The 144,179-nt window shown below is 42.9% G+C and overlaps 2 protein-coding genes across 4 annotated transcripts in view; both read left to right on the forward strand.

The window, feature by feature from the left end:
* Positions 1 to 8,504: 8,504 nt before the first annotated feature.
* On the forward strand, positions 8,505 to 75,324 carry LOC134610491 (uncharacterized). The gene is made up of 9 exons (XM_063453460.1): positions 8,505 to 8,896; positions 12,180 to 12,250; positions 12,361 to 12,465; positions 18,276 to 18,380; positions 23,732 to 23,827; positions 58,839 to 58,928; positions 66,687 to 66,785; positions 67,084 to 67,115; positions 74,614 to 75,324. The coding sequence occupies exons 1-9, from the start codon at positions 8,505 to 8,507 to the stop codon at positions 75,046 to 75,048; spliced, it is 1,425 nt and encodes a 474-aa protein (XP_063309530.1). The 3' UTR covers positions 75,049 to 75,324.
* Positions 75,325 to 89,168: 13,844 nt separating this feature from the next.
* LOC134612697 (Fc receptor-like A) overlaps positions 89,169 to 144,179 on the forward strand; it is a 61,172-nt gene continuing 6,161 nt past the window's right edge. For 2 of the 3 annotated variants that reach the window (XM_063457122.1, XM_063457121.1), the window contains exons 1-4: positions 89,169 to 89,235; positions 90,341 to 90,376; positions 135,979 to 136,248; positions 139,976 to 140,260. In XM_063457122.1, coding sequence (XP_063313192.1) covers positions 89,211 to 89,235; positions 90,341 to 90,376; positions 135,979 to 136,248; positions 139,976 to 140,260 — 616 coding nt within the window. In that variant the 5' untranslated portion in view covers positions 89,169 to 89,210. The remainder of the gene's footprint in view (positions 89,236 to 90,340; positions 90,377 to 135,978; positions 136,249 to 139,975; positions 140,261 to 144,179) is intronic. The other variant, XM_063457123.1, reaches the window with a different exon arrangement.

The raw sequence follows: 144,179 nt of genomic DNA on the forward strand, positions 1-144,179 counted from the left end.
GTGACGCGCAGCCGTCACTTCCTCCCAGCCGGCTGCCGAAAAGCAAGAGGGCCCGGTCGCGCTCTTAAAGCGCCAGAGCGCAAGACCGGGCCCCTGCTGACAGAAGCCCACCCGGTGGGCCTCCTTAGTGTGTGGCTGCACTGGCGGTGGGAGAAATGCTTGAGGCAAGCGGGGCCCACGGTGCAGCTGCTTCGGGCCCCCAGGAGTAACTGGGCCCGGGGCAGCTGCCCCGTTTGCCCTGCGGTAAAGACGGCCCTGGTCTGGGCACACCCTAATCCCAGCTGCACGCCTATGGAGTGAGACCGGCAGTGGAGATCTCAGGATCCCCCCTGTTGGCTCAGGTAGAGCCGGCGCTATCCGAGCGCTGGCTCTGCTCTAAGCCTCCCCTCACCGACCCACAGACAGGGTGGGAGACAGGAGAGGACCCGGGGAGCTCATGCCAGCAGCTCCGCCGGGTTCCTCTCGCGAGGTCAGAGCGTTGCCGCGGCAACGCTCAGATCTCGCAAGAGTAAACTCTAGCCCCACAGGCTAGAGTCCACTCTCCACTGGAGAGCAGGATCCCCCCTCTCAGGCATAAGGTAATAAGGTACGAGCGGACCAATTTAGGTCTGCATACTTGTCTATCATCTATATATTATTATAATGGCTCTGAGCACTTGACCATAGGGGATATTATACTAGGGGCAATTTCATATTCAATTGTTGGTTTTCCAGGCTGTTATAGTTTCTCAGCCTGGGATTTACTGCTTTGGATTACCCCATATATTCCAATTTCATTTCTTTCTATGGTTTCTTAATGATTAGTTAAGCTGGTTAATAAGAGAGTCACTGGTTAACACCATACAGAGCCTTCTTTACTCTACAATTTCTGCCAATGATCCATTACACTGCCTTAGGATCAGTCTGCTATTCTTTATCTACATTTATTGTTATGTATTATTATGTATTAGCCCCCTGCAATTTATAAGATTTAGCTGGGTGCTTTCAATTTGTATGCATTTTTGCTACATAGTATCAGGTTACGTTCACCTGCTTTCTAGTCTATTTCCAAGCTGAGAGATCATTCTGACTATATATATAGGATCCATCTGCTTGTACAATTGTATTTATTTTCTATCTTTTTCATTTGATCACATTTTTCTGGCACAGTTTTTTTTGTGTGTGTTTTTGTATCATCCTTATAGGGATCTAATAAACTTGTGTATTATACATTTTTAAGGTTTTCTCAATCCAATGTTGGACTAGTACTTTAATAAGAGCAATATGATTGGTATTGGGCTTGTTTCTCACCAGTCTGTACTTATCTTCTTATTGATATCTGCATAAGCCACCGAACACTGTTTTAATGCCTGAAAATGTGTCTGCTCAACCCTGCTTCCATAATGGGGAAGTTTCAATGGGGCATTGGATCATTCTTTTTGACATGGAGGAGGAGTGATACATAAATTGATTTAACAGTATTTACTGTTACTGAACATGTGCTTTAACAGTATTTACTGTGTGTAGGCATTATGCTCAATTGGAGATATTCTTTTTACACTGTGTTGCCATTTTCAGTTCATTTTCAAGATATAGTAAGCAGCAGTAAGCCTTTAAATGCAATGAATACAAAAATTGATGTTTTATACTATATATATATATATATATATATATATATATATATATATATATATGCTAGCTATGCATCCCTTGCTTCAAATAATCATTATGCTAATTTATTTTCCATCAAAAAGGCATTAGTTGTAAATTAGTTATAGTCTTAATGGTAAAACGGAGCAATGGGTTGAAAACTGCACAGCAATGTTGTTTGTTTCAGATGCTGCAACCCAACCAGTTCTCTCTGCCTTTCCTAACTCTACTGTGTATATCGGAGGGGAAGATGTCACCTTAAACTGCTCGACCACAGATGGACAAGAAAACCAAACCTTTATATTTTATAAGGATAATTCAAAGATTTCAAGGCAGAACAGCTCAGCCTATTCCATAAGGAACTTGGATTACACTTCAGTTGGAATTTATTATTGTGAAAACCAGAGCAACAATTCTATCTCAACAAAAAGTGACAACATTGTCATTCATGTATATGGTGAGGCAACATTTTATTGTATGAGTGTTTTAACATCCTACCTATTCTAAACACCATGACTATTGTTTTTCAATCAAGCCTTAAGTATAGTCTAAGTATCCACAATAGCAACTAAAATACAAAGAACTTCAGGGGTTAAAGAAAAACTCCAAGCACCATAACCACTACTGTTCACTGATGTGGTTTTAAAGCCTGGAGTGTCCTGGTGCGCATTCATTAGTTGTATTCCAACCATTTTTGAACAGTTTGACTTCTTACTTGGGGTCCATCAGGCGCCGCTCCCACCCTCTACTACTAGGAGCGCTGGATGTTCCTAAGCAGTAACTTCTGTCAAATATTTTTATTTTAATATATATTTAATAATATGAGAAAAAATAATAATAAACAATGTAATAAACTGTAACTTCTGCTAGCTCTTGTGAGCTAAAGGGACACTGTAGGCACACAGACCACTTCAGCTCATTGAAGTGGTCTGGGTGCAGTGTCCAATCACCCTTAATCCTGAGCATATATTTATCGCAGTTTTTTTTTTATAAACTGCAATAATTACCTGCTAGGGTTAACTCCTCTTCTAGTGGCTGTCTCTGCTTTCTGTTTTTTGTCACGTTAAGGGGTTATCACTATTTAGTAACCAGTTTTTTATATTCTAGCTCTACTATCTCCCAAATGTTGACTCTAATAGACAGCCACTAGAGGGACTTCTGGGCTCGAAGGCGACTTTTGGTCGTCTAAATGATACTGGACGTCCTCACGCTATGCAAATGAATAATGCTTTCCTAAATGCGAGAGCGGCCATTTCTGCGCATGGGAATAAGGTCTCCCCCGCTGGCTGATGCTGGTGGGGGAGGAGTGAAGGCAGACCCGAGTCAGCACTGAGGGACATCGGCGCTGAACCCAGGTAAGTGACAGAAGGGGTTATTAACCCCTTCTGCACCACGTGTGGGGCCTTGACAGAGGGGGAATTTTTTGTGCCAGGAAAATTAGTTTGTTTTCCTGGCACTATAATTTCCCTTCAAGCCATTGACTGACAGCTTCAGCTAATGGACTAAGAGCATTGACTGCCCATGCTCAATAAATGAGCTAAGCCCTGGGGAGCTGAAGCCAATGGAATACAAGTAAGAAGTGTGCTTTAGTCCTTAACCTTTATTGCATTATGCTACCTGTTCTGCTGAATCTAAAATTTATTTCCTATATCTGAAGGATGTAATAAGCAATTAGAGAAAGTTAAACACTTTATAGATTCAAGGTTGCATAACTATATAATGTTACCAGTTTTCTATTGTTATTGTTTCCCCACTAAGTGAGGAGTAGTTATACTTCCTATGGGAGTTTAACAGAGATGATGTGGTAATAAAAGTTACGTTTTAGCTTTATTTCTGCTTTCTGTTTTTTGTCACGTTAAGGGGTTACCACTATTTAGTAACCAGTTTTTTTATATTCTAGCTCCACTATCTCCCAGATGAGTCAAAATGTTCAAAAAACAGTTAAACTATTTACAACGGAGGGTCACCAGGACACTCCATGCTCTATTAATACTCAAGCTAGTTGAAAGATTATCAGATCTTCTACAAATTAGATCCTTTTTGGATAAAACACCTAAAGGTATTGCATTAGACTCAAGAATCTGGTTAGCATCCAAAGATATAATTAGTACTGTAACATAAATAACCATTCTTAACCGTTCTCAACATGCTTACCTTAATTGGAGTGCTGCTGAAATGGCCAAAGGTTTTCTAACTGACTAGCTTTGTGGTCATGGAGAGCTTAGCACTTCGCAATGTGAACCACCGTATATATTATATAATTAAGATTTTACCATTCTGGAAGCACAAAATTTACATTTCAAGTATGTACAAGAATTAAATAAATAGAGGAAAGGAGTTTTAAGAACTATTTAGACAAATTTGTAAATGTCAGTGATCTGCAAATGTTAAAACATTGAATAGAACAGGGAATTTTATGAATTTCCTAACTGTATTTATTTCAATTACAGGTCCCCTTCCATCACCATTCATTACCCTGAGACCATTGCAACCAATGATGGGGGAGGCTGTTACTGTGATATGTAATATAACCGGTGGGCATGCCACCAGGGAAATCATATTTTTGAAGGATGGACAAAATATCTCTAGCAGTAATACAGTAAATATGATAGATGAATATAAAATTCTAACATCTACCCAAAAGGATGTTGGAAAATATTCCTGTGGATACAGAATAAAGATTCTTGGGAGATGGATTAATTCATCTACCAGTGATGTAGCAACCATTGATGTACAAGGTAAGGGCACATAACGCATAATATTAAATTTAAAAAAACACACTTTGTGTCCCCCAATTTACAGGAAATATATAGAGTTTGTATTCAGATTATTTTCCTATGTTTACAGTTTCTTAGACAGAACTTTTACATAAATAAGATTTTAATTAAATATTTGCACAAATGAGGAAAATTCAAAGGGACACTCCACTGCCAAATACAAAAAAAAAAAAAAATCAGTGTTTAGTAGATGTACTCCCAATGAAAACATGCGTGTGTTTAAGAATACATTTTGTTTTCATTGGGAGTATATCTAAAAACAGCTTGCTAACGCTACAGTTCTCTTGTCTGCAGCCTTTGCAAACCATTCCCTTCTGATACTGCCCAGACATTTTGTGACTGTCCAATCACAGACTTTTCAATGCAGCTAAATTATGTTTCTGCAAGGCAGGTGCTCTGGGCTATTACCTCTGAGGCAAACAACCAGGAAGTAACAGGACCAATCGACCTCTTGAAAGCCTGTGGGGTGTGTATCGAGATGTGTAACAAGGATAATTTATAAAAGTACCAATTTCTATTGAAATCTTGGCACTTCTTTGGCAATTTAATATCAAGAAAATCATATTCGTTGTTAGGCAGAGGAACAATCTAGAACTCCCAATCTTTGCTCCCCATTTTCATTGACAGCATAGGATATAGTGAATAAGCAGGGTAATATACATTGCTTGTTTGAATTGAATCATATATTAATGAAATATAAATACTGGAAATTTCCCAAAGCTGTAGGTAGCTCTTCTTCACATCAATACACGGGGGAAGTATGGTCACTCATCTACTTGCAATAATAGTTGCAGTTGCTGTGATTTACACAAGTGTTAGTCATGAATTAAAAGTGTATGCCTCCCAGGCTGTATTGTGAGACACTGATGCACATACACTGTTAACCTGCCATCACAGTGCAGTTTCATATCATTCCCGTACGCCTTACCAGAGCTCCATCATATATATTCCACTGGTGAGCCACAAGGCAATGCTCTAATATTCTGATTACCATGTTCCAATTAGCTAGTCTTCAAGGAAACCTCTTTTTGGACCTGTTCTTACTACATACCTCTTCTTTATCTCCAACCTTCTGACGTCACTATTTGGCTTATTATGTGCATTATGAAGCTTTTCCACTTCTTCTATTTTATGCACCGGATCTGCGTAACTGTAATTACCATTTTCTGTACCTATAGACCGTGATACCTTAACTACTCTAGCTTCCTCATCCTGGTTTCAGATCTCACCTATTTTTGCACTATTTCTCCTTTTAGCTGTTTACGCCATGCTTCCTCTCATTTAAAAGATGTCAGACAGTTTCACTTTTCAATTATAGAAGCAAATGCAAAGATGTGAACTTCCCTGTACCTGTATTATTGCTCAAGAAACAACTGGGTACAAAGAAATTACAGGGAACTTGAAAAATCGAGAGGCATTTAAAAAAAAAAAAAAAAAAAGTGCCTTTCTTTTTCAGACAGATAGGGTTATTTTTGCAGAATGTAGAACAGCCAAAGCACTGGTTGACAGTATAATATTGCCCCCCTTGGTTTAGAGACTGCATTTATTTATTAACTAAATGTATTGACAATTAGATTTTTTTTGTTATGGTTTTCTGAGTATAATCATAACTAGCCTAGAAATAGTAGACTCATTGTATCAGTTGTGTCGATTGTAAGCTATATGTCTAGTTGTCAACTTAAACTATGAATGGACTATACATTTTAACTCCATTTGGAAAATAACATTAAATACAGTACAATGCAAACAACATAAAACAGAATTGATCTATCCCATACTTCTAGAAATAAAATATCTTCAAATATATGTCTTTAGTGTGAACATTTTAGTGAAATTGGAATTATTATACTTTATTAAGAACAAACATAATCTGTGGAAAGTTTAATCGGGATGCTGCTACTGTTTTGTTTGAATGCGGACAATATGATTTTAAATGTAATTCGTTCAGTGAAGATCCTCGTAAATAATCTGAGAAATCAACAATATTGAAATAGTTGGGAAAAGAGTGCTGGGAAACCGGACTCTGTGGCACAACCCTCGATTATATAGGTTGTGTGGTGGGATTGCATTGAATATATAGATGTGCTTGTTGAGCATCAGCAACATACTGCTCATGTGTAGATAGGAGGGGACATAACATAGAAAGGTGAGGATATGTCATATAATATCTCTGCCTCTCTGTAGTGCCAAGATCAGCCATTGCACACAGTGCCATAAACTGGAAAGTAAAATTTTCACATGTGAGCTTTTTTGTTAAAAAAAAGTCATAAGAGATTTAAATATATTGCTAACGACGATTAGGCATCAGCACTTTACAAGATGTCAGAGACCAGCAGAATGCTTTCTTCAGACTATTGCAATATATTTATCCAAACATATTACATTCTTCAAAAGCTATGCTACCAAAACAATGCGTGCCCTCTGGTTAATGGTTCCTTTCTGTTGATTATAGTATAGTATAGTAATACTATTTTGGAAGCTTATTTACATATATGCTATTAATAGATAAATATTATATACTTTTTATATGTCATGTGTGAAGGTAGTGGGGACCGTGTAGATGAAGATACCCATAGCTTACCTTAATAAACAGATGCAAGACGTTGATGGTGACAAACAGGCCACAGTTTAATTAATATCAGCAAATATAAATACATAACTCATTAACTATACATTAACATAATGTAAACCATAACATTCCAAGTTTCACATTTCACGTTCCTGCTGATCCTTGGCCCTTGCCTTGCCCCTTCATCTTATATACCAAACCGGCCTCACAACTGGCCTAACCTTAACTCCATGCTAACCACTGGCCTTCCCCTGGCTCAGTGGGCTAGGGGTTAGGGGAGGGATCAGCCTGATCATCTTTTCCACTGGACCGCTGGTCCAACCCTGCTTGACAAGAGACCTTTTCCACCACAAACAATGCTGTTTTACCCCTAAAATCAGCGGGGACACCCCACCAAACCAGCCATGGCCTCCTCCAAAGCGTCTTACAAAGCTAGATTGAAGAGGTCCAACCCAACCTCCATGAGATGCACCACATCACTCCTGCAAAACATTGCGGTTTTCTGCTCAAAAATGCAGTGCCGGATAGCAATGCCCCCAACCCCTTTTACAAACTTTGAGATCTGCTTAACACTGCAGCGCTCCATCACTCACTGATCCGTAGTGCAGCGCCAATAGTTACGAGATACCACCTCCAACCAAATCAGGCATACGTCAGGAAAAAGTAACAGCATCTGTGCCATGTCCCTCCTAATCATGTCCCCCAGTCCCAATACCGGGGAATTGCCTAGGTCGTTGCCCCTAGGTGGATTACCAAGACATCCGTCTCTCCTTTCAAACAAGTCAATTGTAACAGTTCCGGCAGTAGATGAACCCAACGCATGTCCTGAGCCCCAAACCAACGGACGTCAGCCACTGCAGAAGACAGGCCTAAGCAAAGCCCCCCAGGGTGGGCACCAACGCAACGATGGGCACAGTACACGTAGGAATGTCCAATTACCAAGATACGTTGCACAGGACGTACGAAGAGAAGACAACAGGAAACAAAATCAGCCCAGTGGGGCACACATAAGACCTAAACCCCCCATTCCCATCTACCAATCCGGCACATGGCCATCTCCGAGAGCCCTAAGTGTGAAGCCTCTGTTGCCTCCCAATCCTAAAACAGCATGGCGGATAAGGTGGTGGAGTTGCAGGCGGTGGTAGCGTCTGCTAGGGATCTCCAAAACTCCTGACTCCGGATGCCCAAAGCATCCAGCTCCATCTTGAATACCCGCATGAACTGAAACTGGGACAACAGTCCCGCATCCTGGCGGACCAACAGTGGACCTGGCACCAACGGCCAAAGTGAGCAAAAACAAGAGACGGACCAAACAACTAAACCCAGGATCTCCCAAAGAGAGACCCATACACCTCTCCCTCGGGTATCCATTTATGAGCGCTGCGACAACAAAAAAACGCACCGACCTGTTGGCGAAGAACACGTCACTCCACAATACCCCCCCCCCCGCGACCTTCTTACTAGGGCTAATCATTTCCTGCACCCTCATCGCCCCACAAAACGCCAACGAAAATGCCACGCTGAATAACATGACCTCCAACTCCGAGGCGCATACCCGAGGCAGAACTTGGAAAATGCCCATGAACAGGGCCCCTGAGATCAGCTTACATGCATCCGCGATCCTAGGCCCCCGATGCCAACCTCTTACTGCCATGGAAACCATGAAATCCTTGGTAACATCAGAGACTCCCGACAACTTACGACAAAAGCTGAGCTCAGCTAACTTACCTGTTACCACCCCGGGAGCGCAGCCTGATGCCTCACAGAACCAGAGCAGGCACAACAAATCTTGGAGACGTTCCTCATCTGACCTGAAGCACCCGTGGACCTGCTCAAATGAAAGCCATTCTCCCCCATGCCTTGCACCATGTGGAGTCCGCCACCGACCCCTGGATCCACGCCATCACTCTCTCAACCCAAAGTACCACAACTCCACTGGGCACGGGAACGCGAATGCGTCCGCCCCTAGTGCCGCCTCACTGAACTCCTGCCACTGAAAATGAGAGAGGGCATCTGCCAATACATTAGACACCCCCAAGGATATGAGTAGCCCTACACGATATATTAAACTGTAAACACCGCAACACAAGTCGGCGCAGGAGCCTAACTACCGGAGGAGAGGAAGCCGTCAAAGCATTGATCACGGACACCACCCCCGTGTTATCGCAGTGGAATGCTACCCGATAATCCCTCACGAGATCCCCCACAACTCCATTGCAACCACAAATGGGAACAGTTCCAGAAATGTGAGGTTCCTGGTCAGACCTCTAGCGCACCACTCCTCTGGCCTCTTAGCCGCGCACCAGTGGGGGCCCAACATGGCCACGAAACCCACCAACCTCGCTGCATCCGTAAACAGGCTCAACTCGCTGTTGGACACCTCTGGGACCTGCCAATACACCCTCCCATTAAACCCTTCCAGGAACACTTCCCAACTGCTAGGTGAGCCGCACAAAATGGTGTGGCTTTGACACACCCGATGTGGCAGCTGCCAACCTCCTGTTAAATACCCGCCCCATGGGCATAATGCAGCACATAAAGTGCTATTTCCCCAGCAACGATTGCATTTGACACAACGGAAGTTTCTGGAGATCCCTAGCAGATGCCACCACCGCCTGCAACTCCACCACCTTATCCGCCATGCCCACTGTATTGTCAGGCGCCAATGAAACTTTAAAATTATGTGAGACCGATTCCAACGAGCGCAATAAATGGGAAACCACGGGGGACTTTGCTGGCCCCACGCAGAGGAAATCATCTAAGTAGTGGAGGATGGAGTCACACCCCAACGCCTCCTGCACTACACAAGATCGAGCACCCTATGGACAAGCAGAGATCCACATAGTAATTATCCTCAAAGTAGCAACCCAGGAGGTGATGACACTTTGGGTGAACAAGGAGTAGGCAAAACCCATAGGTGAGAGAACAGCAGACACCAGAACTGCCCCGCCATGTGCCCCAGGACCACTTCCATCTCCAGTTTTTCCCTTACCACCGCTGGTTAATCCCCTACGGACCACAGGTTGCGACGGGGACCCAACGTCTCCCTTTCCCAATAAGGGATCCAAAACCCTCCCCGAACCCCCGGAGCAGGGTCGCTGCCACCTTCCTGTTCTTATAGCAGCTTAGCCATGAGCGCATCTCGTTGACATCCAATGGCCCCCCCTTCTGCCCCCATCTCCTTTGTCCCCTGATCTACCCCGCTTGAAGCATTTAGTTGCGGAGCACTTGTGTTTGAATTTACAGCTGGCCTCCCACTTGCTCTGGCTGTTGATAAACAGCCAACAGCATCCGGGGCACTGCAGAGTGGCCAATACAGGCGATGAGCCTCCCGCGCTGCACCCCCCAGCCCCCTCTGGGGTCATTTCCCCTATCACGCTTACCAAGATCAAAAAGACCCTAATCCAGTTGCCAAACATTTTCGGGCTTTTCTAATAACGGAATTTCTCCCGGTACTTAATCTTACAGGTGACGCCCTCAGGGGCCTGACCAGCACATGTAAGCCGTGCCATACGCCACAGGATCCACCTCCGACTCCTTATTGATAACCGACCCAAGAACTGCAGGTGCCATTCCATCCCATCCAGCCGGAATATGCTCATCCAAGGAGGGAGGCTGCAACTAGGCAGCTGCCACACTGCACTCCCATTGTGTCAAAAAACCCTACATACTATTCACGAAACTAAGCCACCCAAACAGTGAAGTAGCACCAGGTACCTGATAGGTACTCACCAGATGGCACAGGCGTGGACTGGAGCAGCGGAGCCGAGCCAGGAGGTACCTGCTGGGCTGAGCCTGTAACATCCAGTGAAACGGGAACAGGCGCAGGTGCCACGGAGGCCTGCGAAAAGGCCCGGTCCAGAGCAGCAGGTAAAAGTACCAGATCCAATAGAAACCGGCGAGGGGGCACCCCCTGGCGTGCCTGGCAACCCTTACATCCAGACACATGCTGGACACATGCTGGGCACCCTGGAGCGTTGCGCGGGCTGCCGCCGACCCCATAGCAGCCCACGGAACTGTAAGGGCCGCACCCGGCCTCACACCCTTGGACCGGCAGCAATTGAAGCTCCTTTCAGGCTGAGCCAGCTGCCGGTGGGCCACACTCTGGCTGCGGGTAGCCTCCCAGCAGCCTTGCAGCCTTGCAGAAGTGGGCACCCCCACAAGGCTGGACTGGCGCAGCTGCGCCTGCCATCTTGCAGGGCCTCAGCCCGAAGAGCTGCCAGTAAGGGAGGGAAGCAATAGGCTTATGGATACACATGTTAGTATTTGGAGTGTATAAACTGTATGTTTTTAAAATTTTGGTTCCTGAGGAAGTTTCCTAAGGGGAACGAAACGCGTAGAACCATATTTTAATTTAAATTTAACATATGCCAATAAATCCATTGTTTTCTACTTTCAACCATTGGGAGAGTGTGAACTTCTTGGTCTCCAGATTGGCGTTACTACAAACGAACAGGACTTACCCCCCTACCTATAGGAGTGGCATCCTGAAGGCTTACTATATACAACAAATCTTTGAGTGTAACCTTGAACCATTGGGCAATTAATAAGACCACAACAGTATTACGCTATGTTGTATTTTTTATTTATTTTTTAGTGATACAAGCTGGATCCCTACTCCATATGTACCATATAGTACCTTATCTATATCCATGTAGCTCTGGACGAAAACAATCTCTGGCAAGAGTACAGGGAAGCTGTTCCAAGCTGTGATTATTAAAATGGCTGAGCCCCTTACAGAAAATGGCCACCTAAATGATAAATGATCACCACCCCTTACCCAGGGCTCCACCCCCCTTTGCACAGACAAGACCTCCCCTGTCTTGATACTACACTCCCCTCACTCACACATGTCCCTTTTCTTGGCTTGCCTTCGGCCTGCCTTCTCAGGGTCTGAAATGAATGTTAATTATCCAATTGATTGTAGAGTGGTTCTTTTTTTTTATTAACAGACAGTGTCTACATATGCAAATTTAAAGACATATGGAATTTATATCTTACATATTATTACCATTACATTATTTTTTTATATTGTAAATGCCAAAAAGGCATTCATTATATTTGGGTGTAACTCTAATTTATTAAAGTCGCCTATTTATATTCAAGTTGAAGCCTTTAGTGGTCTCCATGTTCTATGCTCTATTTATTCAACTCTGCCAAGGCTATCTCTGTTTAATATTAAGATATCTCATATTAACATACAGCATCTCTGACATAGAAGAGATAAAAGGTAGTGAAAATTCAATATTTCAGTTTCAGTCGTGCCTTTTTCTGGGTAAGTAGGGAAAAACATATAGCATGTCAATGAGACCAGCATTCACACGTATCCATGTATCCGAATGATTTCTCCCTTTTCCTTAAATCATGTGTTTATTTTTGCAACAGCTACCACAGAAGCAACCAGTATCTCAGATTCCCCTACCTCAATGCTATCAACATCTAAAATGGAGGAAGGATCAATGTCAACATCAGTTAATGAAGAGGTTTCTGGTAACGGCTAACTATGTATCAAGAAAAAAAATCATGTCATGTGTTGAATAATATAAATTCCATTGATTATAATAAGATAAGTTTAATTAGCCAGCAGGTTAAGTTGCTGGCTATTTAAACATTTTTTATGCTTCCCTTTATTTTTGTCTGGAATGTAACCAGTGGTGAGATTCAGCCGGTTCCTAGCGGTTTGCGCGAACCTGTTACTAAAATGTAACAAGTCGCCGAACCAGGGATTAACCTGGCCATGACCAAGGGCCGACACCAGGAGGGGTCCAGGTGGCTTGCCCTATATGCTGCCGGGTGCGGGGCCTCTCCGTATAGTCTGCCACTATACGGCAGTGGCAGACTGTATGCCTAGCCCACTGGACCACCAGGGAGGAGGAGACCATTGGACCACCAGGGAATGGATTACACAAAAAAAGGTATTTAAGCCACAGCCTCCCCACATGCTATCCTCCCACCCACTGCCACCATTCCCTCACACTATCACGATCCCCACTTTCACCATCCCCCCATTGTCACCACCACCACTGTCACCACTTCCCACACTGTCACCACTTCCCACACTGTCACCAACACCCAAAGTGTCTAGGATTCATTTTTAGGGGGGGCACATGGTGGGCCAGGGACAAATGTAGGGGGGCACATTTAACCCGCCTTCACTGCAGTTTGAACCCGCCCCTGCCACATGTTAAGCCCCGCCCACACACACACAGACACACAGACTTCTGAGTCCATACACACAGACTGCTGAGTTCACACACACACAGACTGCTGAGTCCATACACACACACACAGAGACTGCTGAGGCCATACACATACACAGACTGCTGAGTCCATACACACACACACACACACACACACAGACTGCTGAGTCCATACACACACACAGACTGCTGAGTCCATACACAAACACAGACTGCTGAATCCATACACACACACTGCTGAGTCCATACACACACACGCTGCTGAATCCATACACACACAGAGACTGCTGAGTCCATACATACACACAGACTGCTGAGTCCATACACACAGACAGACTGCTGAGTCCATACACACACACAGACTGCTGAGTCCATACACACAGACAGACTGCTGAGTCCATACACACACACTGCTGAGTCCAGACACACATACAGACTGCTGAGTCCAGACACACACACACACACTGCTGAGTCCATACAACCACTCTGCTGAATCCATACACACACACTGCTGAATCCATACATACATACATACAGACTGCTGAGTCCATACACACATACAGACTGCTGAGTCCATACACACAGACACACTGCTGAGTCCATACACACACGCACACACACAGACTGCTGAGTCCATACACACATACAGACTGCTGAGTCTATACACACAGACACACTGCTGAGTCCATACACACACACATACACACACATACAGATTGCTGAGTCCATACACACAGACACACTGCTGAGGTCATACACACACACAGACTTCTGAGTCCATACACACAGACACACTGCTGAGTCCATACACACACACAGACTTCTGAGTCCATACACACAGACACACTGCTGAGTCCATACACACACACACACTGCTGAGTCCATACACACATACACACACTGCTGAGTACATACACACACACACACAGACTGCTGAGTCCAGACACACACTGCTGAGTACATACACACATACACACACTGCTGAGTCCAGACAGACTGTTACAGCCCGAGGGAATAGAATGTAAGAACATGGCCAGCAAGTTGCTGGCATTTGGGGGAGGCCTCACGGGGGCACAGTATGATATAGGAGGGGCCATGGCCCCCTCTGCCATCCCTCCATTGTCACCACCATCAATGTCACCATCCCCCCACTGTCACCATCCTCCCACACTGTCACCACTTCCCACACCATCACTACCACCAACACTGTCATCATCTCCCCCCACTGTCACCACCCCCCCCACGGTCACCATCCTTGCACTGTCATCACCACCCACACTTTCACCACCACACACACTGTCACCCCAACTGTCACCATCCCCCAACTGTCACCACCTCCTACACTGTCACCACCACCCCCACTATACCACTTACCACACTATCAACAACTCCTACACTGTCACCACCTCCCATACTGTCACCACGACCTTCACTGTCACCATCCCCCCACTGTCAACACTTCCTACACTTTCACCACCTCCCACACTATCACAACTTCCTACACTATCACCATCTCCCACATTGCCACCTACCCTAAACTGTCACCATCCCCTCTCACTGTCACCACTTTCCACACTGTCACCATCCCACACTCACCCTTCCACACACACTGTCACTATCCACCCCACTGTCACCATCCCCATACTGTCACCCTACCACACACACTGGCACCACCCCCCACACTGTCACACACACACTATCCCCCTCCCACGCTATCATCCTACATACTGTCACCATCTCCTCACTCTCACCCTCCCACACACATTGTCACCATCCCCTCACATTATAACTTCCCACACAGTCACCATCCTCCCACACTGCGACCATTCACACACCACCCCACTGTCACCATCCCTCACACTACCACCACCCCCACTGTCATCAACCCCCATTGTCACCACTTTCCACAATGCCACCACCACCTCTACTGTCACCATCACCCCCATTGTCACTACCATCACTGTCATCATCCCCTCCACTGTCACCACTTCCCACACTGTTACCACCACCCCAATTGTCACCACCTCCCATACTGTCAAAATCCCCACACTGTCATCACCACCTCTCAAACTGTCTCCACCACCCCCACTGTCACCACTTCCTACACTGTCACCATCTCCCACACTTTCACCACTTCCTACACCGTCACCATATCCCGCATTGCCACCTACCCTAAACTGTCACCATCCCCCTCTCACTGTCACCACTTCCAACACTGTCACCCTCCCACACACACTGTCACCACCACCCCACTGTCACCATCCTCCCCACTGTCACTATCCCCATACTGTCACCCTACCACACACACTGTCACCACTCCCCACACTGTCATCCACACACTATCCCCTTCCCACACTCTGTCACCATCTCCTCACTCTCACCCTCCCACACACATTGTCACCATCCCCTCACATTATAACTTTGCACACAGTCACCATCCTACCACACTGCGACCATTTATACACACTATCACCCCCCCCACTGTCACCACACCCTCACTGTCACCATCCCCTCCATTGTCACCACTTCACACAATGTCACCACCACCCCTAATGTCACGATCACCCCCATTGTCACCACCATCACTGTCAACATCCCCCATTTCACCACTTCCCACACTGTCACCACCACCACCACTGTCACAATACCCCATTGTCCCCTCATCCCACTGTCACCACCACCCCACTGTCACCATCCTCCCCATTGTCACCACTTCCCACACTGTCACTATCCCCCCATTTTCACAGCTTCGCACACCGACACCACCACAATCCCCACTGTCACCATCCCCCCCATTGCCACCACCATTACTGTCATTATCCCCCCACTGTAATCATCCCTCCCCTACTGTCACCACTTGCCCTCACTGGAGGCAGAGAAATGGCACAGAGAGGCTGGAGCCAGAGACATGGTACAGAGATGCTGGTGGGAGAGAGATGGCACAAGGATGCTTGTGGCAGAAAAATTACAAAAGGAGGCTAAGGGCAGAGAGATGGCACAGAGAGGCAAAGGGCAGAGATATTACACAAAGTGGCTGGTGGCAGAGCAATGGCACAGAAATGCTGGTGGCAGAGAGGTGGCACAGAGATGCTGGTGGCAGAGTGGTGGCACAGAGATGATGGTGGCATTGAGGTGGCACAGAGAGGCTGGGGGCAGAGAGATGGCACAGAGAGGCTGGGAGCCGAGAGATGGCACTGGCAGGTTGTTTGGGGACACAAGGCACTAGCAGATTTTTGGAGCCACATGTGGCTCATTGTCATGATATACAAAGTTTAAGAATTTACTGCTCTTTGGTATGATATTCAGGATGTGTGCATTTACTGCTCATTGGCATGATATACCAAGTTTATGTATTTATTGCTTCATTGGCATGATATATCAAGTTTATGCATTTGCTGCTCATTGGCGTGATATACAAGGATTATGCATTTACTGCACTTTTCGGGCTTTTCTAATAACGGAAATTCTCCCGGTCCTTCTCAGAGTCCTTGGATTCTTTATCGGACAGAGGGAGATCCTGCAGGGGGAGCATGGAGAATATCTCCACAAACTCTCCCTCTTCCAGATCTATTCTTTCACTTAATCTTACAGGTGACGCCCTCAGGGGCCTGACCAGCACATGTAAGCCGTGCCATATGCCACAGGATCCACCTCCGACTCCTTATTGATAACCGACCCAAGAACTGCAGGTGCCATTCCATCCCATCCAGCCGGAATATGCTCATCCAAGGAGGGAGGCTGCAACTAGGCAGCTGCCACACTGCACTCCCATTGTGTCAAAAAACCCTACATACTATTCACGAAACTAAGCCACCCAAACAGTGAAGTAGCACCAGGTACCTGATAGGTACTCACCAGATGGCACAGGCGTGGACTGGAGCAGCGGAGCCGAGCCAGGAGGTACCTGCTGGGCTGAGCCTGTAACATCCAGTGAAACGGGAACAGGCGCAGGTACCACGGAGGCCTGCAAAAAGGCCCAGTCCAGAGCAGCAGGTAAAAGTAGGGGGGGCTACCAAACCCAATAGAAACTGGCGAGGGGGCACCCCCTGGCGTGCCTGGCAACCCTTACATCCAGACACATGCTGGACACCCTGGAGCGTTGTGCGGGCTGCCGTCGACCCCATAGCAGCCCACCGAACTGTAAGGTCCGCATCCGGCCTCACATCCTTGGACCGGCAGCCATGCAAGGCGCAATTGCAGCTCCTTTCAGGCTGAGCCAGCTGCCGGTGTGCCACACTCTGGCTGCGGGTAGCCTCCCAGCAGCCTTGCAGGAGTGGGCACCCCCACAAGGCTGGACTGACGCAGCTGCGCTCTGCCATCTTGCAGGGCCTCAGCCCGAAGAGCTGCCAGTACCTTATCTATATTCATGGAGCTCTGGACGAAAACAATCTCTGGCAAGAGTACAGGGAAGCTGTTCCAAGCTGTGATTATTAAAATGGCTGAGCCCCTTACAGAAAATGGCCACCTAAATGATAAATGATCACCACCCCTTACCCAGGGTTCCACCCCCCTTTGCACAGACAAGACCTCCCATGCATTGATACTACACTCCCCTCACTCACACATGTCCCTTTTCTTGGCTTGCCTTCGGCCTGCCTTCTCAGGGTCTGAAATGAATGTTAATTATCCAATTGATTGTAGAGTGGTTCTTTTTTTTAATTAACAGACAGTGTCTACATATGCAAATTTAAAGACATATGGAATTTATATCTTACATATTATTACCATTACATTATTTTTTTTATATTGTAAATGCCAAAAAGGCACTCATTATATTTGGGTGTAACACTAATTTATTAAAGTCGCCTATTTATATTCAAGTTGAAGCTTTTAGTGGTCTCCATGTTCTATGCTCTATTTATTCAACTCTGCCAAGGCTATCTCTGTTTAATATTAAGATATCTCATATTAACATACAGCATCTCTGACATAGAAGAGATAAAAGGCAGTGAAAATTCAATATTTCAGTTTCAGTCGTGCCTTTTTCTGGGTAAGTAGGGAAAAACATATAGCATGTCAATGAGACCAGCATTCACACGTATCCATGTATCCGAATTATTTCTCCCTTTTCCTTAAATCATGTGTTTATTTTTGTAACAGCTACCACAGAAGCAACCAGTATCTCAGATTCCCCTACCTCAATGCTATCAACATCTAAAATGGAGGAAGGATCAATGTCAACATCAGTTAATGAAGAGGTTTCTGGTAACGGCTAACTATGTATCAAGAAAAAAAATCATGTCATGTGTTGAATAATATAAATTCCATTGATTAGAATAAGATACGTTTAATTAGCCAGCAGGTTAAGTTGCTGGCTAATTAAAACATTTTTATGCTTCCCTTTATTTTTGTCTGGAATGTAACCAGTGGTGAGATTCAGCCGGTTCTTAGCGGTTTGCGCAAACCTGTTACTAAAATGTAACAAGTCGCCGAACCGGGGATTAACCTGGCCATGACCAAGGGCCGACACCAGGAGGGGTCCAGGTGGCTTGCCCTATATGCTGCCGGGTGCGGGGCCTCTCCATATAGTCTGCCACTATACGGCAGTGGCAGACTGTATACCTAGCCCACTGGACCACCAGGGAGGAGGAGACCATTGGACCACCAGGGAATGGATTACACAAAAAAGGTATTTAAGCCACAGCCTCCCCACATGCTATCCTCCCACCCACTGCCACCATTCCCTCACACTACCACTACCACACTACCACTACCAAGGATTATTAAAAAAAGAAACACATTTCCCTTGATACAGTCCATACACACACAGAGACTGCTGAGTCCATACACATACACAGACTGCTGAGTCCACACACACACACACACACACACACACAGACTTCTGAGTCCATACACACAGACTGCTGAGTTCACACACACACACACAGACTGCTGAGTCCATACACATACACACACAGAGACCGCTGAGTCCATACACACACACAGACTGCTGAGTCCATACACACACACAGACTGCTGAGTCCATACACCAACCCCCAATGTCACCACTTTCCACAATGTCACCACCACCCCTACTGTCACCATCACCCCCATTGTCACTACCATCACTGTCATCATCCCCCCACTGTCACCACTTCCCACACTGTTACCACCACCCCCATTGTCACCACCTCCCATACTGTCAAAATCCACACACTGTCATCACCACCTCCCAAACCGTCTCCACCACCCCCACTGTCACCATTCCCCCACTGTCACCACTTCCTACACTGTCAACATCTCCCTCTGCCCCCCCCTTTCGACGCCACTGGCCATCCCCCCATTGTCACCACCATCATTGTCACCATCCCCCCCACTGTCCCCATCCTCCCACACTGTCACCCCCATCCCCCAGTGTCACCACTTCCCACACCATCACTACCACCACCACTGTCATCATCTCCCCACACTGTCACCACTTCCCACACTGTCACCACCACACCCACCTTCACCACCCCCTCATGGTCACCATCCCTGCACTATCGTCACCACCCACATTTTCACCACCACACACACTGTCACCCCAACTGTCACCATCCCCCAACTGTCACCACCTCCTACACTGTCACCACCACCCCCACTATACCACTTACCACACTATCACCACCTCCTACACTGTCACCACCTCCCATACTGTCACCACGACCTTCACTGTCACTATCCCCCCACTGTCAACACCTCCTACACTTTCACCACCTCCCACACTATCACAACTTCCTACACCATCACCATCTCCCACATTGCCACCTACCCTAAACTGTCACCATCCCCTCTCACTGTCACCACTTTCCACACTGTCACCATCCCACACTCACCCTTCCACACACACTGTCACTATCCACCCCACTGTCACCATCCCCATACTGTCACCCTACCACACACACTGGCACCACCCCCCACACTGTCACACACACACACTATCCCCCTCCCACGCTATCATCCTACATACTGTCACCATCTCCTCACTCTCACCCTCCCACACACATTGTCACCATCCCCTCACATTATAACTTCCCACACAGTCACCATCCTCCCACACTGCGACCATTCACACACACTACCACCCCACTGTCACCATCCCTCACACTACCACCACCCCCACTGTCACCAACCCCCAATGTCACCACTTTCCACAATGTCACCACCACCCCTACTGTCACCATCACCCCCATTGTCACTACCATCACTGTCATCATCCCCCCACTGTCACCACTTCCCACACTGTTACCACCACCCCCATTGTCACCACCTCCCATACTGTCAAAATCCCCACACTGTCATCACCACCTCGCAAACTGTCTCCACCACCCCCACTGTCAGCATTCCCCCACTGTCACCACTTCCTACACTGTCAACATCTCCCACACTTTCACCACTTCCTACACCGTCACCATCTCCTGCATTGTCACCTATCCTAAACTGTCACCATCCCCCTCTCACTGTCACCACTTCCCACACTGTCACCCTCCCACACACACTGTCACCACCACCCCACTGTCACCATCCGCCCCACTGTCACTATGCACCCCACTGTCACCATCCCCATACTGTCACCCTACCACACACACTGTCACCACTCCCCACACTGTCACCCACACACTATCCCCTTCCCACACTATCACCCCACACACTGTCACCATCTCCTCACTCTCACCCTCCCACACACATTGTCACCATCCCCTCACATTATAACTTCCCACACAGTCACCATCCTCCCACACTGCGACCATTCACACACACACTACCACCCCACTGTCACCATCCCTCACACTACCACCACCCCCACTGTCACCAACCCCCAATGTCACCACTTTCCACAATGTCACCACCACCCCTACTGTCACCATCACCCCCATTGTCACTACCATCACTGTCATCATCCCCCCCACTGTCACCACTTCCCACACTGTTACCACCACCCCCATTGTCACCACCTCCCATACTGTCAAAATCCCCACACTGTCATCACCACCTCCCAAACTGTCTCCACCACCCCCACTGTCACCATTCCCCCACTGTCACCACTTCCTACACTGTCAACATCTCCCACACTTTCACCACTTCCTACACCGTCACCATCTCCTGCATTGTCACCTACCCTAAACTGTCACCATCCCTCTCTCACTGTCACCACTTCCCACACTGTCACCCTCCCACACACACTGTCACCACCACCCCACTGTCACCATCCGCCCAACTGTCACTATGCACCCCACTGTCACCATCCCCATACTTTCACCCTACCACACACACTGTCACCACTCCCCACACTGTCACCCACATACTATCCCCCTCCCACACTATCACCCCACACACTGTCACCATCTCCTCACTCTCACCCTCCCACACACATTGTCACCATCCCCTCACATTATAACTTCCCACACAGTCACCATCCTCCCACACTGCGACCATTCACACACACTACAACCCCACTGTCACCATCCCTCACACTACCACCACCCCCACTGTCACCAACCCCCAATGTAACCACTTTCCACAATGTCACCACCACCCCTACTGTCACCATCACCCCCATTGTCACTACCATCACTGTCATCATCCCCCCCACTGTCACCACTTCCCACACTGTTACCACCACCCCCATTGTCACCACCTCCCATACTGTCAAAATCCCCACACTGTCATCACCACCTCGCAAACTGTCTCCACCACCTCCACTGTCACCATTCCCCCACTGTCACCACTTCCTACACTGTCAACATCTCCCACACTTTCACCACTTCCTACACCGTCACCATCTCCTGCATTGTCACCTACCCTAAACTGTCACCATCTCCCTCTCACTGTCACCACTTCCCACACTGTCACCCTCCCACACACACTGTCACCACCACCCCACTGTCACCATCCGCCCCACTGTCACTATGCACCCCACTGTCACCATCCCCATACTGTCACCCTACCACACACACTGTCACCACTCCCCACACTGTCACCCACACACTATCCCCTTCCCACACTATCACCCCACACACTGTCACCATCTCCTCACTCTCACCCTCCCACACACATTGTCACCATCCCCTCACATGATAACTCCCACACAGTCACCATCCAATCACACTGCGACCATTTACACACACTAACACCCCCCCCCCCACTGTCACCACACCCTCACTGTCACCATCCCCTCCATTGTCACCACTTCACACAATGGCACCACCACCCCTAATGTCACAATCACCCCCATTGTCACCACCATCACTGTCAACATCCCCCCCATTTCACCACTTCCCACACTGTCACCACCACCACCACTGTCACAATACCCCATTGTCCCCTCATCCCACACTGTCACCACCACCCCACTGTCACCATCCTCCCCATTGTCACCACTTCCCACACTGTCACTATCCCCCCCATTTTCACAGCTTCCCACACCGACACCACCACAATCCCCACTGTCACCATCCCCCCCATTGCCACCACCATTACTGTCATTATCCCCCCACTGTAATCATCCCTCCCCTACTGTCACCACTTGCCCTCACTGGAGGCAGAGAAATGGAACAGAGAGGCTGGAGGCAGAGAGATGGTACAGATATGCTGGTGGGAGAGAGATGGCACAAGGATGCTGGTGGCAGAAAAAATTAGAAAAGGAGGCTAAGGGCAGAGAGATGGCACAAAGAGGCAAAGGGCAGAGATATTGCACAAAGTGGCTGGTGGCAGAGCAATGGCACAGAAATGCTAGTGGCAAAGAGGTGGCACAGAGATGCTGGTGGCAGAGAGGTGGCACAGAGATGATGGTGGCAGTGAGATGGCACAGTGAGGCTGGGAGCTGAGAGATGGCACTGGCAGGTTGTTTGGGGGGCACAAGGCACTAGCAGATGTTTTGGAGCCACATGTGGCTCATTGTCATGATATACAAAGTTTAAGAATTTACTGCTCTTTGGTATGATATTCAGGATGTGTGCATTTACTGCTCATTGGCATGATATACCAAGTTTATGTATGTATTGCTTCATTGGCATGATATATCAAGTTTATGCATTTGCTGCTCATTGGCGTGATATACAAGGATTATGCATTTACTGCACTAATAGAAATACCCTGCTGCCCATGTGTTTTTGACAACCTGGGCATAAAGGTGTGTCTGCATCGATGTGCATGTGTCTTGTCCCCAGGCAGCAGAATGTATTGGGCCGACCCTGTGGAGCTGGAAACATGAATAGTCGGAACCTTTGCTCACTCACTTGGTATTATAGGCATACTGTGTTAGTTCTAGCTCTCAAAAAGCAGTTGAACTGAAATTGATATAATGAAGAAGCCAAAAAGAATTAAATGATGATTAAGGGGATTCGAATAAAAGATCACTTACTTTTTAGAGCTACTTCCAACACACAACAATTAAATAGTAAAACATTTAAATAAATTAATATTAATAAGCACAACTTCACAATGGACAGCCAATCCGATTTTATCATGAATGATTGAATCACACTAATCATTTTATGACTCAATTTGGTGGCTTATTTATATATATATATATATATATTTTTTTGTAACTTCTGTAGACTCTACGATCACCACAGTCTCAACAATAGAGATCAGCCAGACACATCAAAATGAAATCAAGAATGAGACACTCTCTGTGATCACATCACCAAGTACTCACACATCATCACCAGGTAAATATTATATAAAATTATACTAAAGTCCCAGTGATACATTTAAGAGATAGAACTTTCTATCTTTATCTTATTAAATATAAGGAAATTAAATAGGATATTCGAACCAAAATTCACTTTTTCACATAGTATAATCGTATTTCAATGACAGATCAAAAGAAAAAAGAGAAAAACATACATTACCTATGTAAAGCCTATTACTACAATGTAATGTGTATAGAGAAATGAAAAATAAACTCTGACTGTCTTCTGCGTCTAATTAGTATTTAATACAGTTCTTCAGCATTACTACAAGTATAAAAATACAAAAATGTTCAAAACCAGTCTGGAGCATTCCTAGATAAGGAGTGGCATTTAATTACATTTGTGCCACTAGTTTTGTCCTTCCTTGTATTAAGACTATATGTGCTACCAGCCAATCTAGAACTTAGAAAACCTAATGGAAACACCAAAAAGCTTGCCTGAGTAAGTTTCCCATTTAATTTAAAAGTATGTGAAAATACACTGGCACCTGGAGCTGTTTGCCTCCCACTGGTACAATGGAGACACTGATTACTATCACTTGTAAGATTCAACCTGTATTCTGCTACATGGAGATATAGGAGTACAGGGTGACCCTCTGAATATTGTATACGCATTCAATAACTAGTGGTGATAGAACAAACATATGGCATGGATTTCAAATGTGAAAATATTACCTAAGGCTCCATAGAATTTGCACTGGTTTGGCACTTAAGTTCACCTATTCGATCAAAGACAGTCTGACCATTCTTTTCTAAACCACTCATAATCTAACAAGAAATACATTTTTTGTAAAAGTGGTTTTAGACATGCAATCTCCTGTTGTGGTTGGAAAGCAGCATAACCAGAGCTACGTTTCCAAATACTGCAACAACCAACATCCTGCTTTCAGTCCCCTTTCTTAACATTGTCTTGTTTCCTTGTTCCTTTGTATACTGGATATTATATTCTTTTCTTGCAGGTCTGTTTTTTTTTTTTTTTAAAGCTGTAGAAAGACTATTGGATTTCTAATGATTGAGTCAAATATTTTGTTGTCTTGCTCTGCCTGTCTGTCTATGTCTATGTTTCCTATAAAAGAGTGCTGCTACAACTTTCCTTTGGTCAGACTCCTCCCAGTGTTGTGGGGTTCATCACCTTGTGATTTCTGTCTTGAGATATGTGAATGGTGGGTATATAATGTGGAAGGGGGCTTGTAATGGTGTAAGGGACCCTTTAATGTGGATACACATGTTAAAAGGTAGGTAGAGTCTAAGGTAGCCATGAGGGTGTGCTTGTAAAGTGGTGGTGGCAGTGTAATGTGGCAGTGAGGGGAGATGTTTAATGTTATAAGGGCAGTGTAATGTGGCAGGGAGGAGAGGTATGAAATGTGGTGGGGGCAGTGTAATGTGGCCTGGAAGGGACACAAATTATGTGGTGGGAGCAGTGTAATGTGGCAGGGAGGGGAGACATGAAATGTGGTGGGGCAGTATAATGTGGCAGGGAGGAGAGGTGTAAATGTGGTGGGGCAGTGTAATGTGGCAGGGAGGGAAGGTGTGTGTGATGAATTGCACTTTGCCACTGGGTTTTGGAGAGGCCTGCTTGCCAACCTCTTCCCTGTGACTATGGCCCCTGGGGTGTTTTGTAAAACGCCGCACAGCCAAATTCTCTGGAACTGTTTTGGGCATGAAAATGTGCGTGCGGTCGGTCAAATATGACTTCCACAAAACATTTGAACCCCTGATCTGATCTGGGTGATTTTTTGATATGTTGTTCGCCCAGATCAGAGCTATCCAGTGATTTATGGGGATATGTTTGTGTTTTGGGGTGTTCCTGGACTTTGGGTAAAAATTTATATTTTCTGCCTGTGGATAATTAGATTATCCCATTAGCTAACTTAATTATATCACAGGCAGAGGGGAGGGATTGCTGACTGTATGTGGGAGTGTTACTGTACTAATTATTGTTCCTATTGGTTCGTGTCCCTTTTGTCCCAGTTTACAATCAGGTCCAGGGGGTGTGCCTCTGGCCTGAAAAGGTGTATAAAAGAAATGCCTTGGTGCTCATTAAACTTGACCTTCTTACTCTCAACTCGCAGCCTCGTCTCGTGTTGTAAGGAACAGCTATACCAGCTATATTACTGCTAGTTCTTGTAAGTGCTCTCTCTTCAGCTATACAGCTATACTCTCCTGGAGGAGAGATCCAGCTTTACTCTCCTGTAGGAGAGGTCTTTCCCACACTGTCCTGGATCCAGAGGGAGTACCAGGGTGGGAAGGAAAATGTGGCGAGACCCCAACCAAGCTATGGTGGTTCGTGGAATCTGCGGTGCTTATGGTGTCTGGTGCGGTGCTGATGGTCCTTGAGTAGCGCTAAGAGCATCGACTGGCGGACGGTCCGTCACAATGTGAAATGTGGTGGGGCATTGTAATGTGGCAGAGAGGGAAGGTGTGTAATGTGGTGGGGGCAGTGTAATGCGGTGGGGCAGTGTAATGTAGTAGGAAAGGAAGGTGTGTAATGTGGTGGGGCAGTGTAAAGTGGCAGGGAGGAGAGGTGTGAATGTGGTGGGGGCATTGTAATGTGGCAGGGAGGAGAGGTGTGAGATGTGGCGGGGTCAGTGTAATTTGGCATGGAGGGAAGGTGTGTAATGTGGTGGGGGCAGTGTAATGTGATGGGGCTGTACTGGAAGCGGGGCATGTAATGTGGTTGGGGCAGTATAATTTGGCAGGGAAGGGAGGTGTGTAATAAGGTAAGGGCAGTATAATGTGCAAGGGAGGAGAGATGTGAAATGTAATGGGGGCAGTGTTATGTGGCAGGGAGAAGAGGTGTCAAATATGGTTAGAGCAGTAATGTGGCAGAGAAGTATTGAGTGTAAGGTGGCAAGAAGAGGGGCTGCCTAATTGTGATGAGGGAATAGGATATGTGGCGAAAGCTACTTCGCCACTGGGGTTTGGAGGAGACTACTTGCCAGCCTTTTACCCTGTGACTATGGCTCCTTTAATTTATTATGGTTAAAAAACCCTATTTGTACTTATTATGACTTTGGACAATAATTATTCAAACTTTCGAAGCGGCACTTCAAACTCCCAAAGCCATTTGAAGTGACATTCGACCACGTGGTGGCAGCCATCCTGTTCGCATGGACCAAAACTGCGAATAGACTTCAGGGGGACTTAGCCACGAATGCCCTGGAACTATTTTCGGCATGAAAACCTTGTGGTTCCCGGTCGGTTCTCCAGCGGCACTTAGTTGCGGTTTTAAGGAACTGTTTTGAGTATGGGACCATGACTGGGCAAAACTATGACTTCTATAAAATTTCTGAACCCCTGATCTGATCTGGGTGATTTTGGATATGTTGTTTACCCAGATCAGGGCTATCAGGGGATGTAACATTTATGGGGATATGTTTTGGGGTACTTATGGGACTTTATAATAAATGTGTGTTTTTTTGCCTGGAGATACTTAAGTTACATACAGTACTTCATTCAATTACCTCAAAGGCAGAGGGGAGGGATTGTATGTGTGTTATAGGAGTGTCGTACAGTTAATTACTGTTCTTATTGGTTTATTCCCTTTGTGTCCCTGTGCCCAACAAGGTCCACCTGGGTGTCACCCTTGTTGGGAAACTTGCATAAAAGGCCAATGGGCCTCCATTAAAATTGAGTTCCCGCTTAACCCTCAACACATAGCTTGGTCTTGTGATTGGAAGGTAACTACTTTATTCACACTAGTGATTGCTATACTCCTTATACTCCCCTGGGGTCTAATCACTAGCTCTTGTAAGAGCTGTAAGAGCTTGTAAGAGCTGTTTCCCACATGGCCCTGGATATCCAAGTTTGGTTCAGGGTGGGAGAAAGACAGCAAGATCCCAGCTAAGCTACAGCGGTTGTGGAGTCTGCGGTGCTTGTGGTGTCCGGTGCGGTGCCTCAGCATCAACTAGGAAGCATCTGAGGTACCCAGTCGGAATGCCAGGTGATCTGTCATGTAGTGTAAATGGGAACATATAATGTGAATGGGGAATATGTAATATGGAAGGGGGGCTCGTAATGTTGTAAGGGTCAATTTAATATGTACACAAAAACAATAAGGATGGGGATTATAGTGTGGAAGTGAGGCTTGTAATGTAGTGGGGTTGTTATGTGGCATGGAGGAAAGTGTGTAATGTGGAAGGGAGTGCGGATATGTAAGGTGGTAGGCAGGTGTTTCATGTGGCAGGGAGAGAAGCATGTAATATGGCAGGTAGGGATATAAAAGGTGGTTGGGAGGGGGATATGATATGTGGGACGGAAGGGAACCGAGAGAGAAACATGCTGTCTAATGTAAAGGGGTGATGTTTATTGGAAGAATGGGGGACGGGTAATATCTAGTGAAGTGGGTAGGTGGGATTGGATCTGATAATGTTAGGATTCAAAACAGAAAGTTAGTAATATAGTTTGTTGAGTTTTAGGGTCAATGCTAGGAGATATGAGTTAGTGAATGTTTGAGATTGTGGCACAGAGTTGGTGGGAGTTAAGGGTTTGGGGGACAGATATATTGTTTGCTTAGAGTTAGTGGGATTCAGTGTTTAAATTAAGGGCTGCTATATGAGATAGTGGATATTTAGGGTTAAAGGATCACTATAGGGTCAGGAAAACAAACATGTATTCCTGACCCTATAGTGTTAACACGACCATCTAGCCCCCCTGGGCCAAATATAGTAAAAATCTTACTGTATTCAAGCCTGAAGCTGTAAATCTGCATGCTGTTAGACTCAGAAAAACAAGCAGTCTGCTGACATGTGGTAGCCTGACTCAATCCCAGTGCTTCTCCATAGGATTGGCTGAGACTGACAAAGAGGCAGATCAGGGGTAGAGCCAGCATGATTCAAACACAGCCCTGGCCAATCAGCATCTCCTCATATAGATGAATTAAATCAATGAATCTCTATGAGGAAAGGTCAGTGTCTGCATGCAGAGGGAGGAGATACTGAATCACAGGATGCTGTGCACAGTGCTGCCCTGTGCTCTGCTGACAGCAGATCTGAGTGGATGGAGGCATATTATGCCTCCATCAACTCCGAAGTCCATCTGGTTCACTCTGAGTGACTGCAACTGGAGGTGTTCCTAGCTTTCAATGTAAACACTGTATTTTCTCAGAAAATACAGTGTTTACATGAGAAAGGCTACAGGGAGCTATAGTTATCACCTGAACAACCTCATTAAGCTATGCTTGTTTTGGTGCTTAGAGAACTTGTTAGGATTTGTGGGTGTTGAAGAACTGGGGATTTTGATTAGGATATTTATGGTTAGTGAGATCAGTGTTTAAGATTAGTGTTAGAGTGGGATTTAGGGGTCAGGGAGGACCAAACTTCTGGAAAATAAGGGAATCATGGCATGTCACACATGTCATGTGTCCTTAAGGGGTTAAAACGTAATCTAGAAACTAACCCGTCACTGAGCTGAAAGCAATTTAGACAAATCACTATGTTCTTCCTTTTTTGTAGTGAGTAACACTGTTAGAGAATTATTCATCAAACAGAGGAACAAGGAGAACTGAAAAGGGAATTGCCAGTTTTAAACCAAAATAGTCAAAATACAGTAAGCCATTTACAATTGCCAGTTTAGTGAGTAAACCCCTAAGGCAATTTACAATTAGGAGAGTCATCAAAATGGGTGTTTGCCTAGGGCTGTGGAACTTATTGTACCCTGTACTATAATCATTATTCGTTTTAAACAGTAATACAATGTGATTGATTATGTAATTTACTCCCCATGTTTTTATTTTTAGTAGTTTTTTTTTTTTTTTTTTTAATGGGGGGCCAAATTGCTGCACTATGGGCCTTTGACTCGTACTTGCCCATTCGTCCAAAAGGTGCCAGCCAGCCCGTGGCTGCAGGTAATATGACTGTGTGGATGAGGGAACATTCTTTGGTGATATGATTACTGATAATTTAGATAGCAAGTTGTGGCACTTGTTACTCCCTACCTCCTAAGTGCACTCATGCTCCCCCATCCTTAGTTGTCCAGGCATTGCCTTTATCTTTAAATTATCTTAAAATGCTCTTTAAATTACAAGATATGTGTTTAGAAATCAGTCTATAAAAATAAGATACATTGTTCTTTTTCTAAATTTCATTTTAGTAGCATAAATTGTTTTAGTCATCTAATATTTCTCAGAACAGTCCCCCGACCACACACCTACTCACGCCCCTAAAATTAAAGTGTCCATCTGTCCATTTGTAATGTTGGGAAGTATATTTCCCTATTAAGTCTAAGTGAATATATTCACATGTTTTTAAATCTGACGATACATTTCTGCAAGACCAGACCATCTTGACTTTTAAAGGTATATTCCAAGAATCGTATAAACATATGCTTCTTGCATAGTATATGTTGCAAAACAAGTTCTTTCCTTGTTTTCTTTCATATAATGGCTTATAAATACAGACATTTTAAAATATCACTACAGCTATAATCCTACACCTAGACTTAAACATGACATGGAGAAAATACATGCATTGTTGTAAAAGGCTGTGCAGAAGGAGTTCTACAGAAGAGTGCTTCCAACTGACTTACAACCTCCTGAAATATTTTCAAATATTTTTATTGATACATTTTTCAATAACAATAATAATATTACTAATAGCAAAATAATATTTCGCACTACAATCAAACAGGGGAATATAAATGTATATACACATCCACTGATATGTCATAATATTGCAAGGCAAAATGAACATGTCAATAATAATAAAAATATTTTAGAAAGAGATGATTGTGTTTGAGGTTGTTTATAGAACATCAAAGTTGAAAGAAATTAAAACAAGGTCTGACCAGGTGGAAGTCAGGGAGAAACTGTGTATTGATGAAATCTCAGTGATGTCCACAAAATTCTTATGAGCCATCTGCTAGATTCAAGACACGCAGAAACGGAAAAGCCTGGCGATGTACAGCAAGCATATGAATGTGAATGTCTATTTGATTTTTCATTTAGATTATCCATATTTAATGGATTATCTTAACTGCACTAAAAACAGAGCATCTTTCTGATTTGGGTTTAATATATTTACATTTTTCAAACAGTTAGTATGAGAACCACACCACTAAAAATACTTTAGCAACATGGAATAATATCTCCCTCAACTGGAGATGAAAGGTATTACATAGTTACATAGGCTGAAAAAAAAGACTTGTGTCCATCAAGTTCAGCCTTTCAATAATGTAATATTTAAGTGGTCCTACACTATTAATTATTCTGCTTAGCCACCTAGGAACACGCTGATCTATATACCAGAGCTTACCATGTAAAAAAAAAATCATGTTTGAAAAAAAGGTACAGAAAAATGGTATTTAACCTTGCGTGTATCTCATCAACTACATCAGTAAACGAGCAACAACAAATAGCCTAGTTATAAGCAAAATAATAAAATATTTGAACTTGCGACAGCAGATCATATTTACTACATGGACCAAGCACATACGTACAAAAACAAACAAATAATTACTTCATAAATCTGATGCCTATTTTGGGCAGGAGCAAAGAATATGAGAACTCTGTATTGGCTATTTCAGACAGGAGTCTACAAATTCCCTCATTGGATTTCACTTGAGATATAGTTTTCACTTTACTTATAAAACACTTGTGAGTTATTCTCGTGAGATGTTGAGAGTCCTAGTTACCAGATAGAAACAGTGTACTATGTTCATCTAGGATAGCTGCAAGAAATATTGACAGGATTTTTGCAAGAACATTGAAATAATATCACAAGCTAATTATAAAATGGCAAAATAATTTGCAGTTGAATTCCTGTTTTCTGAATGGGTAAAGCACGCTCGCTATTTTAAACTTGTATCATATCATCTATAGCCATATCATCAAAATTAAATCTCACGTACCCAGTAATAAATTCAAATTTGTATTCAAAGAGCACTAATGTAGAACACCTAGCTGTCATACATTATCACCTCTCGCTATATATGTGCAGATTTTATGCTGGCTGAGTATCACTGTAATTGGAAAATCATTAATAGTTAAATGAATTATACGGTCACCATAACAACTTAAACGACATTAAAGTGTTATGGTGCTGAGAGGTGCTCAGATCACTAAAGTGGTCATGGCACTTGGTATAACCTTTTAAATAAGCAGAAAATAACTGGATTTCAAAGATTATTATCATTTAATAATTAGTGATGTCGCGACAATAGTGATGGAAAAGTTGTTTCAAGGGGACTAACACCTGGACTGTGGAATGCCGGAGGGGGATCCATGGCAAAACTCCCATGGAAAATTACATAGTTGATGCAGAGTCTGGTTTTAATCCATAAAGGGCATAAATCACCTAACATTCCTAAATTGTTTGGAATAACGTGCATTAAAACATCAGGTATGATGTTGTATTGATCAGGTAGTGTAAGGGTTACGCCCGCTTCACAGTGACAGACCAAACTCCCCGTTTAACGCACCGCAAACAACCGCAAACAGTCCATTTGCACAACCGCAAACTCCCCATTTGCACAAGGTTGGATACCGATCGATGGTTCGATATTCTGAGCCCTCTCTGATTTACTGTACACGACTATTCGATATTCCCACAAATTTTATATAGCATTTTATGTTTGTTTGAGACCACCTTAAAAATATTGGATATTGCTAAAAATCATGATCACTATATACTTTCTCTACAAACCTCTAAAACGATCCGAACTACTCATCCATCTGCTATACCACTTTATCCCACCTATAACTAGTGCCCAGTTAAAATACTTGACTCTTACTTACCCACACTCAGTCATGCCACACACATTTCACCACTACTCTCACTGAATCCCTCTGACTACGGCTAAATTCATCTTCTACATCATAACACTACTCCTAAGATTGGGTTACATAGAAACATAGAATGTGACGGCAGATAAGAACCATTCGGCCCATCTAGTCTGCCCAGTTTTCTAAATACTTTCATTAGTCCCTGGCCTTATCTTATAGTTAGGATAGCCTTATGCCTATCCCACGCATGCTTAAACTCCTTTACTGTGTTAACCTCTACCACTTCAGCTGGAAGGCTATTCCATGCATCCACTACCCTCTCAGTAAAGTAATACTTCCTGATATTATTTTTAAACCTTTGTCCCTCTAATTTAAGACTATGTCCTCTTGTTGTGGTAGTTTTTCTTCTTTTAAATATAGTCTCCTCCTTTACTGTGTTGATTCCCTTTATGTATTTAAATGTTTCTATCATATCCCCCCTGTCTCGTCTTTCCTCCAAGCTATACATGTTAAGATCCTTTAACCTTTCCTGGTAAGTTTTATCCTGCAATCCATGAACCAGTTTAGTAGCCCTTCTTTTAACTCTCTCTAAGGTATCAATATCCTTCTGAAGATAGGGTCTCCAGTACTGTGTACAGTACTCCAAGTGAGGTCTCACCAGTGTTGTGTACAATGGCATGAGCACTTCCCTCTTTCTACTGCTAATACCTCTCCCTATACAACCAAGCATTCTGCTAGCATTTCCTGCTGCTCTATTACATTGTCTGCCTACCTTTAAGTCATCAGAAATAATCACCCCTAAATCCCTTTCCTCAGATGTTGAGGTTAGGACTCTATCAAATATTCTGTACTCTGCCCTTGGGTTTTTACGTCCAAGATGCATTATCTTGCACTTATCCACATTAAATGTCAGTTGCCACAACTCTGACCATTTTTCTAGTTTACCTAAATCATTAGCCATTTGGCTTATCCCTCCTGGAACAAGACACACCTTACCTTCTGCAATATCACTAATAAAAATATTAAAGAGAATGGGTCCAAGTACAGATCCCTGAGGTACCCCACTGGTGACAAGCCCAAGCTTCGAATATACTCCATTGACTACAACCCTCTGTTGCCTGTCACTCAGCCACTGCCTTACCCATTCAACAATATTGGAATCCAAACTCAAAGATTGTAGTTTATTGATAAGCCTTCTATGTATCCATGTCTCGGGTCTTTCATTTAGAATAGGGCAATACTGACACTCCAGTGCATATTATTAAAAGATTGGGCAGATGGAAATCCTCAGTCTACAACCGATATATTCCTCATCCCGAGAAAGAAATGAGGAAAGCTTTTAAAAGCTTTTAAAAGTTTGGCTTTGTAAATTTGATGCAATAAGTGTGTTTTTCTTTAATACCTTTTCACCCTCTTTCCATGAACCCGATTTACATATATTACTAATATGTTTCTGAACATATATATTATATTATTCACTCACTCACTCTCTGGGCCAGCCTAAGACATGCTGCCTAGGTCCAACGATAAATGACTATGGGGGATAATGTATAATAAACACAGGTTACTGGCTATGGGGGGCTAATGTATAATAAACACAGGTTACTGGCTATGGGAGGGATTATGTATAATAAACACAGGTTACTGGCTATGGGAGGATAATGTATAATAAGCACAGGTTACTGGCTATGGGGGGATAATGTATAATAAACACAGGTTACTGGCTATGGGAGGGATTATGTATAATAAACACAGGTTACTGGCTATGGGAGGATAATGTATAATAAGCACAGGTTACTGGCTATGGGGGGATAATGTATAATAAACACAGGTTACTGGCTATGGGAGGATAATGTATAATAAACACAGGTTACTGGCTATGGGGGGATAATGTATAATAAACACAGGTTACTGGCTATGGGAGGGATAATGTATAATAAACACAGGTTACTGACTATGGGGGATAATGTATAATAAACACAGGTTACTGGCAATGGGGGGATAATGTATAATAAACACAGGTTACTGGCTATGGGGAGGATAATGTATAATAAACACAGGTTACTGGCTATGGGGGGATAATGTATAATAAATACAGGTTACTGGCTATGGGAGGGATTATGTATAATAAACAAAGGTTACTGGCTATGGGAGGATAATGTATAATAAGCACAGGTTACTGGCTATGGGGGGATAATGTATAATAAACACAGGTTACTGGCTATGGGAGGATAATGTATAATAAACACAGGTTACTGGCTATGGGGGGGATAATGTATAATAAACACAGGTTACTGGCTATGGGGGATAATGTATAATAAACACAGGTTACTGGCTATGGGAGGATAATGTATAATAAACACAGGTTACTGGCTATGGGGGGATAATGTATAATAAACACAGGTTACTGGCTATGGGGGGTAATGTATAATAAACACAGGTTACTGGCTATGGGAGGGATAATGTATAATAAACACAGGTTACTGACTATGGGGGATAATGTATAATAAACACAGGTTACTGGCTATGGGGGGATAATGTATAATAAACACAGGTTACTGGCTATGGGGAGGATAATGTATAATAAACACAGGTTACTGGCTATGGGGGGATAATGTATAATAAACACAGGTTACTGGTTGTGGGGGGATAATGTATAATAAACACAGGTTACTGGTTGTGGGGGGATAATGTATAATAAACACAGGTTACTGGTTGTGGGGGATAATGTATAATAAACACAGGTTACTGGCTATGGGGGGCATACTGTATAATAAACACAGGTTACTGGTTGTGGGGGATAATGTATAATAAACACACACAAAAAAAGATTAAAAAAAAAATGCAGCTTCAGAATTAATCTAAATTGTATGCTGTCTAGGAGGTGGGTTGGTCTGGGAGGGAGGTCTGCTGCTGATTGGCTGGAATGTGTCTGCTGACTGTGAGGTACAGGGTCAAAGTTTACTCAATGATGACGAATAGGGGGCGGACCGAACATCGCATATGTTCGCCATCCTTGGTGAACGCGAACATGCGATATTCGCCAGCAACTATTCGCCAGCGAACCGTTCGGGACATCACTATTAATAATTAATGGACCATAATTATATTTGTCATCTCTGGCTTAGTATGTTATCCGTTGAGGCTGATTTTTGTTCATCAGCAGGATCAGCAGGGTCCTGCAGTGTCCCCCCTCCCTTCTACCCCTCATCCCATGTTGCTGAAGGGAACTGGGTCAGGCTATGCCCATGCTCCTCCCCTGCTGACGTCACCTGGCGGGGGAGATCTAATGCGCATGCGCGGCAATTTTATTTTTCTTAATTAAATCATGGCATGGTGTAATATGTCATGTGTTGTTGTTCATCTGAGGTTGTATTTACCTAATTTTAAGACCTGCTAGGGAACAGATGATTGTTATTATGTCCTGATAGAATAATTATAATAATTTGCAATTTTTATAGCGCTTTTCTACCTGTGAGACTTAAAGCACTTTACAAGTATACAAACATAAAGACATAAAAGTTAGGAGTTTATGATGGTCAGATGAGCAGACTGAACTGACTGTTCACGAAACACATAAGGTTTTATGGCATCTGTCGCACATCACTCCGGTATCGGGTTTCGGTGGAATGCAGGCACGGGACAAAGTGGGACGCACGTAAGCACCTTTGATCTAATAACTCCTCAAAACACCATCTCCGACCTGGCCGGAGGGAGGACAATTATTGATTCACTTTAACAACGCATCCCAGAGATCCTGTCTATCTGATTTATACCCGACACCATTATACTTATGTGAGTGTTTTTAATCTTTGTATCAATAAATACCAAGTTTTTATGGGGAGCCCTATGGCTGTTCGTTTCTATTTCAGATCGCAGTGAAGATCCTGCCACTTTAGATCTATCACTGTGATCTAATAGTAATATTTACATTTTGTACAGTTGGATTTGATAATACTATTTAATAAGAAAAGGGCATTTAAAGCTTTTAAATCAGACAAATCAGATGCATCTTATAAAAGATATAAGAAAGCAAATAATGCGTGCAAAAAGGCAATTAAACTTGCTAAACTTCAAAATGAAAAAATGATAGCTAAAGAGAGCAAAACCAACCCCAAAGCATTTTTTAAGTACATAAATTCCAAAAAACCCAAAAATGAAAGTATAGGTACACTTAAAACTGAAACGGGGTTGTTAGTTAATGAAGACCAAGAAAAGGCAGGAATTCTAAATAACTATTTCTCCTCCGTATATATTAAAGAAGAACCCATGGCAATAGATGTGCAAATGATTGCTACTAAAAACTTGCAGAATAATTGTAATTGGTTAACTCAAGACAATGTGCTGCAGCAACTAAAGAAAGTTAATATAAACAAAGCTCCAGGGCCTGACGGTATCCATCCACGTGTACTTAAGGAACTAAGTGTAGAAATAAGTGAACCTCTGTTTTTAATCTTTCAAGATTCTTTTCTTTCAGGAAGTGTTCCGGAGGATTGGAGGAAGGCAGATGTGGTTCCTATATTCAAAAAGGGTTCAAAATCCTTGCCTGGAAATTATAGACCTGTGAGCTTAACTTCTGTGGCTGGTAAAATATTTGAAAGGTTATTAAGGGATAATATTCAAGAATTCCTTGAGAAGAATATGGTTATCAGCAAAAATCAGCACGGTTTTATGAAGCACAGGTCATGTCAAACTAACTTGATTGCGTTCTACGAAGAAGTAAGTAGAAGTATAGATCAGGGTGTTGCAGTGGATGTGATCTATTTGGATTTTGCCAAGGCATTTGATACAGTTCCACACAAAAGATTAGTGTTCAAACTCAAGGAAATCGGTCTCGATGAAAATGCTTGTTCTTGGGTAGAACATTGGCTTAAAAACAGAATACAAAGAGTTGTCGTTAATGGTAAATTTTCAAGCTGGACAGAGGTGGCAAGTCGTGTCCCTCAGGGGTCTGTTCTGGGACCCCTTCTATTTAACATTTTTATAAATGATCTTGAAGACAGCATTGAAAGTCATGTTTCAGTGTTTGCAGATGACACAAAACTTTGTAAAATAATACAATGTGAGCAAGATATTACTTTGCTGCAGAAGGATTTAGATAGACTGGAGGACTGGGCACTCAAATGGCAGATGAAATTTAATGTTGAAAAATGCAAAGTTATGCACTTCGGCGTAAAGAATACACAAGCAACGTATACCCTTAATGGAAGTGAATTAGGGATAACAACACACGAAAAGGACTTGGGAATTGTTATAGACAACAAACTATGCAACAATGTGCAATGTCAATCAGCAGTGGCCAAGGCCAGTAAGGTATTGTCATGCATGAAAAAGGGTATTCATTCTCGGGACGAGAATATCATTTTGCCTCTCTATAAATCACTGGTAAGACCACATATTGAATATGCTGTGCAATTTTGGGCACCTGTTCTAAAGAAGGATATCATGGCACTAGAAAAAGTGCAGAGGCGGGCTACAAAATTAATAAAAGGAATGGAACATATCAGCTATGAAGAAAGGTTAACAAATTTAAACCTATTTAGTTTCGAAAAACGTCGCCTGAGAGGGGATATGATAACATTATACAAATATATTCGGGGCCAATACAAACCATTGTGTGGAAATCTATTCACAAACCGGACTTTACATAGGACACGAGGCCATGCGTTTAGACTGGAAGAAAGAAGATTTCGTCTAAGGCAAAGGAAAGGTTTTTTTACTGTAAGAACAATCAGGATGTGGAATTCTCTGCCTGAAGAAGTGGTTTTATCAGAGTCCATACAGATGTTCAAACAGCTACTAGATGCATACTTGCAAAGACAGAATATTCAAGGATATAATCTTTCAATGTAGGGTAATAACTGCTTGATTCAAGGATAAATCTGACTGCCATTCTGGGGTCAAGAAGGAATTTTTTGTCCTAGCTTGTTGCAAAATTGTGCTTCAAACTGGGTTTTTTTTTTTTTTTTTTTTTGCCTTTTGGATCAACAGCAAAAAACAGGTGTGAGGAAGGCTGAACTTGATGGACGCAAGTCTCTTTTCAGCTATCTAACTATGTAACTATGTATTTTATCTGAGCCTGTCAGATTTGCCAGCTGTATATCCAGCCATGATCCTCCTATCCAGGCAAACAGATGACATTGTGACTATTTTCTGGCTATAAAGACTTATTTGTATCAAATTTTGGACTGTATCCAATTATCAAGCAACATTTATGTTGTATGTCAATTTTATTGTAAACCTCCAATGGTAGTTGCAATATAAGTTGTATTTTCTAGCTGCCTTTACTCCATCTAACTCCAGATTTTAGCTGCCTGCAATTTATCTTGCATGTTATAGCTGATTTTTACCTTATTTAACCCATTCAGTACTCTACTCCTGATCCTTTTTACTAGTTTTATCTGGTTTATTTTCATTGTTTCCATTTTAAAATATGTTTGCCATTTAATTGGAAGCCAATGCAGGTTGTGAAGAACAGGTGTTATGTTGGAGGAGCGATTTTGATTGGTCAGTAGTCTGGCTGCGGCATTTTGTATAGTCTGATGGCAATGGAGTTCTTATTCTGGGAGGCCCAAGTAAAGTACATTGCAGTAATCTAGCCGAGAGTATACGAATGCATGGATTAATGTTGGCATATCATCCAGTGGAATTAAATGTTTTTCAGATGAAAGTAGGCAGATTTTATTACGGTGGAAATCTGCTGTTTAAATGATAGTCCAGAGTCAATCAGCACTCTGAGGTTTCGTACCTTTGATGAACTGATGAGTTCAGAGCCTCCAAGCTCCAGACCAGTTGGGTGATCATGGGATATTTTTGTTGCCTGGGGTCCCCTCACCAAGAGTAACTCTGTTTTGTCCGAGTTCACTTTAAGCCAACTAGCATTCATCCATTCTATGAGGTCTGCTAAGCAACTGCTGATGCTGCATGTTGGGTCTGTGGTATCTGGAGCAAATGAGAAGTAGAGTTGTGAATCATCAGCGTAACAATGATACCTTAGGCCATGTCCCCTAGTGGTAGCAAGTAAATTGTGAATAGCATGGGAGACACGATCCTTGTGGAACTCCGTAGACCAGTTCTGTTGGTGCTGATGAGCTTAATCCTGATGTTACTCTATGTTATCTACCAGTGAGGAAAGATTTAAACCAATTAAGGACTGTGCCTCCTAGACCACAGATGTGCTGCAAGCGCTCTATTAAACTCCTATGGCCAATGGTGTCAAATGCAGCTGAGAGATCCAAGAGGGTTAGGATGGAGTAATCACCTTTGTCTCTCACCATAGGGAGATCATTTAGCACTCGGACTAGCGCTGTTTTAGTGCTGTGGTGGCATCTGAAACCTGACTGGAATGGATCGAAGATGTTCAAGCTTGATAAATGGGCCTCCAGTTGAGTTGCCACTACTTTTTCAATTATTTCCCCTAGAAATGGAAGGTTGAATACTGGTCTGTAATTAGCCATGCAGTCTGGATCTAATAAAGGTTTCTTTAGGAGTGGTTTTACCACAGATTCATTTAGAGGATCTGGAAAGTCCTGCACTATTTTTGTGAGGGCTGGGGTGAGTGTTTCAATGCATGCAGATTTAAGCTGAGTTGGAGCAGGGTCTAAGTCACATGTAGTAGGGTGTAACTTTTGCATGGTTCTTCTAACTCTCTTTATATCTACATTTGTAAAACTGGACCATAAACTGGGGCAATCTGCTATTCAATTGTAGTGGTTCTGGTGTGTAACTGTTTGACCTGCTGTGGTAGGGGCTCATATTGAGGAAATCTTGTCTCTGATGAAGATCACAAATGCTTCACACTTATTCTGAAAAAAGTTGGTGGGGATATGCATGCATGCTGGTTTGCAGAGCCTTTCTACTGTGCGAAACAGTTGCCTCTGTCTATTGTGGGAGAGTGCAATTTTGCGTGATAAAAATGATGATTTTTTCTGAGTTCTATTGAATTTATATTTGTTTAGATGTTTGGTAAGAGCGGCTTTATCCTCTGGATCATGTGTCCTGCGCCACTTTCTCTGGTGCAATCAAACCACGGTGGATTGTTGTGGTTTTGACCGTGCGTATGGGTGTTGGTGCAATGCTTTCTAGGGTATCTCTCATGGTTTTGTTGTAGAGTCGGACTAAGGAGCTGAGGTCTTCACAGGTGCCCATTAATTCACTTAGATCCATATGTGATGTTACATCCAATGGTGTCACCCCTTTTAATGAGCGGTGTTTGACCAAGTTCTGAAGTTGGGGTCTGGCTGATTGTGATACAATGGAGAAGTGAATGGAGTGGTGGTCTGACCAAACAATTGGATTCACAGTTACTGGTGACACTTCTAGTCCAGACTAGAACACTAGATCAAGTGTATGACCTTTTCTGTGGGTAGAAGTAGCAACGATTTTAGTGAAGCCGAGTGCACTCATCAAGCTGAGGAGATGGCATCAATCCAAGTGCTGAAGTCTCCCAATATAAGCCATCTGGGGTGTTCAATGGCTAAGCCAGCCAAAAGGTCTGAGTGTTCCTAAAGAAATCTCTTCCCACTTCCTGGGGGTCTGTATATAAAAGGAACACTATAGTCACCTAAACAACTTTAGCTTAATTAAGCAGTTTTAGTGTGTGGATAATGCCTCTCAGGTTTCACTGATCAATTCTCTGCCATTTAGGAGTTAGATCACTTGGTTTCTTTTTATGCAGCCCTTGCCACACCTCCCCTGGCTCTGATTGACACAGCCTGCACAAAAGAAAAACTGGTTTCACTTTCAATCATACAGGGAGTGCAGAATTATTAGGCAAGTTGTATTTTTGAGGATTAATTTTATTATTGAACAACAACCATGTTCTCAATGAACCCAAAAAACTCATTAATATCAAAGCTGAATATTTTTGGAAGTAGTTTTTAGTTTGTTTTTAGTTTTAGCTATTTTAGGGGGATATCTGTGTGTGCAGATGACTATTACTGTGCATAATTATTAGGCAACTTAACAAAAAACAAATATATACCCATTTCAATTATTTATTTTTACCAGTGAAACCAATATAACATCTCAACATTCACAAATATACATTTCTGACATTCAAAAACAAAACAAAAACAAATCAGTGACCAATATAGCTACCTTTCTTTGCAAGGACACTCAAAAGCCTGCCATCCATGGATTCTGTCAGTGTTTTGATCTTTTCACCATCAACATTGCGTGCAGAAGCAACCACAGCCTCCCAGACACTGTTCAGAGAGGTGTACTGTTTTCCCTCCTTGTAAATCTCACATTTGATGATGGACCACAGGTTCTCAATGGGGTTCAGATCAGGTGAACAAGGAGGCCATGTCATTAGATTTTCTTCTTTTATACCCTTTCTTGCCAGCCACACTGTGGAGTACTTGGACGCGTGTGTTGGAGCATTGTCCTGCATGAAAATCATGTTTTTCTTGAAGGATGCAGACTTCTTCCTGTACCACTGCTTGAAGAAGGTGTCTTCCAGAAACTGGCAGTAGGACTGGGAGTTGAGCTTGACTCCATCCTCAACCCGAAAAGGCCCCACAAGCTCATCTTTGATGATACCAGCCCAAACCAGTACTCCACCGCCACCTTGCTGGCGTCTGAGTCGGACTGGAGCTCTCTGCCCTTTACCAATCCAGCCACGGGCCCATCTATCTGGCCCATCAAGACTCACTCTCATTTCATCAGTCCATAAAACCTTAGAAAAATCAGTCTTGAGATATTTCTTGGCCCAGTCTTGACGTTTCAGCTTGTGTGTCTTGTTCAGTGGGGGTCGTCTTTCAGCCTTTCTTACCTTGGCCATGTCTCTGAGTATTGCACACCTTGTGCTTTTGGGCACTCCAGTGATGTTGCAGCTCTGAAATATGGCCAAACTGGTGGCAAGTGGCATCTTGGCAGCTGCACGCTTGACTTTTCTCAGTTCATGGGCAGTTATTTTGCGCCTTGGTTTTTCCACACGTTTTTCTTGCGACCCTGTTGACTATTTTGAATGAAACGCTTGATTGTTCGATGATCACGCTTCAGAAGCTTTGCAATTTTAAGAGTGCTGCATCCCTCTGCAAGATATCTCACTATTTTTTTACTTTTCTGAGCCTGTCAAGTCCTTCTTTTGACCCATTTTGCTAAAGGAAAGGAAGTTGCCTAATAATTATGCACACCTGATATAGGGTGTTGATGTCATTAGACCACACCCCTTCTCATTACAGAGATGCACATCACCTAATATGCTTAATTGGTAGTAGGCTTTCGAGCCTATACAGCTTGGAGTAAGACAACATGCATAAAGAGGATGATGTGGTCAAAATACTCATTTGCCTAATAATTCTGCACTCCCTGTATGTAATTTATCTTAAAAATGTTATCTCTTGCTCTGTAAATTGAACTTTAATCACATACAGGAGGCTCTTGCAGGGTCTAGCAAGCTATTAACATAGCAGGGGATAAGAAAATCTTAATTAAACAGAACTTGCAATAAAGCAAGGATAAACATTAGATGACTCTTTACAAGAAGTGTTTAGGAAGGCTGTGCAAGTCACATGCAGGGAGGTGTGACTAGGGTTTATAAACAAAGTGATTTAACTCCTAAATGGCAGAGAATTGAGCAGCGAGACTGCAGGGGCATGTTCTATACACCAAAACTGCTTCATTAAGCTAAAGTTGTTTTGGTGACTATTATGTCCCTTTAACAGTTCTCGGAATACTCTATCTATTGAGAGGCTGGCAAAAAATTGGGGTTTGTGGACTGATATTGGTCTGGGATTTAAGGATGATTTCGCACAGATCATAGCTCCACCTCCCTTGCTATCTTGTCTCGGGTGGTGGAACAACGTGTAATTGCCTGGAATAGCTGCCTCTAGAATAGGCCCCGTATTTTCATCCAGCCATGATGCTGTAATGCACACTAATTTGCATGTTTCAATAAAGTTGCCAATAATAGCTTGGGGGGGGGGGGGGGTTATCTATTCTTTCTTAAATTTTTTTTTGTTTTGTTTTTCAACATTTAACCCCTTTAGGACGGAGTCAATAGTGCACGTTCTGATCAAAACAAAACGTAAACAAAAACTGGAATTTACGCTGGAATTTATCACAAACACTGGCCAAAGTTAGCGTTCATATTTGTTTTTGTGTGAAAAAAGCAAAAAACTAATATTTGGCCAGTGTTTGTGACTAAGTGGCTACTAAGAAAGACTGGACATACCCCACTTGCAATACCTCAGGTTGTCTACTTTTGCAAATGGTATGCCATCATGGGGGTAATTCTCATTCCTGGGCTACCATACGCTCTCAAAGGCAACATAACCAATCTGGTAAATTTCAATGTGAAAAAAATGAAATGCAAGCCTTATATGTGACTCTCTAACTTTCCAAAACACCATAACACCTGTACATGGGGAGTACTGTTATTCTCGGGAGACTTCACTAAACACAAATATTAGTGTTTTAAAACAGTAAAACATATTACAACAATAATATAGACCATAAAAGTGGCGTTCGCTGTAAAAAATGTGAAAAATGTCACTTTTACTTAAAATATCATCGTTGTAATACAATTTACCAGTTTGAAACACTAATATTTGAGTTCAGCGAAGTCTCCCGAGTAACACAGTACCCCCTATGTACAGGTTTTATGGTGTCTTGGAGAGTTACAGGGTCAAATATAGTGCTTGCGAATTAAATTCTCTGCACTTTCTCCCTGTATTGTCAGGCATGTCAATCAAATTGTAATTAATCAAATCACATAATTATGTTAAAAGATTATTTAAATGTACACGTAGAATTTTAATATATATGCATTTCTAGGTATTTAAATTCTACGTGTATACTAATGTAATCTTTTATGTAATTATATGTATTTATCTATATATATATATATATATATATATATATTTGCGGTTATTTGTATTTTATATATAGATAGATATATATATAGAATGTCATTCTAAGTGTATTTTGTTACCGATATATATATATATATATATATATATTAATAACAAACTACAGTTAGAATGAAATTACATATGCATATATAATTTATATTAAATTTTGTTTCAATATTTTATTTATTTATTTTATTATTTTATTTATTTATTATTTTAATTATACGTATTTATATAATATATATATATATATATATATATATATATATGTGCATCTATTATATATATAATATATATACATATTATATATATATATAAAAATATATTTAATTTATTTTTAAACATGTTTATATTATTTTTTTATTCTTCCTACCAGCAGAGGGACTGTCTGATATTTTAGACAGTCCCTCTGCTGGCAGATCCATAGCCAGCTATAGGGGGCCATGTGATCGCTCTTTGAGAGTGATCACATGGCCCCGGGGGCCTCATTTGCCGGAGGGGGGCTGCCTGGGCTGTCAGGCAGCCCCCCAGAAGAGGATCGCGGCGGAGGTAAGTACAACTCACCTCCTGGGGCTGCAAGCCGTTACGGCGTACCATGCCGTCGCAACTGCTTTAAAGCCCATTTAATGCAGGACGGCATGGTACGTCGTAACAGCGTTAAGGGGTTAATACACATACTTAGACAACACATATAAACATATATTTCTTTCTTCCTAATTTTCTTTTTAGTTTTCTTAATATTTACATAATTTACTTTATTCCAAAAGGGTTTATTATTAGATTTCCAATTGAGAGCTATAATTAGTTTGACAGATATTAACAAATGGGTGAGTAGCATTTTTGCTTATTTAGACATATTAGGCCAGTTCATATGTAACAAGACCTATTTTGGTGTCCAATTTAATTCTTTTTCAAATATATTGAAAAACCATTCATAAGCTTTGAACCATACTTTGTTGTGCAGTGCACAATCCCACCATATGTGTACATAAGTTCCTTCTTTTTTATTACATCTCCAACATAGATTTGATTGATTAGGGGAGAGTTTTGATGATCTAGTTGTGTCCCAGTACCATCTATTGACTATTTTGTATTGCATTTCAATTAAATTTAAGCAACTAATTATTGAAGATGAATTAGAAAATGATTTTATCCATTCTTCTTTAACTATCCTTATTCCCAGATCCTTTTCCCACTTAAGTATAGCTGGAATTAATTTTGGTATATCTATATTTGCTACCAGCTCTGATGATTTTGATAATATTTTTTCAAATTTAATTTAATAATTTTTCCAATTTAAAAATTCAAGTTGTATATTCTTGAACTAGGTATTTATTTTAAATCTTTTTTTACTCTTAAATAGTTAAAGATCTGGGAAGTGGGGAGCTTGTATTCTTTCCTAAGTTTTGCAAAATATTTGACTTAACCTCTTCAGCAAGATTAAATATGAACACAATTTATTTTTGTTTCCATAGTTTTAAATCTAAATCTTGTGTTGTTAGTTGTAGAATGTCATTTTTTTTGTTATAATTAACTTTGAGGTATTTTTTTTTTTTTTACATGAATCCATGCTTTTATTATTTGACTTAGAAGTATACTCTTATTGCTTAAATCTAGTATCAACTGTTTTTCTTTTATATTCCATATAATTAAAGATAAATCTGTTCCTCCTATAGCATTTTTCTCTAACTCTTGCTAACCTTCTAACTCCCGGGAACAAATTTGCATTCTGTAAATATGTGTTAACATACTGGCTTGATATAATTTTCTTATGTCTGGGAATCCAAGACCTCCTTTATTCTTTGTCAAAGATAATACTTTCTGACTTATTCTTAGTGGCTTAGCTTTCCACACAAAGTTTATAAACCTTGATTGTACCATTGTTAACCACATTTTAGCAATTGACAGGGGGATCATTTGGAATAAATAGGACCATCTCGGCAGGATGTATAAATTAAGTTTATTCTGCCCCACCAGTAGAGCTCCACTTTCCTCCATTCTTTTAGTAAGTGGTTTTTAGATTTTAACAGTTCTATAAAGTTTAATTCTATCAGATTGTTTAGATTTTTTGTAATTTTAAAACGCAGATAACGAAAACTATGTTTTATCCATGTAAAATTATATTCATTTCTTATTTGATTTTTTATATCTGGATCTATATTTTTAGATAGAATTGTGGATTTTTTGTTTGTTGATTTTATAATTTTTCCATAAGGTTTGTTAGAGATTGCTTTGGACTTGTCAATGTCAAGAGGACATCATCTGCATTTAAATTTATTTTGTATTGTTTATGATTTGTAGAAAAGCATTTAAATTTTCATTGCTAAAGGTTCAATTTATAAGACATAGAGAATTAGGGGAAAGTGGACAGCCCTGTCATGATCCATTGTTTAATGCGAACCAGTCTGATGTAATACCCAACAGAGAATAGAATGTCCAACAGTTTCCGCTAGTAGGCATGTGCAATTCGTTTCGGTCGGAAAGTGAATTCGGATGAATTTCGGGCAATTCGGACATTCAGATGATTGCGAATGTCCAGAGTGCCGAATTTCAAAAGTGCTGAACCAAACCAAATTGCCAAAGTAAAGTGCCGAATTTTGGAAGTGCCGAACTGAGCCAAATTGCCGAAGGGCCGAATTGTCGAAGTGCTGAAATTTTTCCTAAAAGTGGCAAAACAAGAGAGAGAGTGAAAATTAGGTTAATGATGACACGGGTAGGGTTATCGTAAATGTAGGTGTAGGGTTAGGATAAGGGGTAGGGATAGGGGTAGGGGTGGGGTTAGTGGTAGTGTTATGGGTATGGTTAGGGTAGGGTTAGAGGTAGGGTTAGGGGTAGGGAGCCCTACAGATGTTCTGAATTCCGAAGTCCCAAATGGGCAAAGTACCAAACCAAAGTTCCGATGTCCCAAATTGCAAAAGTCCCAAATCAAACAGAAGTGTTGAATTGCCAAAGTGCTGAATTTGTTTTCTTACCGAATTACCGAACCAAATTTTTTTGATCATGCTGATCCCTACTCGCTAGTGGGTAATAATACATAGACATAATTGCTTGATGCATCCAGCCCGCTATGCCAAATATATTAATGATTTACTCATAAATCTCCAGCTGACTCTGTTGAACGCTTTTTCAGCATCAATCGACAGAGTCAGCAGGGGAACACCTGATCTTTCTACTGAATCCATCATAAGCCATAAGTCTGGTTTTAGCCTTTCTTTTTTTTCAATTTGACAATTTTTATTTGGTTTCAAACAAGGGGTACAAAAAGGAAAAGGGGAAGGGGAAAAAACACAAAAGCATAATTTCCACTGTCACAGTCCCAATCAATCATCGACATGTACTCATGTGCTGTATTGAAAATTATACATACATATAGTCGATGGAAATTTTGACAATGGATGGTAACCTCAAAATAAAAAGCAAAACATAATAGTGCAATACAGTAAATAAACAAGAAAGGTCAAATAAAGCTATACACAGTCCACTCACATGGGGATGAGCTATAACAGAGCTCAGCTGTGATGCGCCTGGACGGTATAATCCCCGTCTCAGGATATGTGGTGGTATTGCTTCAGGGATTTTTCAAGGTGCAGTGGTGCGTAGATCATAAAATCCAAAAATAAAAATATGGCAGCATATGGTGAAGTACGTACTGATAGAGTAATAACAAGTATAAAAGGTATTATACTTACAATTTCTAGAGCATAAAACCTGCTCTAGTATAGACAGCCTAGGTGGTATAATCCCCACCAGGGATATGCAGGATCCAGGGAGTAGAAGATAATAATGATAAAAATATATATATATAAGTAGGCTAAAAGAAGTACTTTAATATATAAAACAAACAGGTATAATAACAAGTATAAATAAAAGTCCACTTTACGCGTTTCGCCTCACAGGGCTGACTTCTGAAGAAGCCCTGTGAGGCGAAACGCGTAAAGTGGACTTTTATTTATACTTGTTATTATACCTGTTTGTTTTATATATTAAAGTACTTCTTTTAGCCTACTTATATATATATTTTTATCATTATTATCTTCTACTCCCTGGATCCTGCATATCCCTGGTGGGGATTATACCACCTAGGCTGTCTATACTAGAGCAGGTTTTATGCTCTAGAAATTGTAAGTATAATACCTTTTATACTTGTTATTACTCTATCAGTACGTACTTCACCATATGCTGCCATATTTTTATTTTTGGATTTTATGATCTACGCACCACTGCACCTTGAAAAATCCCTGAAGCAATACCACCACATATCCTGAGACGGGGATTATACCGTCCAGGCGCATCACAGCTAAGCTCTGTTATAGCTCATCCCCATGTGAGTGGACTGTGTATAGCTTTATTTGACCTTTCTTGTTTATTTACTGTATTGCACTATTATGTTTTGCTTTTTATTTTGAGGTTACCATCCATTGTCAAAATTTCCATCGACTATATGTATGTATAATTTTTTATACTAATACCTCTAGGCGCGGTATACACTCCTCTCTTCCGATTTCTATTTCACATACAAGGTTTTGGGGATCCTTGTTTTGTACACTGCTGCCTGCCCATCACTTACTATAGCGAGCGCCTATTACCCTCTGCTTCATGTGCTGTATTGCCTCTAATTAAAATCATATTAACATGTTTCACAACAGATTCAGCTAACAGTTTCAGTGTACGGTCAGTACGGATCTGAATTTCAGAACCGGTAGAAGAGTCACAGAACAGAAGTATATTTACAGCATCCGATCAATCATCTAGTTATCCCTATTTCCTGCCCGGATACATAGTACGCTATAACTGTGGGTACACTATAACTGTGGGATTGTAGATGGCCATTCCCCATCAACACTTTTGTTGTTTTTTTCTCGTATTTTTTTTAGGTGTTCCTGTTTTCCGTCATTACCTCTGGAATTACAAAGAAACTACTTGGGAACTTGAGCTTATGTGAAACTGCCCCACTGTGTTTTGACCACATGGAATAGTTGTTGGTTTGGGTGATGTTGTCTGGCCATGTGTTCGTATGTCAAATTTGTATTTATTTGTCCTATCAGGGCTTGTTTGGACGGTGCATTTGGGGATTTCCAGGCTCTAGCAATTAGTGACTGAGCTGCTACCAGCGCATGGAATATAAGTAGTGCCTCTCCTAAATCTAGTAAATCTATCAATATTTATGAGTAAGAGGCTCAATTCAGGCGTCAGTGTGATCTTATGGTGTGTGGCCCGGGTGATAATGTTTTCTACCTTCTGGCCACAAGACCACCAAATGTGAAGTATTGTGCCTTCTGCCTCTTTACATCACCAGCAGTGAGTTGGTGTTCCCGGGAAAACTTTTGCTAATAGAACCGGTACCATATACCATCTGTAGAATATTTTCCTCAGTAATTCGATGTGCGTAGTGCAAGTGGTTTTATCCCTTATGTGCTGTGAGTGCTTTCGTCCATTGTGTTACATTGAATGAGTGCACTAGCTCTGTCTGCCAGACAGACAGACGCTAAATCTGTCTAATATTGTTGGGGTCCCCACATTGAGTAGAGAGTAGCACATGGAGATTAGCCTCTGCGTCGGCTTAGGTGCCATACAAGCCGCTGAGAGGTGCTCTCTCAGTGTTAGGTGTCTGGGCAGCTAGCATAGATTTCAGTGAATAATCAAAAGCTACATAATAAAAGGGCAATACATTTAAATGCAGGTCTTCCCCTTGCGCCTTTATCTTGGGTAATCTGGGAAAGCCTCTCTCAGTTCAACATGGCACCCGCTTGCTACGCCGTCCTCTCCAAAAGAGACAAAGAGAGAGAGTGAGACTTCCTTGGATGTTGTCCTTTTAAAGACTGATTCTTGGAATAAACTACAAGTCCCAGAATCCCTTTTCCCTCCCAAAAGTGGTTTATCCCGCCCTCTTTCTCCAGAGAGTTCTGTCTTTATACAAGTCTTTCCCTTTGATCTCTTCCCTCCAGCTATACTGTAACATTGTGAAATAAGTGACCAGTTGGGGTTGGTTTGTGGGTAGATTGGATGGCTTGGGAAAACACACACTTCCATGGTTACACCTAGATGTTAATTACTTTGGTCTACTGATAACATACATGGAATACTGGAGGGATGTAAGCTTTTGTTTTAGCAGGGTGTTGTAAAATGGAACTGAAAGCTTTGATCTTTATCACACTGTTATCAAGTAAATTACCCCAACTTGTGAAACCAGTCACTTACACAGAAAGTTATATACAATATTGCAGTTTTACATATCAATTTCTTACACAACTGCCCTTTGTCCACCCTCTATGGTCGAACATGGGATTAGCTGTGTGCAGACTGATCAGCAGTGCAGCCTGCGACCATGGTTTTGTGTTACATATCAGTGCTCGGCCTGTGTCCCAGGTTGATAAAAATGTGTCCGTGTTGGAGAGTATATTAGGTAACTTGGGGCCTATCGGTTTGGGCACCCATATCAGATTCTTAAGGTCAGACCTGTGTGTCCAGTAGTTTTCTATTTAAATCCATTGTGGGGGGGGGGGGGGTGCTTGAAGAATTAATCTCTGCCACTGGAGCCAGCAAAGCCGGTTGGTAGTATAGTTTAATATTAGGGAGTGCCAGGCTGCCCCATGACACCGGTCGGTACAGGAATTTTGTGGCAACTCTTACTCTTTTAAGCGCCCGGATAAACTGGATAAACATTTTTTGAATTCTATTTAGAAATGCTATTGGTAATTTGATCTGCAATGCGCAAAAAAAAAAAAATATTGGAGTTTGGGTAGGAGGATCATTTTGACCACTGCCAGTCTTCCCAGCCACAAGAGATATCACTCCATGATGCCAAACTAACCTCCAATTCTTTTAACAAGCCTGCTAAGGTTTTCGTAATTTTGAGACCCAAGAAGGAAACACTGTTCGTTCTCCAGTCCATCACGTATTGCTCCTTAAGTATGTCTAGCATGTCACTGGGCATCCCAATTCCCATGGCTTGGGTTTTTGTCACATTGAGTTTGTAGTAGGAGCTATCTCCATAATCTTTGATTTCTTGTAAAAGGTTAGGCAGTGATACCAGCGGTTGAGTTAAGGTTAATAGTTTGCGATCCCCAATGCACCCGTGTCTGATCCTGGAAGCCCGGGGTTCCAGTGCCATAACATATAATAGTGGCGATAGGGGGCACCCCTGCCTAGTCCCATTCGTGATTGAAAATGGGTGCGACAGAAATCCAGCGTTGAGCATGTGTGCTGCCGGTGAGTTGTATAATGCCATGACCATGGACAGGAAGCCCTCCGGGATCCCAAATTTTGTCATGACTGCCTCCAGAAATTTTCAGTGTTGGCGGTCAAAAGCCTTTTCCGCGTCAAGGGATATGAGCAGGCCCCCTCTCATCTGCAGTTTAGATGAATGAATCACATTGACAGGAAAGGAGCTTGTACTCCATCAGTGTACTGTAGCAGAGCCCTAGTCCTGACCAGGACTTTTCTTCGCTGGATCACCAAGAGTAGTAATCAGGAACAAGATTCTGCCAAGTAAATAGCCAACCTGTATAGTAACTAGACGACACACAGTGCTTGGAATACAACTGAAGTTTATTCTGCCACACACGACTTTTATGCACTTGCCCCATAGCATGGGGTTTTCACATCAAGAACACAGGGGTTTCTTCCCAAGAGCCTTTGTGTTTGAGAGATAACTGAGCTCAAATTAGGATAACTCAATTTGAGCTCAAATACAGAAACTTACATAAATATTTTAACCCCAAAATACCACCAAAATGCAAGAAAATACAACAAAAATCATATTCCTGAATAGCCTAGATTTGAGCGCACAACATATCCTGTTTGAATAAAGTTTAGACCGACCAGCCATGAGGTGATAGTCCAAAACAGTTCCAGAGGGTTGGTTCCTCTGCTAACACTGACAAATGTTTCCCCTGGCTGTTATGGAGCGAATGCACAAGGGAATTGAGTCTGCTATACCTGTCGATTACACTTCATCGACAATTCAAAGTGTCCCTCAAAAGGTCATCTGCAGTACAATAACATGTGCAAGATATGCCCCCTAATTTCCCACTTTAATATGGCTCAATTTATACCCACCAAAAATATATGTATAGATGAGTCCCTCATGAAATACAGGGGAAGACTGGGGTTCAGATAGTTCATCCCAGCCAAAGGCTACCTATATGGCATAAAGTTGTACAAAATGTGGGAAAGTGGCAGTGGTATGGCGTAAACCTGCCGTGTCTACGAAGGTAAGGATAGACACTGGGACCCCCAGGTTGCCCAGATATAGTTGAGACTAGTTAAAAAATTGTATGGGACCTAATTAACCTATTATTAAACAGGATCACAGCATCACTCTTCTTAACATGCTTTAATGTTTTGAAACTGTGGCCTGCTGCACAATCCACAGGACTCTTACAGGTTTCCCAAAAGCCCTGGCAAAAAGAATGCTTAAGAGGGGAGAAGCAGCTGCTCTCTGCCTGGATGAAGTGCTGGCTCTCAAGTTTAAAGACAAAAATTAGGTGTTCATGCTAACATCCATGCACAGTGAGCATACTTGCAGGGAATCTGTTCATGCAGACGAGAAACAAAACGGTTGCCAGTCTGCAAAAGACAGGTGCCAGTTTGCACAAGATGGGTGCCGTTAAGCAAATGTTGGGAGATGACCTGTTCAACCAACTGCTGCAGTCATATTTAATAATAAGATACAGGCATGGTATAAAAAAACTTGGCATTTACTTGCAAATGGCAAAACACAATGGCTTTATTCTATACAGAAAGGCAAATGCTGAAATTAAAAGCACATTTTTGCAATTTCAGTTTCAACTGATTTCTGGACTGCTCACTGAGAGCCACAGTGGGGAAGCATCAGCCGGGTCTAGCAGCAGAAGGGTTGAGACAGGTCACTTCTGCATACCACTAATCTCCAAAAAGAAGACCCCCCCCAGAAAAGTTGCAGTGAAACCAGTTTTACTGCCCTCATTGCCCCTCAGCCCACCTTTGTATTGGGAACTCTTTTAAGGTGTTAAATATATTGACATGTCCCAGACATAGGACAGTCCTCTATTGTATATGTTTCTGCACATGTAAAAATGACATCTAAGACTTTATTTGTTTAAAAATGCCATCTAATATGTAGAAATGCCATCTAAGATTTTATCTGTTTGCAGAGCTTTTATTCATATAGTATTAGACCCAATAATAGGTGAATACTGACACTCTGGCTGTTTTCAGACTGTGTGTAATAAAAGGATCAGTTTTGTAACTGATGTAGGAAGTTCAATAGAAGTTTATACATATGTTAGTAATCGACTAGCTAAATGCGATCAAGATAACCACGCCCCCCAACCAATGGAGTGACAAAGGGGGAGGAGATATGCACTCAAAAAGAGGGCTGGAACTTCATGACATCGTCAGAGGAAGCCTGTGGAGGCGGGCGAAACGCGTCACACGTACGTCATCAGAGGGGAGGACCCGGAAGCGGACCACGTGATTGGAACGAAACCAGGAAGTGATTCGCATCCTTGGTTGCTTTACATGCTTTTATGTTGGTGACTCTGAGTCTATACCCACCAGATCCCAAGTAAGGGTTTTTAACTTTTGTTATTAAATAAATTGCCTGTGATATTATTCAATTGGAGGTCCTGCCCTTCTTTTTCACACAGCACTATTGAACTGCCAGTGGACATATACTTTGGAACAATCTTCAGTGGGGAAATCCCCTCTCCAAAGGAGCTTTGCATACCCAGAGCCAGGGGGGATAGGGCTCTGGGACATGTGAGTTTTTTCTCATATTTTTTTTCATTCATGCTCATTCAGATTGTCTGCACTATTATTTGCTCTTTATATTTACAGATCAATTTAGCGCGCTTTTTTCTGGTAATTATTGTCTTTTTATACACACTTCTGTGTGCATTGTTGGTTTAAGCGCTGCCATATTGTCTGTATTACATCCCACAGCGCTTACACGTTGGTTTCTCTTGTTAAATATATTGTACTGTGAATGTTGGCAAATAAAATTAAGTAATTCTTTGGTGCCATTTTGTGGCTTAACTCTGTATTACATCTATTACATTTCCAATAGCCTTAAAAGGATACTAAACAGACAGAAGCAAATGCTCAAGGTCTCAAAACTTAAAAAAGTAAATGAGACCCTAGGCATACCTGGAAATACGTATAGAGTTTAGGAAAAATAATATACACAGATACTGGAGGCTGGATCCCCCTAGCCAGGGAGGACAGTGCTACAAAATAAGTAGGTAATAAAATAAATCAAAATAAATAAAAGAACAAAAAAACCCAAATGAATTAAGTATATACAACTAGTACATTCTCTACTGTCTAATGGATCTGGGATAAAGTCAGAAGACAGAGGACTATTCTGGGATAGAGGGACAAAAAATAATAAACAATCCTTTAATGTTAATAATCAATGAATATATCCATATCCCTGCCTCTGATGCTTACCCAGCCATATAGAGTAAATGAGTAGATAAATAAATCAAAATAAAACAAAATAAATGAAGTATATACAGCTAATGCGATCTCTACTGTCTAATGGATCTGGGATATAGTCCAAAGAAAAAGGGCTATTATGGGATAGAGGGACAGAACATAAATGAACATCCTTTAAAGTAAATAGTCAATGAATATATCCAAATCCCTGTCCCTGCTGCTTACCCAGCCCTGTATATAAAGCCATAGCCTGCTCAAAAGTTAGTGCTTAGACCTAATTCGTAATCTATATAGTATAGGTCCTCAGCTCTCAGATGCAGATACAGTTAATCAAAACAAAAACAAATCAAAAAAACAATAATAGTCAGACTGTATCACAGAGATGCTGCAAGCAGGAAATAGAGCAATAAAGTGAGAGAAGCGTAGGATATAATAGGGGGTCAGTACTAAATGTACTTGACAAATGTAGTTATAAAGCCTCTCTCCCTTTTCAGCTAGCTAGATAGACATAGTAGAGAAAGAAAGAGAATCAATCAAAAAACGGTGATACAGAGCATAATCAAAAAATGCTCCACACCCAAAGTGTTTAGTCAGTGCCCATGTGAGAAACACAAAAATTAATAAATGCTAAAAGCGCCCAACGCGCGTTTCGGTGCCTATGTCATGCACCTTCGTCAGGGACCAAAAGTTTGTGGTCACTAACCTCCCTTAAGTATGCAATATGCCCAGATATTGGCCAATTGGCCGATCAGAGGGGATATCCCTCAGGTGTTGCAGAGTTACCTCGATCTAGCCACTCATTTCCGGTATTCCATGCCGGGTGGGGTGTCACGTGACCTCTCTCACCACGGACCGGATTGGTGAGATTAAGGGCTCCTCTGATTGGTTCAAACGCCCCATGTGACTCCTTAGATCGGCAGGTAGTGTGTGGATGTATACCACACCCCCTTCCAAGTCTTTGAATGATCTGACGATCGTGTCCACTATGTGGATAGATAGTAGAAGGACTACCAGTCCTAGGACTCTCAGGCAATCGCCCACCTACATGCCAAATACAAACTAAGCAGTCGGCAGACCAGCGTATAGCCTACCTGACTATCTGTTAAGTTAGGTCCTATGTGCCCATATTGCACTGTATCCACCAACTCCTACAAATCTCAGCCAGCCATTAAATGTTAAGTTTAGACAGACTCTAGGTGCTTATACTTATATGTATAGAGTGTAGCTACTAGTCTCACACTCTATCAGTGGTAATGAAAGAACCACAGGGTACCATAATCCCTGATAGGCTCTAGTCGCATAGAGACATCTACATAGCCCTGGCTAGATGAACAATTCAAGATTCGGGGATATGGGGTATCTCATATATATATATAAACAGGCTTCCTAGGGTAGATAGACCTCCGGCTAGGCATCTAATGTATTGGAGGAACCGTATTATCAGGGAAGCAATTATGGCAGATTCTACAGTGCAATCTCTTAGGTGTGAATGCGGTGCCGCTGTAATTAAAGGGACAGAATCTTAAAGAGGTAGGGCGGTAGAGGAAGGCCGAATTTATTCAGCCCAATAGTGTAAAATCACTTGAGGTTTTTGAGGTAACATAAGGGTATGGGCTGTTTTAGTGGGGATCAACAGCAAACAAACAAATAACAAAGATAAACAATAAAAAGGATCAAAAAAACTATACTAGAATATAAAGCGTGTATGAGGCATATCTTGAATATTTACATGATAACATTATTTACATTAATTACAAACATGGGAGCTAAGAATGTTAATCCGCGATAAATGAGGTGTATGAAAAACCCTCGTTGAGACCAAGGGGTGAGAGTGTCTTAAGTTTATAGATCCAGAAACTCTCTCTTTGTAAGAGTTTTTTATCCAGATCTCCACCCCTTGGTCCCAACGTAACCCTTTCCAAACCACAGAACCTGATCCCATCTGAGGAACCCCTGTGATGCAGTTTGAGGTGTTTGGAGACTGGTGTGTCTATCAGCCTCCTTGGATTCACTGAGTTCACATGTTCTCTTATTCTTACTTTCAACATCCTAGAGGTTTTACCTACGTAAAGTTTATTACAGGAGCATGTGAGTAGATAGACAACACCTTTTGTCTGACAATTGAAAAAGGTTTTCACCTTAAACTCCTGGGAGTTAGATGAGTCTGTAAAGGTTTTGGATGGACGACGTATGAAGTGACAGGCCTTGCACCTCCCACACTGGTAGGTGCCTACCACTGAGGACTTAAGCCAGGTAGAATTCTGAGGGGTACTTTTCAGGTGGCTAGGGACTAATAAATCTTTTAAGTTTTGTCCTCGTCTTGCGGTGACAGAAGCATGGGGAGTGATTACTTTATGTATATGTGGGTCTTGGTGCAGGAGGGGCCAATATCTTTCCAAGATCTTAATGATATGGTTCCAGCCTGCATCATAACTCCCAATGCATCTAATCACATCCTGAGCTGTTTTACAACTGCTGTCCTCTGAAAGTAACTCGTTTCGATCTACCAATAGCGCCCGTTTGTACGCATACTTGATGCATTTATTCGGGTACCCTTTCTGTTTGAACTGGCTCCGAAGTGTCTTAGCCTTAAGCTTGAAGTCCTCCAAATTGGAGCAGTTCCGTCGAAGGCGTAGGTATTGTCCAATTGGTATCCCTCTTTTTAGGGATGGGGGATGATAGCTCTCCCAATTGAGTAGGTTATTTGTAGATGTGGGTTTTCTGAATAACGTAGAGATAAGATGACCATCTTCTGTCATTGTGATGGTTATATCCAGAAAATTGATTTTTTTTGCCCCCTACTTCACTCGTTAATTTCAAGTTAATGTCATTTAGGTTCAGGGTCCTCACAAAGTCATGGAAGAGGTCAATGGTGTCCGTCCAAATCAGTAGGACGTCATCAATGTATCTCTTCCAGACTTTGATATGTTGGGTATATTTCTGCATCTGGGTGTTGAAAACCATAGTTCTTTCCCACCACCCTAGGTGGAGATTGGCATATGAGGGGGCACATGCCGTCCCCATAGCCGTCCCCCTAATTTGGTGGTAATATTTGCCCTGGAACATGAAAAAATTATGCGTCAAGATGAATTGCATTAAGTCATGTACCAGGCGATTATGAGATAACGAAGCTCCTGGTTGTTCATCCAAAAAGGCCTGGATGTGTTTAAGGCCCACTTCATGTGGTATAGAACTGTATAGGTTCTCCACATCCAGGCTACATAAGATGGCATAAAAGGATACTATAAGCATCAAAGCAACCTTTGGCCTAATTATTTCTCTTTCACTTTTCCTGGATAATAATTTTTCACTTTTCATTTGCATTGTTGTGACAATTCTTCTTCATTCCAGACAAAACTCCCTGTCTAGATCTGTAAACATCAGTCTGAGGGATTCTTTACTGACTGACAGAATAAGTATTCTGTTCTATATTAGTTTGACTTCCTATGGGGGTCTGCTGAACAGCCTTCAGTTAGCCAGAAGTTCTCTTTCTGAGCTAATTTTGGCAGTGATCAGCTTAGCTCATTGACTGAGTATGATCAGCCGACACACTCAGCCAATGAACTAGACCTGCCCTGCAGGGCTTAGCTCAGAAGAGCTAATGGAGACTCCTAAGCATGAGCTTCCGATTTGTTGGAAACTGTAGTGGAGTCAGGTAGCGGTGCTTAATGGACCCTAGGTAAGAAGTCATACCATTCTAAAACTGCTTTTCTACATTCTATAGGGAGGGGTGCGACAAGGCACTCCAGCTTGATGTAGTGGTTATGGTGCTTCATGTGGGCCTTTAACCCCTTAAGGACCAAACTTCTGGAATAAAAGGGAATCTTGACATGTCACACATGTCATGTGTCCTTAACCCCTTAAGGACCAAACTTCTGGAATAAAAGGGAATCATGACGTGTCACACACGTCATGTGTCCTTAAGGGGTTAAGGGGTTAACCTAGTAAAAAAAACCTTGTTCCTTCTTCTGTAGTTTCTTTTTTTCTTTAAGGTGTGACAAGAGCTGCCTCCACCTTGAAATACAGCACAGAATCACAATCGACAATATATAAACAACCAGCAGATACTGTCATACCCCCAGGTAAGCATGCAAGTTACAAAATAATGTTTTAACATACAAACTCATATTCTATGCTGGTCTTATTAATTAGAGAGACAGAGAAGAGAGAGGGGCAGAAAGGTGTTTGTTGATGTTTTTAGAAACTTAAGGAAGCATTACTGATCAGTCAAAAAATGTAAGTCATTGATAGGTGACATAAGTAACATTCACTATATCATTACTATGACACCTGTCAAGGGGTGAAATATATTAGTCAGCAAGTGAACATTGAGTTCTTGAATTACATGTGTTGAAAGCAGGAAGAATTGGCAAGCAAAACCATCAGAGTGAATTTGACAAGGACCAAATAGTGATGGTTAGATGATTGGGTCAGAGCTTAAAAACAATAAGTCTTGTGAGGTGTTCCTGGTATGCAGTGGTCAGTACCTACTAAAAGTGGAGCAAGGAAGAAGAGCCAATAAACTGGCATCATGGTCATGGGTGTCCAGAACATATTGATGCACAGGGAAAGACTAGCCTGTCTTGTCTGATCACATAGAAGAGGTACTGTAACTCAAATTGCTGAAAAACTTAATGCTGATCATGATAGAAAGGTGTCAGAACACACAGTGCATCGCAGTTTGCTGTGTACAAGGCAGCAGTGGCGTACACACACTCCATGGGGCCCCGGTGCGAAACTGATCCGTGGGCCCCCCCTACCCTGACCCACTCCCCCCTGACTGTGCCCCCCCCCCCAACACATACATACAGACACGAACACTTTCACACACCCCCGACAGACACATACATACATACACACATGCAGACACATACATACAGAGACACACACAGACACATACAGAGACACACACACACATACAGAGACACAGACACACACAGACATACATACAGATACACACATACAGAGACAGACACACACATACACACACATACAGAGACACAGACACACAATCATACACACACACACAGACACAAACATACATACACAGACATACGTACAGATACACACACACACACACAGAGAGACAAAGACACAGACATACATACACACAGAGACACAGACAGACACACACATACAAAGACATACATACGGATACACACACACAGACATACATACGGATACACACACAGAGACACAGACACACATACATACAGACACACACATACATACACACATACAGAGACACAGACATACACACATACATACACACATACAGAGACACATACATACACACATACAGAGACACAGACATACACACATACAGAGACACAGACACACACACATACAGAGACACAGACACAGACACAAAGACATACAGAGACACAGATACACAAAATGTTTCCTACCATGTGTGACTTTCCCTGGGGTCCAGTGGTGGCTCAGCCTGATGGGAGTCAGAGTTCCCACTCTGACTCCCTCCTCCTTTCGGTTTCCTCCCGCGCAGGCTCTCAGTATGCTGGGAGGAGTGACGTGCGGTCACTTCCTCCCAGCCGTGATGATGTAATCACAGGGGGCCCGGTCGCGCTCTTGAAGTGCCCAGCGCAGACCGGGCCCCCTTACAATCCATGTCCATCGGGTGGCCCTGACATCATGGGCCACCCGATGAACCCCTTAACAGGCGGCCCCGGCGGTTTGCCGCACGGGCCGGGGCCGCAAAGCGTGGCAGCTGCTACCCGGTCGCGGGGGTCCGCAGGGCGGCCGGGCCCCCTGGAGTGCCGGGCCCGGTCGCAGCTGCGACCCCTGCGACCGCGGTACGTACGCCACTGCAAGGCAGACTGGTCATAGTGCACCTGATGACCCCTGTACACTGATGAAAGTGTCTTCAGTAGGCATGTGAGCATTAGAACTGTATCATGGAACACTGTAAGAAGGTTGTGTAATGGCACCCCGAGTATAGAAGGGGTTAACGCCGCCAAAGCTGTTCCTTTTCCCGAATACGTAGTCAGCTACCAAACACTCCTAAGCGCCGAGCAGGAAACATACGAATTATCCCCCCAAATACGAGACAAGGCTCTGTATTGAGGGTCAAGCAGGATCTGTTTAATGGGGACTACATGTCAGCCTTTTATGCAGGTCTTCAAGCAAGGGACACTCCCATAGAGTTTTGTACAGCACAGTTTTGTACAGCAACCAATCCCATACATTTACAGTATAAAACACTCCCACATGAACAGTACAACTCCTCCTCTCTATCCTGGAGATAATTGGGTTAAGTGCTAGAAGTAACTCAATTACCTCCAGGGATAAAGAATATCCTCCATTTTATACCAACAGTAAAACCACATAAAAATATTCAACGTATACCCAGATAGTTTAGATCTGAGCGCTCAATATAACCGAATAGCGCTCAGATCCCATACATGTAGTTCAATCACCATGGAGCTAACGTCTTGTACAGGGTGCTTTCGAAGAAACAAATGAGCTCCATGGGATGGCTATCTGGGACAGCTCTGTTCGTGCATTGTCACTTTACCGAATGGCACGGCGTTGGTATGAACCTTGGATAGAATAATAAAGGGTCAGTGATTTCAGCGGTGTTTGTGGAAAACAGAGTCCGAAATTAGTTCCATGAGTTTGCCGACGAACACCGCTGGGCGTTCGACTGTCCAAGCTGGCCGCTTCCACGTGTTCGTGCATGCGAGCGACGACCACCCAGCCGACTGTTCGGGAGTTGGAAGTGTCTGCGGTTAACCACAATGTTAATGAGGGCAGAAAGGTTAACAAGCAGTACACTTCCTTGTTGGGTGGCCTGCCATTCGGTAGTTCATTCGTATGCAGGTGAATGAAAGCAGAACCAAATACTGAACAAACAGACAAAGCAGTAGTAATACAAAGGCATAGAGGTCTGCCACAGGTTGCTTGTTCTGATTAATCATTTTTCAAATCAGGTGGATTGTCAGGTCCATGTGCATTGTTTATCTGTGGAAGAGATGGCAGCAGGATGCACATGTGAGGATGGCTGGCTGGCGTAGGCAGTGTTATGCTCTGGGAAATGGAAACCTTAGATCCTGGTATTCATGTGAAAGTTACTTTGACATGTGGCATCTACATAGATATTGTTGCAGACCATGTACATCCCTTCATGGCAATGATCAGTGGCGTACATACCAGGGTCGCAGGGGTCGCGGCTGCGACCGGGCCCGGCCCACCAGGGGGCCCGGCCGCCCTGCGACCCAGGTATGTACCCACAGGGCCAGCCTCTTCTGCTGGGGGGCCCAGGAGCCGGCCACCTCCGGGCCCCCCGAGGCTGGCCCTGCTGTCACCCGGCTGGCTGGCTGGCGGGCGCGCGAGGGAGCACTGTCCCCTGGGTGCTCCCTCGCGCACCGCACTGAAACCGGAGCCGGAAGATGACGTCATCTTCCGGCTCCGGCATCAGTACGCGGCGCGCGAGGGAGCTGAAGAGGGAGCACCCAGGGGACAGTGCTCCCTCGCGCCCGCCCGCCAGCCAGCCGGGTGACAGCCTGGCCAGCAACACCACTGGAACCCAGGGAATCCCCCCAGCTCTCCCACAGGTAAGGAGGCTGGGGGGATAAAAAAAAAACTTTGAGTGTGTGTGTGTGTGTTAGTGAGTGTGTGTGTGTGTGTGTGTGTGTGTGTGTTAGTGAGTGTGTGTGTGTGTTAGTGTTAGTGAGTGTGTGTTAGTGTTAGTGAGTGTGTGTGTTAGTGAGTGTGTGTGTTAGTGAGTGTGTGTGTGTTAGTGAGTGTGTGTGTGTGTGTTAGTGAGTGTGTGTGTGTTAGTGAGTGTGTGTGTGTGTTAGTGAGTGTGTGTGTTAGTGAGTGTGTTAGTGAGTGTGTGTGTGTTAGTGAGTGTGTGTGTGTGTTAGTGAGTGTGTGTGTGTTAGTGAGTGTGTGTGTGTTAGTGAGTGTGTGTGTGTTAGTGAGTGTGTGTGTGTGTGTTAGTGAGTGTGTGTGTGTTAGTGAGTGTGTGTGTGTTAGTGAGTGTGTGTGTGTGTTAGTGAGTGTGTGTGTGTGTGTGTTAGTGAGTGTGTGTGTGTTAGTGAGTGTGTGTGTTAGTGAGTGTGTGTGTTAGTGAGTGTGTGTGTTAGTGAGTGTGTGTGTTAGTGAGTGTGTGTGTGTGTTAGTGAGTGTGTGTGTTAGTGTTAGTGAGTGTGTTAGTGTTAGTGAGTGTGTGTTAGTGTTAGTGAGTGTGTGTGTGTTAGTGTTAGTGAGTGTGTGTGTGTGTGTGTTAGTGTTAGTGAGTGTGTGTGTGTTAGTGTTAGTGAGTGTGTGTGTGTTAGTGTTAGTGAGTGTGTGTGTTAGTGAGTGTGTGTGTTAGTGTTAATGAGTGTGTTTGTTAGTGTTAATGAGTGTGTGTGTTAGTGTTAATGAGTGTGTGTGTTAGTGAGTGTGTGTGTTAGTGTTAGTGAGTGTGTTAGTGAGTGTGTGTGTGTGTGTCTTAAGCACTTACCTTTCTCCAGCGCCGGACTCCCTTAACGCTGGGGATCTCTCCGTCCCCATCCGCCTCTCAGCTCCGAATGCACATGCGTGGCAAGAGCCACGCGCGCATTCAAACCGCCCATAGGAAAGCATTACTCAATGCTTTCCTATGGACGTTCAGCGTCTTCTCACTGTGATTTTCACAGTGAGAATCGCAGAAAATCCTCTAGCGGCTGTCAATGAGACAGCCACTAGAGGCTGGATTAACCCTCAGTGAAACATAGCAGTTTCTCTGAAACTGCTATGTTTTCAGCTGCAGGGTTAAAACTAGAGAGACCTGGCACCCAGACCACTTCATTGAGCTGATGTGATCTGGGTGTCTGTAGTGGTCCTTTAAGTGTATGTGTTTATGCATGCACTGGCATACATACCACAGTCGCACGGGTCGCAGCCCTGCGACCAGGTGCCCGCCGCCATGTGTTGCGGCCCCAGCCTGCGCAGAGTAAGCGCTCGCGCGGGGGGAGGGGGGGGGCCCGGATCAGTTTTCGCACCGGGGCCCCATGGGTTGTGTGTACGCCACTGGCAATGATGTTCACTGATGGCAATTGCCTCTTTCAGCAAGATAACGCACCCTTCCACATTGCAAAAATGTGTTCAGGAATGCTTTGAGGAACATGATAAAAAGTTCAGGGTGTTGTCTTGGCCTCCGAATTCCCCAGATCCCAATCCAATTGAGCATCTGTAGGATGTGCTGGTACAACAAATACGATTCATGGAATCCCTAGCCTATAACTTGCATTATATACTGAGTTGTTTGTTAATGCAACAAGAGACAAACATAGATAATACCATTGACCTGTAGCCACAGTTCACAACTGTCACCATTAATTCTGCTCCACCCTGATAGAGATGTGAAAGGAAAGGCCATTTGGAGAGAGACACAATTTTTTTCTACCTAACTCCCAGCACAGCATATGAAAAAAGGGAGAATTAATGATGACAGTGAATGATTATTCCTGCCGGGGAATATTTCCCAACACTTTTAGGCAGCCCAGCAAACATATGTCCTAGTTATGCACTTAGTTAACCACTGCACCACTGGGATGTTAAAAGATGACCTTTCCTTTAAAAATAATAGGCTTGTTGTTTAATATACATTTATATAAGAGCATCTAGAGCAGTGGTAGTCAACCTTTTTCTACCTACCGCCCACTAATGCATATTTTTGGTTGAAAAAATTTCCTTACCGCCCACCAGTTTTCGCGCAAATGCAGAATATTTTTAAGAAAGGAGGGTGTTTTAAAAAAAAAAAAAAAAAATGTACGTACATTTATCTTTTTATTTCTACTTAATGCAGGTTTATAAGGTTTTTAACTTTATAAAGTTTAATGAGAAAACAATAAAGTAAATTGAAATTACCTTTACTAGTGATTAATGAGATCCTTGAGGTTGATGCTGCGAGACTAAATATTTGATATCTGGTTCGATTTTCGTAAGGAACAAACGAAGGTCTCTTTCAGTGATATTCAGACGACTTCTCTGTTTGCGCATAATATGATTTCTCATTTGTGCGTCAGCTCATCTCCTCTCCCTCCTCAATTCCCCTCCCCACCTTTTTTCCCCTTTTTTCAATTTTTTAACCGTCCTTATAGCAATGCCCAGTAGGAAGGCTGAGCTAGGTAGCCCACTTACTATAGTCCACTATAACAGACAGGCACACACACAAGACACAAGACACACACACACAAGACACAAGACACACACACACAAGACACAAGACACACACACACAAGACACAAGACACACACACACAAGACACAAGACACACACACACAAGACACAAGACACACACAAGACACAAGACACACACACACAAGACACAAGACACACACACACAAGACACAAGACACACACACACACACAAGACACAAGACACACACACACACACACACACACACAAGACACAAGACACACACACACACACACACACAAGACACACACACACACAAGACACACAAGACACACAAGACACACAAGACACACACAAGACACACACACACATACACACACAAAGACACATACACACACACACACAAGACACATACATACAAACAGACAGGCACACATACAAACAGACACAAACAGACATGCACACACACATGCAGACACACACATAAGACATACATAGACACACACACGCAGACACACAAGACACACATACAATGACACATACGTACAAAGACAAGACACACATGCAGACACACACACACACATATATACAGACAGACACATACATACACACAAGACACACATACGACACACACACAAGACATACATACAGACACAGAGAGGCACACATACAGACACACAAGACACACATACAGACACACAAGACACACAAAGACACAGACAGGCACACATACACACACACACAAGACACATACATACAAACAGACAGGCACACATACAAACAGACACACACACATGCAGACACACAAGACACACATACATACAAAGACAAGACACACATACATACATACAGACAAACACACACACATATATATATACAGACAGACACATACACACACACACACAAGACATACATACAAAGACACATACAGACAGACACACACACACACACACAAGACATACCTACAAAGACACACACACAAACAAACACACACACACATTATATTTAAGTCACCCTCCTGTTTCCTACCTTTAAGGTGCAGGAGGGTGACTTTCCCTGGGGTCCAGTGGTGGCTCAGGTGGATGGGAGTCAGAGTTCCCACTCTGACTCCCTGGTGTTCCTCCCGCGCGGCTCTCAGTTTTAGCTGGGAGGAGTGACCGGGGAATCACTTCCTCCCAGCTCTGATGTCATCACAGGGGGCCCGGTCAGCGCTGGGCGCTTTAACAGCGCGACCGGGCCCCCTTACAATCCGCATCTATCGGGTGGCCCTGACAGCATGGGCCACCCGATGGACACTTTGGAAGGCGGCCCCGGCGGTTTACCGGGCTGGCCGGAGCCGCAAATGGTCACCGCGGTACCCAGTCGCACGGGTACCGCCGGGTCACACCCGCCCGCCCGATCAACCTGGAAATCCCTACCACCCACCTGGAATCCTGAAACGTCCACTAGTGGGCGGTAGGGACCAGGTTGACGAACCATGATCTAGAGAGATGAAATGTAAATTCTTAGAAATTCCTTTTCATGTATTTAATAGCAATGTGCGAGCATAACCCCCACACCTATAGACCATATTGGCTATTGTATAGAAAGTGCCCATTTAATATTTTCCTATTCATGATCCAGATGCAATAAGTACCATATTTTTTAAGACCTATGAGCAGGAATGCTGTATGACGTATAGAGTACAAGCCACCCATGCTTTTTTTTTCAGCTGACCCCTGGCTCTGGAAATATTGCGCAATTGGTGGTTCTTCTTTCTTAATGGTAACCTTTGTGATAATTATACTCCTACGCTGGACTTCCAGGAAACGTAAGACTGTTATTTTTTCAATGGTACATTTCTAGACAATCATGTGTGGGTTAACGATGCGTTAGTGGGCAGTTATTAGTAAGTTTAATATATAACCCTTGCAATGCTCTACTCTTGAAGCATTAAGAAGCTATTATTTGTAAAAAGATATTAAACTTTGCTATACATTACTACTGTATCGGTGTCAAAAGCTAGGGAAAACAATGCTTTTAGGCATAGCATAGGGATTTCAGGATGCCTTGTGACTATTTCATACCCATTACATAATAACATGTTTTTCTATGTGTTCTTTCTACAGGAAAGAGGCAAAGAGAAATGCCAGCTCCCTTGGTAAGCAGTCAATATATAATGGTTAAGACTAACATTTTATGTTCTTATAATGTGAATGTTCTGTTAACCGTAGTATGTGTGTGGAGAGTGACAACAGGCATTAGACAAAGTGCAGGGTAAACAGATTAGTAACAGTGTAAGAAAGTTTTATCACAGCATACAAATAAGAAAGTTTATTTTCTTTTAAAGGACCACTATACAGTGGTGTATCCTGGTTTTGCACTGCCCTAAGCATTACAAAACTCAAGCACCCCCTCCCCCGCCTTCTAAATACACACACACACACTAGCTAACAGGCATACACACTCACTAACAGACACATACAGTCACTAGCAGACACACACATTCACTAACAGACATGCATACACTCTTACTAACAGACACACACATAGTAACACACTCCCTAACAGACACACTCCCTGACATACTCACACTCACACACTAACAGACACACACACACACACACACTAACAGACACACACACACACACACACACACTAACAGACACACACTCACTCACACACTTACAGACACACACACACACTTACAGACAAACACACACTCACTAACAGACACACACACACTAACAGTCTGTGTAGGTACAAAACTTGAACAAAATTAACACAGGCAACCTGTAACTGTTAGACAAAGCCACATACATTTCAGATTTGCACAATTTGTGTGGAGGTTCACACTGGAGCACTTTGTGGAAATAAAGCAGCCAGTCTTTCCAAATAGATACTAATGTAATTAGTGTGAGTAAAGCTTACAGTCTTTCCCAATTTTGCATTACAGCAAAATGTCCATATACTTAAAAGTTTCTCAACTGATGCACACACACACACACTCACATTAACACACTCCCTTTTTTTTTTTAAATTCATCCCCCCCAGCCTCCTTACCTTTGGTAATGCTGGGGGGGGGTCTCCCTTTCCCTGGGGTCCAGTGGCTGCTGGGCTGGCTTATGGGCGGGCAGCCTGGCTGCTGGGTGGGCAGCGCGCTAGGGAGCACTGATTAGTGAGCTTTCTGCTCAGCTCCCTCGCGCGCCGCAGAGTGATGCCGGGAGCCGGAATATGAAGTCATATTCCGGCTTCCGGCATCACTCTGCGGCGCGCGAGGGAGCTGAGCAGAGAGCTCAGGGGAAAGTGCTCCCTCGCCAGCGCCGCCCGTCCGGCCAGCAGCCCGCCCGGATTTTTAGTTAGCCGCAAGGCCCTGGGCATTTGCCTACCCCTGGAAAATGCCGCCCAAGGCAAATGCCTTGTTTTCCTCGCGGCTAATACGTCCCTGCCACTATAGTCACCCAGACCACTTCAGCTCAATAAAGTGGTCTGGGTGCCAGGTCCCCCAGGTCTTAACCCTGCAGCTGTAAACATGGCAGTTTCACAGAAACTGCTATGTTTACATTGCAGGGTTAATCCAGCCTCTAGTGGCTGTCCTCCTGACAGCTGCTAGAGGCGCTTCCAAAATCGCATTGAGCACACAGAACGTCCATAGGAAAGCATTGAGTGAAGCTTTCCTATAGGCAGTTTGAATGCGCACGCAGCTCTGCCCGCGCATGCGCATTCAGCTCCACTTGGGAGCTGACGTTGGAGGAGAGAGGTTACCAGCACTGACTGAGCCCGGCGCTGGATTAAGGTAAGTGGCTGAAGGGATTTTAACCCCTTCAGCCCAGAGGGAGGGGGCCCTGAGGGTGGGGGACCTAAGGACTATATAGTGCCAGGAAATTAGTTTGTATTCCTGGCACTATAGTGGTCCTTTAAGGTTTACTCCAACCCTTAACAAACCTAAAGTTTTTTTACTCAAAATGTCCTATAGTGCATTACTGTTAGATATCCCGCACCTTAAATTCTGAAAAAAGTTTATTTCTTACCTTACTCCTTCCTGGCGTCATCCGGCAATTGCGTGATCTGTGATTGTACGGTTTCACCATCTCAGAGCACATGTGTGCTTTCTGGGCAAGCAAGGGCAGGAGGGAAAAAGAAGGGGAGGGAGGGGGGAGAGCGTTTTTGATTAAATTAAAAAAAGCCTATTGAAAGGGTTACTCCAACCACCATGATAGAGTTCTGGCCTGCTTAAGTAATGTGTGCTTGGGTTGCAACTCACCCTTGGCACACAATTAAAAATTACTCTAGAAGCTAAACTATAAAAACTAATGTAGACAGCAAATCTATAGTATATTTGGAAAATGTACATACCTCGAAGGGTTTCCATAACCCTTTGTTAAACAAAGTATATTTACGCTCATGGTGAGTACCGCACGCGTTAGACCATCCCGATAGAAAAGCATTTAACGCTTTAATGCTTTTTGCAAAGCATGAGGATGTCCAGTGTTGTTTCATTGAGTTAATCTCTGTGAAAGGCCAGGAAGTGTCTCTAGTAGCTGCATGTTAGACAACTACGAGAGGGAGGATTAACCCTGCAATGTAAACACTGCAGTTTCTCTGAAACAGCAATGTTTGCAGCTGTAGCGTTAAACTGACAGGAATACTGCATTTAGACCACTGCAATGAAATATGGTCATCTGGGTGCCTATAGTTTACCTGTAATGTCTAGCTAGTGAAAAAGATTGCTGCACACTGCTCATTCTCCTCCATGTGCAAAATATTATCCAGCAAATATAGTCAGTCCGAACTAGTGTTCCCCTTTCATGGAAAAAAAATACTAGACACGCTAAATTGCATTATTAATCATTATACATAGCAGGTCACAATGCCAGCAGATTTTATGTAACATCACAGTGAATGGCATAAGAGAAACAAAAAATGACATTTGGAAGGGGAAATTTTCCTAATTCACAAAACAAAACAAAAAAAACTACTTGCTATAAATGTATTGACTGTGTCTGTGCACGTAGCATTGTGTATGTGTTGCAATATGTGTGTGTACGGTTTTGTGTGCTTGTGTCAGTTTGTATAATGTGTGTTTGTGGCAGTGTGAGAGTGAGTGCAGTATTGTGTATACGGTGTATAGAAGTGTGTATACTGTGTCTGGTGTGTATATAGAAGTGTGTGTATAATGTGTCTGGTGTGTGTATAGAAGTGCATGTATAATGTTTATTAGTGTGTGTATAGCAGTCTGTCATTGTGTGCATACTGTGTCTTGTGTGCGTATAGAAGTGTGTGTTTAACCTCTTAATGACCGCGGACGTACTAGGTATGTCCGACAAAAAATGGTCGTTAAGGACCGCTGACGTACCTAGTACGTCCGCTGCAAATATGACCCCTGGACTTACCTTAACCTGCGATCCGTGGCGATCCCGGTTGGGGCGGACTGCCTGAGACCCCACCAGTCCTCCTGCAGCAGCTACAGCCATCCGGTCCTCCAGGGCCATATGACCACGTGACCGCAATAGAAGTCTATGGTGCTGCCAGCAGAGGGACTGTCACAGTAGGCAGCTATAACAGTAAAAAAAAAAATTCAACATATACTTGGGATGCACTTTCAATAAGTATAGGTTTATAAGCTCTTGGAGGATCCCACGCTAAATTGTAGAGAAATAAATTTAATAGTGCTACCCAAATAGAAGGTGATGGAAAGGAATTACTGAACTCAAAGGTTTAACGAGAGAACATACGAGCAAGGAGAGATTAGTCAGAAGTAGAAAGGTAAACTCTGTGCCTTCGAGGGCACCTATCAAATTAGATGACAAGTCTGACTACCTTGCAGATAACAGAGATACTAGTATAAAGTAGGGAAGGTTAATCTGTGCCTTCGAGGGCACATGTCAAATTAAGTAAATGGTCTAACTGCCTAAATAATAACACAGCTTCCTGCAATTCTGGAAGGACACTCTTAAATAGGACACTCTTAAATCTGTGATAGGTCTCAGTCAGGAGACAGATATGCCAAAAAGTACAACATGCTTATTTTCATTGAAGTAAATTTATCAGATAGTGTCAGCAACCTTGATGGAAGTAATCTGTCAATGTAGGAGGCTGTAGGTATTGGACAGAATGAGCCAGGACATGCATTTTGCCGGTAAGCGGCTCTTCAAAGGCGAACAGAATCCCTGTTACCACAGGCTTAAATATCGCTCTCTATGCCGTAATTGGCGAATAAGAAATGCGATTATGATGTCACTGGGCAGCTATGGGGGAGGATGGTGGCCGGAATTGTACACAGTATACAGGTACTATATAAGAAAAATGTATAAATATGTAAAGTCCACAATAAATTGGTAAATCAATTGATGTATGGAAACAATAATAAGGAGAACAATAAATAAAATAAATGATAATAATTTAAATTAGATTTAGCAAATTTACTAAATAGATAAACTGATCAGTAAATAAAAATAAAGAATCACTGAAAGAAAAAGTTAATGTAATGCGTATTCCTAACAATAAGGATTGTATGCCTAATAATCAGATTGATATCTTAATACGTATACTAAGAGAAAATAAGTCAGTAAGAATACTTAAAGCCAATCCTCAAGCTGTCAGACATGACAAGAAAAAAGAGTCAAGAAAGGTAACTTAAATAAAAAAAATAGAGCGAAATGGGTACTGTTTAAGTGTGTGACAGATAATATCAATTAATAAAAAAATACAGATTAGCTGTAAAAATAGGGAGAGAAAATAATAGACTAAAATTAATAAATAATGAAGTTTGGGGCGTGCCAGTAAGGACTGAATGTACTTATTAATGTATGAAAGTAGTGTCATTAAACTCTTCATTTAACACTTGAGGGGTTAGGATCTTGAAAGCATAAATCCATTGTGATTCCTTTTGTAGTAGTTGTATATTGAAATTGCCTTTCCTAGGATTCGGTAGGAGATAACTTAAGGTTATCCATTCTGCCTTGGTGGAAATTAGTGATGTGCCAAGCAAGTGGCATTGGTGTTATGGTGTTAGCAACTGATCCAACATGTTGAAGAATCCTGCGTCGAAATTGTTGGAACGTCTTGCCGATGTATTGTATGCCACAGCCGCATGTAAGCTTGGGTTCCTCCAAGGGCTTACAAGCCTTTACTCATTGTAAGCACATTCCAAATATATAGGTTTCTATATATGATTACTGACTTTATTGTTTTACTAACGTTCCCTCACATTATTTTTTTGGTCACATGTTTTAGTTTATGTGTGTATCTTTTTTTTTTTTTTTTAATTAGCTACCATTAAAAGTTATGTTTTATGATCTATCTTTAGCTTAGGACAGTGTATTTCCGCTTTGTACACACACACACGCACACACACATATATATATACACACACACGTACGTATTATAAATATATACATATATATATATATATATATATATATATATAAATACACACACACACATAAACACACACATTCTCAATATAAATTTAACTATTAATTTTACATTATTATTTGATTTTATTAATTATAATTTAAGGGACCTGCCTGACAGCCCAGGCAGACTGCCCAGAGAATTTAATTGGCAAGCCCCATATTTAGCCCCGTAACTTTCTAAAACACCATGAAACCTTTACATGGGGGTATTGTTATGCTCAGGAGACTTCACTGAACACAAATATAGTTGTTTTTTAAAGTAAAACTTATCAGGATGATGATATCTACAGTAAAAGTGCAGTGTTTGTTTAAAAAAAATGCAGAAAACAAATAAAAACGCTAACTTTGGCCAGCGTTCGTGACTAAGTTGCTACTATAAAAGACTGGACATACTCCATTTTGAATACCCTGGGTTATCTATATTTGCAAATGGTAAGCCATGATGAGGTTAATTCCCATTCCTGGGCTACCATGTGGTCTCAAAAGGCAACATAGACCCAGCAAACCAATCTGGCAAGCTGAAATAGGCTAGCCTTTTATTGACCCTCTAACTTTCCAAAACACCATAAAAACAATATAAATGGGGGTATTGTTATACTCTGGAGACTTTGCTGAACACAAATAAGAGTTTTTCAACACAGTAAAACATTTCACATCAATTTATATTATCAGTGAAAGTGATGTTTTTGCATTTTTCACACACAAATGCCACTTTCACTGATGATATCATTGTTGTGATATGTTTTACTGTTTTGAAACACTAATATTTGTGTTCAGCGAAGTCTCCCAAGTATAACAATACTCCCCATGTACAGGTTTTATAGTGTTTTTTTTCACTTTGAAATTTGCCAGATTGGTTATGTTGCCTTTGAGACCATATGGTAGCCCAGGAATGAGAATTACCCCTATGATGACATACCATTTGCAAAAGAAGACAACCCAAGGTATTGCAAATGGGGTATGTTCAGTCTTTCTTAGTAGCCACTTAGTCACAAACACTGGCCAAAGTTAGCATTTATAATTTATTTTTTTTGCATTTTTAACACACAAACAAATATAAATGCTAATTTTGGTCAGTGTTTGTGACTAAGTGGCTACTAAAAAAGACTGGACATACTCCATAATGAATACCCTGGGTTGTTTCAGAGATTTATGACAGATAACAGTGCTACAATGTCACTATTGATAAATTGTAAAAAATATATATTTTGAAAAAGCAATGTCCTACTTGTACTTAAAGCCCTATCACATGCAAAAAAAAAAAAAAAGCTAAGAACATGTTAACATTGGGTATTTCTAAATTCAGGACACAATTTAGAAACTATTTAGCATGGGTGTTTTTTTGCAGTTGTAGATGCGTAACAGATTTTGGGGGTCAAAGTTAGAAAAAGTGTTTTTTTATTTGATATTTTTATCATATTTTACATTATTTTTTAAAGTAAATTATATGATATGATGACAGTAATGGTATCTTTAGAAAGACCAGTTAATGGCGAGATAAACGGTATATAATATGTGTGGGCACAGTAAATGAGTAGGAGGAAAGTTACAGCTAAACACAAACACCGCAGAAATGTAAAAACAGCCCTGGTCCTTAACGGTAAGAAAATTTAAAAATGACCTGGTCACTAAGGGGTTAATGTTTATTAGTGTGTGTGTGTGTGTGTGTATAGCAGTGTGTTATTGTGTGAATTCTTAAAAAAAAGAAAAAAGAAGATAGGGTACTTAACTGAGCCAGGGTATTTTGTCAAGCCAAAAGACCTCAGTGGAGATCAAAACGTGGCTGTGCAGATGATGGTCCAGTAAACTGCTTTATCTTTGAACACAGTGAGTGCTTGAGGCTTTTTCCTTGATATGCATTGTGTGTATACTATGTCTAAGTGTCTCTATAAAAGTGTGTGCATTCTGTTTCTAAGTGTGTGTCATAGTGTGTATATAGCTACATATCTACCATTCATGTAGAGGGGGATGTTGATTCAATGTCTCCCAGAAGTCCAGATGGAGAAACATACTGGCCTGTGCATTGACGGATTTTTTGCAATTATGGCACCTGCAGGACAACCTCAAATACTGGTTGTGGCAGTAAAACAACAGCCAGATGACAACCCTATTCCCAACCCTTCTAGTTAAAATATAAATGTTTAGTTTAAAACTTGAATAAATGAACAAAGAATGATTCAATACTAAATGATTTTTTTTTATGTTTACATTTTTTTTTATTTTTTTTTTTGGTATTTGTAGTGGATAAGTTGTGACTCTCTAAACAACACTAACGATTGTCCAAAGACCAAATCCTCAGAACAAGTGTTACCCCTGCTGGAGCAAGTGGAGATGGACAAGCAACATGTATATGCAGAAATTGACCCAATTCCACCTCCGGTGGAAAAAACAACTTCTTCATCAAAACCTCCCACTGCTAAGCGCTTCTCTATCCCTTTACCAAAGATTGTTGATGTTACTTACTCAACTGTGCAGGTGCATGATTCTCTGCCAACCGTTTACGAGACAAAACTTCCAGTTAAACCCACAAAGCTTCCAAACAAACCTACAAAATGCCCAGATAAACCTACAAAACCTGCAAATAAACCTACAAATCTCCCAAATAAAACAACAAGGCAGCCCTGTGAGAATTTCTATTACACCGTGGAATATACTGACTTAACAAAGAAGGAGTAACCATTTCTGATCACCACAGAGAAGTAGAACAAAACTAACATGTTAGAATCAAATCTTGTATTTTGCCAGAATTGGTTTCAATTTAAGTTAAAGTACACAGTTGTGATAGTAGTTGTGTTCCATACCACCAACTTAGATGATATATATGCATTAGAAAATAGAATAACTGATGTAAATGTAAGGGTATAATGGCTCGAAATAGCTCGAAAACACACGCAAAGTGTGCCTGATGTTTATAGTAATAAGAAACAATATAATATCTCTCTGTCATGTAAAAGGTCAGTAAACCTATCTGATTATTACTGCAATTTAATATTTTTGGCTAAGTTTCTAAAATAATTTAATATATTTGGATAAACATTTCAAATGCTTTTTTTTTTTTGAAATATTAATTTTAAAATAAAATCAAATATTAAAGTATATTTCAAAATGGTAAATCAATTTAAAAATGTATCCAAAAACATCAAATCATTTGAAAAGCTATTTTTATCCAAAAATAATAAATAGAGGCCTATATTAACAGTTCATATCAGCACAATCTGAATTTGAAAGCAAAGAGTGGAGATCAAGTAGGTTCCAGGTGCATTGCCATCTCTATTAATAGAGTATGTTCAAAGTACATTATGGTTCTTAATGATAAGAGATGTTTGCATTTTTATCCTAAATATTATAAATAGAGATGTGCATTATATATTCAAATATATTTAGACATCCCTATAGATTAATGTGACGTGGAATTGTCTAATAGCAAAAATAGGCCTGCCACAAGGTAATACCATGGATATTCGCAGACTAGGGGTGCTGATTGCTTACCCCATAGCACATAAAAATCATCTGTTGCATCACTCCCTACATAGTTTCAAACTACCTCTGGAAACAACAGGAGGTTGCCAGGAGAACGTTACCTATCTGACTGCATAATGGTGGAATAGAAAGTCTGGAGGTTTTTGGTTTTTTTTAAGCGTTTGAGTTAAGTCTTTGTTTCAGTGAAAGGTCATCAGGTCATCTTAATGCTACACTATACAACAACATTTTTTTAATAAGCCCACGTGTATCAAACAGTGTTAATGTTGTACAACCTACATGGACAAAGCGATTGTCACAACACATTTCACCTTGCTGAAATTACAAAAAAAAATGACATTGATTTATCAAGTATAGTCATGTACACTCTCTGATAATTGGTAATACTTACATTGTTTATGTTTAATGCATATAATTGCTATTTGTGCTAGTAATAGTCTAAATGCACTTAAATTGTGGATACTATTTTCTATCACTTATGGCCTTCTAGATTATGAGTTCTTTTACTTTGTGAATACAAAATTAATTGTATGACATAATTATGTTAAACTCATAAGAACAATAAAATAAAAGTGCTTTCTTACACAAGCAAGAATATGCTTTTATGAATATCACAAAAAGGCCATATCATATGTTGTTTTACTGCTATATAGATTATTTAATCTTCAATACCAAATTGTAAGATTGTAAAAAAAAGTTGTTGAAAATAATTTGAAACTTAGAACTTTCAAAGATCAATTAACACTAACAAAGTTAGCTTAGGGATGCTGCTCTCAGATAGAGCCTGCCTTTCCTCCCTCATTCCCCTTTCAGGCATTACTTTACCTTAGGTTGAATTCAAACAGGAGAGACAGGGAAGGTTTCCTTGATAACACACATGCCGTGCAAAGACTTTTTATCTTTGTCTTGCCCTTCAGTCAGTTCACACCAAGGTCTCAAAAATGTTTCTTTCTTATTTGTGCCATTACAAATAGAACCTATACCATTTACTTATCAGACGGATCCCACCCATAACGGCAGTTCAGAATCAAAATGCTGGCAAGTTCTCTCTGCATGAGAGACACAAAAACTCCAGACAATTGTTTTGGCCTTCTTAGGGACTCATCAGCGACATCTGGATTAGTCTTTAAGCTTAAGGAGAGTCCAAGCTAGTTCATTGCGACATATACAGATAATATGAGAACTCTGAGAATGGCAAAAGTTTAGAGAACTATTTTTATGGTTGAATGATGGGTTACCATTCTGCATTACATAATTTTTGTCCTGGTCACAAAAGGTTACTGATCAATGATATATAGACTGCTCAAACTATATGATCTCTAATATTAAAGGTGTCCCGCTGTTTGGAACACCAGACAACGGTTTCCTGAAGGAATGGAGCTAAGGGCACTAAAATCATGTTGTTACATGCCCCTCTGATGAGCTGATCTGATGAAACGCACGCATCTGGGGCTCTTGGTGTTCCTCCAGAGTCTCGTGTTCAGGACATGGAGACACTTGTTATTTCTTGTTTACTGAGGAACATCCACCTTCATGTAGTATTGAAAGTAGATTATTCAGTAACACCCAGCTTAATTTCTTATAGCATTTTTTATTCATTTCATTACTTTTACTATATGATTAGGTTGGGGAAGGTGGGGTATCCCATTTTTAGCAACTTTCTAAAGGGTGCAAAGTTACAGTATCACTAACTATATAAGTGGGGTGCCCTTGAAGGGACAATAGGGCTTTGCACTATATGGTCATCCTCCCTCTCCCACTAGATTTATGTTACCAGATACGATCTGTTACATTATTTTCCATTTTGCTACTGTTATAATGTGATTTTTATGGTAGTAATTGGCAGAAATTTATTATTTTCATATTTTGATACTACTATCTTCACAGATTGTGTTTGTACTGTTTTGGCACTGGATACAAAATATAATCCTTATTGGGATATAACTGTCACGATTCGGGAACCTAACACGCTAACAGGTCACAGAATGGGTACTGGATCGGGAATGGGTTCTGGCACAGCAGCAACAGCTTCTTGAACGGCAGGTTGCAAGTGGGCAGTACGAGCCAGTATGGTTTGTAAAGCCTGGGCAAACTGATCCATACGGTGGTCTTAACCATCCATTTTAGCCTCCTGATTCACTAACAGCTGTGGAATGTCAGCAGGTTCCATGGTGGCCCTGTTGTAATGTCACGATTCGGGAACCTAACACGCTAACAGGTCACAGAAAGTAAAGGGTGCAATACCGGTCCTTAGAATGGCCGGGTTAAGCACACTAAGAATAGTCAGGAGACAAGCTAAGTAAAGGGAGCCAGAAAACAGGAGAACGAAAAACAAGCCGAGGTCAAAGGAATGGAGAATACAGGAAAATCTGAATAATAAGCCAAATAATCGGTAACCAGAGAGAAACACGAGCAGACTGCAATACAGGTATCACAAGACCACAACAGGGCACTGAGAGACAGGAAAGGTAAGTATATAAATCCTGTGGTTAATTCTGATTGGATAACTTCCAATCAGAATTAGCAATCTCACGTGGGAGATATTTACACCTCCCATTGTGATTATGGTACTGTGGCTTTAATGCCGGGTCATGTGACTGACCCCGGCGTTCACATAAATGTGCGGGCTCCCAGCGTGCAGCGTTATACATGCTGCTGCTGGGAGGCGAGGAGGAGGACGTGAGCGGCGCATAGAGCTAAAAGGACGCTGCTCGCCGACAGGTAGGGGAAGGACTCAGGGTGAGTGCTGCAAGTGGATTGCAGCCTCCCCTTACAGCTGCCCGCGGAGCCCTAACATAACCCCTCCCTCGAGGACCGCCCGGAGGGCGGGAAGCCGAAGGCTTCAAAGGAAACCGCGCATGAAAGGAGCGGATCAAAGAGGGCGCGTCTAAATCAGAGACAGAAACCCAAGATCGCTCCTCAGGGCCGTAACCCTTCCAATCCACCAGATACTGCTACTGACCTCGAGAGAAACAAGAAACAAGGAGAGCAGCTACTTCGTACACGTCACTGGAGACCGCGCGGAGGGAAGCAGGACGCCTGAGAGGTCCAGAGAACCAATTACAGAGCAAGGGCTTCAAAAGGGAGGTGTGAAAGGTGTTAGGTATACGCATGGAAGGAGGCAAGGCCAGTGAGTAGGACATGGGATTTACCCTACGCAACACCTTATAGGGGCCAAGGAACCTGGGCGCGAACTTCATCGAGGGAACCCTGAGGCGGAGATTCTTAGAGGACAACCAAACCCTATCACCCGGGGCATAAGAAGGAGCCGCACACCTACGACGATCAGCAAATCTTTTCTGAGCAGCAGCCGCACGAGAGAGAGCAGCATGGACCTGATCACACATCCTCCGTAAGGAGGTGAGGTGCTCGTCCAAAGCGGGCATTCCCTTGTCGGAGAACACACCGGGAAGGACAGAGGGTTGGAACCCATAAGCTACCATAAAAGGACTTAAGCCAGTGGACGAATGAGTCATGGTATTCCTGGCGAATTCAGCCCAGGGAAGGAGATGAGACCAGTTGTCCTGGTGTGCATTCGTGAAGCAGCATAAATATAACTCCACAGATTGATTTGCCCGTTCGGCAGCCCCATTAGATTGTGGATGATAGGAGAAAGTGAACGACAAGGAGACCCCCATCTCAGCACAAAAGCCCCTCCAAAACCAAGAGACAAACTGAGGACCCCTGTCGGATACGATATCCTGTGGTATACCATGCAAGCGGAACACCTCTTTGGCAAACACCTGAGCCAACTGAACCGCAGAAGGTAGTTTTTTAAGTGGAATAAAGTGTGCCATTTTAGAGAACCTATCAGTTACAGTCCAAATTACTGTCTGTCCATCAGATGAAGGAAGATCCACAATAAAGTCCCAGTGGGTCCATGGTTTCTTGGGTACAGATAGGGGCATTAGGAGTCCCGGGGGTTTAACATTAGGGGACTTACACTGTGTGCAAACACGACAAGCCTGCACATAATCCACCACGTCTTGTTTAAGTGAGGGTCACCAAAACTGTTGAAGGAGACCCTTGTATGTTTTGGTAACCCCTGGATGACCAGCAGTTTTGGCGGTGTGAAATAAAGCTAACAGCTTCTTTCTGACTTTCTCTTTCACGTATAATCTACCAACAGGTGTCTCAAAGGGTGCTTGGGATTGGTATGTCTTGATACCATCAAGGAAAAGAGACGAAACAACCAAACGGGTAGCAGCTATTATCTTAGATGTAGGCACAATGGGTTCAGGAGCGGGGGCAATCGACTCCAAAGGTTTGTATTGTCGGGAGATAGCATCAGCTTTGACATTATGGTATCCAGGCCTATATGTGATAATGTACTGAAAGCGTGAAAGAAATAAAGACCCTCTGGCCTGATGAGAGGACAACCTTTTAGCATCAGTTATATAGGAGAGATTCTTATGATCAGTTATAATTAGGATTTTGTGTCTAGCTCCCTCTAATAAATACCTCCATTCCTTAAAAGCCATCACAATAGCCAATAGTTCTCTGTTCCCGATGTCGTAATTCTTTTCAGAATCAGACAGCCTTTTAGAAAAGTAACAACAGGGATGGAGGGGTTCGGCATGCGATCGTCTTTGTGATAACACCGCTCCTACACCTGATTCAGAAGCGTCTACTTCCATAACAAAGGGAAGGGAAGGGAAGGATCAGGATGGTGTAGCACAGGGGCAGTGGCAAATGCCTTTTTGAGAGTCTCGAAGGCCTCAACGGCTTCAGGAGTCCAAACCCTGGGGTGCAAACCTTTTTTTGTCAGTTTTGTGATCGGAGAAATAATTGATGAAAAGTTTTTAATAAACCTCCGATAGTAATTGTCAAACTCTATAAACCGCTGTATTGCCTTGAGTCCTTGGGGAAGAGGCCAAGACAGTATGGCTTCTAATTTAGAAGGATCCATGCTGAATCCCTGTTCAGAAATGACATACCCTAGGAATTGTACAGATTTTTGGTTGAATAAACATTTTTCTAACTTGCAATAAAGACCGGTCTGCAACAATCTCTTAAGCACCATACTCACATGAGTATGGTGTGACTTCAAATCAGGAGAATATACGAGTATGTCATCAAGATAGACTATGGCACAGATATGCAGTAGATCTCTAAGGACATCATTTATGAGGTCCTGAAACACAGCAGGAGCATTACATAGTCCAAAAGGCATGACTAGATACTCGTAATGTCCACTGCGTGTATTGAATGCTGTTTTCCATTCATCATTCTCTTTTATACGAACCAGGTTATAAGCCCCCCTAAGGTCTAGTTTAGTATAATATCTAGAACCTTTAACATGATCAAACAACTCAGTGATGAGAGGGATAGGATAAGCGTTTTTAACCGTTATATTGTACAGACCCCTATAGTCTATACATGGCCTCAAATCGCCCTCTTTCTTGGTAACAAAAAATAAACCAGCACCAGCAAGAGAGGAGGACCTTCTGATAAAACCTTTACGTAAGGATTCCCGTATGTACTCCTCCATGACCTGATTTTCTTTCTCAGAAAGCGGGTAGACCTGGTAACAGGTTTATGGCACAATCATAATCACAGTGTGGAGGTAGCTTATCAGCCTCCCTCTTTTCAAAAACCAATGCGAGGTCTGCATACACAGAAGGGACAGAAACAGAAAGCGGTTAAGTAAACAAGCAGAACGCACACAGGCCATACAGTCTCATTGACAAGATTCCCCCCAGGAGAGTATATCTAAACAACAATCCCCAATCAAGTACTGGGTTGTGTTTAACTAACCCGGGAAAACCCAGAACGATGTGAGCTGTAGGGGAGTCAATTATTTGGAAGGTTAACCTTTCTCTATGCAAGGCACCCACGGTCATAACCATTTCTTGGGTTTCATGGATCGCCAGGGTTTTTTTAAGTGGTCTACCAACTATGGCCTCAACAGCCAAGGGTGTGGCCTTTTGAATCAGAGTCAAGGCTGCGGTTTTAGCAAAGTTCTCATCCATAAGGTTGTCTGCAGCACCTGAATCGATCAAGGCTTTGGTTGTTATAGTGGTTTGATTGACCAAAAGAGTAAACGTAATAAACGGTCTAGAGATGGACACATGAGAGGAAAAGGTTATAACACCCGAGGCCGACCCCTCTCTAGGCCTTAGGTGCTGAAGTTTCCCTGCAGATTAGGGCAGGTTCTTCGGAGATGCCCCCTCTTTCCACAATAAAGGCATAACCCCTCCCTTCTGCGATATGCTCTTTCAGCTTCAGTTAACCCTATAGCACCCAATTGCATGGGTTCGGGAGATGGTTGACTAGGAGGAGGTAATGCTAGTAAGGGAGCAGGGGGACCTTGCAGGCGTTGCAGGATTTCAGTCCTTCATGGCGTAGTGTGTTACCAATTGTTTTCTTGGTGACTTTGGTCCCAGTTTTGGTGTAGTTCTAGACTGATTCCTCACTGTTCTCATGATCATTGAAACTCCACAAGGTGAGATCTTGAATGGAACACCAGACTGAGGAAGACTGACAGTTATTTTTTGTTTCTTCCATTTGCGAATAATCGCACCAACTGTTGTCACCTTCTCACCAAGTTGCTTGGCACATTCCAGCCTTGTGTAGGTCTACAATCTTGTCCCTGACATCCTTGGACAGCTCTTTGGTCTTGGCCATGGTGGAGAGTTTTGAATCTGATTGATTGATTTCTTCTGTGGACAGGTGTCTTTTATACAGGTAACGAGCTTAGATTTGGAGCACTTCCTTTAATAATAATAATAATAATAATATAATAATAAAGTATTTAACCATGAAGGGTACATTCAGATTACTCTGGTTTCCATGTATATCCTGGGGATGTTACCTTAGCCCAACATCCAGGGGTTAAGAGAGTGCTCCTAATCTTAGCTCGGTTTCTGTACAAAAGGCACCTGGAAGCCAGAAATCGTGCTGATTGATAGGGGATTAAATACTTATTTCGTTCATTGACATGCAAATAATATATAACTTTTTTTTTTGTTATTCTTTCTCTCACTGTTAAAAAACACCTACCATTAAAATTATAGACTGATGAATGCTTTGTCAGTGGACAAACATTCAAAATCAGCAGGGGATCAAATACTTTTTTTCCCCTCACTGTATATATTTTACTGCATTTAGTGAACATACATGATTCTGTATGAAAATGTACTTTATCTCTCAGTGCAATGCCCTTCATATGTTTAACAATTTTGCACTATTTGGATGATTATTTTCCCTGAATTTTGCAACACAATTTATCAGGATTTGGGAAATATGCCCCAATATAATCTTTTGATATATACTTTGGCTATATGTATCACTTAAAATGTCTCACACATTTATTTATTATCATAATAAAGATTGGTTAATCCCTCTCATGAATAGCTAAGTCTTTTTATTTTATATTCCCTTTTAAATGCCATTTATAAGGTTAAGTTTCAAGGGTTTAGTAGACTTTAGTAGACTTTTTTTATTGGATACTTTTTTGGACACTAAATCCCAGTGTTGCTCTGACTACAACCATTCTTTATAGCAAACTTATTGTGAACATTTTAAGTGCACACTCATGGGAAACAGTTTGTCCCTATCAAAGAAAGGATCAATGTCACTGACTATCTGCATGGTAATAAATGGCTGGCCGTGCAGGTGTAAACAAGACCATGCATCCAGTGTGCGGTGGACTCATCTTTCTGTAGCTTTCATGGTGGATTTACCTCTTTCTCAGGGTAATACAGTTATTTTCATGATTGTTGATCGATTCAGTAAAATGGCACATTTTGTACCTGTACCCAAGTTACTGTTCGTTGCTGACCTAGTTAAGATGTTGGTTTATGAAGTATTTCGGTTACATGGCATTCCTCATTCAGTTACATGGCATTCCTATAGTCTCTGATAGAGGATTACAAGTTGTTTCTAAGTTCTGGAGGGAGTTTGGGGATTGTTTTTTTTTTATCTGCCTATCACTTACAAACCAATTGAGCTTTTGAACTTCCAGTCCTTGGAACAGTATCTACAGACATTGTTTGTAATTTTTATTTTATTGTTCTTTCTTCAGTTTCAATTTTACATTCTCTTGAGATACAATACAATACAGCATTGATTCACTCATAAAATTTTACATTATTATCTCATTATGTTACTCATCCTTTAGAATGATCTCATTCGTAAGACAAGTTCATGGTATCCCAGGAGTAAAGACAATAAATTATAAACAAACTATAAATAAACAAACCAAAATAAACATAAAAATAAATAAATAAATAAACTTATTCCAGGCTGTATATCAATATGATTTCACTCTTCTATCAATCTAATTTTCAGCTTTAATTAACTTAATAGTAAAAAAAAAAAAATCCTAGTTTGTATATCGCCAGTCTCCCTTGAAGATCTCTGACCACAAAAAGAGGGAGAAAAAGAGAAAAAAAGAAAGAAAAAGAAGAGCAAAAAACTCATACCAAGTCCTATCTCGGCTGTGGTGCTTATAAGATCCTTCTGAATACTGTATTAATCATATCTATCCTTTTGCATTTCAATTTGTTCCAGATTACTAAATTACAATACCTTTTTATATTTTAGATTCACACAACCCTTAGTGGGTGTACACCCTCCCCATTGTAGTCAATGGCGTATATTCAAAGCAGGGACCTATTACCAGTGGGGTAGTTTTAGGGATCTGTATGTGGACCCATTCTCTTCAATATTTGTATTAGTTATATTGCAGAAGGTTTTGATGGTAAGGTATGTCTTTGTTGCTGATTATACAAAGATTGCAACATGTTTTATGTTCCAGGAGCAATAAGCCAACTGACAAAAGTGTGAGGTAAACTAGAAAAATTGCCAGAGCTGTGGCAACAGACATTTAATGTGAATAAGTGCAGGATATTGCATTTTTTGGGAAAAAAAAGGGCAGAGTATAGAATGTTTGATACAGTCCTAACCTAAACATCTGAGGAAATGGATTTAGGGGTAATTATTTCAGATGACTTAAAGGTAGGAAGACAATGTAATAGAGCAGCAGGAAATGCTAGAATAATGCATGGTTGCATAGGGAGAGGTATTAGCAGTAGAAAGAGGTGCTCATGCCATTGTACAGAGCACTGGTGAGGCTTCACTTGGAGTATCGTACTCAGTACAGGAGACCGTATCTCCAGAAGAATATTGATACTTTTGAGAAAGCTCAGAGAAGGCCTACTAAACTGGGTCATGGATTACAGGGTAAAACTTACAAGGAAAGGTTAAAGGATATTAACATATATAGCTTGGAGGAAAGACAAGATAGGGGGATATGATAGAAACATTTAAATACATAAAGGTAATCAACACAGTAAAGGAGAAATGTATATTTAAAAGGAGAAAAACTACCACAACAAGAAGACATAGTCTTAAATTAGAGGGGCAAAGGTTTAAAATATCAAAATGCATTACTTTACTGAGAGGGTAGTGGATGCATGGAATAGCCTTACAGCTGACGTAATAGAGGTTAACACAGTGAGGGTATTTAAGCATGAGTGAAATAGGCATAATAATATCCTAGATATAAGATAAGGCCAGGGACTAATTCAACTATTTAGAAAATCGGGCAGACTAGATTGGCCAAACGGTTCTTATCTTACATAGTTACATAGTTACATAGTTAGATAGCTGAAAAGAGACTTGCGTCCATCAAGTTCAGCCTTCCTCACACCTGTTTTTTGCTGTTGATCCAAAAGGCAAAAAAAAAAAACCCCAGTTTGAAGCACAATTTTGCAACAAGCTAGGACAAAAAATTCCTTCTTGACCCCAGAATGGCAGTCAGATTTATCCTTGAATCAAGCAGTCATTACCCTACATTGAAAGATTATATCCTTGAATATTCTGTCTTTGCAAGTATGCATCTAGTAGCTGTTTGAACATCTGTATGGACTCTGATAAAACCACTTCTTCAGGCAGAGAATTCCACATCCTGATTGTTCTTACAGTAAAGAAACATTTCCTTTGCCTTAGACGAAATCTTCTTTCTTCCAGTCTAAACGCATGGCCTCGTGTCCTATGTAAAATCCGGTTTGTGAATAGATTTCAACACAATGGTTTGTATTGGCCACGAATATATTTGTATAATGTTATCATATCCCCTCTCAGGCGACGTTTTTCTAAACTAAATAGGTTTAAATTTGTTAACCTTTCTTCATAGCTGATATGTTCCATTCCTTTTATTAATTTTGTAGCCCGCCTCTGCACTTTTTCTAGTGCCATGATATCCTTCTTTAGAACAGGTGCCCAAAATTGCACAGCATATTCAATATGTGGTCTTACCAGTGATTTATAGAGAGGCAAAATGATATTCTCGTCCCGAGAATGAATGCCCTTTTTCATGCATGACAATACCTTACTGGCCTTGGCCACTGCTGATTGACATTGTACATTGTTGCATAGTTTGTTGTCTATAACAATTCCCAAGTCCTTTTCGTGTGTTGTTATCCCTAATTCACTTCCATTAAGGGTATACGTTGCTTGTGTATTCTTTACGCCGAAGTGCATAACTTTGCATTTTTCAACATTAAATTTCATCTGCCATTTGAGTGCCCAGTCCTCCAGTCTATCTAAATCCTTCTGCAGCAAAGTAATATCTTGCTCACATTGTATTATTTTACAAAGTTTTGTGTCATCTGCAAACACTGAAACATGACTTTCAATGCTGTCTTCAAGATCATTTATAAAAATGTTAAATAGAAGGGGTCCCAGAACAGACCCCTGAGGGACACCACTTGCCACCTCTGTCCAGCTTGAAAATTTACCATTAACGACAACTCTTTGTATTCTGTTTTTAAGCCAATGTTCTACCCAAGAACAAGCATTTTCATCGAGACCGATTTCCTTGAGTTTGAACACTAATCTTTTGTGTGGAACTGTATCAAATGCCTTGGCAAAATCCAAATAGATCACATCCACTGCAACACCCTGATCTATACTTCTACTTACTTCTTCGTAGAACGCAATCAAGTTAGTTTGACATGACCTGTGCTTCATAAAACCGAGCTGATTTTTGCTGATAACCATATTCTTCTCAAGGAATTCTTGAATATTATCCCTTAATAACCTTTCAAATATTTTACCAGCCACAGAAGTTAAGCTCACAGGTCTATAATTTCCAGGCAAGGATTTTGAACCCTTTTTGAATATAGGAACCACATCTGCCTTCCTCCAATCCTCCGGAACACTTCCTGAAAGAAAAGAATCTTGAAAGATTAAAAACAGAGGTTCACTTATTTCTACACTTAGTTCCTTAAGTACACGTGGATGGATACCGTCAGGCCCTGGAGCTTTGTTTATATTAACTTTCTTTAGTTGCTGCAGCACATTGTCTTGAGTTAACCAATTACAATTATTCTGCAAGTTTTTAGTAGCAATCATTTGCACATCTATTGCCATGGGTTCTTCTTTAATATATACGGAGGAGAAATAGTTATTTAGAATTCCTGCCTTTTCTTGGTCTTCATTAACTAACACCCCCGTTTCAGTTTTAAGTGTACCTATACTTTCATTTTTGTTTTTTTTGGAATTTATGTACTTAAAAAATGCTTTGTGGTTGGTTTTGCTCTCTTTAGCTATCATTTTTTCATTTTGAAGTTTAGCAAGTTTAATTGCCTTTTTGCACACATTATTTGCTTTCTTATATCTTTTATAAGATGCATCTGATTTGTCTGATTTAAATGCTTTAAATGCCCTTTTCTTATTTTTAATCTCTTGTTTTACCTCTCTACTAAGCCACATTGGTTTTAATTTGTTTCTTTTATACTTTTTTCCCAATGGTACATACTGAGAAATTTACCTTTCTAATATTTGTTGGAAGATGATCCATTTATCCTCAGTGTTCTTTTCACTAAAGAGTTTATGCCAGTCAATATATTGTAAAGCTTCCTTATCTTATTGAAATTGGCCTTTTTAAAATTATATGTTTTAGTATACCCCATGTGCTTTTGTTTTTTTGAGTTTATTTCAAAGGACACTATATTGTGATCACTATTTCCCAAGTGCTCACCTACTTGAATGTTGGTCAAAAGATCAACGTTGTTTGTTAAAACCAGGTCCAGACAAGCGTCCATTCTAGTTGGTGCTTGTACAAGTTGTGACATGAAGTTGTCATTTAACAAGTTTAAAAACCTAATTCCCTTTGCTGAGCTACTAGTCCCTATGTCCCAATTTATGTCTGGGTAATTAAAATCTCCAATAATTAAAGTGTTACCAAGATTTGCAGCTTTCTCAATTTGCTCAAACAGCTGTTGTTCCTCGTCAATATTAACATTAGGTGGTTTATAACATATCCCAACCAATAGTTGGTTTCCCTTCTTTTCCCCCAAGCAGATATTTACCCATAAAGCTTCCACATTTTCCTCATCGCATTCAATTTGCTTAAGATTTGGCTTTAAATCATGGTTGACATACAAACATACCCCACCACCCTTCTTGTTTTTCCTATCCTTCCTAAATAATGTGTACCCATTTAAGTTAACTGCCCAGTCATGTGTCTCATCCCACCATGTTTCAGTTATGCCTATTATATCATATTGTTTAGTGTATGCTAATGCCTCTAGTTCCCCCATTTTGTTATTTAGGCTCCTTGCATTAGTAAGCATACATTTAATATCATGCGTTTAATATCTGCCGTCACATTCTATGTTTCTATGTTTATGTCATGGTTTCTGTATAACTGAGAATGTGTGTTTGTCTATTCTTAGCTGGTTGTTCGACTTTGGTGACCCCCATGATTTGCTCTCAACCTGGCTTGCATTCATGTCAGGCTGACCTGCCTATTCCTTGGCCGTACCTAACCCAATTTCTGGAATATTTGTCACTGCCCTTTTAACCCACCCACTAGTGTTTTGCCTTTATGGAATGCGGTATGTTAGTGCTTATTTACACATTTTGACATCATACATCAAGTGCTGAGGGTCTCAAAAAGTCACTTTGGGACAGTTTCAGAGATTTGACTAATTCATAACATCAACAGTTAATTGTTTCTCACCAAACTAACATATGAATTCATTACAAAATAATAAACAGCACGGCTATATGACATGTAGTCTTATATTTCCAGACTAAACTGTTCCAGTTTCTTTTAAGTCGTCTGATATTGGCCTTAATATTCTGATTAATGTTAGCATCTCAATTATAATAAGCAATATTTTTCCAAAATAAATAGTAAACAAACTAAAAAGCATAACTGTGCAGATTGTGGTGAGTGTAACACATGGTGTATTACTCATGGCATGCATTGTTACATAAACTGGAAAAAATAAGGAACTTGTTTCCCCTCCCCTCCCAATTGTCTTACTCAATCAAATGTCAGTAGTAATAAAAACGGTTTGGCATCAGCTACATAGAGAACAACCTGATCAGGTCACCCTACCATGTCTGGAATCACCAGCTATCTGAGTAAGTTATTCTACTTCTTTATACTAGCCATAGGCTTGCCATATTGCTGTCTTAATCAGGGGCACATGTATGTATCGGCTGTATGGAGTAAAACATCACCCTCTAACAAATATAAAGCCTAATCAACAAAATTACATACATCATTTTCTCAAGATTACAACATCATTGTGGCAACTCGAGTCACATGGAGAGAGGAAGGTAAAAACCAGTTAAGAATATAAAGATGTCTAAATGTTAAGGTGGATTTATAGTATTTTGCTGTCCAAGCAATTTTAGTTTAGAGTTAGTGTGATCCACACATAAGCAAATAACTGTTTTGAACATCTTCTTGCGCTCTATAGAATCTGAGTATTTTTTGGTTTGTTTGATTTTATTTCTGCTTCTTTATTTTTTGCCAGAGAATATATGCTTTCAGAATTGCACCTGCTGTTGTAACCCCTTTAGCAGCCAAGCTATTTATGCTTATTCATTCACATAAAAAAATATGCATTTAAAAAGATGCTGTTGAAATGGCACATTTCAAATACATAATTTTATTTGAAAGAGACGGTGTATCTAGAAGAGTGCTTTGTCATTGCAACATTGTTAAAAAATAGTGCAGCTTAAAATGATGCCTGTAGTTCTAAAATGTGGCTTTCAGAGTCTTTGGGGTTAGTGTGGGGGGTGTTTAGATTAGGGTTTAGGGACACACAGTAACTCATTTAGACATCCAACCCTTAGCTCCCTAACTCTAGTTGTCCCTTAGCTCAATGGGGTTCCCGCAAGCAATGGGTACAGCTGTAACAATGCTCTTTATTTTTCAAGGAGCTGTAATGTTTCCACTCTATCCTCAATCCTACCCTCATCTAAAATAATTATGCCTTTCAGCAGCATATTGATGGGTACCAATGAGTGCATTTAGCATTATAGAATGTTTAACATTAAAGGGACAATATGTAATCATTATGGTGCTTGGAGTGTTTATTGAAATAAGTTTCTTGCCTAGTTTAATACATTATCTACATAGGACATTCAAAAATAGAGTCATTTGTCATTTCAAGTTTCCTCTATAGGGAATCCAAATTTTGGAGATATTGTTTTATATTTTCTGTATCTTCTCTTTCAGCGATTTACAGCATTTTCTTCAGTCTAATACCGACAGGTAAAGCATCATTCTAAATCAAGTTGAACATTTACTTGTTTTTTTAACATTCTAAAGTTTTACTCCAATCATCATAAGCATTACAACCAGCTGTAGTGGTTATGATGATAAAAGTACTTTTGCACTTTGATGGGGCAAATCATTTGGCAACAGTTTGCCCTCTTACCTGGGGCCTCTGAAAGCAGGCTAACAACGTCTGGCTTCTGCAGAGCTGCAGAAGTTGGATGCCAATCTTGCTGCTCATTCATTGGCTTAGAGCGACAGCTGGCCATCTCAGCCAATATTTGAGCATCTGTGCATATACATGCACATAATTAATATTATACACAGAATTGACATTATGAACAGAATTGATAATAATGATACCCCAATCACGCTGCCTTAGGTAGAGTTACACCTTTGTCAGCAAAGGGATTCCGCATGTGCAGTATTGCACATATGATAAAACTTTGCGCATACAGATTCCAGGCACCATGACCACTTCAAATCTTCTGGGTTATTCACATTTAGATTCACTGATGAACAAAATCCAGCAAATATTACTGAATTCTGAGTGCAATGGCAATTCTCATTTACTAAAGCCAAATATAGTGAGAATTCGGTCGTACCTAGCAAATCTGCAGGATTCTCCGAGATGCATTCCTTGTCAGGGGTTAATATCAGTTGTTTCACATACAAACTCTATACAAAGTATATGAGCCTCTCCATGTGTCTCATCCCCCCAGCCCCTCCATGTGTCATTGCCTCTGTCCCAGCCCCCAATGTGTGTTAGTCCCTGTGTCCCAGCTCCTCGATGTGTGTCATTCTCTCCCCACTACTGTAAAGTAAGTAGTGTCTGTTTCTGTGTGTGTGCACGTGATGTACTGTGTGTTTTTGTATATGTAAATGACGCATTGTGTGTTTTTGTCTGTGTGTGTGTAAGGGATGTATATTATGTGTGTGCAAGGATGCATTGTGTGTGTGTGTGTGTGTGTGTGTGTGTGTAGGGATGCAGTGGGTGTCTAGGTATGCAGTATGTGTGTATGTGTAGGGATGCAGTGTGTGCTTGACAGCTGAATAGTATGTATTTGCAAACATAAATGTTGTATTTAAATAAAGAATTACAATGAAAGTAAAAAGTAAAAAAAAAAAAAAAAAACAGTAGTTGAGAATGGTCTAAACCTTAGACTATCAGTTAGACTGTGCCAGATATTTGAGTGATGGTGTTCGTCAGTTGGGTGTAAAAGGAACATTTCATTAACTCCACACTCCCCAGAACTAATGGTGAATGCCTCATAGAAGTTGCAAGCATGCTTGGCTACAGCGTGCCTGCCTTCCCCCTTTAGCTGCACTGGAGCAAAAGGGAGGGCTTGCAAAGACTGCAGCTTTTGCAAGACGTTTTATTTGAGTTAATAAAAATGAGTTTTCACTATTGGTGAGCATTGCAACACTTTAACATACGCAAATCTAGAAATTCTTCCCAGAACAAAATTTTACTTTGATTGCTCATTTGATTTGTTGTGAAATATGTAGTTCTTCCTTTTTTATACCCTGCTATGTCTTAACAGGAACAGAATGTCATAGATTTTGAAATGCCTGAATACTGACATGATCAAAACCAAATTTAATATAAACCTTTTTGCATAAAAGTAAGATTTACAGATAGATAAATAATATGTAGGATTTCCCAAAAATCAGACTCAATTTGGTATTGCCAAAGAGACATGAGCCAGAGAACCTGTAATCTCACTGTCAAACCGAGAGAGTTCACAGATTCACCTATCTATCTTTCTCTTCTATGTCATTTACATTGCATATACCCAGTGCTGTATTTAGCCCAAGGCAAACTAGGCATTTGCTTTGGGCGGCACTATCCAGGAGGAGGATAAATGCCGACCCCAAACGCCCACTCGGACGTCCCCAGTGTTCCCCTCTCCTGTTATAGGGTATGTCCAAGAGCTGGCCGGATGGCCACCTGTTCACATCAGAGGCGACAAGGGAGCTTCTTGCTCTTCTTGCTCTTCTCCTTCGCAGGCCCTTTGCGAATGCCGCAGAAGTAGGAATAACATAATATTTCAGTTCCCGGCATCAGTAGACGACCTGCAAGGCACAAAGAAGCAGAGTAGGAAGAACACAGCTCCCTCACGGCCTCTGATGCGAACACAACCGTTCGCCTCACAGCAGCCCCACTGGACCCCAGGGACAAATCCACTCCAAATTTCCCAAAGGTAGGGAGGCTGTGTGGACAAGTTAAAATAATAATATTTGTGAGTGTGTGTGTGTGTGAGAGAATGTGTTTGTGTGTATGTGTAAGTGTGTCTGTGAATGTGTGTGTGTCTATGAGTGTATGTATGTGTGTCCGTGAGTGTATGTGTGTCCTTGAGGGTATCTGTGTGTGTGTCTATCAAATAAGTGAGAGTCTTTGTCATTGAGTTTGTGTGTTACTATCAGTGTGTGTCTGTCAATGAGTGTCTGTTAGTGTTTGTTTGTGTGTCAGTGAGTGTGTGTGTGTGTGTCTGTCAATGAATGAGTTTGTGTAAGTGAATGTGTGTGTGTCAAATCAGTGAGAGTCTCTGTCTGTTAGTGACGTCTGTGTGTTTGTTATTGAGTGTGTGTATAACTGTCAGTATGTATCTGCCAGTGTGTGTCTGTCAAAGTGTGTATGTCAGTGAGTGTATTTGTATCTGAGAGTGTGTGTTTCAGTGTGTGTCTGTCAGTGAATGTGTGTGTTTGTTTAAACAGTGTGTGAGATAATGACTGTATGTATGGGTTAGTGAGAGTGTGTGTGTGCTTAAAAGGATTAGGTGCGAAGAGGTGGAGTTTTAAGAGAAATAGGTTGAGCTTTAAGAGGTGGAGCCTAAAGATAAAGGGGTGGGTCTTAATCAGGAAGAGGTGCAGCCTTGACAGGAAGGAATCAGGTAAATTTACATTAGGTGGGTGCCCAGATTTACACATGCCTAGGGCAGCACAAAGCCAAAATATGCCACTGCATATACAGTAAGGTAAAAAAGTATTTTGATCTTTCTCGATGAATAAGATTCTACAGATTCTACAAATAGTGCCCTGCAGGTTTACAGATAAAGCCCTGCTATGAGGCTTGTGATATCAGAGGGTTATAGTGAGAACGTTTGCCCACTGACAAAGAAATGATCAGTCTATAATTTTAATGGGAAGTGTATTTTTTTATTTGTATTTTTATTTTTTTAAATATTTTTGCAGTGCATATGAGTAGTTCAAACAGGCCCGAGGTACCCCAACGACAATCCTCAGGCTTTGCAGAACATTAGATAAGGCACAGTTTTTATATTATGAACAGGAGATAAACAGGGTAGTAGAATTCCTAGGTAGGTCTATCTAGCTGAAAATCATGATACAGGCATACATATAGGTGAGTTTGGCTAGGAGACTTGCTAGGTTAGGTAATATACACAAAGATCAGAAAATAATACAAGACTGTGTCGGTGTTAAACATGCTAGACTCAGATGAAAGGCAGTCGTCCTATATAGATTGCTACACAGTAACATGTATAAGTAAGTTGGTTAGTCAGGACATCTGTCTATTAGGTATTACAGGAGGTGCTATATTCATGCTTGAATTAGGCTGGCGGGCAGGCTATAGCATTAAGATTTTTATCTGTTGTAGATCACATTTAATCTGAGCAATTATTTGTATTTTCTAGCGATAAAGCACAAGAGTTACAGGCACTTATGAATGCGTCTGACTGACTACCAGCTGTGTGGTTGGGCCAGAGTCGTGCCTTACTCAGTCCCCATTGCTCAGCCGATGCCAGCTTTGTAGGCTTGATGAGTGCGCTGGGAGTAATGGCAGGGAGGACTTCTCAGCAGGGTTCCGTCTCCGATGAGCCGTGGGGGTATTCCCCACCCATGTCTCAGTTTCGGGTTTGACTGTGCACGCATGTGGAGGTTTGCTGCTGGATGGCCGTGAAAGGGCCGGCTTCTCGGAACCTGCTGGGGGCTCCTCAGTGCCATCCCGGTCCAGTGCATGTCGCGGTGCTGATAGTGGATGTTTGCCGCATAGCTGCTGGTGTCAGGCTTGTCTGCAGTAGTCTACCAGGTTCTACCCCTGGGTGCAAGGTGGTTCTGCTGGCATGAGTGCTGGTTCTTCTGAGACTTTGTGTGGGGTCTTGTTGGGAAGCTTGGCTCAGTTCTCTTTGATGTAGCCTTGCATAGGTGGGCAACTGCTGCCAGGTGCAGTCGTGCTGATTTGCACGCTGAATGTAGATGGGGCTGTTTGCAGCGCCTTTTTCTGGTTCGCATTGTGCAGTGAGGAGTGTGTCTGGGGCCGTGGCACATGTACAGCATCCCTGATGAGTGCTTCTCAGGGGGATGTATGAGGGCTTGCTGTTCCCTACGCTCCATTTTCTACCAGAAGGCCACGAACACGGCCTCCAGCTGTTTCAGCATGTCCAGCCCTTTTGTTGTACCGGGGGACCCGGTGTCGAGTGCTGCCATTTGGGGTCTAGTGAGTTGCTGCTCGGGGTGCCCTCTCACTGCCCGGGACGGTCCTCCTGGAACCGGGATGACCCCCACTGGTCCATAGGGGGGGGTACGTGGGCCCTTATGTAAGAATGTGTCCAATGATAGCAGTGGGAGAGCGGTCGTATCCCCCGCGCCGACCATATGTGTAGGCCACGGCCGTTGCTCCGGTGAGTCCTACTTGCAATGTTGCTTTTTTGGTGTCTGCGTGTGCCCCTCTCAGTTGGTGGCCCAGTGACGTTGACTGGAGGCTGTTTATGTTTAATATTCAGCAGTATTTGCCCAGGTCAGCAGGAGCTGCTTTACCCTGCGTCCTCTCAGCACGGCGGTCAGGCCCCGCCCAATGGTAGGTTTATTTTAACAGTGAAAGACTGAATAACAAAACAAAGAAATCCAGAAAAATGCATGTCAAAAAATAAGTATTTGATCCCCTATCATTGAGCGAGATTTCTGGCTTCCAGGTGTCTTATACAGGTAACAAGCTGAGATTAGGAACACTCTCTTAAAGGGAGTGCTCCAAATCTCAGCTTGTTACCTGTATAAAACACACCTGTGCACAGAAGCAATCAATCAGATTCCAAAACCTTCACCATAGCCAAGACCAAAGAGCTGTCCAAGGATGCCAGGGACAAGATTGTAGACCTACACAAGGCTGGAATGGGCTACAAGACCATCGCCAAGCAGCTTGGTGAGAAGGTGACAACAGTTGGTGCTTTTATTCGCAAATTGAAGAAACACAAAATAACTGTCAGTCTCCCTTGGTCTGGTGCTCCATGCAAGATCTCACCTTGTGTAGTTTCAATGATCATGAGAACAGTGAGGAATAAGCCCAGAACTACACGGGATGATCTTGTTAATGATCTCAAGGCAGCTGGGACCATAGTCACCAAGAAAACAATTGGCAACACACTAAGCCATGAAGGACTGAATTCCTGCAGCGCCTGCAAGGTCCCCCTGCTCAAGAAAGCACATGTAAAGGCCCATCTGAATGTTTGCAAATGAACATCTGAATGATTCAAAATGAATCGAGCTCTTTGGCATCAACTCAACTTTCCGTGTTTGGAGGTGGAGGAATGTTACCTATGACCCCAAGAACACCATACCCACCATCAAACATGGAGGTGGGAACATTATGCTTTGGGGGTGTTTTTATGCTAAAGGGACACTGTCTTCTTTTTCTTCTGACACTGTCTTCTCTCCTCCTTGGCTCCATCACCTTTCTGCTACTTTCTGCTTATTGTGCTCCCCTATTCTGCTCCTTTCTCTTTCTGATCCCTTTCTGCTGCTTGCAGACCCTTTCTGCTCCTTCTCCTACTTTACCTTTGTGCTCCTTCTGATTCTTTCTGCTCATTTACCTTTGTGCTCATTCTGTCCCTTTCTGCTCTTTGCAGACCCTTCCTTCTCCTTGCAGACCCTTCCTACTCCTTGCTGCCCATTGCAGACCCTTCCTGCTCAGTTCTGTTCCTTCTACTTCACCTTTGTGCTCCTTCTGTCCCTTCCTGCTCCTTGCTGCCATATTCAGCCTTTCTGCTCCTTCTACTTTACCTTTGTGTTGCTTTACCTTCCAGCTCCTTGCTTACCCTTCCTGTAGGCTGTCTCCCCGTCCCATCCCTCACTTACCTTATCTACTTCGATGATCTGTAGGCTATCTCTGCCCCCCGTATGCCTCACTTCCCCGATCTGTAGGCTATCTCTGCCCCCCGTATGCCTCACTTCCCCGATCTGTAGGGTATCTCTGCCCCCCGTATGCCTCACTTCCCCGATCTGTAGGGTATCTCTGCCCCCCATATGCCTCACTTCCCCGATCTGTAGGCTATCTCTGCCCCCCATATGCCTCACTTCCCCGATCTGTAGGCCATCTCTGCCCCCCGTATGCCTCACTTCCCCGATCTGTAGGCCATCTCTGCTCCCCGTATGCCTCACTTCCCCGATCTGTAGGCCATCTCTGCCCCCCGTATGCCTCACTTCCCCGATCTGTAGGCTATCTCTGCCCCCCGTATGCCTCACTTCCCCGATCTGTAGGCTATCTCTGCCTCCCATATGCCTCACTTCCCTGATCTCTAGGCTGTCTCTGCTGGCTGTATGTGTTGCTCCCCTGCAGATTCAGTCAGAGAGAAGCAGGGATAAGATGCAGCTTTCTATCCCTGTCTCTCTTCCTACACAGGTATTGCATTGTATTTTCAATCTCACACGAAAATTAGCAGAACAGCCAAGGCAACAAAGGAGTGGCTCAAGAAGAACAGATTAAGGTCCTGGAGTGTCCTAGCCAGTCTCCAGACCTTAATCCCATAAAAAAATCTGTGAGTGGAGCTGAAGTTTCGAGTTGTCAAATGTCAGCCTTAAAACCTTAATGATTTGGAGAGGCTCTGTAAAGAGGAGTAGGACAAAATCCCTCCTGAGATGTGTTCAAACCCGGTGGCCAACTACAAGAAACGTCTGACCTCTGTGATTTCAAATAAGGGTTTGCCACCAAGTACTAAGTCGAAGGGGTCAAATACTTATTTCGCTCATTGACATGCAAATCAATTTATAACTTTTTTGACGTGTGTTTTTCTGGATTTTTTTTTTTTACTATTCTCATTGTTAAAATACACCTACCATTAAAATGATATACTGATCATTTCTTTGTCAGTGGGCAAACGTACAAAATCAGCAAGGGATCAAATACTTTTTCCCCCTCAGTGTACCCTCTAGTATCACAAGCCTCATAGCAGGGCTTTATCTGTAGACCTGCAGTGCACTATTGTAGAATCTGTAGAATCTTATTCATGCTCATTGCTTACCTGTGCCTGTGAATGCCTCCGGCTTTCTCAATTCCAGAATTCCTGACCAGGTTGACATTATGGGTGGCCTTGGGGGTTGAACGGTAGCCATAGCAACCCTGCATGCCGTGCGTGTGTCCTTAAAGTTATAGGATACTGCAAATACTTACCATTTCATAATAAAGGTGATGTAAAAATTAAGGGACAGTTCTGCTGTTCCTTCCCATTAACTCCCCCTTGTGTAATTTGGCAAATTTGGCTATCATATTTTCTAGGGAGGGTATAAGACTTCCTAAATAGTTTCTGATCTTGGCAACCAATTTATTTAGATTTTGGCGAAAGTTATTTTCTCAACTAGCCAGCTAGCCGTCTCCTATGCTTGTCATCTTCTCAGAGCTGCTGAGTACACTAATCAGTCCTTAGAACAGTTGTTCAATGCTTTGTTTCTCAATGCCAGGAAAATTGGACTAACTTACTTGCCTTGGCTGGGTTCGGCAAAACAATGCAACTCACAAGGCCTTTGGTTACCATCCCGCTGTACAGAGAGCATCCTTTCATGAGCAATGAATACCTGCTCTGGACCAGTATTTAAGTAACTTAAAGATCATCCTGAAAGAACTACTGCATCTCAGAAGTTGCAAGCAGAAAAGTATTGCCATGCAGCTCCCATGTAGTAGTCAGAGGAGAGGGTCTTGTTATCCACAAAGAACATTTGACTCTGTGTTAAGATAAAAATTGACTCTTCACTTCATTGGTCCCGACTCCCTTCAAAATCCTTTCTTAGAATAAACCCAATCTCTTCACTTCCAAAATCTACATACCTAATGTCTTTCACATTTCCCTATTGAAGCCTCTGCCTTGTAACAGGTATACCTCTATGTGAAGTATCCTTTATTGGTTGAAGAGGATGAGGTGCAGCGCTTCCCCGATCCCCAATTTTCCAGGTGATGGTTGCAATACCTTGTGCATTGGGAAGGATATGGACCCAAGAGTGTGTCTTGGTAAATGTTTTTGAACTCAATGCCCCCTATTTGGTCTGTGGTTTCATTCCTATGGTTGCACAAGCTCAGGCAGTAGCTGAGAGGCAGCCTTAAAGTTGAAAGTCCCTACAGTGTTTTCGATTCCTGGAGAATTCCTGATTCAGAGAAGGCAAACAATGCATTTACAAAGAGAAAAGTCCTGCGCTCACTCCCATCACTCCTGGGCAGCAGCAATGACTATAGTACACATCAGCTGATACATATAGTAAAAGCCAAAGAAAAAAAGTTACCTGCGCTCTCTCCTTAATCCCTATGTATATTTAAACAAATGGAGGTCATTTAGTTACTCCAATGGCCATTGGGGGAATACCCGCCTGCCAACGTCAAGGCAGACCCACCCTAGACGGGTCATACTCTGATCCTTCACCATGCTTCCTTGATCTTCTGGCAAAAATATCTCTAATGAGACAGAAAGGGGTATTTTTATATACACCCCTATATACTTATTAACCCTTAATAGGGAACACATGGGATGGGCGGCAGCATTGTAACCTAGCTGTGTGATACAAAAAGTAAATACAAATACAAAAAGAAGAGTCCTGCGCTCACTCCCATCACTCCTAGGCAGCAGCAATGACTACAGTACACATCAGCTAATACATATAGTAAAAACCAAAGAAAAAAAAGTTACCGGCGCTCTCTCCTTAATCCCTATTTATATTTAAACAAATGGAGGTCATTTAGTTACTCCAATGGCCACTGGAGGGAATGTCAGGCTGCCAACGTCAAGGCAGACCCCCCTAGACGGGTCCTACTCTGACCCTTCACCTTGCTTCCTTGAGCTTTTGGCAAAAATATCTCTAATGAGACAGAAAGGGGTATTTTTTATATATACCCCTATATATTTGTTAACCTTTAATAGGAAACACATGGGATGGGCGGCAGCATTGTAACCTAGCTGTGTGATACAAAAAGTAAATACAAATATAAAAAGAAAAGTCCTGTGCTCACTCCCATCACTCCTAGGCGGCAGCAATGACTACAGTACACATAAGCTAATACATATAGTAAAAACCAAAGGAAAAAAGTTACCTCTCCTTACATGTGTGACATGTCATGATTCCCTTTTATTCCAGAAGTTTGGTCCTTAAGGGGTTAAAGCGGCACTGTCATGCCGAACTTACCTGTCCTCAATCTCTTCCTCTTCTCCCCCTCTCTCATGATCTGTTATTCTTTTCTTCCTATCTTCTTTAGTTTTCTTTAAAATCATAAGACAAAGTAGGGACTCTTTGCCTTATGGAGGTTCCCTCCGCTTGACCAGCTCTGACCAGCGGAGGAGCAAAGTGTGCTTCATTTCCGCTGGTCAGAGCAATTTTCCCATAATCCTTACCTTTCCTCTGTGTTCCCGCGATGCTTCCTGTCATTTTAGATGAAACTGCCGAATTGCGTTCTAACTGAATGAGAAAGGTATGTTCGTTTGTTTTAGAACGCAATTCGGCACTTTGTTCGGATCGGAATTTCATTCGAATGAATGAAACTCCGATCCTATTAATTGCTGTGGCTGCATCTTGCATCCGCTTAGTAGATAACTCCCTAATTCCCACGGTATCAGGGAGCTGTCTACTAAAAGGCTGAAAGACCTAAACTGGTCTTTCAGCCACATCAACTAACACTAAGTAAAAATGACTTAGTATTAGTAAATAATATGCCCCTACTTGCTATACCGCGAGTAGGGGCATGTCTAGTAAGCAGTGAGCAGCCTGTGGCTGCTCACTGTAAAAAAACCAAAAAAACCTATGGGCCCCCACCCCTAAATGACGGGTGGGGGCCCTAAAGTAGAATAAGGGAGGGAGACCTATTGTTTCCCCCCCCCCGGCCCCCACCCCTGAGCGGTGGGTGGGGGCCATAAAGATAATGAGGGGGGGGACCTACTGTCCTCCCCGCCGGCCCCCACCCCTGCGCGGTGGGTGGGGGCCATAAATTACAATGGGGGGGACTCACTGTCCTCGGTGGGTGGGGGCCATAATGCTAATGAGGGGGGGGACCTACTGTCCTCCCCCCCCCCCCGGCCCCCAACCCTGGGCGGCGGGTGGGGGCCATAATGGTAATAAGGGGGGGGGACCTACTGTTTGTTTTTTTGTGCTCAGGTTTTTTATTTAATTTTTATTTCGACGGGTATGATGGTTCTTTATTTGGCCTTTTTTGGGGCTGAAAAATGAAGATTTTAGAAAAAAGAAGACGTTGAATGGTAAGTTTCATTTTACTTTACAGGTTAGCAATTTTATTCCCCCCTCACTATTTTTTAGGGTGAGGGGGGTAGGTAGGGGCATTTTTATTTGGGTGGGGGGTGGGTGACTAGGGGCACCCCACCCGCCGCCCCACCCGCCGCCCAGGGGTGGGGGCGGGGGGAGGACAGTAGGTTCCCCCATTATCATTATGGCCCCCATCCGCCGCCCAGGGGAGGGGGTCCGGGGGGGAGGACAGTAGGTCCCCCCCCTATTACCATTATGGCCCCCACCCGCCGCCCAGGGGTGGGGGCCGGGGGGGGAGGACAGTAAGTCGTCCCCCCCTTATTACCATTATGGCCCCCACCCGCCGCCCAGAGGTGGGGGCCGGGGGGGGAGGACAGTAGGTCCCCCCCATTACCATTATGGCCCTAACCCGCCGTCCAGGGGTGGGGGCCAGGGGGGGAGGACAGTAGGTCCCCCCTCATTACCATTATGGCCCCCACCCGCCGCCCAGGGGTGGGGGCCGGGGGGGAAGACAGTAGGTCCCCCCCCTTATTACCATTTTTTTAGTGGACATGCCCCTACTCGCAGTATAGCAATTAGGGGCATTGGGGAGATTTTAATCTCCCTTATGCTATTATGGGGGTCATATTGACCCCCATAGAGTAAGGGGGAGGACCTGGGGGGGCCTATGAAGTGGTGGGGAGCACAGCTCCCTGCCGCTTCTGTCTTTACATATTACAAGAAGGGAGCTGCACGCTGGTAGCTCCCTCCTTGTAATAAACCGAACGAGCAAACGAACACTGATATTCAGTGTTTGTTTGTTCGTTTGATTATTTATATTCATTCATTCATCTGTCTGATGAATGAATGAATAGGTGAAATTCCCGTTCACATGTCCAGGTGTTTCACTGGGCATGTGCGGGAATTTCACAGTCTATCTAGTGTGGGCAGATGACGTGTCCCACAGGGACTTCACCTACCCACACAAAGATGGCGGCGCCCTGAATATAGATCGGGGCAGAAAATAAAGAATAAAAAATAGGTCATATGGGGGGCTTAGGGGCATTTGGGGGTGACTAGGGGGTCGATTGGATGTAGTGGAGGCGGGAGGGAGGTTAAAAAAAAAAACGGGATTCGGCATGACAGTGCCGCTTTAAACAACAAGCACGTTTTCTAGACATTTCTAGACATCCAGCAGGGTGTTGACCTTCCGTTATATATATACTAGACACAACAGCCTATATTATTAAAAAATTGGGTAGATTGAAATCCTCTTTCTACAATACTTACATTCTGCAGCCAGAGGAAGAGCTCAGGAAAGCACTCAAATGTTTAGCTTCATAAGTATGCAATAAAGTGTGTTTTTTTCATCAAAACTTTTTGCCCTCCTTTATTACAGGCCTACCTGTATGTTGGTTTCGGCACAGCACTACCAACTTTCACCCCCTACAATATTATATATACTATTAAGTTCCGAGCACAAGTATAAGGCCATTGGTCTGAATTTGTGGGAGGAGCTTTCCCTATAAAAACGTCTGTCTAGTGTGGGCAGATGATGTGTCCCACAGGGACTTCATCTACCCACACAAATATGGCGGCGCCCTGAATAAAGATCGGGGCAAAAAATAAAGAACAAAAAATAGGTAATGTGGGGGGCTTAGGGGCATTTGGGGGTGACTAGGGGGTCAATTGGATGTAGTGGAGGCGGGAGGGGGGTTAAAAAAAAAAAACGGGATTTGGCATGACAGTGCCGCTTTAATCCCTATGTATATTTAAACAAATGGAGGTCATTTAGTTACTCCAATGGCCACTGGAGGGAATGCCCGCCTGCCAACGCCCAGTGGCGTCGCTAGGGTGGGCCCTATATAATGCTGTGCCCCCCTTGTGCCCCTCCAAATGCCAGCAACTTGCTAACCATGTGCTTCAATTCTATTCCCTCGGGCTGTAACAGTGCGTTACAGCCCGAGGGAATGCAGCACAAAGGAGCTGGTGCAGCACAAAAACGCTGCTAGGTGTTTTCAGCAGCTTCCCCAGCACAGGCCCCGCCCCCAACTTAAGCCCCACCCCCACCGTTAAGCACCAGACCATGCTGCTGCTGGAAAGGCAAGAAGATGGCTGTCTGACCCCCAGCAACAGCGTCCAGTGACAGGTAGGCTTGATATGCTCAGGTGTGTGTGTGTTTGTGTCTGTGTCTGTCTGTCTGCTAGTGAGGAAGCTTGTGTGTGTCTCTGTGTGTGTATGGACTCAGCAGTCTGTGTGTGTGTGTGTGTGTGTGTATGGACTCAGCAGTCTGTATGGACTCAGCAGTGTGTGTGTATGGACTCAGCAGTGTGTATGTGTGTATGTATGGACTCAGCAGTCTGTATGTGTGTATGGATACAGCAGTATGTATGTGTGTATGGACTCAGCAGTCTGTATGTGTGTATGGACTCAGCAGTCTGTGTGTGTGTGTGTGTGTGTGTATGGACTCAGCAGTCTGTGTGTGTATATGGACTCAGCAGTGTGTGTATGGACTCAGCAGTCTGTGTGTTTGTGGAATCAGCAGCCTGTGTGTGGACTCAGCAGTCTGTAAGTATGTATGGACTCAGAAGTCTGTGTGTGTATGTGTGTATGGACTCAGCAGTCTGTGTGTGTGTGTGTGTGTGTATGGACTCAGCAGTCTGTATGGACTCAGCAGTGTGTGTGTATGGACTCAGCAGTGTGTATGTGTGTATGTATGGACTCAGCAGTCTGTATGTGTGTATGGATACAGCAGTATGTATGTGTGTATGGACTCAGCAGTCTGTATGTGTGTATGGACTCAGCAGTCTGTGTGTGTGTGTGTGTGTGTGTGTGTATGGACTCAGCAGTCTGTGTGTGTATATGGACTCAGCAGTGTGTGTATGGACTCAGCAGTCTGTGTGTTTGTGGAATCAGCAGCCTGTGTGTGGACTCAGCAGTCTGTAAGTATGTATGGACTCAGAAGTCTGTGTGTGTATGTGTGTATGGACTCAGCAGTCTGTGTGTGTGTGTGTGTGTGTGTGTATGGACTCAGCAGTCTGTGTGTGTGTGTGTGTGTGTGTGTGTTTGGACTCATCAGTCTCTATGTGTGTATGGACTCAGCAGTCTGTATGTGTGTGTGTGTGTATGGACTCAGAAGTCTGTCTGTGTGTGTATGGACTCAGAAGTCTGTCTGTGTGTGTGTATGGACTCAGCAGTCTGTCTGTGTGTGTATGGACTCAGCACTCTGTGTGTATGGACTCAGCAGTCTGTATATGTGTATGGACTCAGCAGTCTCTGTGTGTATGGACTCAGCAGTCTGCGTGTGTATGGACTCAGCAGTCTCTGTGTGTATGGACTCAGCAGTCTGTATGTATGTATGGACTCAGCAGTCTGTATGTGTGTATGGACTCAGCAGTCTGTGTGTATGGATTCAGCAGTCTGTATGTGTGTATGGACTCAGCAGTCTTTATGTGTGTATAGACTCAGCAGTCTGTATGTGTGTGTGTGTGTGTGTGTGTGTGTATGGACTCAGCAGTCTGTGTGTGTGTGTGTGTGTGTGTGTGTATGGACTCAGCAGTCTGTGTGTGTATGGACTCAGCAGTCTGTGTGTGTGTGTATGGACTCAGCAGTATGTGTGTATGGACTCAGCAGTGTGTGTGGACTCAGCAGTCTATGTGTGTGTATGTGTATATGGACTCAGCAGTCTGTGTGTGTGTATAGACTCAGCAGTCTGTATGGACTCAGCAGTGTCTGTGTGTATGGACTCAGCAGTGTGTATGTGTGTATGGACTCAGCAGTCTGTATGTGTTGTGAGCGTAAAAGTGGCATTGTGGTTGATGGAAGATACATCAGGCCTGATTTGCTAAACTGCGACCTGAGAATTTTCAGTTAAATGCCCCAGGAAAGATGTTAGCGTTTGCAATCTACATTGCTGAGGTTCTGCAAAACATGGTATGGATCCCTGGGGCAGAGTATTTGGAGAGTAGGATGGGCCAATGCTCCAACAGCAATAGTTGCTGTGTAACAAACCACAATTTAGATTTGACTTAAGAGTTAACTAATTTTACCACATGACAGGAGGCTTCATATTTTGCATTAACTCTCTTTACTAACTCACATAGCAGTAAAGAAAAAAGGTGAAAACATTAACCAATCAAAAGAAAGTAGGAGGTATAGTATTCACAGTAATGAGGCTCCTCCCCCTCTTTCTTTACTGCTCCATCAGCAGTCAGGTCAGAGTTTTTGGCTCTTCCCTTTTCACTATTGTATATGTAATTTTTTATATAATACTATATTTTAACTTATATATGTAGTTTTATATTTGCTCTATTGTTGTTTTCTACCTTTATTTCATCTGCCCCCTTGGGGTTTCGCTCTTGGGGGAGTCTTTTCCCCCTCCCTGTTTTCTTCACAGGGTCTCTCTCCTTTTCTTCACCTCTCGGTCCGCCGGCTTCTCCGCCGTCGGACCGACTGTCTCACACTTCCCTGAGGGTAACGCTCACCCTCCACCCCCTTTTTTCCTCCACACGGCTTCACAGCCGCTTTCACTGTAGCCGCACGGCGGAAAACCGTTTTTTCCCGCTCCTCCGGCGGCCATCTTGGATCTCGCGTCTCGCGAGATCCACGGCCGCCATCTTGGGAGCATTGCGGTCTCCTCATTCCGGCGCCCGTACACACAGTAACCGGACACAACCAGGCAGGGGTCCCCAGGTCAGTCAAAATTATTTACCTGTGCTTGGGGTGTGGCCCCATAATCAAAACTATTTTACTGCCTACTGGTGCTTTTGCACACTTACAGGGTGAAGCCCTATATTTAATACCGCTGCTATCAGGTGGATTTCGTGCCACCTATATATATTTGAGCATTTATACCTGGGTGTGGCCCAGAAGAAAAATCCCAATATTCCCTGCTGGGGAAACTGGTGCTTTTTTACTGCCAGATTTGTCATATTCACCCTGCTGGGGTTTGCCTTTTTACACTTCACGGTTTTTATATATATACCTATACCTACCCTGCTGGGGTTAACTGGGTACTGCAGGTGCCCCCCCCTTTTTTCTCACTAACTGGGACAGACCCCTAGCCATACCTTTTCTGTGCTTCAAGCTATTACAGCGGCCCAACTCCTATTATCATGGATACACCTCAAAACCCTGCAGACTTCCAAACCATGATTGCGGAAGCCATCTCCGCTTCTATGGAGAAAGCATTATCCAGGGTTATGACGGCAACTGCCGATCAGACTAAAAAAGTCACAACAGCCCAAGCCCATGACTACGACTCTGAGGCTTCAGAATCCCATGCCCAGGCCGACTCCCGGCCCAGCAAGCGCCACTGGAAGGGCAAGGAAAGGAACGACAACCCGGGCAAAGGCAAGACACCTGCCAAACGCCACAGGCCAGCACCACCCACCCCCGCCCATTACTCCTCGGACGAGGGGGAAGAACAAACACGCTCCATGGCTGTGTTAGATGAGTGGCAGGCCGCAGATTCCGATCCAGACAATGACTGGGGTTCGGACACGGGATCCCACACGGGTCTCCTAAAAGGCACCTTCTTGGACGACATCCAACTGCCGGACGACCCCACACCGGTCCAAGAAGAAGGGGAAGCCATTCTGGACCCCACGGGGCAACGTCTATTCGACCCCCGCAACATACGGCACCCGCGTTCGGGGGACTGGACCCCCCCCCGACCATCTCTCCAAATTTATGCACCGTTGGCTCCGCAAACCCCTGGACAAAACGGTGCGCAACCGACTACGTTCAGAATGCCCTCGCCCTTCCCTTCCCGACAACGTGGCCCAAACCCCCGAATTCGACCAGGTCATGAACACATTCATGTCTCGGGGTGGCCGCGACCCCAGGAGAGGAGTGGAGAAGGGCTTCAAGACAAACTCCTAGACTCTATTGGCCCACTTTCCCGCATCATGTTTTTGGCGGACGATGCTTTTACAAGGGCTGACGAATTTGATGCCAGTATGGTTAAAGAGTGGGCACACGATATAAGAGAATGGGCACAGAGGTGCTTTTGTTTTGTTGGTAACACCAACGTAGCCCTCTCCTCTGAGAGGCGAAAAGCAGCGCTGCTCCGTATTGACGGAAAGCTGGTGGAATTGGGCACCAAGGAGTTGGGACCGCTTGCACAGGGCAAATTGTTTGGGGAAGCCTTCCTCAAAGAGCTTAATAAGCACGTAAACATTTTCACCTCGCTCAATAAGGCTCAAACTTCAATGAAGCGAGTATTCAGGGGCTACCCCAGTCGGGGTGTTTTTGGACGGGCTGGCCGCTACAGGGGCCGAGCAGCCAGCCGTTTTTGGCCCTCTGGCCCCCGCTCACACAGACCCCAACCCTTCTACCCGGAAGTGGGTTTCAGGCAGCCCTTCTCCTACACCCGTGGAGCAGACAGAGGCAGAGGACCTCGTAGCCGTGGCAGAGCACGCTTCCCCACAGGTAAGCATCATTATGCCTCAATGTCTACTAACCCCGTATACTGCAGGTCGTATCGCTCTGTCTTTTCAGAACTGGACAGCCATCTCCACGGACGCATGGATCCTCCAGACGGTCCAAGGCTACATCATAGATTTTGTGGAAACCCCGTCCCAGACCGCTACTCCGTACCCCATTCAGTGCTCCAAGGAAGATCGCCTTCTAATCAATGGCGAACTACGGGAACTCAGGGCCAAAGGAGCGATAGAACCCGCTCACGACCAAAACGGCTTCTTCAGCAACATTTTTCTAGTGAAAAAGAAATCTGGAGACTTACGGCCGGTTATAAACCTAAGGAAGCTCAATGCTTTCGTAACATACAGACATTTCAAGATGGAAGGCATCCATCTCCTAAGAGATCTGCTCCAAGAAGGGGACTGGTTCACAAGACTGGACCTCAAGGACGCCTACCTATCGGTACCCGTCCATACATCCTGCCGACAGTTCCTCAGATTCCGATGGCAAGGCCGCCCCTGGCAGTTTACATGCCTCCCCTTCGGCCTCAGCTCAGCACCGTGGTGCTTCACCAAACTCCTGAAGCCAGTAGTGTCTCGACTACGCACTCAAGGAATTCGGTGCATTATTTACCTGGACGACCTGCTACTGTTTTCCTCAGACAGGTACAGTCTAACGCAACACACACAATATACCACCCGACTCCTCACGTCCCTAGGTTTCGTGGTGAACTTTCAAAATCGGAAGTATCCCCAGTCCAGAAGATACAATTCCTGGGCTTCGAGATAGATTCCAAGACCAGCACACTACGGCTCCCAACCTCAAAGATCACAGCCATCAAGAAGGAAATACGCAGAGCCATTCGCAGCCACTCCATTCCACTCCGCAACCTGGCTCGGATCGTGGGCTTGCTATCCGCATCTATCCAGGCGATATTCCCGGGTCCACTCCACTACAGAGCGATGCAGCGCTTGAAGGCTTCCTTCCTCCGCCAGAACCCTTCGTACGACCAAACGGTTCCGGTGACGGAGGAAGTCAAGGAAGAACTGGGATGGTGGCTGGACAGCATGGAAGCGTGGAATGGCCGAGCCATCTTCGGGAACACGCCCGACATGGTCCTGGAATCAGACGCCAGCCTCTGGGGATAGGGCGCCACCTGCGAAGGCAGTTCGACGGGAGGCACTTGGACTTCCCAAGAACTCAAACTCCACATCAACTGCCTAGAACTTCTAGCGGGGTCGTTTGCAATTCGCAACCTAGCGAAAAACCGGACCAACTGCTGCATCCTCCTCCGGATGGACAATGTGTCAGCGGTCCGTTACATCAACAGACTGGGAGGGGCCCGGTCCAGACTCCTCTCAGAGATTACGAAAGAAATATTCGAGTTTTGCCTTCCCCGGAAAATCTCCCTCATGGCAGAATATCTCCCGGGCGAAACGAACCTGACAGCGGACTGGTTCTCTCGCCATTGGCGGGACAGCAGCGACTGGAGACTGGACCCTACAATCTTCCATCGCCTCTCGGTCAGGAGAGGCCCCCTCCACCTGGACCTCTTCGCATCTCGGAACAACAGGCAGACGGATGAGTACTTCAGCTGGCTACCAGATCCGGAGAGCAAAGCAGTAGACGCCTTTCTCCAACCATGGCCACCCAGGGGCGCTTACGCCTTTCCCCCATTTGCCATGGTGGCAAGGACGATACAATACTTAAAGACGCAACGCGGGTCTCTGCTCCTCATCACTCCCCTATGGCCGAGCCAACCATGGTTCCCGGACCTTCTAGCTTCATCCTACAGGGATCCTCTCCTCATACCGTCCTACCGGACACTCCTCACAGACCCGAGAGGGAACCCCCATCCTCTCATTCTGGAAGACCGCCTCACTCTAGTAGCCTGGACTCTTTCAGGGGCGCCTGGCAGACCGAGGACTTATCGCAGACAGCTAGAGACCTCTTATGGGATTCGTGGGCACCAGGAACCAGACGATGCTATCTTGCAGCATGGAATTCCTGGTCCACTTGGTGCAGTGAACGGAACTTTGATCCCTTTACGGCACCTGTAACGGCCATCTTGAATTTTCTCTCCCACCTATACTCCGCGGGCAGGTCTTACCGATCCCTCAACGTCGTGCGCTCCGCGATCTCAGCGGCTCACGTTCCGGTCCTGGGTACACCCGTCGGGAAACACCCTCTGGTATGCCGCCTCCTCAGGGGCATCAGACTTCAAAGGCCCCCCAGACCCAAGTACACTCGGTTATGGGATGTGGAAGTCGTCCTACAGTTTCTGCGAGACTGGCCAGATAACGACAGACTCTCACTTCGACAACTGTCGGCCAAACTAACACTCCTACTTTGTCTGGTATCGTTCCGCAGAGTTTCGGACGTGCGGGCTTTCGACATCGACGCCTTCTCGGTCTCCCCCGAGGGAGTTACCTTCCAAGTGTCTCGTCGTACGAAATCGGATTCATCGTCGGTCTTCTACCCCTTTTTTCCTACGGAACCGCTGCTTTGCGTGGTCTCTGCTCTGCGTCGTTATGTTCAGGTCACTTCCCCCCTTCGGGTTTCATCTTCGGGACAACTATTGGTGTCTTATGTTAGACCTCACGTTCCCGTCTCTACTACCACCCTTGCCAGATGGGTTCGCTGGATCCTGTCTCTAGCAGGTGTGGAAGACACCTTCGGTGCCCACTCCGTTCGCGGAGCGGCGGCCTCGTCGGCTTTCTCCGCGGGAGCATCACTGGCAGACATCCTACGAGCCGCGGATTGGTCACGCGAAGCGACCTTTCGGACCTTCTATTTCCGCCCAAACTCGGGGGCAGCCACGTCTCTCCTTCATCAGCGTTAAAAATGCAAAATATGAAGCCTCCTGTCATGTGGTAAAATTGAAGATTATGCTAGCGTTAGTGTACTTATAATCTTAATTTTAGTAATGACAGGAGGCGAGTATTTTCCCACCCTCCGCACCCTCGAGGGATGAAATCTCATGTAAGTATACCTATACTCTATATATTCCTTCATATTTCTACCTGGTATATATCAGACGTGTACCTTATTTAACTACAGCTTCATTACTGTTATTTGTCATACTTAGACTAGGTACATTTCGTTAGAGTTTGTGCTGGGTTTATTACATTACTGCAAACAGTTGCCAGACCGGTTCCTAACCTTTTCCACACTCTCTTTCAGCATAACTTCAAGACATTACAGCTTACACTCAGGATGGACATGTTCGGACCTTCCTTCTGAAACCAGGACTTCGCAATTGGAAAAGTCATCTGTTGGTGCATGTTTGGATCACCCTAGGACAGGGGTAGGCAACCTACGGCACTAGTGCCATGCACGGCACTCGAGGTGTCTTTGCACGGCACTCAAGGCTGCTAAAGCCAAACATGCTCTGGCCTATCAGGAGTCCCAGTAAAACTTCAGATATCTGCTAATCCGAAAAGGTGGTGAAGGACAATCCTCAATTTATGTCTTGCAGCATGTAGAGGTAGTGATCTCAGAGCACTTGTGAATAGGAAGCCACTCTGTAATAGAGCAGCTTGCAGTTGCTGTTGCATCTCCTGTCCTTGACCTGTACCTGGCCAGTCTGGTCCCCACTGGAACCCAGGGAAGCCACTCACACTGCTATATATACACAGAAATGCAGAATAACCCTCCCCTCATACAAATAATACAGACAGCCCACACACAAACATACACACAATCTGCACAAATTAAACACCACTAACAATCCACATGCATACACACAACCCCACATGCAATACCTCAAACAGCCCCCACACACTATCAAACACACACTGTGACATATCCATCCACACACACACACAATTCCACAAGCAGCCCCCATACACAGCCCACATTCATATGTATCATACACAATACCATAAACTACTCATGAACATATACAATATAATAGCTCATATACGCAGGGCCGTCTTTAATGCAGGGCAAACTGGCCAGGTGCACCGTGAGCCCTGCTGGCCTCAACAATTTCGAACCCTCTGGCCGGTAATCCACACACTAAGGAAGCCCACCGGGTGGCCATTGCACAAAGGACCACCTGGTGGGCTTTTGTCAGCAGGGGCCCGGTCGCACGCTGAGGCGCTTTAACAGCGGGAGCGGGCTCCTTGCTTTTCTGCAGCGGCTGGGAGGAAGTGACGGCTGCGCACCACTTCCTCCCACAAAGAGAGGAGCGCGCGGGAAAGAAGAGTAGGCAGATTGGAGGGGGGCTGGCCGAGAGCGCTAGACCCCAACTCCCAACACCTTTCAGCAACCAGCAGGAAAGGTAGGAAACCGGAGGGTTGGTTTTAAAGTGTATGTCTGTGTCAGTATATCTGTCAGTGTGTGTGCGTGTCATGTTTGTGTGTCAGTATATCTGTGTGTGTGTGTCAGTATGTGTCAGTATGTCTTTGTGTGTGTCAGTATGTGTATTAGTATGTCTGTGTGTGTATCAGTATATCTGTGTGTGTGTGTCAGTATATCTGTGTGTGTGTCAGTATGTTTGTATGTCAGCATGTCTGTGTGCGTGTCAGTATATCTGTGTGTGTGCGCGTCAGTATGTCTGTGTGTGTGTGTCTGTGTGTGTGTGCGCGCATTTCAGTGTGTATATATCTGTGTGTGTGTGTGTGTATATGTGCATACATCTCAGCATTCACACACTAACACTACACACAAATACACCCCTACATTCAAATTTCAACACTACGTACAAACACATGTCTGTGTTACACACAAAAACTGCTTAGTGCTAAATACAGACCTGCAAACATGGGTAAATGGTAGAGCCCCAGCTGTCAATGCATTCTGGAGTTGCACGACAGATGGGGATCTACCTTTTAATCACCCGTGCAACAGGGAGACCCCCAAAAACTCTTGCACCTCTCTACTTTAGGTCCGCCACTGCGTTGAAGTGGAGGATGTGATTGCATGCCTGGGGAGGGGGGACAGGGTCCAGGGGGCCCCAAGCAAATGCTTTGCCCAGGGTTCAGTCACTATTAAAGACGGCCCTGCATATATGCACAAATACAACGACACAAAGCAATTACAGAAAAAATAACACAAGCAGAATACGGCAGCATACACACCTCGATTAAAAAAAAAAAAAAAATAGGACCGGCACACTACGGGACATCACAATCCTATATCGGCACAGTGCTGCTAAAAGGTTGCCTACCCCTGCCCTAGGACTTCGTATTTGAAAAGTCACCCGTTGGTGCATGTTGCAAGACTTTATCCGTTCTTTTAAAAAAAAATTTTTTATTGTATTTGATGTCGCTCTCGAAAGAGGGGGAGGAGCCTCATTACTGTGAATACTATACCTCCTACTTTCTTTTGATTGGTTAATGTTTTCACCTTTTTTCTTTACTGCTATGTGAGTTAGTAAAGAGAGTTAATGCAAAATACTCCCCTCCTGTCATTACTAAAATTAAGATTATAAGTACACTAACGCTAGCATAATCTTCAATTGACACTCACCTGTAGCTAGTCAATTAGTAGACAGGCCTTTAAAATGAAGAGGGCAGCCTGCTGCAGGGGAGGGAGAAAAAGACAGCTAGGAGAGTGAATGACAACTGTGTTCATTGCAAAGACATTTCTTTTGTTTGGAAATTGGTAAGTGGGAAAGCCACCCAATTGCAGATAGCAATTTCCTGTCTAGTAAGAGCAAGGGATTTTGTTTGTTTTTTATTTAAAGCACCTGTTTTCTTACTGAATAAAGAAAAAGGAAAATCGAGCTGACTGTGTCCTGGACTTTATATACCCTAGAAGGCGGTGGTTACTGCAAGATCTGTGACAGCCCTACCTGTAAAAGAGGTGGTTTGTTACAGTGTGTATGGACTCAGCAGTGTGTGTGTATGGACTAAGCAATCTGTATGTGTGTATGGACTCAGCAGTCTGTATGTGTGTATGGACTCAGCAGTCTGTGTTTGTGTGTGTGTGTTTGTGTGTGTATGGACTCAGCAGTCTGTATGTGTGTATGGACTCAGCAGTCTGTGTTTGTGTGTGTGTGTGTGTGTGTGTATGGACTCAGCAGTCTGTGTGTATGGACTCAGCAGTCTGTGTGTGTATGTGTGTGTGTATGGACTCAGCAGTCTGTGTGTGTGTGTATGGTCAGCAGTCTGTTTGTCTGTGTGTGTATGGACTCAGCAGTCTATGTGTCTGTGTTTGTATGGACTCAGCAATCTGTGTGTCTATGTGTGTGTATGGACTCAGCAGTCTGTGTGTGTGTGTATGGTCAGCAGTCTGTGTGTCTGTGTGTGTATGGACTCAGCAGTCTCTGTGTGTGTTAGGACTCAGCAGTCTGTGTGTGTGTGTGTGTGTGTGTGTGGACTGTATCAAGGGAAATGTGTTTGTTTTTTTAATGATCCTTGGTGGAAAATAATGAATTCTCCACCAGGGATTATTAAAAAAACAAACAAAAAAAACACATTGTGGCGGGGCGGGGCGTAACATGTGGCGGGGCGGGGTCAAACTGCGGTGAGGGCGGGATTAAATGTGCCCCTCTACTTTTGTCCCTGGCCCACCATGTGCCCCCCCTAAAAATGAATCCTAAAGACGCCACTGCCAATGTCAAGGCAGACACCCTAGACGGGTCCTACTCTGACCCTTCACCTTGCTTCCTTGAGCTTCTGGCAAAAATATCTCTAATGAGACAGAAAGGGGTATATTTTATATACTGCCGCGCAGGAGTTTTGTATTTATTTTTTGTATCACATAGTTAGGTTCCAATGCTGCCGCCCATCCCATGTATTCCCTATTAAGGGTTAACAAGTATATAGGGTGCGTATGGCAGAGCAATGGGAGGTGAGTATGGCATGGGTGAGTGACAGGATTGGGGGAGTTATTGTGAGTGTGGCAGGGTGAAGGGGGGTGACAGTGTGTGTGGTGGGGTGACAGTTACACAGACACACAGGTGCATACACTGACACACATGCAGATAAACAAACACCCTGACATACAAGCAGATACACACCATAAAACACATACAAACACATACGTGGACACACATGCTGATGCACAGAAACACACACAGATACAAATGCACAGATACACACACTGACACACATGAGAATACACAGACACACAAACTAACACACAGATATACAGACACATATATATATATACGCAGACACACATGCCAATACACAGACATACAGAATGACACACATTCAGTTACAAAGAATAACACTAATACAGATACAAACACTGACACACATACAGATAAACAAACACACTGTGACACACATGCAGTTACACAGATACACATACAGACAGATACACATATAGACACAAATGCAGATACACAGACACTTAATGACAAACATTCAGATACACAGAATGACACTTATACAGATCCATTGACACACATACAGATACACAGGGCACACACTGACATACAGATACGCAGATATACAGACATACACACAGACATGCATGCATACAGAGACACACACATACATACACACACACACAAACACATACTTTCAGAGCCACACATACATACATACATATATCCATACACACATACATACATAAAAACATACAGCTACACAAACACACACATATGCAAAAATTTTAGTCACCCTTCCTTTTCCTACCTTTTAGGAGGGTAACTTCCCTGGGGTCCAGTGTCTGGCTCAGGGTTATGGGTGTCAGAGTTCCCACTCTGACTCTTCCCTCTCCTTCTCCTCCTCCCTTGCGGCTCTCAGTGACTGCTGGGAAGAAGTGACCGGGGCTGTCACTTCCTCCCAGCACTCTAACCTCATCACAGGGGGCCCTTTTGCGCTCTGAAAGCGCCGTAGCAATGACCGGGCCCATGACGACATATGCCCATCGGTTGGCCCTAACATATACATGCAGCCCTGGTGGTTGTACCGCGTGGGCCAGGGCCGCACCACATAGCCAGTGGGCACCCTGGTCGCAGGTTTCCACAGGGCGGCCAGGCCCCCTGGAATGACCGTCTGCCGCTGACTCCTACCTTGTGTTATTTGTTTCCCTAGTGATGATGCTGTCCAGTAGTATATTAGTTCACCCTATATATTTCCCTGCTTCTGTCATGGTGTTTATTTCCCCAAAAGTGCAGTCAGGCTCTGTTTGACCTCTATCACTTTGTGTAGCTCTGAAATCCCTAACCCTGGCTTGTTTTCTCGACTTTGCTATATTGTCTACCTCGAGCATTACATAATGCCCAGCCACTCTAAGGTCCAGTAATATGTCTACTCTTCTTTAATATTATCCTCTTGTTCTTTCCTTTGCCTATTATCTGCAGGATAGGATCACCTATCCTCCATGTCTTCAACACACTGGTTTCATTGTAAGCAAGCCGTCCAAATCTATACTTCCTAGCCAGAGCTCACACAGTCAGGAAATAACCATAGCCACCTCAGTCCTACACTGTGTTTGCTATGCTTGGAGAGCAGAATGATTAGCTGTAAGGATTCTTTCCTTACAAGAGTTGATTTACAGTAAGAGAAATATATTTTCACTGATTAGCCGCAACATTTTAACCACTGACAGGCGAAGTGAGTAACATTGATTAGATAATTTCAGTGGCACCTGTCAAGGGGTGGGATATATTAGGTAGCAAGTGAACAGTCAGTTCTTGAATTTCATGTGTTGGAAGCAGGAAAAAATGGCTAGTGAAAAGATCTGAGTGACTTTGCCAAGGGCTAGACGACTGGGTCAGAGCACCTTGTTCGGTGTTCTTGGTATGCAGTGGTTAGTACCTACCAAATATAATGAAATAAAAACAACAAGTGAACTGGCATTAGGGTCATGGGTGCCCCAGGATCAATAATGCACATGGCGAGCAAAGGGTTGTCTTGGCATCCGACTTCCCTAGATCTCAGTACAGTTGAGCATCTGTGGGACGTGCTAGAACAACAAATCCGGTCCATAGAGGCCCCACCTCACAACTTGCAGGACTTAAAGGATCTGCTGCTAATATCTTGATGCCAGATACCACAGGACATGTTCAGATGTATTGTGGAGTCCATTACTTAAAGCATCAAAACTGTTTTGGCAGCATCAGGGGGACCTACATGGTTGCTAGTTTGAATGTTGTGGCTGATCAGTGTTTATGTGAAGTATCATGCCTATAATATATACACATACATTAATACACATATAAATGCATAATATGCTCTTCAATTACATAAATACATTACAAACATTCCTCATGTGGATTTCATATTTCACTGAACACTTATTTACCTCCAGCTGTCCATTGCGGACATCACCATCTTCATCCAGCTGGTCTTCCATATCCTTGTTCTTCATTCGCCATGCACGGGAGTACAACACTGAGGTCTATGGAGAATACAGCAAGATAGTCGGAGCCTCCATAGATCTATGTCTGAATCCCTCAACTGTCACGTGTGATGGCTACTTGGATTGGATAAGATTATTTGTCCATAAGACAAAGTAGTCCCTACTTTGTTTTATGGCATTGTGTTTGAATTGCAGTGGGTTGTGGAGGAATCTCAGTGAAATTTAAAACTAATCTTGATCAGTATCTCAAAAAGAGTATATCTTTATGAAATACTTAAAAGTGACAGATCCAATTTTATATGTCAAGGTAACCGGCCTGAAACACTGACTACAAGCTGATGTATGCCTTGTAAATGCAGTTATTTGGTTTATTTTGAAGTCCTTTAAAGGACACATGACATGTGTGACATGTCATGATTCCCTTTTATTCCAGAAGTTTGGTCCTTAAGGGGTTAAGCACTTTTTATCCCACTGGAGGGATCACTTTGAGTCTTAAGTAATCTTTTCCATCTCTATATATGTACACAATACTGACGTGATGCATTATAGGGCTGGTATGAAAAGAAAAACATTTCCGGTGTTGCTTTCACTTCTCAGTCCAACTTTCACGCATAGTCAGGTTCTAGAATCCCTGTTATGTCCAATCATGCAATATATTTTTAGTTTGAGCAGTATTTAGTTCCTTAATTTGTCAGCGTCCAGATTCGTATTGTGACGGTGGTCACCATCACCTGGACCTTCAGACAGACTATTTATGTAGATTGCTGGACTTTTCTTATGTTTTAGTCACCCTGTACCCATTATAGGTGGAGGGTGTGTGTAATGTAATTGTTTATAATGCGTGTTTGTGTATACTGTTAAATGTTTTGCCTGCTCCCCTGTACTGCTGAGGATTACTGCCAACGAGGTGGATTTGGCTATAGAGCCTGTGTAGTGCTCTCTGTTGGTAGCAACAGCAAAATGCACTACCTGAATAGCAAGGCTGGTTAATTTGCATATTCGGTTAGATTTGCATATTGCTAATTCTGCAGGTAGGAGATATATTTTCTATTAACTATTGTCTTCCCCACCCCTTTGTAAATATGTCATTGTGTTATAATAAGTTGCTGTATGTTGTCTGCAATGATTTGACTGTTTGTATTTGTATTGAGTTGTCACATCAATCTTCATGTAATACAATTGTTCCTCGTTTTGCAACCTACTTGTTTTACGACAGCTCGCACTTAAGTGCAAGCCATCATGGGAGGGATTCCCTGCTCCACTGCGTTCATCTTTGTTCGGGGAAATTTCCCTGAACATAGACGAACGCAACGGAGCAAGGAATCCCTCTAATCTATGTTTGGGGAAATTTCCCCGAGCATAGATCAGAGCAATTCCCTGCTCTTGTGCGTTTGTCTTTGTTCGGGGAAATTTCCCCAAACATAGACAAGCGCAGCAGAGTAGGGAATCCTATAACTCCTCACTTACTGACCAATGTGTTCTACGACCGGGTTGTAGGAACGGAGCCCGGTCGGTAAGTGAGGAGTACCTGTATCATATGGGCTATAAGAAAAATAAAGTTTTGGATGTCAGTTCCTTTTGGAACTTGTGTCCTGTGTGGATTTGTAGGGATCCCAGTGACAGAGTCTTCAGACCTGTTTGCTGGTTGCAGGATCCCTATAGCCCGCAGATAAAGCAAGAGAGCTAGGCCTCAGAGCCGCAAGTGTCTTTTTTTTTGAGGGCGGATCTGGATACCAGATTGGAAGAAGGGTTGCAGCGGAAGAGGCAGAGGGGACTATACCTGCCTGGGAGGAGAGCTGCAGCTTGCTCTGGTGGAACAGCTCCAGAAGGACCCAAGTCAAGCTTCGGCGACTGGGTTAGAAGTGTTCCAGGGTCCCGTCAAGCGACTAGGAAGCAGACTGGGCGGAGGTACTCGGTCGGAGTACAGGAGCCCCGTCACACATAGTCACGCTATTTTTCCTGAGAAGTCTTTCTTGTCCTTTGACTGAATTGTGTTCCATTGGTGATGACAAATTTCTCTCCAAGTCCCATCAATTTATCATATAGATATTGATGCTTTGCCCTAGTCTATGCCAATCTCTGGTCTGGACCTTCAATCATAAAATTATATAAATCATATAATGATATAAAAAGTGAGTACTTTGCTAAATACCTTGCAGATTGATTAACTGGCCTGCTTCTCATCCTTTTTACCTCATGTCCAGTGGTGGGACTAATGTAGAGATGGCCCTGGTGCAAATCTTTTGCTTGGTCCTGCTGTAGACCATGAGTAGATCCACAAATGCCATATAACTCCCATTATAATTTGCCAGCTGTAGATCGACCACTTGCCTATCCTTTTAGTGTTATAACCCCTTGAGGATCGATGACGGTTCAGGAAGGTCATGAGAAACATCCCCTTGACTACTGATGATGGTCCTGAACCGTCGTAACGTTAATTATTACTTAAAGGGACACTCCAGGCACCCAGACCACTTCTGCTCATTGGAGTGGTCTGGGTGCCAACTCCCACTACTCCTAACCCTGCAAGTGTAATTATTGCAGTTTTTTTTTAAACTGCAATAATTACATTGCAGGGTTAACTCCACCTCTAGTGGCTGTCTATTAGACAGCCACTAGAGGGCACTTCCTGCTGTGAGGACCTCCAGCGTCGCTCAAATCCCCATAGGAAAGCATTGAAATTAGTTTTCAATGCTTTCCTATGGGGAGACGTAATGCACATGCGCGGCATTGCCACATATGCGCATTAGGTCTCCTCGGCCGGTGGGCGGGATCAGTCTCGCCCACCGGTCAAAGCAATACAGAGGAGGATCGTCGCGGAGGAGGAGACAGTGGCGAGGGACATCGCCGCTGCCTCAGGTAAGTGACTGAAGGGGTTTTCACCCCTTCAGTAACTGGGGATTGGTGGGTGGGAGGGAGAGGGACCCTCCAGTGCCAGGAAAACGGATCGGTTTCCTTGCACTGGAGTTTCCCTTTAACCGATTGCTGCCGTTCCCCCAGGTCTGGGGGGCCTGCCAGACAGCCCAAACAGTCCTCCAAATTAGGCCCCCGTGGGTCATGTGTTCGCTCTAACAGAGCAGTCACACTGCCGCAATAGAGGTCCAGGCATCTGCCTGCAGGGCGACTGCCTGAACTGATAGTCTCCCTGGATCTGTTAAATATAAAAAAACATAATGTTAATAAAAAAAACCAATATATGTATATATATGAGATATATACATACATTATATCTCTATATAATATAGGTATATATACTAGTTTCCTGGCCATATCCATGGCAGCACAACGATGGGTAGCGCCTCCCTATCCCTAATTAGACATGAACTGATTAAAATAAATGTACCACCTCCTTTCCCCCTCCTCCCCCAGTCTATCCCTATAGTGTTTTTTCTTGGAACTATCATTTTTATTTTATGGATTACCTGGGGATTTGTTCCCCTGGCCCCTTGGGAGTTCACGGCCCTGCGCAAAGGTGACCCCCTGGAGAAAATCTTTTAGTGACCGGGGTTCTGGTACTTGCTGTAACCCACGGGGTAGCGAGTTGTTATGCCTGGTTCTCTTATGCTGCAGTGACCCCAGGGGTAGCAGTGGGCAGGTGAATATGTACCTGGGCATGTGTACCTTGCTGACTTGGAAGTCTCCCTGTTACCGTCTTCCCTCTGCCGTTTCCGCTGTCCTCTTGGAGTGGTAAGTTCCTGGTTTTCTTTTCATTACCGCTTGTTCGTATGTATTTGTGGGTTGCCGCTGTGTTCTGTGCCCATTCGTGCTCTTGGGTCATTCGCATATAACATGCAAGCATTCGGTTTGTTCCCACGAATGGTGCCGTGTGTTCGCAGGTGCTTTCGTGTGTGACATCAAACGCTTATTTAAAGCGCCCTGGTTCACATACTTGTGGGAATCGTCTTTTGGCGAATGCTGTATTGCTTTCGTCCTATCTCCTGCTTGTTTCTCATCTCTTCTGCATTTTATTCAGGTAAATGATTTTTATTTCTTAAAGTGGTATCCTCCAATTTGTTCTGAATTTCGATTTAAAATTCCCTTTTTGACTTTTGGTTCTGCAGATGGATATGGAAGTTTCAAATTCCTCTAATTCTGATTCTTCCTTGCCACACAAAAGGTCACAACCTAAGACTTATAGGTAAGCCATGTTTTTTACGGTTTATTGAGGTGCTGGTATTTAAAAGAGTGCGGTTCACTGATACACTGTTCCTTTTCTGCTTTCTACAGTTCTAGGGGTACTAGAACTTCAATGTCGTCCAAAGGGAAGTTGCCTAAAAGGACACAATGTGAATCCTGTGATATAACAGAGCCCTGGAGGGGAAACGTCTCTGTTTTTCTTTCCTATCTGTGGCTGCAGGCCCATCTCAAAGGCAATCCTCCATCCAACCTGCACCTGACATAATGCAATATATTTCGCAAGCAGTCGCTCTGGGTATTAAAGAAGCTGGGAAGCCCCGCAAGCGGCCACAGTGTTCAGAACCTTCGGAATGTTCTCCAGATGTCTCTGATGTGGAGTGTATGGATATGGAACCCCCTGAGAGACCTGGGTTCTTCTTCTGAGGATGATGTGCTTCCAGCTCTAGACTTCCTGGAACATTCAGAGGTTGATCACTTGATATCTAGAGTCTGTAAGACCCTCAGTTTGAAGGAATCTTCTGAGGAGAATCCCTCCACCTCCAGTCGCCACTTCTCTGACCTCAGGAGGAAGAGGGCGACTTTTCCAGTCCATGAGACTATAAAAGACCTCATTAAGGGGGGGTCGAGATAGGACAGTAAATCTTCTGCAAATTAAAATGTTCCCGGCTCTATCCGTTTGAAAGCACAGATGCTGAAACATGGGATTCCGCTCTCAAGGTCGATGCGGCCGTGGTTAGATTTGCCAAATGTACCACTTTTGCCTTTCCATGATGCGGGTTCCTTCAAAGACCCTATGGACAGGAAGATAGATTTAAGTTTTTCCAAAGCGTATGTGGCTTCAAGTACTGGCCTGCACCCACTTGTAGCCCTTATGTCAGTAATCAGGGTGTTAAAGGTTTGGATGGAGAATTTTGAGGAGAATATTAAAAAATGTCCATACTGGACAGCCTGAAAAATGTTAAATTGGCTGTCGACTTCTCGTCTAAGGCTGTAGTGGGGTCTAGTGAGGTCCTTAGCCAGAAGAATGGCTCAGTTTCGGCCAGGAGAGTGCTATGTCTCAGATCATGGTCTGCTGATGCTTCCTCTAAAGGCAGCCTGTGCTCCCTTCCTTTTCATGGCAACATGTTATTCGGCAAGAATTTGGATGACTGTATTAAGCTAGCCTTTCTGCCTCAGGGCCACAGGCCCAAAGGCCCCTTTTGTGCAAAAAGGGACTATTACCCATTTCGTGATAGCAGATCCTACAGACCGGGTAGGGAATATGGAAGAAATCAATCCTGGAGGAATGGTCAGTCTGGAACTAAAGGCGGCAAGTCCCATGGTTCCGCATCCTCCAAGAACCCCAGGAATCTGTTACGGGATCTTCTCCATGTCAGGTGGAGTTAGAGCTCCCTTGCTCCAATTCCGTGTGGCATGGGAGGAATCCGTAAGTGACAACTGGGTTCTGGATATCATCCGGAGGGGATATCTTTTAGAATTTAGCAGAAAGCCCCCTCCCAGTTCCTTCCAAATCACAAAGTGGCCAGGAGACAAAGTAAAAAGGCTTGCTTTCCAGGTCTTAACTTCTTCTCTGCAAAGGGGGTCATTGTATCAGTCCCGGAGTCAGAAAGGACTCACGGCTTCTATTCTCAACCATTTCTGACCGAAAGTCCTCAGGAGGGTGCAGACCCATTTTAAATTTACACAGACTGAACAGATACTTGCATATCCGCAGGTTAAATCTATTGTGAAGGCTGTCTTTCCCAATCAGTGGATGTCATCAATAGACTTGTTGGATGCCTATTTCCACATCACTATAGCCCTGGCGCATAAGAAATACCTAAGGTTCGCAGTAGGGAAGGCTCATTTCCAATTCAGTCCCTTTCGAAAGTACTTGTTGTTCTCATTGCAGAGCTGAGAAAACAGGGCATATTCATCTTCCATTATCTGGACAACATCCTGATTGTGGCGGAAGACAAGGATACTTTGTCCTCCTATGCGACCATTTGCCTTCAGTTCCAACAACGTCATGGCTGGAGGATCAATGTCAAAAAGAGCCATTTTTTGCCCAAGTCAGTCCATGACGTACCTGGGTGCACTGTTCGACACTTCTGCAGGGATGGTTCAACTCTCCCAAGAGAGGATCCTGAGAATACGGAAACAGGTTTTGGAGATGTTGGCATGCAAGGTGACTTCGGCGAAGAAGGCTATGAGTCTTCTGGGTTCCATGTCCTCCACGATAGGACTAACTAGGTGGGCACAATGGAGAATGAGGAGCTTTCAAGCACATTTCCTACTCCAATTCTGTTCAAAGAGTCTGCTCCAGTCCATCAGGATTCCATTGTCAGTTCACAATTCCCTGATTTGTTTGCAACACGAAAGAACAGGAACGTGGAGTGTTTCTTCTCAAGGGATGACGATCCTCTAGCCATGGGGAGGGACGCCCTATCAAGCAAATGGCGATTCCAAGAGGGGTATGCATTCACCCCTTTTCCCCCTGATTTTTCCCATTCTAAGGAGAATGAGGATGGTACGTGTGTCCCTCATACTTGTAGCCCCCTTTTGGCCTCGCAGACCCTGCAGAGCCTTTGTGTAGAGCCGCCTTGGAGTCTTCCGAAAGTCCCAGATCTCACCCAGACCCGTCCTCCCTCAACCTGATGGCAAGGAGGTTGAAAGGGTAAGGCTGTTGAATAAGGGCTTCTCTCATGCGGAGATAGACACTCTGCTCAGGGCAAGGAAGTGTTCCACTTCTAACGCGTACTATAGAACCTGGGACGTTTTCTCTTCCAGGGCTTCCTCGAGGGATGTCTCCATGCAGACTTCTTCCACAGGGAATATCTTAGACTTTCTTCAATCTGACCTTTAGAATGGTCTGAGTTACAACACTGTGAAAGTTCACATATCCGCCTTGTCAACTTTAACTAACCACAAATGGGCCTTCGACTCGGACGTGGCCAGGTTCCTTAAAGCTGTACTAAAAATCAGACCTCCGATTAAGCCGTTTGCTCTACCTTGGGACTTGCCTCTGGTTCTCAGAGCACTGAAGTCTCACCCCTTTGAACCTTTGGACTCAGTGTCTTTCTATTTTCTCTCCATTAAAACTGCCTGACTGGTGGTTTTGGACAGGGTCGTTCTTCGTACTGTCCCAGAATTTTGGCCTAAGGTCACCTCCGCCTTTCATATTAACAAGGAAATTATTATCCCAGCTCTGCATCCGGTTCCACGAGTAAATGGTGAAGACAGAGATCTTTCCTCCTTGGGTTTGGTGAGATGCCTCAGAATCTATGTTGACAGAACAGCCCCTTGGGATCATCTCCAGGCCTCTTTGTTCTTTATAACGGATGTAGAAAGTCATGCTCCAAAATCTACCATTAGCAGGTGGATTGTATCAGCCATCATCCAAGCTGATCAGGCCTCAAAAGCTCCGGTCCTGCATGGGTTCAAGGCTCATTCCACAAGATCCCTTTCTTCTTCTTGGACCTCCTCTGCCAATGTCTCTCCTGAGCTGATTTGTAGAGCTGCCACTTGGTCCTCAACCAATACTTTCCTCAGACATTACCGAGTGGATGTCAGAGCCGGTCATTCTAGACCAATTTGCTAAAAGTGTATTTTCTGTGGTTTCTTTATTTTTCTTCCCTCCCTTAGTTATTGCTTAGGTATTACCCATTGTTGTGATGCCAAGGATATGGCCAGGAAAAGGGAAAATGTATCCATACTTACTGTAATTTTCATGACCTGGTCATATGCCATGGCAGCACAAAGGTCCCGCCCTGTGATATTGCTAGTAACAAGACTGAGGGAGGAAGGGATAGGAGGTGGTACTTATACATTTATTTTAATTAGTTGCTGTCTAATTAGGGATAGGGAGGAGTTACCCATCATTGTGCTGACCTGGCATATGACCAGGAAAAGAAAATTACGGTTAGTATGGATAAATTTTCCCTTATATATTCAGTTAAACTAAGTGTATTTTTATATTAATATATACACATATTAATATAAAAATACACTTATAATTAAATTACACACGTATATATATAATCAATGCAGTAACTAAATATATATATATATATAAAAACACACACATATATATATATATATATATATATATATATATATATATATATATGAAAAAATTTTAACTTTTGCACTCCTACCTCCAGCCAAATGGTAACGGGTGCCCAGCCACACTGTTATACAAAAAGTAGAGAATTGCCGGCACTCCTGGATTTAAACAGCACAACGATTTATTGTCACAAGTCAGTCAACGTTTCAGTTCCTAGCTTGGAACTTTCATCAGGACACAAAAATGTATCAGAGAAATGACAGGCTTTTATACAGAGTTGATAAAAGTAATTAATCACTGACCACCCCCAGCTGCTCGTGAAGTTGATCGGCTGTACTGGAGTTCAGGCGCATATATGAATCACCTGGGTGATTCCCCGCACATCGTGGACATGGTCCAGCCCCTCATGAAGTGTTTCCGGCGTGTCTGCTTTGCCCAGGCAGCCGCCAATACCATTCGGCTATTGGCTGTTCCAGGGGCCGCTGACGTCAGACGGATCACTACGTGGATTTCTCCCATGCACCACGTGTAACGAGATGTGTCTCCAAGATAACCGGATCTCACCGATCCCTTTATGCGAGATCTTACTGAGTGTCACTCTCGGGCAACATATGCCAAAACTACCCGGCTCATGGATCATAAAGATTCCACTAGAGCTGTTTGATTTACAATATAGGGACTAAATTAAAAATCTTTATGATCCATGAGCAGGGTAGTTTTGGCACTCTGTTTGTGAATTTGTACATAGTTATCTATAAATATATTAGACTTACATATTCCCTTTACAAGAATTATATATTCACATTAAGTCTTACTTTATAAGCACTTTTGCCCACAGTCATGGGACACAGCTGGAATGCACTCAATAATATTTAAATCATTTACTTATATGAATGCACTGTTACTTTAAAAGTGAGACTCTTCCTATGTTATTATCACTCTAAGACCTAGAACATCTATGATTTTTGTTTGTTTGCATATGCTTTGGAAATAGGGTATATGCTGTCAGGGGGATATTTCGTAACTGTATTTTTTTGATGTACGTAACATATATCTTATGATTCATCTATTTTGGGCAATGACAAAGCCATTACCGTATATACTCGAGTATAAGCCGACCCAAATATAAGCCGAGGCCCCTAATTTTACCCCAAAAAACTGGGAAAACTTATTGACTCTAGTATAAGACTAGGGTGGGAAATGCAGCAGCTCTGGTAAATTTCTAAATAAAATTAGATCCTAAAAAAAATTATATTAATTGAATATTTATTTACAGTGTGTGTATATAACGAATGCAGTGTGTGTGTATGAATGCAGTGTGTGTGTATGAATGCAGTGTGTGTGTATGAGTGCAGTGTGTGTGTATGAGTGCAGTGTGTGTGTATGAGTGCAGTGTGTGTGTATGAATGCAGTGTGAGTGTGTGTGATGCAGTGTGTGTTTGTGGATGTGTTGCAGAGCCTTGGTAGGGGGTGGGCATTTTTATTATTATTTTTTTAATTATTATTTTAATATTTTTTTTGTTATATTTTTATTTTATTATTATTTTTTTAATTATTAATATTTTATTTTATTATTTTTATAAAAAAAAATTCGTCCCCTCTCCCTGCTTGATACTTGGCAGGGAGGGGGGCTCTCACTCCCTGGTGGTCCAGTGGCATTGGCAGTTCAGTAGAGGGGGACTGGCAGAGAGCGCTTACCTCTCCTGCAGCTCCTGTCAGCTCCCTCCTCCTCCGCACCGGTCCGGTCAGCTCCCCTGTCAGCTCCCAGTGTAAGTCTCGCGAGAGCTGCGGGGTCATTGCGCAGCCGCGAGACTTACACTGGGACTTGCAGAGGGAGCTGACTGGACCGGCGCGGAGGAGAAGGGAGCTGACAGGAGCTGCAGGAGAGGTAAGTTACAGCTATCTGCCAGTCCCCCCTCCTACACAGCCCCCAGTCTGTATTAATGCAATGTAAATTGCCATAATACAGACATTGACTCGAGTATAAGTCGAGTTGGGTTTTTTCAGCACAAAAAAATTGCTGAAAAACTCGACTTATACTCGAGTATATACGGTATATTGTAAATCAAACAGCTGTAGTGGAATATTTATGATCCATGAGCAGGGTAGTTTTGGCTTATATGGCCCGAGGGTGACACTCAGTAAGAGTGAGATCCAGATGCCTTGGAGACGCTACCCATTACACGTGGTGCATGGGAGGAACCCACATAGAGATCGGTCTGATGCCAGCTGCCACTGGGACAGCCAATACCTGAATGGTATCGGCGGCTGCCAGGGCAACGCAGAGACGCCGGAAACACTTCATGAGGGGGTGGACCATGTCCACAATGTGCGGGGAACCACCCAGGTGATTCATATATGCGCCCGAGCTCCAGTACAGCCAATCAACTTAGCGAGCAGCTGGGGGTGGTGAGTGATTAATTACTTTTATCAACTCTGTATAAAAGCCTGTCATTTCTCTGATACCTTTTTGTGTCCTGATGAAAGTTCCAAGCAAGGAACTGAAACGTTGACTGACATGTGACAATAAATCGTTGTGCTGTTTAAATCCAGGAGTGCTGGCAATTCTCTACTTTTTATATATATATATCAAAAAATAAATAATATTTAATTAAAAATAAATGTAAAAATCATTTTTAAAAATTATATATATATATATATATATATATATATATATATATATATTCTTCCAAATAGGTAGCTGCACTCACGGATTTTAAAAGTCCAAAATTTATTAGTAAATGTTAAAAAGACGATCAATGTTTCAGTCCTGCACAGAGGACTTTCATCAGGATCAAGTACATCAAGGATATATATATATATATATATATATATATATATATATATGTAATTGTATTCTAACTGTACTTTGATATTAATATATATATATATATATATATATATATATATATATATATCAAAAAACACAAAAAACACTTAGAATGAAATGTTATATGAATATATAAAGAAATAAAAATAATATGAAATATACATATGTCCATATGCATAATTACATATGTGTATATATATATATATATATATATATATATACATAAATATATATATTTAAATTCTATGTGCATATTTATGTAATTATTTTATATAATTAAGTAATTTTATTGATTGCAATTTAGGGGACCTGCCTGGCAACCCAAGCCGAAAGTCCAGAAAATGTAATTTGCTAGCACCATATTTAACCCTGAAACTTTCCAAGACACCCTAAAACCTGTATATGGGGGGTTCTGTTTTACTCGGAAGACTTAGCTGAACACAAATATTAGTGTTTCAAAACAGTAAAACATATCAAAGCGATGATATTGTCAGTGAAAATTAAGTTTTTTGAATTTTTCACACACAAACTGCACTTTCATTGTTGTTATATGTTTTACTGTTTAGAAACATTAATATTTGTGTTCAGCGAAGTCTCCCGAATATATCAGTACCCCCATGTACAGGTTTTATAGTGTTTTTGAAAGTTACACGGTCAAATATAAGGCTTCATTTTCAGTTTTTTCACATTGAAATTTGCCAGATTAGTTATGTTGCCTTTGAGAGCATATGGTAGCCCAGGAATGAGAATTACCCCCATGATGGCATACCATTTGCAAACGAAGACAACCCAAGGTATTGAAAATGTCATATCTTCAGTCTTTTTTAGTATCCACTTAGTCACAAACACTGGCCAAAGTTAGCGTTCATAATTGTTTTTTGCATTTTTAACACACAAACAAATATAAATGCTAATTTTGGTCAGTGTTTGTGACTAAGTGGCTACTAACAAAGACTGGACATACCCCATATTGTATACCCTGGGTTGTCTACTTTAAAAAAAAATGTACGTATGTATGTGAGGTGTGATTCAGAGATTTATGACGGATAACGGTGTTACAATGTCACTATTGATAAATTTTAAAAATATAAATGTTGTAACAGCAATGTCCTACTTGTACTTTTAGCCCTATAACTTGCAAAAAAGCACATAAACACTGGGTGTTTTTAAACTCAGGACAAAAGTTTGAATCTATTAAGCAGATTTTTCATTAGCTTTTGTAGGTGAGTAAAAGATTTTTCAAGTAAAAGTCAAAAAACATGTTTTTTTTTTCAATTTGTCACCATATTTTATTATTTTGTTTTTAAGTAAACTATATTACCTGATACAAATAATGGTATGTAAAGAAAGCCCTTCTTATCCTGAAAAAATATATATATAATTTGTATGGAAACAGTAAATGTGAGAGAGGAAAATTGCAACTAAACAAAACACCACGAAAGTGTTAAAACAGCCCTGGTCCTTAACGTACAACATGGCCAAAACAGTCCGGTCCTTAAGGGGCTATTTGTGAGCAGTGTGTAAAAAGGTGTATTTTTGTATATAGAATGTGTGTATGAAAGTTTGTATATTTGTGTATAATGCTCTTGTTCCCACGCAGGGTTGTATTTGTGTGTAGTATTAGTATTTGAATGCAGGTCTATGTTTGTGGATTTTTTTTTCTTAGAAAGGAGGGTTGTTGTTTTACTTAAATATATATTTTTTTTACCATGTTAATGGGTAACAAACACTCCGACCAGCATGCTCGCGGGAGGAACACAGAGCCTCCTACGCCCTTCCCTCCCTCTGCAAGAACTAAGTGCCAGAAGGCCGGTGAGGGAGATCTTTGATTTCCTCACCAGCCCGGGAGGGTATACAGCAAGGCTGGCTCTGCATGGTCTGGCAGGGGAGATGAAAGGATCTCCCCTGCTGGCCTTGGTCCACGACCATCAAGGCCCAATTGGTGTTTTCTGCAGATCCCACCACCGCCCACCTAAAATCCCAAATTGCCCACTAGTGGGCGGTAAGGACCAGGATGATTAACCCAGAGCTAGACAGTCACACAAGGTTATACTGTGAGGACAAAAAAGTATTTGAACTCCTGCTGATTTTGAACATTTGCCCACCAACAAAGAAATGATCAGTATATAATTTTAATGCTAGGTGTATTTTAACAATGAGAGACAGAATAACAAAAACTAAATCCAGGAAAACACATGTCAAAATAAATTATAAATTGATTTGCATGTCAATGAGTAAAATAAGTATTTGACCCCTTCTACTTAGTACTTGGTGGCAAAACCATTGTTGGCAATCACAGAGGTCAGACGTTTCTTGTAGTTGGCCACCAGGTTGCACACATCTCAGGAGTGATTTTGTCACACTCCTCTTTGCAGATCCTCTCCAAGTCATTAAGTTTTCGAGGCTGATGTTTGGCAGCTGCAGCCTTCAGCTCCCTCCACAGATTTTCTATGGGATTAATGTCTGGAGACTGGCTAAGCCACTCCAGGACCTTAATGTGCTTCTTCTTGAGCCACTCCTTTGTTGCCTTGGCTGTGTGTTTTGGGTCATTGTCATGCTGGAATACCCATCCATGACCCATTTTCAATGCCCTGGCTGAGGGAAGGAGGTTCACAACACAATTTGATGGTACATGGCATTGTCCATCTTTCCTTTGATGCAGTGCTGTTGTCCTGTCACCTTAGCAGAAAAACACCTCCAAAGCATAACGTTTCCACCTCCATGTTTGACGGTGGAGATGGTGTACTTAGGATCATAGGCAGCATTCCTTCTCCTCGAAACACAGCGAGTTGCGTTGATGCCAGAGAGCTCGATTTTGGTTTCATCTGACCACAACACTTTCACCCAGTTCTCCTCTGAATCATTCAGATGTTCATTGGCAAACTTCAGACGGGCCTGTACATGTGCTTTCTTAAACAGGGGGACCTTGCGGGCGCTGCAGGATTTCAGTCCTTCACGGCATAGTGTATTACCAATTGTTTTCTTGGTGACTATGGTGCCAGCTGCCTTGAAATCATTAACAAGATCCTCCTGTGTAGTTCTGGGCTTATTCCTCACCATTATCATGATCATTGAAACTCCATTAGGTGACATCTTGCATGGAGCACCAGACCGAGGGTGACTGACAGTTATTTTGTGTTTCTTCCATGTTCTTCCATGTACGTTAACTGTTGTCACCTTCTCACCAAGCTGCTTGGCAATGGTCTTGTAGCCCATTCCAGCCTTGTGTAGATCTACAATCTTGTCCCTGACATCCTTGGACAGCTCTTTGGTCTTGGCTATGATGGAGAGTTTGGAATCTGATTGATTGCTTCTGTGGACAGGTGTCTTTTATACAGGTAACAATATAAGATTAGGAGCACTCCCTTTAAGAGAGTGCTCTAATCTCAGCTTGTTACCTGTATAAAAGACACCAGGGAGCCAGAAATCTTGCTGATTGATAGCGGATCAAATACTTATTACACTCTTTGACATGCAAATCAATGTATAACTTTTTGACATGCTTTTCCAGGATTTTTTTTTGTTATTCTGTCTCTCACTGTTAAAATACACTGACCATTAAAATTATAGCCTGATCATTTCTCATTTCTTTGTCAATGGACAAATGTTCAAAATCAGCAGGGAATCAAATACTTTTTTTCCTCGCTGTACACTAAACACCAGATTTAAGGAAGGAAATTACCAACTTTTGACTATATTGGCTATATTTACTAAAGAATTAGAGATTAGAATTTTGTCAGCCTGAGAGAATCTGCAGCATTTGGTGTGTGGATTAAAATAATTTATTTTGCATTTTATAAAAATATATATATATTACTGTAACGGATCCACTGGCACCCCGACTTGGTACCTCCGTTAATGGATGCTCCTAGTGCTTCCTGAGGACTCCAAGCACTCTGGCAGACACCACAATCACCGAATCCGAGAAACCTTTTAAATTCTCCCAAGCATATGAATGCTGTAGACCATTGAATAGGAACCATACGAATAGGCTTGTACTCCTAGCAGTCAACTGGAACAGCATGCAATAAATCCTTCCCCCAATAATGAGACGACACATCACTTTGAGGGTAAAACAGGAACTCTGGACTGGCTCATCCAGCCTGGCTTTTATTACACTTGTACACTTACAGGCCACACCCAGGGGGAGGCATAAAATACCCAATCACATACATGGTACAACCCACACATCCCCTCCCCTCAGATAACCAGTTAACATAATTATTACAGCCAGGAAAACTACAGTTTTTATACATGTGCTATAACTTTAAATCCATACATCCAATCTTCCCAAAAACTACATATTTAGAATCAGCACACTTTAAACATACACCCTTCCAAAAATCAGACAAATCATTCAGTGGATCAAAAGTTAGCTGGAGGTCCCTTTATGACCGACCGCAAGTACATTTTCCTGCCCAAAACAGTTCCATAGATTTGGGCTGTGCGGCCGGTCAATTTCATGCGAAAAAAACGAACGATTAGTCTCTGGAGCTGCAAGTTCAGTATGGAAGAAGGTAAGGGTCAGCGGTGTTCGGTAAAATGTGTAGCCGATTTTAGTTCCACAGAATCTTTAGCATACACCGCTGACCGCATTCGACTGAACAAAGATGGCCGCCGCCACGTGCAATTAACCTGCAGTAACCTCACAGCCTGGGAGGTAAATTGCCTGCACACTTTAACTTCTGGGTGGTCCGCCTGTGTGGTACTTGGTTCAGTAAGCCATATTTACTGAACCAAGAGGGAGAAAGCCAGAGGCAAGTTATTTTACAGGTCTGGGGACATAGTCTTAAAGGGGTATTGTTCACCAAAGTTACAAGATGTCCCCAGACGGTTCTTAAAGGGCCATACACACCCAATAAAAGTCCATACGTTTTCAGGGGCCATAGTCTTAAAGGGTATTGTTACCCAAAGTCTCAATATGTCCCCAGACAGTTCTTAAAGGGCCAGCAGCAGTACAATAAAATACCATTCACTATACTTAAAGGGCCAGCAGTCGCACAATAAAATACAATATGCCCCAAATAATCCAGGGGCCATAGTCAGCAGGTAGGAGGCGGGCAAACAGGCTTCTCCAGGGCCCAGTGGCGAGGTTGGTTTCGCCACAATTACCATTTATTTTGAGCATTTCAAACAGTTTATTTAGGCTTGAAAATCCTCTCTTCTAATGAACAATTATTATGTAAAAACAGTAAGACATTTAACATACAAAGCAGACGGTTTTAGATTTTTAATAAACTTTAAAAATACTAGACATGTTTTTTTATTTGGTATCAATACAAATTTTACAATTAGTTGCATTTCATGATTGTGAGGATTTTCTCTTTGAATGTCTGAAAATATATAGCCACCTAGTGGTACTTGATTCACTTTGCAAGTCAATTCCAAAAACAGATACAGAAATATGATTTTGATCTCTTTTAAAATTTTAGTTTGTGTGTTTTATTCCTTTTTTTGCCCCATCTTTATTTTGGGATGTGTTGCGGCACGTATTAGAGGAATGTGGAAAATAACTCGCTGGGGAATCTCTGAGGAAAATCAGAGCTGTTTGAAAAACACTCTTGTAAACTGAAACCTGGTGACAGAAGAAAAATCGTTATGCATTAAACTACAGTAAAAAGTGAAGAATAAGCTCAATCCAACAGAACTGACCTCTGTTGAACAAATCCTAACTAGGGAACCAAAACCCAATTGATTTGCTTTTGAATGCCAAACTTGCAGGCCCCCCTTTGAAAGGAAATAAACATGTCAGACAGCAACTGAGCTAGACTGCTGATGAGGCACCACCAACTCCCCAAACCCCAAACAAAAACAAATTGAAAAAGCCACCCTAAAGAGTATTGTTTAATAAGAAGAGCAACAAACTTTCTCCAAGACTTGTAACAGATGACGTAATAGCTCTCCACCAACCTTCTAAGACTCTACTAAGAATACGCTCTTTTGTGACATTCCTTTAGCCCACCTTTAGGTATATGAAGGACAAGACATCCAAGCTTACATCAGCCAAAGAAACAGAAGAACCTGATGCCCAAAGACTAGTAACCAGCATCCTACTCAAATACATCAACACATCTGAGTCAACATCCACCAAAGGCAACCACGGTGTAATATTTTTAAAGGATCACTACAGTGTCAGGAAAACAAAGAGGGTTCCACCTCCCGTGGCGCTGAAGTGGTAAAAAGGACCTTCTCTTCTCCGTCCGACGTCAGCTCAACCGTCCGACGTCACTGGAGCCAAATGCGCATGTGCGGCAAATGCCGCGCACGCATTCAAGGTGTCCATAGGAACGCATTTCTCAATGCTTTCCTATGGACGCTCTGCGCGATGGAGGCAAAATTCACCTCCAGCTTTGCAGATGTGCCTCTAGTGGCTGTCCAGAAAAAAGCCACTAGAGGCTGGATTAACCCCAAATGTAAACATAGCAGTTTCTCTGAAACTGCTATGTTTGCATCTGAAGGGTTAAAACCTGAGGGACCTGACACCCAGACCACTTAATTGAGCTGAAGTGTTCTGTATGACTATAGTGTCCCTTTAAACAACTTGCCAAATAGATTAAAAATAAAGACTACTCACCGGTTTAAGATGACAGGCTTGGAGAAATTGGATCAATACCAAGATGAAGTTGCAATCTTCTAAAACGGAATTTAGGTGATAATCCAATTTATTTGGGAGAATCTAGAAGAGTAGTAAAGTCCAGTCCAGGTTGTTAGCAGTGAGGCAATAGTATGGGTGATCCAAAAGCAAGGTTAAAGTCCAATCCGGTCTGGCAGCAATTAATCAGTCCAAAAGGGGAATCCAGAAGTATTGTCAGGTCCAGTCCGGGTCTGCATCAGGTAACAAAAGCAGATGGAGAATCCTAGAGAATAGTAAAAGTCCAATCCAGTCCGATAATAAAGAATCAACACAAAGGGAAATCCAAATAGAGAAGTTAATTCCAGTCCAAGTCAGTAACAAGTGGCAAATTAAGTAAGATTATCCGTAAGAATGGTCAGAGTTTGGCAACATGTAAATCAAACAGAGTAAAAAGGACTTTAAGTTTAATGGGGAATTAGAAAGGTTATTTGGACTGGGAATAATGGTACCTACAGAGCAAAGATGTCAGTTACACACTGGTGAAAAGACACATTAATTGTGCACTGGGATATTGATGTTGGGTGTTTAAATAGGTGGATTGGTGAACATCAATTAGCCTCCTAATGTGGCATAGTAGAGAGTGAGGTGACCCATTTAAAGGAACCGTTACACACGGCCTCCACACAGCCGAATAAGTTGCCTAGGTATTCCGGAAAAATGAAGCCTGCACCAAAACCAATCTCACTGAAATTCAGAAATAGATTCAGCCATTACATTGGTTATCTTCAGAACATGTCTGGTCATGACAAAAATATTATGCTGCAAACACTTTAAATACAGGTCTAAAACCCGAGGTCAACCGATAAATAACCTAAGCCACACTCATGTTATCTGTGTAAAACAGAACCCTACAGTTGTTAAAGACATTACTCCATAACTCAAACATCATAAAAAGCAGAAACAACTCCAAAGAAGTTATGTACCCATTTCAAATGTCTTGTCCTCCACAACTGGAACACTAAGGTCACCAGCAACTGCATGAAAAGCACAAGGCTACTCAGAACACTCATTGCTTCCTTCCTGGCAGACAAGCAAAAAATAGTCTAAATAGTGCAGTAACAATGACTGCCCAGAGACCTGCAAAATGAAACATTCCAACAATGAGGCAAATATCTCAAAACACAAACCTGAAATTGCACAACCCATCGGTAGGCTAATGTTATAATAATACTTATCCTGGAATAAACAACCTAACACATGAAAATAATCTGGGTGAACTGGCAACAACGGAAAGGTGGATTCAATAACAGATTTTGTTAAGAATGCACCCTGGCCCACACCCCTGCATTCAAACACACTACTCACAAGTATGCCGCTGTTTTCAAGTGGCAACACTACCTTCAAGCACACAACTGCATTCAAGTGCCAACACTACACACAAATACACTCCTACGTTGAACACTATACAAAAACATGCATACATTTAAACACACAAAAACTGGCCACAAAATAAACCCTGCAAGTATTAGCAAATGATAGATTCCCAGCTGGCAACACTTTGTAGGAGATGTGTAAAAGGTGGGAATCTACTTGTTGGGAGCACTTGCAATAGGGGAGGTGGGGGACACAAAATATTTTTTTTGCACCAGGGCTCTCCTTAAATTAGTTCAGCCACTCTCTCAAGCCAAATGTATTCTAGACCTTATGGGCTTTAAATATATAACGTAGTAGTAGTATAACGTATTGGAAATTTGCACCAAAGACAAAATAAAGAGAATGACTTGTAATCCAAAAGAGGATGAATATGTCTATAATTCATCTATTAAATATTACCTTGATCTTGATTTTTCATTTTGTATTTTGGCTCTTCAATTCAGTATGTTCTGTGAAACCCAAACTGCGCTTGGAACCAGAACAACCAGTGTACATTGTGGGTGAAAATTTCATCATGCGATGTGAAGCCGATGGCCCATCGACAGTGCTTACATATAGTTTTTACAAGGATGGAGCCCTGATATTAAACTCTACCACTAATGTTCTAGAAGAAGAGTCTGTGTCTAAATTTGACTCTGGTGTGTATTTCTGCATTTACCAGAGAGCTTCAGTGACATCCACGGAGAGTGACTCAATAAAACTTAACATAATTGGTGAGTAAATCGTCCATTTAATTCTTAGCCAATTTCTAGATTGCACTTCAGTTATCTGATGCATATTATATATATATGTGTGTAAGTTTTATGTCAAACAACGTTTTCTCCTTTGTAATTCGGTACTTAATGCTGGATTAAGCACCAGATATTAATATATTAACATTTTTTTTGCTAAGATCTTTCTTTTGTATGTATATGTATACATACATACCATTCAGGTAGCTTTCAAAAGGCAACCTGCGTATTGCAAGGTAGAGATAGATCTCTAATTATTAATAACTATTATATAATACGCTGCAATCAAATGGAACTCAGACCTTACATGTTAAAATGTTTTGTTTAGCCCCCTTTTGCAGGTATTTGCTAGAATACTATCCGACAAGAGCTATTATTCAATACCATATACATCACACATGTTTAATTTGCCATTAAAAACCCAGACATGTTTTATGTATTTATATGTATAATTAAGAAACAGTAATGTTAGTTTTGATGAACAAATACTGTTTCCCTGCTCAAGACCTTTTTTCTCTACTAAAGTCCTTCTTTTTTTTATGGCCACTCAGAAACATGAGCTCACTTTATGTCCTGACTCACATAATGATGTTTATCTGCATGGGTGTATGCAGAGCAGGGTGAGGGGGGGGCTCTTGCCCCTCCCCTGGATTTTTCAGCTTGTGCCGGTATTTTTCTTTTGAGATTGATAATACACTGCAATACAGGTGCCGGCCAGTAGGTGGTGCTGTGTGTGGCGAAAGGCAGGGATAGGAAACTACATCTTATCCCTGCTTCTCTCTTTTGACTGAATCTGCAAGGGAGCAGCACAGAGTGCAGCCAGCAACTCCCAGACTGCAGATCAGGTAAGTGAGGTATGGGGGGGGGGGGCAGCCTACAGATCAGGCAAGTGAGAGATGGGGGGCAGCCTACAGATCAGGTAAGTGAGGGATGGGGGGCAGCCTACAGATCAGGTAAGTGAGGGATGGGAGGCAGCCTACAGATCAGGTAAGTGACAGATGGGGGCAGCCTACAGATCAGGTAAATGAGGGATGGGGGGGCAGCCTACAGATCAGGTTAGTGAGGGATGGGTGCAGCCTATAGATCATGTAAGTGAGGTATGGGAAGGGCAGCCTGCAGGACAGGTAAGTGAGGGATGGGGGGCAACCTACAGATCAGGTAAGTGAGGGATGGGGGAAGGGGATGCAGCCTACAGATCAGGTACGTGAGGGATGGGGGGGGGACAGCCTATAGATCAGGTAAGTGAGGGATGGGGGGTGCAGCCTACAGATCAGGCAAGTGAGGGATGGGGTGGGGGGAGAGACAGCCTACAGATCAGGTAAGTGAGGGATGGGGGAGTTGCAACCTACAGATCAGGAAAGTTAGAGATCGGGGGATCTACCTACAGATCAGGTAAGTGAGGTATGGGGGGAGGCATGCAGCCTATAGATCAGGTAAGTGAGGGATGGGGGAGACAGTCTACAGGAAGGGTCAGCAAGGTGCAGGAACGTAAAGTAAAAGAAGGAGCAGGAGGAGCAAAGAGCACAAAGGTAAAGTAGGAGAAGCGGCACAAAGGAACAGAAATGAGCAGGAAGGGTCTGCAAGGAGCAGGAAGGGTCAGAAAGGAGAAGGAAGGGGCTGCAAGGAGCACAAAGGGTCTGCAAGGAGCAGGAAGGGTTATCAAGGAGAAGGAAGGGGCTGCAAGGAGCACAAAGGGCCTGCAAGGAGCTCGAAGGGTCTGCAAGGAGCAGGAAGGGTCTGCAAGGAGCACGAAGGGTCAGCAAGAAGCAGGAAGGGACAGCAAGGAGCACAAAGGTAAAGTAGGAGAAGGGACACAAAAGAAACAGAAATACACAGGAAGGGTCAGCAAGGAGCAGGGTGGGTCAGCAAGGAGCAGGAAGGGTCAGAAAGGAGAAGGAAGGGGCTGCAAGGAGCACAAAGGGTCTGCAGGGAGCAGGAAGGGTTATCAAGGAGAAGGAAGGGGCTGCAAGGAGCACGAAGGGCCTGCAAGGAGCTCGAAGGGTCTGCAAGGAGCAGGAAGGGTCTGCAAGGAGCACGAAGGGTCAGCAAGAAGCAGGAAGGGACAGCAAGGAGCACAAAGGTAAAGTAGGAGAAGGGGCACAAAGGAACAGAAATACACAGGAAGGGTCAGCAAGGAGCAGGGTGGGTCAGCAAGGAGCTGGAAGGTAAAGCAGCAGAATTTGCTTAAGTGTCAGGAATACAAACATGTATTCCTGACACCATAGTTGTACAAACGCTATTCACCCTGGCTTAATGTGATAATGATTATGCCCCTCCCTTTTCATAACACTGTCAAAAAGAGGCCAAGCATGGATGTCAGTACAATTATGCCCCCCCCCCCCCCGGAAAAATTCCTGCGGACACCCATGTATATCTGACTTACTATTGGTGCTATTGCACAAAGGAAATATTGTTAAACAGGTAAGTATACAAAAAAATGATGCAATATAGGATTTAAAGCAACAATATAATGTGGTGTGCACTTCCTATTAAAACATGGACAATCCTATCTCAAGTTTGTTTATTGTAGCATGATACCACAGAGCTGGCATAACTAAAGAGGGAATGTGATAAAGAACCGATTCATTAGCTTTGTAATGTGCTAGAGTTTGTAAAGATCTGTTGTTGTTCTGTTATATTGTAAAGACATGTCTGTTTTCATGGCTTCATACACATTCCCTGAGAGATATAGCTCTTGATTTAATAATTTTTTTAAAAATCGACATCAAAAACATGTCTCTCACACTAATAGGTAGTATTACCATATCCACCATGTTATCTGGGACACATACCACATATACATATTGATGGGCAGCACATAAAAAGCGTAGCCCTGTAGTATACAGAATTCCAATGAAGGTGTATAACAGGGATGCCCAAAAGGTAGATCCCCAGACGTTGTAGAATTACAACTACCATGATGCTTTGTGTGCCTTTGCATGCCTTTAGAATGACAAGGCATCATGGAAGTTGTAGTTTTAAAACATCTGGGGGTCTACCTTTTCAGCACCGCTGGTGTAAAAGATTAAGTAATTAGGCAATGAGAAAATCTGCAGAATGTGCATTATACATACTGTAGGGCAACCCTTTTCATGCATTTTCATAAATATGACAAAATTATGTGTGTCCTTGAAAACATGACGGATATGGTAATCCTACTAATAGGCTAAATCCTTAACCCAACTATTAACCGAGGCTTGGCGAATAAACCCCTTGTTCCTCACTACATGTAAGGGTAAACTTGAGGGGAGACATATGCAGGTTATTGGCCCCAAAGAATGGTTCTAGCTTTTCCTTCACACCAGAGCAGTTGGTGGTCAAAAATAAACTAATGGGATCTAGGGTTCCCCAAGTGCCCTACCCAATATTAATAAAACCTGGAGATGCTTAGTCCCCTGATCCTAATAGCTATAGAGGGCTTATTTAGGCATAGCCAAAATGCTAAAATAAAAGTCATTATAACCAACTGTAACTGTAGTATTATTATTTTCTTTTTTTAGCATTTTTTCACATGTTTGAAAGAGATAATTTTTAAGCCCTCTATCATTGTATGATAGGAAATGTCTGAAGGGGGTAAATAAGTGGGAGGTAGAATAAAATGTATTTACACATAAAAGTAGAAATAAACACTCTATTGTAGCATTTTATACTGAATTTTTGGAATTAATGGAATTAATGTTTCTTATACCTATTTGTTGTTTTACATCAGATCGCCCTGATTCTCCATCGATTTCTTTTGAGCCTATGTCCACCATCCACTTCATAGGGCAGACGGTGACAGTGCGCTGCCTTCTGCAAAGTAGATCAGGAGTAACGGCAATCCACCTATATCATGATGGGAATGAAGTGATTGAGTCAGATAACTTTGGAGTCCTAACTTTTAGAGAAATCAAACAAAGAAATGCTGGGAATTTCACCTGTGCGTTTTATGTTAATGAATCGGGTCGTAAGGTTCAGTCGTATCTCAGTGAATACAAGCCATTGATTGTTACAGGTACTTTCTACATATCTAATCATATTAAAGTTAGGAACTAAGATAAATGGACACTCCAAGCTTGAGATAATTAAGAACTTACCCAATTTAACTGATTGTCAGGACTGGAGCCAGGATTGTTGGCTGCACAGGCGAAAATGGTGCAATGGTGGCAGTATATAATCTTTCTATTGCATGCAGTGATATCAATATGTAACTTTTCTACTGCATGCAGTAGTGTTATTATAAGCTCATCATACTGCATGCAGTGGTGTCAGCATATTCCCATTTTAGTGCATGCAGTAACATTAGTGTGTGCACTTCATTTAGCATGCTGTAGTGTCATTATATGCCCTTTCTATTCCACACAGTAGTGTCATTATATGCCCTTTCTATTCCATGCAGTAGTGTCATTATATGCCCTTTCTATTCCTTTCAGTAGTGTCATTATATGCCCTTTCTATTCCTTTCAGTAGTGTCATTATATGTCCTTTCTATTCCATGCAGTAGTGTCATTATATGTCCTTTCTATTCCATGCAGTAGTGTTATTATTGTAAGGATCCTGCGGGCGGCTGCGAGGGGAGGCTGCAGTCCGCTCGCGGCACTCACCCTCCAGCCGTCCGCGGTCCCCTTCTCCTCGTGCGCTTGGCGAGCGGCATCCTCCCAGCCTCGGATGCCGCCCGTGCCTTCCTCTTCGCCCCCCAGCAGCAGCATGCATGACGCTGCACGCTGGGAGACCGCACAGTTTTGTAAATGCCGGGGTCAGCCACCTGACCCGGCGTTAAAGGCACAGTGCCTCAATCACAGTGGGAGGTATAGATATCTCCCACGTGTGATTGTTATCTCTGATTGGAAATTATCCAATCAGAGTTAAGCAATGGGTTAAAATAATTACCTTTCCTATCTCTCTCTGCCCTGTTGTGGTCTTTGCTTTCTAGTATTGCTGGTTCTCTCTGGTTTACGTACTCTCTGGCTTGTTTATCTGACCTTGTGACTTTCTCCTACCCTTTGACCTCGGCTTGTCGTTATTCTCGTTATTCTGTCTTCTGGTTCCCCTTACTCGGCTTGTCTCCTGACTATTCTTTGTGTGCTTAGCCCAGCCACTCTAAGGTCCGGTACTGCACCTTTTCTGTGTGTGTGTTAGCGTGTTTTGGTTCCCAGAATCGTGACAATTATATGCCCTTTCTATTCCTTGCAGTAGTGTCATTATATGCCCTTTCTATTCCACACTTTAGTGTCATTATATGCCCTTTCCATTCCACACAGTAGTGTCATTATATGCCCTTTCTATTCTATGCAGTAGTGTCATTATATGTCCTTTCTATTCCATACAGTAGTGTCATTATATGCCCTTTCTTTTTCATGCTGTTGTGTCATTATATGCCCTTTTTATTACATGCAGTAGTTCATTTAACACCCTTTATACTGCATGCAGTGGAGTCAGCATATCCCCATTATATTAAATGCAGAGCAGTACTATCAGTGTGTCCTTTATTCTGCATGCAGTGGTGTTGGTATATTACCATTCTATGCACGCAGTAGTATCAGTATGAACCCCTTATACTGCATGCAGTGGTGTCAGCAAGTTCATTTTCTATAGCATGCAAAGGAGTAGTGTCAGTTTGTGCCCTTTACAGCCACAACATTAAAACCACTGATAGGTGACGTGAACAACATTGATATATCGTTACAACGGCACCTTTCAAGAGGTGGTATATGTTGGGCAGCAAGTAAACAGTTTTTGAATTTCATGAGTTGGAAGCAGGAAAAATGGGCAAACAAAAATATCTGAGTGACTTTGACAAGGGCAAATTAGTGAAGGCTAAACAACTGGCCTTTTCCAAAATAGCAAGTCTTGTGGCTGTTCCTGGTATGCAGTGGTTGGTACCTTTTAAAAAGTAGGACAACCTGTGAACTGGTGACAGGACGTCTAAGACAGATTGATACATAGGGATCAAAAGATAGTTGTCTCGTCCAATCACACAGAAGAGCTACTGTAGCTCAAATTGCTGAAAAGCTTAATGCTGGCCATGAAAGAAAGGTGCAGTTTGCTGCAGAGACTCCAGTCCACCGCTGAAAGCACCTTCAATAGGAATGTGAGTATCAGAATTGGACCATGGAGCAATGGAAGAAGGATGTCTGGTCTAATGAATCACATTTTCTTTTAGATCAGATGGATGACCATGTGCATGTGTGACATTTAACTGGGGAAGAGATGGCAGCAGGATGCACTATGGGAAGAAGGCAGGCTGGTAGAGGCAGTGTTATGTTCTGGGCAATGTTCTACTGGGAAATCTTGGGTCTTGGCATTTATGTGGATGTTATTTTGACATGTACCACCTGTAACGGATCACCTGGCACCCCGACTGGGTACCTCCGTTGAAGGATGATCCTAGCGCTCACAGAGGGCTCCAAGCGCTCCGCCAGACACCACAACCACTGTAGACCCCACGAACCGCCGCAGCTTGGTTGGGGTCTCGCCGTCTCCTACCCACCCTGGACCTACGACCAGGCTCCAGGTTCCAGTGGGTGAATCTCTCCTCCAAGAGAGTGAAGCATGAACAAGCTCTTACAAGAGCTTAGAAGTGATTAGCTAAGAGAACATGCAGAGCATAGCAATCCCTTGTAGTGATATAGCGATTCCCCCAATAAGAGACAGGACTCTAGATTGAGGGTAAAAGAAGAACTGATGTTTAATGGCAGGTACTCTGCTTTTATGCAGTGCTCTCCTCTGCTTGGGAGATCATTGAGTTTCTTACTGTATCTCCTCAATTATCTCCAAGCTAAAACTTATACATTTTTATAAATTTTTATAACTTTATGATTTTGTATCACACATTAATAAAACTTATTTTTATGAACCACACAACTTGGGGACAAACATATCAAAAATTCATATAAATCGGTTCAGTGGTTCCAGAGATATTGAAAAAGTATCTTTGGACCGACCGCACGCCTGTTTGCATGCCCAAAACAGTTCCACAGATTCAGGCTGTGTGGTCGGTCTATTTATGCCTTCAAAATTGACAAAGTCCCATCCGAAGGCGGCATTCGAATAATTGAACGCACTTCGACATCCGTTTCCGTGGTGTTAAATTGTCTACTGGAGGTCTATTTTACACCCGAACGTGTGTTTGAATCTTCGAACGATACTTAGTCTCAAGCCACAGTGACGAAGGGTAGGGGAAGATACAGGTCAGCGGTGTTCGTTCAAATGTGTGGCCGATTTCCGTTCCAGGGGTTTGACAGCACACACCGCTGACTGCCTTCGACTGTATTAAAATGGCCGCCGCCACGTGTTCGACTGTGTACTGGCGGCCACTTCGACTACTTCGGCACTTCGGCTGTATCCGAAGTACCATATCGAAGTACCAATCCTTTGTACAAAACAGTTAAAGGGCCAGAAACAGCATAACATAAGTCCATAATGCCCAAATACAGTTCTTAAAGGGCAATACATCCCAGGGCCCTAGTCGCAGGGCAGGAGGCTAGCAATCAGTCCTCTCCAATTTCCAGTGGCAAAGGGCAGTTTGTCACACCACCTACCTAGAGGTTGTTGCAGAGCACGTACATCCCTTCATTGCAATCACAGTGTTCCCTGATGGCAGTGTCCTCTTTTAGTGGGATAATGCACCCCTGCCACACTGGAAAAATTGTTCAGGAATGGTTTGATGACATGCCAATTCAAGGTGTTGCATTGGCCTCCAAATTCCCCAGATCTCAATCTGATTGAGCAGCTGTGGGATGTGCTGGAACAATAAATCCGATCCATGAAGCACCAGATACCAAATACTAGAGGAAACATTTAAAGGTCTTGTGAAGTCAATGCTTCAATGCATCAGAGCTGTTTGGCGGCATGAGAGGGACCTACAAGATATTAGGCAGTTGGTTTTAATGTTATGGCTGATTAGTGTATTCTGCCGCACATTTTCTTTCTAT

The sequence above is a fragment of the Pelobates fuscus genome, chromosome 5 (assembly GCF_036172605.1).
Source record: "Pelobates fuscus isolate aPelFus1 chromosome 5, aPelFus1.pri, whole genome shotgun sequence".
Taxonomy (NCBI): domain Eukaryota; kingdom Metazoa; phylum Chordata; class Amphibia; order Anura; family Pelobatidae; genus Pelobates; species Pelobates fuscus.

Coding starts and splice junctions, on each gene's coding strand:
- LOC134610491 (XM_063453460.1), top strand. CDS start 8,505: ATGACCTCCAACTCCGAGGCGCATACCCGAGGCAGAACTTGGAAAATG. Junction 12,251..12,360: donor TCAGTCGTGCCTTTTTCTGG/GTAAGTAGGGAA, acceptor TTTTTGCAACAG/CTACCACAGAAGCAACCAGT. Junction 58,929..66,686: donor AGATACTGTCATACCCCCAG/GTAAGCATGCAA, acceptor TTTTTTTTTCAG/CTGACCCCTGGCTCTGGAAA.